The 144,179-nt window shown below is 42.8% G+C and overlaps 1 protein-coding gene across 4 annotated transcripts; it reads right to left on the bottom strand.

The window, feature by feature from the left end:
- Nucleotides 1–54,560: 54,560 nt before the first annotated feature.
- LOC147609727 (NEP1-interacting protein-like 2) lies at nt 54,561–113,021 on the bottom strand. Of its 4 annotated transcripts, XR_015264151.1 has the most exons (7): nt 112,059–113,019; nt 111,747–111,964; nt 111,432–111,610; nt 111,249–111,332; nt 55,731–55,904; nt 55,038–55,629; nt 54,561–54,910 (listed from the first exon to the last, which is right to left on the bottom strand). XR_015264151.1 is itself a non-coding variant. In XM_086786894.1 (6 exons), exons 1-5 carry the CDS (start codon nt 111,946–111,948, stop codon nt 55,507–55,509), a joined length of 762 nt encoding a protein of 253 aa, XP_086643020.1. In that variant the 5' UTR covers nt 111,949–113,017; the 3' UTR covers nt 54,561–54,910; nt 55,504–55,506. The 4 variants fall into 4 exon arrangements, 1 of the variants encoding a protein (XP_086643020.1); XR_015264152.1 differs by having other exon boundaries at nt 111,774–113,021; XR_015264150.1 differs by having other exon boundaries at nt 111,747–113,016.
- Between the last annotated feature and the right edge of the window lie 31,158 nt (nt 113,022–144,179).

Below are 144,179 nucleotides of genomic sequence, written 5' to 3'. Positions count from 1 at the left end.
CTATCGTTTGTATCATCCACAGACAAAGCGCATTTTGGTTAGCCGTGATGTTGTATTTGTGGAAGATGCAGTTCAGCCCTTGGTTTCATGTACTAAGGAGACAGATATCAGCTCACGTGATGTCTATGATACATTGTTGCCTCTTTTCAGTGGTGCACAGTCAAGTGCAATACCTCATGAGGCAGTTTTTCAGCCTATGCAGGTTTTAAATGATGGCACAGATCAGCCTATATCTGATGCAGATGTGCATGATGCACTTGAGGATGAGAGACAAGAGATTGAGGGCTCTAGGAATATGCCTAGATGGCTGGTGCAGACTTTGCGTGACAGCAAGTTGGATGCCCCTTTGTCTAGTCGCACTCGTTCTGGCTCTCATGGTGCCTCTTATGCGTCAGATTGTTATGCATTGGCTGTTTCTAGTATGTGCGATGAAAGTGAGCCTGTTTCATTTGATGAGGCACAAAGTTCAGAAAATTGGATGGCTGCTATGCAAGCAGAATACGATGCTATTATGAAGAATGGTACATGGTCTTTATGTGACTTGCCCCCTGGCAAGAAGGCCATTGGCACTAAGTGGGTATACAAATTGAAGCGTAAGCCTGATGGCACAGTGGATCGCCATAAGGCTAGGCTTGTTGCAAAAGGTTATGCTCAAGAGAAGGGCATTGATTTTGATGAGACTTTTGCTCCCACATGTCGTATGACCACTGTTCGTAGCATCTGTGCATTAGCAGCTCATAATGGTTGGAATGTACATCAGCTGGACATAAAGACTGCGTTCTTAAATGGAGATTTGCATGAGGAGGTGTATGTATCGCAGCCTCGTGGTTTTGTTCAAAGAGGGCAGGAAAACAAAGTGTGCAGGTTAAAAAAGGCTTTATATGGTTTAAAGCAAGCTCCACGAGCTTGGTATGAAAAAATACATGCATATTTGACTGCACATGGGTTTCAGAATAGTCCAACAGAAAGCACTTTGTATGTTAAACGTGTGGATGGTGTACATCTAATCATTGCTCTCTATGTCGATGACATGCTGCTCACAGGACCAAATGAGAGTCATATTGCTGATTTTAAGGCTGATTTGAATGCCTCTTTTGAGATGTCAGATTTGGGGCATTTGCATCATTATTTGGGGATACAATTTAAGCAGTGTGATGGAGGTATTGCTTTGTGTCAGACAAAGTATATTGAAACATTGTTGCGGAGATTTGGCCTTGAAGACTGCAAGCCTATTGCTACTCCAATGGAGACAGGTTTGAAGTTGAGTCTTCATGATGCTGGAGATCACTTTGATGTCACACTCTATCAGACAGCTGTTGGTTGCCTCATTTATGTATGCATTACGAGGCCAGACATTCAGTTTGCAGTCTCACAGGTGAGCAGATTTATGCATAGCCCAGGCATTAAGCATTGGCAGGCAGTGAAGCGTATCTTTCGCTATTTGAGTGGTACTCGGCATCTTGGGTTGTTTTATCCCAAGGGGGGATCATTGCCGCCAGATTTACATGTTTTTTCAGATTCTGACTGGGCTGGTTGTTATGACACACGCGTGTCCACGAGTGGTTTTTGCTTCATGCTTGGAAGCTCATGCATATCATGGTTGAGCAAGAAGCAGCCTACTGTGGCCACTTCTAGTTGTGAAGCTGAGTACAGGGCAGCTTTCACAGCTACGGTTGAGTGTGTGTGGCTCAGACGCCTTATGGCTGATTTGGGTGTTGGGCAGCCATCTGCCACCACCATCTTCACTGACAGTCAGAGCGCATTGGCAGTTGCGCGGAACCCAGTGTTCCATGCTCGTACGAAGCACATTGAGGTGCACTACCATTATGTCAGGGAGAGACTCTCTGCAGGAGAGATCAGTTTGGCTTATGTGCCAACACAGGATAACCTTGCAGACCTTTTCACAAAGGCTCTGCCTCGTGAAAAGTTCGAAGCTTTTCGCAAAGCTTTGGGCTTACTCCCTTTTGTGGATTCGTCCACATAGCTAGACACTTCCCTATACATGAGTGCTAGCTCTTGTTCACCGCATCACTCCAGGGGGGATTTGTTACCATATTATAGTAGTGATGTGTGTGAACACACTTAGGACCGCCGGGGCACTTTTTCCCTCACTAGGAGGTTTTTTCCCCCGTGCATTGTATATACGCCCATTATCTTTTAGGGTTGGTTATCTTTCATTTTTGGCACTCATAATACACTACAGTGTTGTGCTCAAGCTTCCTCATCTTCTTGAAGTTGTGTGTGCATTCCTGCAACCCTAATTCCAACAATATGCTTGAATCCTGACAAGTGCAAATTCATGGTAAGACAAGGGAAGATTTTGGGCCATATTGTTTCTTGCAATGGTATTTCAACAGATATGGATAAAATTGATGTCATTGTCTCATTACCTCGGCCTATCAACCCTAAAGGGGTACAAATATTCATGGGACATTGTGGCTATTATCGTCGATTCATCTACATGTACGCTGTCCTAGCCAGACCATTATATGCTCTTCTTTTGTAAAGTTTAATTGGATTGACGAGTGTGAGGAATCCTTTGAAAAGTTGAAGCAAGCATTAGTGTCTACACCCATCTTATGGGCACCAGATTGGAACCAAATCTTTCATGTCCATATTGATGCTTCAAACTTTGCAATTGGATGTATTTTGGCTCAATCGGGAGAATATAATAAGGATTTCCCAATCTCATATGCTAGTCGACAGTTGAACAATGCTGAGAAGAATTATACCACAACAGAAAGAGAAGGTTTGTCCATGATATATGCAGTGAAAAAGTTTCGCCATTACCTTTTGGCAAACAAATTTATATTTTTTGTGGACCATCAAGCACTGCTATATTTGGTGAATAAGCCTTGTGCAACTGGAAGGATTGTGAGAGGTGGTTTGTCATCCTTCTTGAGTTTGATTTTGAAGTAGTAGTAGTAAGAAAAGGAACAACTCATCTTAGGGAACATCATTTGTCTCACCTCTGGAGAAGCTCCTGTGGGTGTGGATGATGATATGTTAGATTCAACACTTTTCCTTGTAGAGACAGCTCCTAAATGGTCTAAACCCATCTTAGGGCACATCATTTGTCTCTCGAATCACCTCTGGAGAAGCTCCTGTGGGTGTGGATGATGATATGTTAGATTCAACACTTTTCCTTGTAGAGACAGCTCCTAAATGGTCTGAACCCATCTTAGAAATTTTGACAAGTGGGCAGATACAACTAGCGGGTCCTAATGTGGACCTATGGCAACCATTCAAGTTAATCTCAGGGAGATTATATCGTCAGGGTAATGATGGAGTGTTGCGGCTTATACCTAACCCTGACCAATATGAGGAGATCTTGGAATGGGCACATGAGGGTATTGGTGGAATCCATGCATCAGCTACTACTTGTGTGCGACGTATAACTCAGGATGGGCAATGGTGGCCTACCATGCATGCGGATGCTGAAAAATTTGTTCCTAACTGTGCTTCATGTCATATTCAACAACCAATTCATAATGTCACATTATTCCAAATTTCAACTACACCAAGTTGGAGTAAGTATATTGTGGACTATCTTGAGCATGGTCATACTGGTCGAACAATTTCTAAATATTGAAAGCGTGCTATTGAAGTTGAAGTGGCCAAATATATGCTGATAGAGGGCCAACTCTGCAAGAGGGGCAAGGATGGCAACTTGCGCATGTGTGTATGTGTGTATGTGAAGCTGACTACTTGAAAATCTTGACTCATGCACATGCAGGTGTTGGGGGTGAACACTTTTCGGGCAATACCACAGCTAAGTTGATTAGGTGGTCTGGGCTTTGGTGGCCAACCTTACAAATGGATGCCGAAGAATATGTAAAACATTGTGACAATTGTCAAAGGGCCAAACCTCCCATCACAAAGGACAATATGCCATTGCGGTCTATGTTAAGCACACGTGCTTTTGCCAAATGGGGTATTGATTTTGTCGGTCCCATTAAACCTCCAACTCGTCACACGCATGCCAAAATATATTATAGTCAACTGACTATTTGACCAAATGGGTATAGAGGCAAAGGCTACAATAAAAAATGATGCCAGAACCACAGCCAAGTTCTTGTATGAGTACGTGTTTACACGCTATGGCTTACCTATTGAAATCGTTAGTGATCAAGGTGTGCACTTTGTGAATAAGGTCAAAGAGTTTCTACTTCAAGAATTTTTGGTAATTCACAAGCGTTCTGCACCCTATCATCCCCAGACCAATGGTCAAGCTGAGAGTACTAACAAGATTCTCTGCACAGTACTCATAAAGATTGTTGAGGGACATAGGACTGATTGGGAGCAAAAGTTGCACTCAGTTCTTTGGGCATATAGAACAGCCTATAAAACATCTGTGGGCACAACACCATCTAAGCTTGCTTTTGGGCTAGATGCAATTCTTCCCATTGAATTTCTTGTACCTACTCTACGAGTTGCTAAACAATTGGACTGGACTGGTCATGAGCTTTTTCAACGCATTGATGAATTGGAAAATCTTGATGAGACCCGCTTATTGGCGGTAATGGGAATGTATGCCGAGAAGAGGACTGGACTGGTCATGAGCTTTCTCAACGCATTGATGAATTGGAAAATCTTGATGAGACCCGCTTATTGGCGGTAATGGGAATGTATGCCGAGAAGAGGAGACAAAAGCAATGGTATGATCGAAATGTAACAACTGGCCGATTCAAAAAAGGGGACCTTATGCTCTTGTACACACTTAAGAAGCATAAGCGAAAGCTCAAGAAATGTGGCTTAGGACCGTTTGTGATTAATGAGCTTACTCCTAGTGGTGCAGTGCGTTTAGAGACACTAGAAGGTAAACAAATGCCTAACTTCATTAATGGAAGTCATCTCAAGAAATACAATGAACCATTAACTGAAGCCATGCTTCAACAAATGCATGCTGCCCACACACGGAAAGAAGCACATGACCTACTTAAACGTCAGGCTCAAGAAGAAGCTAAAGCTAGAGTTGCTAAAGCCAAGGAGCGTCGCAAGGCCTCTGTGTTGACCTTACAGTTGGCTACTGATGACAATATGTCGATCCTTTCAATATTCATGTGTGTCTTCATCTTCATGAGACTACCTACTTTGTCTCTGCCTTAATTGACTCTGGTGCAGATTATAATGTTCTCTCATTTGACACATGGGTAGCCTTGGGACAACCAACACTTGTGCACATTCCTATTGACTTACGAAGCTTCTCAGGTGAAGATAACCCTATAGAGGGAAAATGTGTCATTATGATGTCCATTCAGGGTCACCAGATGTCAATTCCCCATTAGATTGGAAGAATAGACAATACAAATTGCAAATTGATTCTGATTGCATCTTGGGATATGCTGCTCCACGAGTTTTATCATGTCAAAAGGGTGGTAGTTCTACCTTACACAACCCACTTTCAACATCTGCTCTTCAAGATCTAAGACAAATGATGTGGATAATCGATGAGTCCTCAAATGAGGGCCATGGCTGGCATGTTCCAACTACTCTAGTCACTGCTCAAAGAAGGCCAGGCAAGAAGGAATTGTCAATTGGCTACCCAAAGATGCGTACAAACTTGTACCATCTAGCCTAGTTGCTAAACCTCCTAAAAAGCATATCTTTTCTAAGCCTAAACCTCATATTGTTACTCATTGGGTCCCAAAGCATGTTCTTAAAGCACAAGGCTATTATGTGGGTGCAACAGCAATTTGGCTTCCCAAATGCCATGGTTTGCTAGAGCCACAAGAGTGTATCAATAAGATTCCAAAAGTCACTCTTGGTTTTTCATATCAGTGGGTGCAAAGGAAATCAACACAACCTCTTCAAGATGGGATAGGTGGTTGTAATAGCACCTACAAATCTACTTGTGTTGACCGTCCCCAAACATTTATTGAATCACCAATTGTCCCAACTTCTCTTTGTTACACAATTCTACCATCAACTTGTGTACCTAAGACAAATCCAACTTTACATGAGTCTCCTTTGAGCATAGATTCTAGCACTTCACTGCCTAAATCCTCTTATCTTGCTCAAATTCCTCGACAATTGTGTTCTTTTTGAGATGATCTTATCTACATTGTTTTTCATAGGGATTGTAATGATGGATATGAGTGTATAAAGTTTGAAGTTTCTAAATTTCATTGTTATACGCCCAGATACCTCCTGATGGATACTTGGCGAGATACATGTCCAGCATGCATTGACCCTGATAGTACTCAACCTGAACATCGCGGGGGTTATAGTGCTCCTCCTTTTCAAACTCATTCTAGGTACTTTTATGCTCCCTTAGGTGAAATTTGCTGTGGGCATCACTTTGTCACTTTATTTATCATCCATTTCCACATTGTCAAGAATGTGCACGACTCGTATTAGGGGAAGCTTCACACATTTGTTGGCTATGCCGCTCTTACTTTCGACCATATGGCACGGGCTTAATGAAACAAATTGTGGGAATCATCAACTCCACAATAAGATCAACAAGCCATGGCACTTTTCTCCCACTGGGTTTTTTCCCTCGGCTATATTCGGTGATTGGCACCAATAACAAATTTTATTCTTTTCTTTTCTTATTTGTTAATAAGACATTTTGCAGAGATCTCAGCTAAACAAGAGCATACAAACATGCTCCAACAGTCCACCTACCGTGCACACAAATTAGGAAGGGGGGAGACATGTAATGCCTACAAAGAGCAAAGAGAAGCAATCTGCACATCAGCAATGCATCAAGACAAACGCGCCACATCAATGAGCACTACAATAGGTGTATTCAAATCATAATCTTTTGTTCTTTATGTGCTTTTCACTTTTGAATATATTGTTTGCATACTCACAAACAATTGGCTGGTTTAAGTTTTAAATTAGTTGTTACTATGTGGTGAGTGATTTCTAGATTCTTAGAGGACTTAGTAGAAGGTATTTCTATTTGAAGACAGTGTAAGACATATACCAACGGAGTATGCCAAGTTCTTATGCTCTAGAAGTATATTAGTTATCCCTAGTGGTAGCTATCTCTTAGGTATGGGCTAGGTGCTACGACAAACAAAAATTTACGAAACACATGCCCTAAAAAATATATAGAAGTGACTTGAGACATGACGTGTCTATGGCCATGTGGAATGCTTGTTGGTAGGACCTTGGGTTGTTTTAGCACCTTGGGACTGATGCCTTGGTTTCCATGGGGTGAACACTGATGTCTAAAAGATTAAGAAGAAGACCTACAAGGACTCTATCGCCTTGATAGATGCTGGTAGGACTCTTGGATACATTATGGGTCCTCGAGACCGATGCCCTCATCTTCATGGGATACTCCTTATGTCAAAAAGAAAGAAAAGGATCTGTCGCCCTTAAGATACTTAGCGGCCTTTAGATTCTCTTGGCGGAGGTCTCTTGGCCATTGCTTGGGTCTCATTAGGATGGAACCTTCCTCTTTATCAAGCTAAAAATAATAATTCTCTTTAATCTTCTGCTCTTTACACAAAAAAAAAAAAGAAGAAGAAAGAAAGAAAGGTCCAATCACCATGGCTTATATTTAGGAGTAGGGTTGCCACTTAGGAATAACTTAAACACTTGTAGGACATTGAGATTGCGGTCATAACTTGCGGTGATGTACAAGCACACTTGCCTTTGCATAGCACTATCTACCACTTAGTCTCACTTTGGCTAGTCTTTACTCGCTTCTTTTAGCACTCTTTAAAACTCTAATCGGCCTTTCACTTGCATGCTCACATGTTAGATTGTCATTGCTGGTTTTTTTTTCAATAAAAGGCTTTACTTGTCTTCCATTGTTTTTTGCAACTTTTGTTTCTACCGCGCCTGAGGACGTGCGCAATTTAGGAAGGGGGGAATGTTCCACAGGAATACTCACGGGAACACGGATTATGGAAGGAGGCAGGAAGCAATTAATGTGAGAGAGCGGGATTGTAGCCATGGGAACATAAAGACGCACATAATTTTTTTCATATTTTTGTGCCGAAGTGCAATGTAAATCGTTTTAGGCCAATGTGGGTTCTAAATGAGAGTTCTAAGTGTATTAAGCAAGGCTCACTTATGGGGTTGTCCGCCCATGTGTGAAAGAGGCCTAGGGTTAGGGTTAGTGACATCTCTATAAAAGAGATGTTAGCTAAAGAAAGGGGACGTTTTTGGCCATTTTCATAAGCTATTGAGTGAAGCTCTTGAGCTCTCAAGCTATGGCAACTCTCTAACTCTCTCTATTGTACTCTAATAAGCATCAAGCTCCAATGAGTATAGCTCCACTTCATTCTCTTAATTTGTTTTAGCATCATTGAAGTAGATTAATCTAAGATTAGTTGAATGCTTCTTTCTTTCTCTTGTGTATGCTGCATGCTTGTAGTGTGTGTGTGTGTGTAGTCTCCATTAATGTAAGCTCTTGTCCACTTCATTGGCAATGAGTTATTCATGGAATAGACTCTCTCTATGAGCTTGTGGGTTTGTGAATGTTACATTCTATGCTTGCTTAAGCTTGTGGATTAGTAAATACACGCTTATGGATTTGCTGGCATTAGGGAAAGCTAAGATTTAATCAATGTTTGAATGGGATTAAGAGATTGCCATGCATTGCTTGTTCTCTTGATTAGTGTAGTGGGTTTAATGGATTGAGAGATTGATTGAGGTGCTGAATGGTTGAATCGTCCAAGTGGTGGTTCGTGTATGTGAGCTCCCGCAAGGGACAAGCCTTCATGCACTAATCGAGTCGAGTCCTCGGATTGACATTGTGTTTCTCAACACATTTGTTGATCGGTAGTACTCTATGAGGACTATATTGCACGGTAGAGAGAACCGCTCTTCAAGCACCATCCGCATATATATATATATATATATATATATATATATATATATATATATATATATATATATAGAGAGAGAGAGAGAGAGAGAGAGAGAGAGAGAGAGAGAGAGAGAGAGATTAAGCGTCTACTAAAGATCCAATGGGGCTATGATACCAAAGTGATACAATAATTTCCATGGCATATCTCATCATGGAATGGAAAATAAAATAGAAAGAAAACATAAACATAGCTATCTCAATTGGGTGATACAAAACTGTCCATGGAAACTTATCATGAAAATACTAAGAACATAGAAACATGAGAGCAGCATAAGCTCTGAGTAGATGGTATATCACTCTCCAAAATATTAAGCATGGGGCTAATGAGTATGGCCGAGAGGTCTCCCTCAGCTATGTCATGTGGAAAGGTAGCTCGATGGCAGTGGAGCATGTCCTGGATCTGGAGCTGATGAGGTGATCGTGGTCGATGGGGGGCCGAGGGGGCGTCGGGCACTCTAGAGTGTAGAGTCTCGGTCCGAGGTAATTCCTCTCGGGCAAGGTAGGTCCAGAGCATCTCGTGGAGGGTCCACAAGATCCACTATATTGGTGTCCTCCACCTCCTGGGTCCAGAAGAAACTGGTGATGGTTGGCTAGCAAGGGAGGGGGCGGGGTGGCTGGGGGCTGGGGGCTGAAGTTCTCTTAAGAAGGTGTCCCTGTGTCTGCGGAGCTCAAGCAGGAAGAGGCCTAGGCAACACTGGTCTTGGAAGTCAATGATCCTGGAGAGTGGACCAAATCCCTCACGAAATAGACAGTGAAACCTCCCACGGATCTTATAGTATACTAGTAGCGGCATATGTAATGCTCCTCCATCTCAACCTCTATGTGGCATAATGGGTAGATCCTCTTCTCTTTGGGTCTTTGTATGAGCTTCCCGACTCTGAAGTTGTGCTTAGCTCCACCTTTGTCCACTCTGAGGCGATGGGATGAAACTCGTATCTAGCCAATCGCAATCCGCATGGCATGGGACATGTGAACAGTCATGTAGCCCGACTGCTGGATGAATCCATCATCAGTGAGTGTGAGGAAGTGATCTCTATAGAAGTGCATCTTCGTGTGGGGAGCTCTGAAGCCGTGATCCATGTGCAATGGGTGTAGAGGCTGAGAGGGAGGGGGCAAGCGAGGAGCAGAGAGACACAAAGGAAGAAGGAAAGACATATTAGGCATCTACTATAGTCCCAATGGACCTACGAGACCAAAGTGATACAATAATGTCCATGGCATATCTCATCATGGAACATAGCACAAATGGACCTATGAGAACAAAGTGATACAGTAATGTCCATGGAAAAATGAACCTATGGGAATAGTGATACAATAATGTCCATGGTATATCTCATCATGAAATGTAAAATAAATCAAAACTATCTCACTGGGGTGATACAAAAATGTCCATGGAAATCTCATCATGCAATACAAGCAACATGAACCATGAGAGGAGCATCATCCCCCAAGATGGTGTCCCACTCTCCGATATATCAAGCATGGGGCTAAGGCTGAGAGGTCTCCCTTGGCTACATCACGTGGAAAGGTATCGTAATGAAGCATGTCTTGGATTTGAAGAAGCTGGTGAGAGGATCGTAACTGTCATTTGGAGAGAGAGAGAGAGAGAGAGAGAGAGAGAGAGAGATTGCATCAAGAGGTAACCTACAATTGCACCCCACCAATCCATCCACAATTCAACACCACTGGCAAGCCCACCTCAAAGACAAGCTATCAAACACAACCTTAAACATGAACTGTTGACCAGCAAAGTATTCCACCAACCATCGACATTGATAAACAGATAAGGTAAAAATTTCTAAAGCCTTCTTTTACTCCTTCTTTTGACTCCCCACCGAGTTGGTAGAGTGCTTCCCATGAAGGGTAGAGCTAACACATTGCCCGAATAGTTCAAAGGCTAAATAACCCATAATTCCAAAACAAATCCTGCTAAGTCCAAACCCAAATTAGCTTCCACTTACCCACAAACCCTTGCGAGTTTCCAGTTTACGTTCAAATGTCTTCACAAATATCATTTCGCCCCACCAACACTTATATACATAGATATGGGTAGTTCATCTGACCATGTGGTTCATTCGGCACTAATCCACGCATCCATGTGTCCTGTTAGTCACATCCAATAGTCTCACCTGCACCTTGATCTAGACACTCCGACATTGGATCTTATTACGTCAAATCCACTTCCATGCCCCATGTCAACACCTTGCATGCAGCAGTGCCTTCTATCTGGTGGTATTTTTTTGTCTTCTTCATTAAGCCTTTTTATTGCTAAGTTCAATCCTCTTGCCAACCATAAATTGCATTTCCAGCATCTCTAAACTCACAAGGGCAATTAGTTTTCCATCTGCACACAACACACACGGACATTATGAAGATGTCCACTGGAGAATCCTCCCTCGGCCCAATCGAATGGGCATCCAAATCGCAAGCACACAACATGCATGGACTTTGTGAAGATGTCCACTGGAGACTCCTTCTTCAGCCCAATCGAATGGGCATCTAAATTGTAATCTATGGTGTCTTTTGATCCATGCACCCAAACAAAGATCTTCACACAAAGAGGTAATTCAAATCAACCAAGCTCTGCAATTTCCTCCACGGCACAAAACTTCCCTACAATCATGCTAATCAAGCAAGGTAGAGATGCCCAAAGGTCAAACAAACGCCGCACGCCCAAGGTTGGAATTATTCGCAAGACAAAGGAGGGATGGAAAGTAGGGATGGGGACCCATTGGGGGATTGGAGGGTCTAGGAGCTGTAGAGGGAGGAAGCTAGGGGAATAAACCTAGGTTGTAGAAAATTGGTAGAATTTACACTCCATCCCCCTTCCCATTGATCCACCTCAAATCATTTCTCATTAAAGAATGGATTGAGAATCATCAAGCAAACTCTTTTTTAAGTCCATATCTTTTCTAATGGGAAAATTTGAAATCAAAAGGGAGAATCTCGCTTAGAGCTGATAACATCATCTTCTTGGAGCTTGGTTATGTCATCCAGAAAGATAAAAATTTCAACAAAGACAACACCAAGGGCTTTTAACATCCTCAAATTCCAATAATCTAAACCATATAAATATCTTCCTCGGCTCAAACAAACACGGGCCACCGCCGCCACCCTCAAATGGGATCAAGGCTCGATATTAATCGGGCCGTGTCCGCCCTTGTATTGGGCTCATTGAGCGATCTTAATGGCTTAAACGGCTCCTTGCTGTGATCGCCGTTAGTGCCACATGGTGCTTCTCTCTCTCTTTGACGTGCGACCTGCCCTCCTCTCTTGCTCATCTCGCGCCTCCTGCACGTCATCTCTCGTTCCACAGTGAGCTTGCATGCACACACAGTAATCTTCGTACGACCTTCTTCTGTCTCCCTCGTCTCTCGCTCATCGTCTTGGGCCTCCTCCACCATAGCCGGCGGGCTCATAGGTCTCTCGTTCCAGAGTGAGCTTGCACGCACAGTCATCTCTCTCTCCCTCCTCTCTTGCGCCTCCTCCACCATAGCCGCCGGGCTCCTGTCACGCAGCCATAAGCTTTGGTTTAGGGGCCTATAACACACAACGCATCTTATAGCCGGGTTCCCTCTTCTCAAACGCATCCTACAGCCGGCTTTCCTCTTCTCAAGTGCGTGAGACTACAACCCAGTTGCATTGTTGTGCCCTCATTTAGGCATCCCGGCTCTTCATCTCCGGCTTGTGGGTGTTTATTCTCTGCCATGGAGACCGTAGGGGATTTGACGCATACGTATTGGTGTGAGAATTTTCTTTGTTTGGTAGGATTTCTTTGCAATGACCATATTGGTGTGAGAATTTTTTTAATTGCATTTGGCAATTGGATGTCATTGTGAAAGGTGATGTGCGTGTGCGTTCTATGCATGCGTGTGTGTGTGTGAGAGAGAGAGAGAGAGAGAGAGAGAGAGAGAGAGAGATAACCTCTTTCATTTGAAAGAACTTGTGCTCTTTACATTAGGATCAAACTTACTATGTAGAGGTATTTAGAGAGAAAAACAATTCCTTTGTCTGCTATTGTCGAGCATCAGAGGCATGCTCTGAAAAAATTCGAGTGTTTGAAAAGCGGATTGACATGGAGCGTCACTTACAAAAGTGTCACAATTTGTCTATCACAATTCCTAAGCGGTCTTCTGGTAGACCAAAGAATAGTGCAAGACCTCCCTTGCCAATATCTTCGCGCTCTACTTGCCAATGTGAAACCAGATTTTGTAACATAGGCTTAAGGGTGAAGTGGCTATCACGCATCGGTAAGCAATCTCCTTCTGTTAGTGTTGAAAAGTAAACTCTTCTTCTACACAGAGTTTGCAAGTTAATGTTCCTCTTGTATGTCATAAATGATAGAGAAGAAAGAAGATCTAGGAGAGGTATGGCTGCCCGGAGGAGGCGCATGAATACAATAAGGCGTATGAAGACAATGCCTCTTCAGAGAATGAACATCAAAAGTATGTCCATCCTCCTGAGAAGGGACATCAAGATTACTATACTCCCGTGATTTACTAAAGAACCTTATATTTACACTTTTGCAACTTGTTGGTCCATGCTTTTTATTAATGAGGCTATCTTTTATTTAGATGTCGAGTGAACATGAGAGTGTGGTTTGACCCGAGGCGTCACACAAGCAAGCTAAGCCTGCAAAGTTCCATGAGTTCTCTCCTATGAATGTCTTGGACGATGCCAAGCGTCAACATGTTATGTTTTTTAACCTTAAATTCAAGTTGCTCTTTTCATGTATGTTTGATAGATAGTGAGATAGACTATGTATGTTTAATATGATTGACACTCTTCAATGTGTAGCCTATATTTAAGAAAAGAACTAAGGTATCCACACCTATTAACATTCCTTCTCTCGGAGAGAGTTGTAGTAGTAGCAAGGACATTAATATCGTTGTTGGCCATCATTCATTTCATTGCCAGAGTCTTGCTCTGCCCTCTTTGTCTTCTTACATGGATAGGTGTGTTCTCTCTTAGATCTCTTTAAAACCAATGTACACATTATATGGCAATGTTTGATTCTTAAATAGTAAATTGTTTTATAGTTTGCGAGAGAGCTTGATCTATCACTTGAGGTTGACCCGATATGGGCTTATATTTGACTGTGATGTCAAGCTCATTAATGACATAGCAGATGTAGAGGCAAACACACAATCGTTAAATATATTTGTCTTGTAAGTATCATTTGTTTTTTGTAAGTTGGGCTTGCCTCCTTATACAATATTCTTTTATGTGCATCTCCCTAATCTACTCTAATGTAGGTGCATGGAGCACACGTTTTCATGTGATATCATGAAACGTGCTTGGTTTGTGGGATAGCTTATGGTTCTCCTATGTGCAATCAAATTTAGAGAATCCTAATTTGGGAATTTTTTTTGGGAGAGTAGACATTGCCACAACCATGTTCACTTTCTTTCCTATAGTGGACAGGCATAGGTACTTCTCACGCTTTGTATCAAGTTTGTGAAGTCAAGTGGATATTGTAATAATGTGATGTCTTTACAGATCGCATTGGACACTTATGGTGTTTTTTAATAGTCATCTTGTTTGCGTGCCTAGCTTGCCTTAGGATTGAAGTGCCATTCTGTTTTTTGATTCATTGTCCATGTGCTTGCTCCATGAATACTTGCCTCAATTGAAAAGGTACGCAAGAACTAAAATTCACCCAATTCACCCCACATTGTTAACTTCTAACTCTTGTTTATATATTTTTGAAGGGTTTTATTACACTTTGCTAGTCATGCTTCCAATCATGTGGTTAAGAAAGAGTTGTTGAACCCGGGCTTAGAATGCCATATCCAAACAATGGAGGTATGAGAATGTTCTCTAGGGGAATGCGCATAGATATATATCGCAATGATTTTTCTTAATTTTTTGCTTGTGTGTTCAAGACACCAAGGCAACCGAATGATTATTATTGTGGATAGTATATCATGGCCCTCATGAGGTTTTTTATCATTGGAGGCCTACAACATAGTAGAGATAGAAATTGGGTGGGTAATTGGTTTTAGCAATGCATGATTTGTGTGTGTTTTTCATTGTGTTGAAGCTCTCTTTATCATGAAACTTACTTCCTTTGTTTTTATCTCTCTAAGAAGTGGTTTTCACATGCAAAAAGGAAGAGATGCAAACTTGGATTCAAGGAGTTCTTATGTGTGGTGCAAAGATGACTTTTGGTAATTTTTAAGAGAGCTTGGACTTGGATATTTATGTAACTTTGAGCTCAAGCTCTATTTTGATTATATGTAACATTGATTTCATGGAGAGATTTTGGTAATTTTTAAGAGAGCTTAGACTTGGATATATATGTAACTTTGAGCTCAAGCTCTATTTTGCTTATATGTAAACATTGATTTCTTGAGGCCAGTTTTGATGATGGTCTTGTATAAAAAATATAAGGTCTCTAGTTTCATGAAGATTGTCTTCTTTTGACGATGGTCTTGTATTGAGTTGGTTTCATGGAGATTGTCTTCTTTTGACGATGGACTTGTATTGAGTTGGTTTCATGGAGATTGTCTTCTTTTGACAATGGTCTTGTATTAAGAATTAAAATTTTTGTCTGCTATAGAAAGTACTGCTTTAAGTTTTCCATCCTATATGTTGGCTGTGACCGAGTTGAGTTTGGGTTTCTAGGTAAGTTTTAAGTATGAGCTCTAGCTTTATGATTTTCAAAGGCTTAAATTAAATGATTAACCATACCACATGAGAAATACATTGATCATGAAAGGACATTGCAAATGATTAACCATACCATATGATCTTGTAGCACATGAAAAGTCATGAAAATTATATACCACATGTAGCATTTCACTTATGATAAGGCCACATAAATAACATTGCACATAAGATACTTCCTTGGATTTCCCTTGCATGAGGAAAAAAGATTACAAGTTGTACTTACACAAAATAGACTTCTAGATTTAGCATTAAAAGGCTAGAAGTGAGATAGACTACATGGTACAAAAAGGCTAGAAGCGAGATAGATTACATGGTACGAAATGACATCAAAGAAATTTTAATTGTATTGGGATAGGTTCCTTAAATACAAGCAATATCCTCATATTGGAGGCAAGAACTTTAATCTCATTACTCGCATTCGGAATGCTCAAAGTAAAGGTGCACTCACTCACAAGACACTATTCTACATGTCCTCCACATGCAATGTTGACCACACCAACTATTTGTGACGTATCAGATTATATTTTGGTGGCTTGCAAGTTGCATATCTTTGTAATAGCATTTGGTATCTTCTTGCAAAGTCTTCCTCTTTTACACTATGCATGAGATTTGACATCTCTACATATATGTCCCCTCGCATCTCCTTGGGAACGTGGAGTAATAAGAAAGAAGCTATTGGTAATATTCTCCTAAAAACACATAGCAAGTCAAAATAAGATATAATTGTACCTGTGGAAGAAGATTTTCAACCCATGCTTGCATAGATATGTCTAACATCCATTCATCTTGCAGATTTAAGATGAATGGCCTATCTTTTGGATCCATCTCACTTGGGTTATATGGTTGGACATACAACACCTACAAGAGGAGAAATTTTAAGAAACATTTTAACATAGTTAGAGCCCTAACATTGGTTTGCATATCACCTTTTGTTGTTTTTGCAAAGCCATACCTCCATATACATTGTTGCCCAATCATCATTAGTAACCCTATCTGGATCAACATTAGAGTGACTATAAGCGATCGAACTAGATGCAGTTATTGAAATGAAGGTGTTGAGAAGTACCTTGAAAGCAAGCTTGGTATGAAAACATTTGGATTTCTTTAGGGATCATAAAGAACTTGTAGATTGTGTAATCAAGCGCAAAAGCCCTCTCCATTTGAATTTTTTCTTTGGATAATGAAATTTGCGCAACATGGCAAGAGCTTTCGACATCAAACAAGTCCTCTATGCAACATTTTATAACAAATGGGTGAATTGGCAAATGGTACAAGTCACTTCTCGACATGCCCTTCATGGATTGGATTAACAATAATGCGAATATCATCACTCCCATCTATGAACTCTAATTGTACCTTAAATGGGCAACCACACTTCTTTGATGTTCACAATCTCTGTATCTTTCCACTTCTCTTGGGTGTACCTCCTTGATGGCATATATAGTCGAGCTTGACTTTGGAAGGGGTGTGCTTCTTTGATGACCGTGCCATGACTAACCTGACCTTGTGCTCCATCATTAGATTTGTGAGATACATGTCCACGTTACCTTTCTTTGTGTTTATTGTGGTTATTGTTGGCTTGTTGAGATCCAAATTTTGGCGTCTAGTAGATAACACACGTTGCTTCCGCCCAAAACTACATCCACATCAAGTCACAAATGCTTTGATGTAAGCTATGGGTATCCCATGACGGTGGGAGTCAATGCACCATTTTTTCTTTAGTGCATCTACCATAGCATTGGATCTTCTAAGCCTTCATTGCAATGTGCATCTTTGACAATGCTTTCCCAATCCTCAATACATGAAATCCTCAGCTTAGGGTCCACTTTTAGGACAAATAGAAGGTGAACCACCTTCAATTTGTACTAAGCAAAGGCCTTCCTTGATTCTTTGCCACTTCTTGAGATTGAGCGTTCCCCTTGTATCACGAATCTTTAGAGTCTCCAATGATATGGATGTCTTGAGATTGAGCATTCCCCATGTATCACAAATCTTTAGAGTCTCCAATGATATGGATATTCCATTATCATCAAGCTATATACTTCTCTATCAAAAGAGAAATATGTTGGGGATAGATATTGAAGAGGATCAGGTGCATTCACATGAAGTTCCCCAACATCTACATTATCACAACTCTCATCCTCACTTGTGCTAAAGGGAATAAGAAGGAGAGGTCAAAGCTTAAGTGGAGAATACAAGATGGCATGGGTGTATGAATGTGTGTGTATGGCTGCTACAAAGAAGAGAGGAGAGGTATGGCTTGTGTAAAAAAAACGAAACTTTCTGCTTGAACCCGAGATTACCTTTTACCCGAGATTACTTTTTTACTCGAGATTACTTTCTGAAGGCCACCTTAAGTAATTATGTACCTCCAAAGAATATTCAAAAAAAATATGTTAGTTAATGAAAATCTTATAAAAGCTTGTAATAATAAATGCAACTAACCCATTAAACTTTTTTAATTCAAAAAGATTCTCGTCGTGTGGTGTGTCGTCGACACTTTTTACCCGATGTCACTTTTTAACCCAAGATTACTTTTTACCCTGAGATTACTTTTGCTGCCCGCCGTCAAGATCTGCAGCTCTCCTTTTAAGATGTGACTTTCAACACATTTCTACCCTTGATCCCATCTGAAAAGGCCCATGTTAATTAGAGCTGAGGAGGATGGCCCTCAAGACTATCTGCCCAGCACGCCATCCTCTGTGCGGCACTGGTGCCCCCGTACTTCAGTCATTTGCCACCAGTCATCATCGCCCTTCACAGCTGTTGCTGCGCATTGCCTCAACACTTCCAACAATCGTTATTAATTGCCGCATGTGCGTCATTTTTCCAACACGTATGCGCCATTGCCTGTGTACTACCCCCTCTCTGCAGCCGCCATAGCCATTGTCGCCCTCATCACAAATTGAAGTCTCTACTATCATAAAAATTTGAGCCTTTTTTAAAAACGAAATCACCAGATTGAAGCCTTTGTACCGACAAATGTTTGTGGTTTTCTCCAAAAATGGACTCTTGCCTCCACAACATTGGCATGGAAGCATCGCCCCTAAAGAGACCGTTCTTTATCGACATATGCTCGAGAAGTTTTAAAAACTTCAAATAAACCTTTATTACCTTGGGTAGCCCTAAGATACCTAAAAATGGCTCAAAAAGCTTTGCCAACAACCACACAGTACAACACCTGGCCTATTGCATCTCCACCACTGTGCACCCAAAGCTCCACACATCAGAGGTAGGAGAGGGGACTCTCTTCGGGCCGAGCTCAGGTGCCATGTGGGATAGGGTGCCCTTGCTCACTCCAACGCCTTCCAGTGGCTTTCCTCCAAGTACTACCCTACCCATCGACTTGCCCTGCCCAAACGATCCCACACCTCCTACTGATGCCAAATTTGCAAGCTTTACGTCTCATTTTTTATCGACATGATCAGTCCGATGGCCCCAACAAGACATTAGGAGAGGGGTCTCTCTTCGGGCCGAGCTCAGCAGGTGCCATGTGGGATAGGGTGCCCTTGCTCACTCTAGCGCCTTCCAGTGGCTTTCCTCCAAGTACTATGCTACCCATCGACTTGCCCTGCCCAAACGATCGCACACCTCCTACTGATGCCAAATTTGCAAGCTTTACGTCTCATTTTTTATCGACATGATCGGTCCAATGGCCCCAACAAGACGTTAGTGCACTTCACATCGGTGTGTATGATGCCTTATGCATGAAGAAAGTCTAGGCCTTTTAAGATGGCCCTGGCAAAGACCCTTGCCTCCAATTCTAGCAAGCCGCCTTGCTCCTGCACCAACCCTTCTAGGCTCCCGCCTGCCATGTACTCCAAGAACACCCTCTTCACCTCGCATCCTGGTTGGCCATCCATGGTGCCACTCTCAAATCCCAAGAACTTTCACTTGATGACGTTAGGGCAGCCGCCTGCATGATCTTGCAAACTCTACAGGATGGCCACCTCATTCTCCACATCCAATAAGTAGATGATGCAATGGATGATGTAGTGGGCGATGCCCAGCATGTAGGATGATGTAGTGGGCAGGTTAGTATATTGCATGGCGCAGGTCGCAATGCTAGACAATGTGCTCTAGCAGTTGTTGGACTTCTCGTGCTCGCAGGGATTCAACTACTCTGTCATGTTGCCTGGTGAGCCCTGCATCACTCTTGACATACTTTACACCCACGCCTCCTATGCTATCCAACGACTATTGGCAGAACATGTGGGCGAAGGAGGGCACCACTTTGCGACTTTGAAGGTGCCGCCATGCTCATTAATCAGGACCCAAGTTAGTACTTTTACTTATAGCACGCTCGATAATGACAATTACTGTTTGCGTTAGTGTAGTAGCATGTACAACACTACTATTTCACAGCGATGGGTGAGCAGCTCACTAAGTGTGCACACAAGCTCATACTGGCCAATATCCTCAGCTTTGAAGCACGCTAGTTTGATGTGACTTTGAGCTTGACCATGGCTATGACATTTATTGAGTTGTGCAACCATGGTAGATGCACATAAACTTTTTGAGAAAAGCTCTCAAAGGCTGATTTTGTGTTGTGAACCGCATGTATTGCTAGTCATCTAGAAGAAGCTACCTGTTTTGCAAGCTTGTATATGCTTGAGAATCCCCAACTACCCCATGCACAAGCTATCTTGGTGCATAAACGCAAGCAAGTACTCTCTCTCTCTCTCTCTCTCTCTCTCTCTCTCTCTCTCACACACACACACACACACACACACACACACACACACACACACATTATCATCATCATCATCATCAAAACCAGGTGCACTCCGTCCTCTGAAGCTTGCAAAATAAGATTTTTTTTAAATTCTTTTAGCGTGTTTTATGTGAGTGATTGGGTAGCATACTTCATGTAGTGTAGATCATATTTGAAATGCTCAAATGAAAATGAATTTAAAAGCATACTTGGAAGCAATGCTAGATTGACATCCACAATCGATGAGCTTGAAGCTTGTTCTTATGTTCGATGGGGATTCAAAAGTACCTCGCAAATTAGAAAATTACAAATTCATTACCACATTTAAAAATGAGTTTTGTATCATGAATCAATACGTAGGACTAATGGCCGTCTTCAACGTGTTTTGGTCCACTTTTGATATCAAAAGTGCTATTTGGGAAACGGGGGAAGGGCACATTCTCCTATGTTGATAAAATTTCAGGGAGGACTGTGCCAACTTTACGTTATACTTTATGTATGGTTTTCCTTTTTTTACTTCACTCACACAAACAAGCACAAAAATCCTATGAATTAATGAATGACATGTAACTCATATTCAAATGTGGTAATAAATTTGGAATTATCTACCTTGCGATGTACTATGAGATGCCTATCGTTGTCCATCGATTCCTCACGTCAGATTTACTTATAGGCTTGATGTTCATGCTCGTTCTCTCTCTCTCTCTCTCTCTCTCTCTCTCTCTCTCTCTCACACACACACACACACACACACACACACACACACACACACACACACACACACATCATCATCATCAAAACTAGGTGCACTCCATGCTCTAAAGCTTGCAAAACAAGATTGTTTTTTTATTCTTTTACCGTGTTTTGTGTGAGTGCTTGGGTAGCATACTTCGTGTAGTGTAGAGCATATTTGAAATGCCCAAATGGACATGAATTTAAAAGCATACTTGGAAGCAATGCTAGACTAACATCCGCAGTGGATGAACTTAAAGCCTGTTCCTATGTTCGATGGGGATTGAAAATTACCTCGCAAATTAGAAAATTATAAATTCATTACCACATTTGAAAAAAGTTTTGTATCATGAATCAATACGTAGGACTAATGGCTACCTTCAACACACTGAAGGTGTTTTGGTCCACTTTTGATATCGAAAGTGCTATTTGGGAAATGGGGGAAGGGCATGTTCTCCTATGTTTATAAAATTTGGGGCATGACTGTGCCAAATACCTGCGCCATACTTTATGTGTTTTTTTTAAAACCTTCACTCACACAAATGAGCACAAAAATCCTATGACTTGATGAATGACGTGTAACTCAGATTCAAATGTGGTAATGAATTTAGAATTATCTACCTTGCGATGTACTCTGAGATCTCTGTCGATGTCCATTGATACCTCACGTCGAATATAATCATAGGCTTGATGTTCATTCTCATTCTCACTCACTCTCTCTCTCTCTCTCTCTCTCACACACACACACACACACACACACACACACACACACACACACACACACACACACACACACACATCATCATCAATAAAACCAAATGCAATCCATGCTCTGAAGCTTGCAAAACAAGATTGTTTTTTTTATTCTTTTACCGTGTTTTGTGTGTGTGTGCTTGGGTAGCATACTTCGTGTAGTGTAGAGCATATTTGAAATGCTTGAATGAACATGAATTTAAAAGCATACTTGGAAGCAATGCTAGACTGACATCCGCAATGGATGAGCTTGAAGCCTGTTACTATGTTCGATGGGGATTCAAAATTACCTCGTAAATTAGAAAATTATGAATTCATTACCACATTTGAAAATGAGTTTTGTATCATGAATCAATACGTAGGACTAATGGCTGCCTTCAACACACTAAAGGTGTTTTGGTCCACTTTCGATATCAAAAGCGCTATTTGGGAAATGGGGGAAGGGCACGTTCTCCTATGTTTATAAAATTTCGGGCATGACTGTGCCAACTCCCCACCATACGTTATTTATGGTTTTTGTTTTTTTACTTCACTCACACAAACGAGTACGAAAATCCTATGACTTAATAATGAACGATGTCACATAACTCAGATTCAAATGTGGTAATAAATTTGGAATTATCTATCTTGCGATGTACTATGAGATCTTTGTTGATGTCCATCGATTCCTCATAGGCTTGATGTTCATGCTCGTTCGAGCTCTATAAGCTGTTCATTATATAACCTTGAGAAAGACACACATATGAAGAGGACACGCTGCAGAAATGGTATGGGTTGCAATTTTCATCTTCATATCCAAGAGCTTCAAGATGTTTATATGTGAATGGAAGGACACATGTTCTTTCAAAGTACGTTGACAACGCACAAGTGCAAGCAATCAAGAGGAGAAGGGTGCCCAAGCATTCTAGTTTTTTGTTTTATGTGTACATCATGGGTTATCTTCTTGAGAAGTTTCCCAAATACTAGATTAAATAATCTCTATGTATGTTTTCTATTTTATAATGCCTTAATAATGTTAGTAAAGGCCTCGTTTGTTTCATACCCCACTTAGAGCCACATGGTTTATCTTTGGGTAGATTCATGTAAGCACAGTCATGTGTGGTCAACCTCTTATATTTGGCTCAACATGAGAGTTCACGTGTTGGCACATTGTGTTCTTTTTGTATTACATGTTGCAGTCTAGTGCCCAAATCACCATGGCTATTGAAGGTCTTCTCAAGCATCTCCACCTTCACTCCAAAGGGGGGTTTGTTGGGATTCGGAGCCTCATGTGTGTGAACCCTTGTTTGTGTGTCCATATGTGTGTGTGTGAACAACCCCTAAAAGGGTTATTTTTCTAGTAGTGTGAACACACTCTTATAAGTGGATAAGATAAGTGTCCCATGTGTGTGAACAACCCCTAAAAGGGTTATTTTTCTAGTAGTGTGAACACACTCTTATAAGTGGATAAGACAAGTGTCCCATGTGACATTAGAGTATGATATTTGTATGGGTCAAAAGATAAGGATTGCAAGCCTACAAAATCATTGTACCTAGAGAGTATCAACCACTTCTATCAATCTAGCCATATCATTGAGACATGGAATAATCTCTTTCTACAGTTCTCTCTCTCTCTCTCTCTCTCTCTCTCTCTCTCTCTCTCTCTCTTTCTGTTTTATTTTCCATTCCATGATGAGATATGCCATGGACATTATTGTATCACTTTGGTCTCATAGGCCCATTGGGTCTTTAATAGACGCTTAATATATCTTTCTTTCTTTATTTCTCTCTCTCTCTCTCTCTCTCTCTCTCTCTCTCTCTCTCTCTCTCTCTCTCTCTCTCTCTCTCTCTCTCTCTCTCTCTCTCTCGCTACAAGAAAAGAAGATCATTGATCCCCATAGCTAGTACATGTGGAGTGCATCCCTAATTAAACACTCCCCTCTATTTTCCCCTACATTTAAAATTTCCTTCCAATTTATGATTTTCATCTTGAATATGCCTTAACTTTCCCCCAATTCACCCATGGCGTATGGTTTCCCTCAAATCTTCATATGTTTCAATAGCAAATATTAGTGATGGAGATGGAGATGCACGTTAAATTTCCAACTTCCCAATCCGATGTTTCCTAGTGCGCAGGTCCATTGTTAGGCAAAGTTATCAACAATGACCAAAGAACAATATACGCAACGGCGGGATTCATCTCCACCTCCATCTAATTGGCATTTACAAATTGTAGAGTTACAATATTCCATTCTAACACTCTCTACAACAATACAACTTATGTGAAGTAAGTAGTAGACAGTACCTCATCAATCATCAAGACACAAGAAGATGTCGTGGGATTCTATTTCTTCTTCATCATCACATTAATAGCTATAAGAATCGCAAAGTCTGATCATATTCCTCCTAAAGTATAAGGTGATGATTTAAAAGCTCTTTATCAGTTATTGAAAGCTAGTCACACTAAGAAGCCGGACATGAAGCTCCCACAATCTTATAATGGTCACCGGAATCGATATACTTTGGAACAATGGCTTTATAAGATGAATCTCTATTTTGCTTCCATGGAACTCTCGGAACCAATGAAAGTTACCATAGTTGCATCCTTGCTTAAAGACAATGTCTTCCTTTGGTGACATAGATGGGCTCGTGATGGCAAAGGTGCTGCAACATGGGTTAAATTTGAACACGCTATCCGTAAGCAATTCATACTTGCCACCCAACACAGATTTTTAGGCCCGTTCTAAACTCTAGATATTGGAAAAAGCTAGTTTCTTATTTGCTTATATTTCTCAGTTCACCACATTGTACAAGAGATTAATAACCTTACTCCCAATGAAGAGCTTCATGCTTTCATCTCGAGAATAGAACCCACCTTGCATTCCAATGTCCAAAAATATGATCCTTCCATGTTAGCCTTGGCGTATGTAGAGCGAGTTGTGGATCTTAACTGTCCACATTGGAGACCCTTCAATAAAGGGCGATCTTCTAATACTAGTAGCAACTTTAGCAACTTTTTTTTACTCTTAAGCGTCTTCAAACACTCGGCATTTACAACATCGGAATTCTTGTCAATCATCTTCTCCAAATTAAAATCAAGATCATCGACATCAGCAATTTGGTAACAATGATAAGCAATCGTTTCCTTGATCACAACAATATTCATCACATGGTGATACATCCAAGTGAACGAATAACTTTCAACATCGGACATTTGGTTCAACCAACTTAGCTTCGACACCTAGTCTTTGTACCATCTATTATGGTAACCATAGATGGTTTGAGTGCCCAAAGCACCCTAATGCTCATCAGAATACTAATTTGGAATTTTCAAACTTAGAAGACAAGTCGCACGTTCATTGCTTAGATAATTCAGAAGGCAAGTGTGCAATAGCTCATAGATTACAGAATTACCACCAATTCTTTGTCTTGTGAAATTTGTTGAGTTAATTCATAACAACAAAGATGATTCTTGTAGCATGACTTTCAAAGAACAACGAGATGAGATTGAAAAGTTCTTGGATTCGTTATCTCAAAAGATGATTCACCAATGATTGAGTCCTTTTAAGATACAAAAATTGCACTGGCAACCTCAAGTATTAAGTATTAAGATCTTTAATTTTTTAATAATATTTAATTGAGCTAAAATCTCAGCACTAGATTTTCAAGTACATGAATGAAAATAAAACAAGTAAATTCTTCAACCCAAGCCACTCACCAAAGGAGAAGTGTCCATCGCCCAAGCCACTCAACAAGGGGAAAATCCACAGTTTCACACCATGTCTAGTGTGGATCTCTCAAGCATGATCCAATCTCACACAGAATCCTGTGTGGATCTCAAACAAGGATGTCTTCAAGGTTGGGAATCCTGGTGTTCACACCTTTAGGCACCAAGCTCTTCACAGAAGTGCACCAATTCTTCTTCTCATAGGCCAAGCAACACAAGGGAAACATGGCTGCCTCCAAATGATTCTTTCAAATGATGTTATGTCTTACTTGTTGAATGAAGAGCTTCTACAAGAGTTTTGCAATGGAGATGTAGCCCTTCAATGATATTGTTGCTTCACATGAATGCCGAAGAAACACTTGCAGATACAGTGCATGTGGCAACCAGCACATAGTACGTTTTTCTGTAGCTACAATCCACATGGCAAAACTAGCACACAGTAGGGTTTCAGTACGTACATGCCATACAATGTAGAACATGGAAGACACAACAATGGTATCGAGTTGTCCAGAAGCAGAGCTTGCCCATAAAGAAGTCAGGGAGCGCACACATGTTGTCACAACCGAGCGTGTGAATATAGAAACTATTTGCCAAGACACAACATACATACAGCACCCATCACATATCATAGACACGTTCCAATACATCTGTCACAAATATCAAGAACATATACATCCTATAAACACGAAAAGACAACCTTGCACATGACACAGCACTAGGGGTTGAAGTCCCCCCCCTTGTGCCCATGACAGAGTATTTTCTTGTACAAGATGCAGGTGCCTGAGAGATCATGGTCCACCGCAGCACCAGATTTATCCATATCAATGTAATATAGAAAAGAAAACATGCCCTTGGTCACCAACCTAGGGCAAAGTAGTCAACAACCACTCTCTTGATTACCTCGGGGCACTTGCCAGGCCCACTCAAGTGCTAGTACACGATCACACCCTCTAGCTTAAAGCTGTCTACACAGCTTTTCACACAACCAACTATGTTTCAAGCTTTCTGGCCACCCATAGGTTCCACTAGATCATACATAAGACCACCATACTTTCCCATAAAACAATGTCCACTCTGTCTCCAAAACTGAATGCATCTTGCATACTATCTAGACAGTCCCAAAACAGCAAATAAATTGCCTTGTGGAGTCTTGTATACAAGTTAACCAGTGGTCTAAGGCCTGTAACACCTGTAACACCTGTATATGTTGTCCAACAACCTTGTACCACCTATAGAAGCAGTCAACCAGCTGAAATCAGCCCTATCAAGCACCAAGACTCACACGTGTGGCGTGCCTTGTCCAACACACTAGGGTTACCCAAAAAAGCAACTTGTGGGCTTCAAAATAGCTCCCATCCTCTTTTAGCAACTCATTATGGGTTTCTGGCCATGTGCCTGGGTGACATTTGGCTTTGGTACATTATTATAGTCCACCCCGTGATGTGAACTCACTTCTAACCTTATAAGTTTGTCCGTCCATATTTTAATGAGTTTGAACTTGTAACCATAAACTTTAGTAAACAAGGCAATAATATTTAAATGAAATTGAGTGTGCATACTTACCACCTGCAAAACACATAAAACCACCATATAAAATTGAGTGTCCATATTTTAATGAGTTTGAACTTGTAACCATAAACTTTAGTAAACAAGGCAATAATATTTAAATAAAATTGAGTGTGCATACTTACCACCTGCAAAACACATAAAACCACCATATAAGTCCCAAACAGGTGTGCACACATGCATCCACCATCAGATGTCCATGCGTCCCCAATGCCCATAATAAGCAATGTCCATGCGTCCCCAATGCCCATAATAAGCAATGTCCAGACAACAAAGCAGGTCACACAATGTAAGTGCATTTCACATGCATATGCTTGTGCACAATAATTTGGATTAAATCTCCCAACTTGCCATCTTGTACACCAAAGTAGGATCCAAGTACTCACCAAAGCAACTCCCCTTCCATGAGTTCATATAACACTCACCAAGGTTACCACCCTTCCATGAGTTCACATAACACTCACCAGGGTTACCACCCTTCCATCAGTGAGTCGATCATGCTCTTGGATACTCCCAAGACAACATCTTGAAGATCCTTCCACATGTCACACATTTGGAGGATTTGTGACACGTATGGGCTCATACAACAAAGAAGCATGCCGTACAGTAGATAAAGAGCAGCTAGGTATTCTTGTGAACATGCCAAGGTCGACCAAAAGGGTGGCGAGGTACATCAAAGGTGCTTGGGAGGGAGAATCGGTTCCAAACGGTGGAGGCTCACGTAAAGGTGGCCACATGTCTAGGTGGGCTCCAATTATGCCCACACGACTATTAAAGTACTGGGACCTTCACATAAACCCAAAAGATGGTTCCTACTTGATAAAAAGGTCATGGATTTCCACATTACATACTTTGACTGGTGCCCGCATAATAATATGTCCACACTTGTGTATGTGTGAACCCATTGGCTTATAAATGTGTGTTTGTCTGCCTACATAATAATATGTCCACACTTGCATGTGGGTGTGTGTGTGAACCCATTGGCTTATAAAGGTTGCCTTGGAAATGGCTGCCAAATGACTTTTGGGCATGGTTTTTGCACCTTTTTGAAGACCTTCAAAATGTCAATCGCTCGAGTGCACTCACACATCCTGCAGGCGATAGTTCCACGCATCCGCGGCTCTTGAGGATCAACCCACGGCAACGCAAAGAGCACACAAAAACAAAAGAACAGGTCACATAAGTAGCAATTAACTAAACATGCATGTAAACATGAGTTGTGAAAATGCATGAATACATCGAAAATGTTTCGTTCTCATGGCTTGCACTTGTTGTCCACACGGTTGTCCGATCTCATTGAACGCTGGTAAGAAACCAAGGTGGTAGGACCAAATGGTGACACAGGACCATCTTAGCGTACAACCATGGCAAGCCCAAGCAAGACCAGTCTTACAACCCCAAGTCTCAAGCATCATTAGCATTATCTCAAGCAGCATGGAGGGCATGGGACCCCTGTCAGCACCCTGTAGTCACCTTGTCCCAACAAGAGCCCGAGTAGCAGCAGCAGCAACAGGCGGGGCAACACCAGTTTTCGAAAAAAACTATTTTCCCAAAAAGTACAAAACCTTCATCTAAAAATTGTGAAATTATTTATAAAGAAAATTTTCAAATTTTGAAGGTTTTTGTTCTACAACCCCTCAAAATCTGCAAATTTTTGTACCCTTAAGTTTCAAATTTGAAAGTAATTTTAAAAATCTGCAAGTGTAAATTACACTACCCGGGTTTTTTTCGAACACTCGGCAACACCCAGTTAGTTGAAGGCCAACAATGTGGGGTAAGTAGTTAAGAAAGCGTAACAACAAATCTATGTCCAAGACTTGGCCGACAACATTATAGCTGGCTGACCAGCCACCTCCACACATATATAAGAATAACCCATCATTTGCATTAATCACATTCAATATTCTCATCATTTCATCATTAGTAGAAGTCATGTAGGGCCAAAGGTCACCCTTGGGGCTGACCAACCATGTACAGACATAAAGTCACCTTTTTTGTACCATATGAAATACGAGAAAATTTCTACTTGATTTTCTTTGGAGAGCCTCGAATCCCTTAGTTGAATTTCTTTGTGTAGCTCTACCAGTTTCTTCTTGACTGACTCTGGCGGCGCTGATCCAGATTTTCCTGTTGCTTGCTGGCTTCTTCCTTGATGGCTTTCAACTCCTGTTGGGTTTTCTGCATTGGGAGTTCAACTTAGAGTTTTCTTCTTTTAAACTACACAGTTGTTGCAACTTCTTTGCGTTGATGGTTTCTTACTACTCTGCTACTACGTTTGACTTTCGTCGGGACCTTGTTTTTGTAGCCCACTGAAAGAAACATGGTACTGCCAACTCCCACATGCCATCTGCTGCTACCACCAATTCCATCTCAAGACAAAGATGGAACTGGAGAGGCAGAGCTGGAAGGTCAATGTCCACACAGCCACCATGATGAAGCTCAGCTATAGAAACCACCACCACCTCCACAATCAACAGTTCTAGAGGAAATGCACAATCAGATTAGCAGGTGAAGGAGTTGTAGAATAAAGTACAAAAGCTGATAGAGCAGTTGAACGAGAAAAAAGAACTTGAGATTAGGCTGGAACTACTCCAAAAATAATGTCAGCCACAGGCACCACAACAGAAGGCTCAACGGATCAACCACCTATTGTTGGACCCAAAAAAACAAATAGCAACACTTAAAAGGTAGTTGGAAAACAAGTAGCAAAAAACAAAGATGGCACTAGCCAAAGGGAAAGAACCAATAAAGTAGCTACAGCCCATAAAGAAAATAATAGTTGGCACTATGCATGCCATAGATCACATGTCACAAAACCAATTGAAAGAGCAAATCATCATCTTAGAGAAACAAATGTCTGTGCAATAAGATGAGAACACAGCCAAACAGACTGGCATGCTAGAGCTAGAAGAGGCATTCAAAAACACGGACAAGACACTCACGTTGGCTTATGCAAAGCCACAAAGCTAGACAAGCAAAAAGCAAAGCTAATTTAGCTAAAAGAGCAAGCCGCAGAGAGAAGAAAACCTCCCTAAATTGTCCTCCAACATGCTTTCTTAAAGGCTAACAGCTCCTCTTCCCATTGTGCCATCAATACCACTAGGATTTGGACTACAGGGATGTCTTCCTCAGCCTCCATGACCTCCTGTATCCGCAGCTTGCCTTTTGTAAGGATTAACCCCCTACGATCTTTTCCTGCTACTACTGCTAGCTCCACATTGCGGATCATCTGGGATAGCATGGTCCACAGTGTAGGCTCCTTTGTCAAGTCTTGAGTCGCCTTATGCATCTTGCTTTTGGATATGGTTGTTTGTGGCTCGGAGCTCGGAGACCACAATTTCCAACTCCTCCCCTCTCCTCTACAGTCTTACTGTTTCCTCCTGTAGTATTTCAATGGTGTCTTAATGTTATTGCCTTGGCAAGTCCTGACCAGCAGCTTGTTTATTGTGTTACTGGACCTGAGCTGACAGCTTCTAAACTTGCTCTTCCACACCTGATCTACCCTGATCATTCTCTCTTCATTCTCCAGCTTATCCATGACATAGTTTGCTATGTTTTCTAATGCTATGAGAATGTTTTGAGTGGCTGGGTCAATTTTCTACATCATTCTGTTTAGTGTGTCACTCAGTGTGTTGATGATGGTGGTGATTGTTGGATTTCTCCATGTGTCATCACTTCTGTTGTTTTTTCTATGCCAGGGGGACAACCCACTTATCACCAGATTTTTGCCTATGTCTTCAAGTTGTTACTTTTGTTGCTCGTTGTTTGCTTGGGCCTCCTTTTGATTCTTCGGCTTGAGAGTGGTGATGTGTTGAGACCAATCAAACTTCCTTTTGCGAGGGTGTGTTTTGTTGGAGGTAGCTTCATGAGTCTTCTTTTCTGCTCTACTTGAGGTTGCTTTTGTTTTACCCTAGGCTTTGCTTCTTCACATTTAGTAGATTCGGCTTCAAGGCATTTTCTCTCCGCCTCCTCTGCTAGCTTTTGCCTCTTAGATTCCTCCTCTTGTCTCTTCATGGCTTCTTCTTTTTCCTGTTACTTCTTTCTCTTTGCCCCCTCCTCTACCAGCTTTTGCCTCTTAGACTCTTTCTCTCATCTCTTCGTGTTGCTTCTTCAATCTCTCCTATTTTGTAGCGAAGTCATCCTTCTCTAATGCACCTCGCTGTGCCAAAGCTCTTAAGTGACCAGCCATCTTTGTGTGACCTCCTGATAGCCTAAGATTTTGAGCTTGCTCTGCTACATGTTCTTAGTCACCACCGCTGCGCCCAATTCACCTTCTATCCATGTTCTACTGCTGCCAACAGCCTATAGTTGGTTTTGCTTATGTTAGTGTTCTTGGCGAGTAGACAGATCATATCCAGATAAAATCTGAATTGATTTTTCCTGTTTGCATCAGAACAGGTGGAAATAGAGTATTCCTTACCGACTTTGGAGAGCTCCTCCTTAATATCCACATCATAACAGCCGGCATTGGTGATGCCTTTAGCAGGAAGATTGAATTCTTTGGCTATGTTTTATGGTGTGATCGGCACTACCTTGCACCCTTCCATCTTCATTGTGTTGCTCTTCGGCAACTCTACTAGCTGCACCTCTACTTCTATGTTTTCCTGCAAAGACGTCCAGTTCCTTGCTACAAAGCCATACAGTCCGACCTTCTGTAGCCACTCGTGCTGAAACATAAGGTCCAACATAGCGTTGTAGGGATCAAACTCCACTTGCTTTTGCTACCTGGTAGCCATGGTTGATTCTGGTTGAGGTTTGCAAGAAGGAGGAAAGGAAAGAGTAGTGATAGTGAGAGAGAGTGGGAAAGAGCGAGAGAGCAAGTTGCAAATAATTCAAGAAGAGAGAGGGTAGTTGGGGTGGGATTTTGTTGTGGTAGGGTTTCTTGATTAGGGCTGCAATATTGGGGCTTTTTCTCCTTCCCATGATGATTTCCCCAAAAGAAAGGTAACCGCCCAAAAATGTCATGACTCCCACGTGTGTTTGCATTATTCTACATGATCCATTTACACCTCTTTGCTCCACGTTTACACCCCTTTTCTTTTCATCATGCATTCTCTCTTCATTTGATGTTACCCATTGGAGTGTTGTGTACGTGTCTTCATTACACTGTATAGATGGAGATCGTTACCATCATGCACTGTTTCACTGTTTCTACCTATGGGTTCTCCTGACCTATTGGTTACTACACTTTATCATTGGTTTCTCTGTAGGGACTGAGTCTGAATCCATTTTATAGGCTTGGTGAGTATTTCACCACTTAGTGTTTGTAGCCTCAATGTGCTTGAGCTTAATTGTTATGCTATCTGATAGCGACCACCCATCCACAGCACCTAATTTTGAGCTTACCTGGGTGTGGTTCGAGTTTTGAATTGAACAAAAGTACTTTGTCTCCCTCCTGAAAGATCTTATGCTTGCTGTTCTTGTCTATCCATTGCTTTCTTATTTTCTGAGTGATGTCTACCACCCATGCACTATCTGGTCTGCTTTCTTCTAGCTGCATGAGACACTGTATCCACTGGTTGATTGATTCTTCTAGGCTAAGCCTTTCAGTCAAGGCTATTCTGAGGTTGGGGATAGCATACTCCATTGGAACTACTGCCTCTAAGCCATAGACTAAAGAGAATGGGGTGAACCCAATGCTTACCTTGTATGCTGTGCGAAACGCCCATAGTATAGAGTGTAGATTTTTATCCCAGTTTATTCTATTTTGATTGATTGTCTTTGGGAGGATCTGCTTTAGCATTTGGTTTGTAGATTTTGCTTGACCATTTTCTTATGAATAGACCATTTGCCTACAAATAGTAAACACTTGATTTCTTGTGCAGGGTGAGTTAGCTTCTAAATCATTTCATTGATGAAGAGTCCTCCTTGATCACTTACTAGCTCCATTGGACACCCAAACCTCGTCATGATGTTCTCATATAAGAATTTGGGTACTACTGCCTAAATTATCCCTGAAGGCTTTTGCCTCCACCCATTTAGTGTAGTAGGTTAGTTGTGCCACGAGGATGTATTTGTTACCAGTCCTCCTTGCTTGCTGGAGGTTTAAATGGTCCTACAAAATCCATTCCCCACTTTTGAAAGGGTTCAAGCAGTAGGAATCAGCAGTTGATGGTGGCTTCTGTTCCTCTAACACACATCACACTGCCTGACATAATCCCATGCATCTTTAAGTACCATGGACCACCATAAGACTGCCTGCATGGCTTTCTTGCTCACTGTTTCTCCAAAGTAGTACCCGCCTGACACTCCTCAATGTCCTTCTATCAGCACGATTGTTTGTTCTTCATGGCACACATATGTGGACAACTTGGTCTATGCCTTTTTTGTACAAGGCTCCTGCAACTTCAAGGTGATTACTCCTTCTGAGAGCTAGTTTCTTCCACTGATCTCTGCTCATGTCAGCAAAAGTAATGTTCCTTCTATGATGAATTGAAGCATGTCAAAGTACCAATTTCTTTCCATGGATACAGACTGAATAGCAAATAGGCTTGCATCCGGGAATTGATCAGCCACACCTATAGGCTGCTCTTCTGTGTCTATTCTGCTAAGGAAATCAACTACTGTGTTCTAATTGCCAAGAGTGTGCACGATAGTGAACTGAAATCTTGCAATAAAAGCATCCACTTGCCAACTTTTCGGTTATATCTGGCTTATTTACTAGATACAATAGGGCTTGATGATCTACATGAAATACAAATTAATTACCCAACAAATAATGAATAAATTTATTGATTGAGTAAATCAGTCCCAGGGCTTCCATTTCAGTGGTGCTGTAATTTTTCTCACCATTTAACAACATCCGACTAGCATAATAAATAGACATGTACCACCCTTCTTCTGTCTACTGCATCAGCACACTTCCGATTACAATTGTTATGTCCGATGCATCCATGAACACATGGAATGTCTTGTCCCATTCTGGTGGTTGAATTATTGGTGCACTAGAAGCAAGCATTTTTTTCAAACTTTGGAAGGCCCCCTTGTGCTCTTTTGACCAGAGGAATTCTTCCCTCTTCTTTGTGAAGTTGAAGGTCCCCTTGTGCTCTTTTGACTAGAGGAATTTTTCCCCCTTTTTTGTGAGGTTGTATAGTGGCTGTGCCACATCAGCAAGGTAGCTAAGAAATTTTTTGTGCCATTTAATTTGGCCCAAGAATCTGCTAAGATCCTTTAGGTTTTATGGTGGACTCAGCTTGCTTATCATCCTGGATCAACAACAATTCTATCTTTGGACACTATTTGTCCAAGTAATGTTCTGAGCCTCACAAAACAAACGCACACTTTATTGGGTTTAGCTTCAGCTTAGTTTGCCTGCATCTTTCTAAGCATAGGTGTAGATGGTGCAGATGCTCCACACACTTCTTGAAGACACTGAAGTCATCTACAAACACACACATGAATTCTAGTAGATAATCATAGAAAATTTCTTGTACCATGTGTTGGAATGTTGCGGGTGAATTCGAGAGTTCGAAGGTCATGACGTTTGACGTGAATGCTCCCCATTCTGTGATGAATGCAATCTTCTCCATGTCCTCGTGCGTCATTTTGACATGATTGTATCTACTGAATCCATCTAGGAAGGAATACATTTCATAGCCAGCTACAACATCCAGAATCAAGTCTGTGAAAGGTAATGGAAATGGGTCCGGTATGTTAGTTGCAGTCAACTTCTTATAATCCATATGGTAGCTGCATTCAACTTCTTGTAATCCATATGGTAGCTGCATTCAACTTCTTGTAATCCATATGGTAGTTGCATTTAGCTTCCTCTAATCCACAAAGACTCTTAGTTTGCCTTTCTTCTTTGGCATGATCACTATGGGGCTCAGCCAAGTTGCCTTTTTTATTGGGTGGATGAATTCCACTACCAAAAATTTGTCAATTTCCTCCTTGACTTGCTTGGTGTAGTTGGAATTCATCCTGTACCTTTCCCGCTAGATTGAAACTACATCTTCCTTCAGGTTTATTTTGTCCTGGTGGAAGCTTGGGTCAATGCCAGGCATATCTGTATAGATCCACGCAAAGATATCTTTATATATTGGGTCAATAGTTCTTGGAGTTCACTTTTCATTGCTTCCTCCAGCTTTACGCTGATTTTTACCATCTACGAGTGCTTCTTTGTTCCCAAATTGAGCTCCATGACCTCCTCTTATACTGTGATGGGTTGTTGGTGCTCCATGTCTTTGCAGTGCATTGCCTCCATCCATTCTTTTAGTCCATTGTCAACAAGTCTTCTTTTGCACTCCTTGAGGATTTAGCTTCTTTTGTTCGCTTCTCTCGGCATTACTTTTGTGTAAGCTGTGGCTTCTGTTAGAGTTTCTTCCACAAGTTGCACGTTTAGTACTTCTACTAATAAGTACTTGGACAATATTTTCTATGTCTAGCTAGAAAAAGACTATAAGATGTGGGTTTTCTCTGAGGATTATTTCCTCCTCATCCTCTTCAATCCCTTCCAGCATGTTCAGTCCTTCTGCATACATGGGCCTAACTGAGGGATTCACTTTCCTCTTGAGGTTTGTGGAGATTTTTACCTTCTTTTCCCCTTTTCTGATTGTGATCTACTCCCTGTGCTAGAGATGTTTGATCTTACCTTGCCTCCTGAGACAAGGTCTTCCCATAGCAACATCGGATATGATCTCTCATTCTCCATTCGGAGGATTAGAAATATGATTGGGAATTCATGGCCTACAATCTGAATTTGTTCCCCTCGGACTAATCCTAGGGGTTGAACTCTGCACTGATATGCCATCTTTACAGCAAATGGAGCATGGTCATATTTTGTGAGGCTGAGCTCTTTTACTGTGGATTTAAATAGTATATTGACTCCCGAGCCTCCATCCAGTATTTCTCCTTGGATATGCTTCCCTTTTAACATTACTGTTATCTAAGGTACATCATTATCCATTACTATCATTTTTGTTATTTTGACTGACTTGTAGTGGGCTTCCAATTCATTATTGGGAGGAATCAAACAAGCTATTGTTCTCTTCCTTGGGACCTAGTAGATTGCTTAGAAATTTCCTCTTGTAGTTGGGCACTAAGCACAGGAGTGGGATAAGAGATATGTCAAGTTTTAAACCTTTCATATCCTACCATATGTCATATTGTCCTACCTTTTCATGTGGCATGTTGTTTTGTTGAGGAGCTTCTTTTGGTGCTTGTTGATGTCTCTTTTCCCCCTAGGTGCCTAAGGATTCCACCTCACTGTTGATTCTCGTTGTCGATTCAGCTCTTTCTATGGACTTTTTCGTCCATAATCCATTCTGTTGCTTTTGGGTAGGCTGTACCTATTTCTTGAGCACTTTATTTTTTGCTGATCTTCCTGGGGTCCTCTTCTTCCTTCAATTTGTCAGCTGATCCTTGTACCTTTCGAAAGGCTTACCTTCTCGTAGATTCCCTTGTTCTGCCATCATGGCCATCACGTGGGGATTATCCTCCTACAACACTTCTTTGTCTAACTCCTTTCGAGGCTTATCTTCTCGCAGCTTTTGTTCTTTTGCCTCCTCCGAGCTTTCCTTTGTTCCCCTTAGACCTTGTCCAATCTGAAGGGTTTTCTTCCAACTCCCTTTCTGTGTTTCTTGCACCTCCTTTGTCATAGAGTCTTTGACTTGTTTTTGCTTTTTCCATTCCATATTGGTTTCCTTATGACTAACTGGTTCATCTAACACAGCCTCTTTCCCCTTTTGGGATCTGGTTATTATGACCACAGCTGGATGTACATCTTCCAGCTCTTTGATTTTGATCACATTTATGGATGTTGCTGCAGCATCCTCCCCTCCTAACTTTTCTTATAGCTCTTGTTGGTGCTTCTGAAACAGTTGTTGACAGTCATTCCCCCTATGGCCAGGCTTCCTTTAGTAATAACATTGGAGACCGTTTGATTGCCCAACGCCACCTCTTTCTCTACCTTGCCCTTACCCATAGTAAGGTCTGTAAGGTGCCAGTGTAGCAGCCATGGGTGCTACTATTATTACTGCATTGATAGTTGTGTTTGCCCAATTCCTGACATTATATTTGCAATTTGATGTCAGGGTTATGAAGGTTTGGTAGATGGCACAGGTCGGCTACATCTTGCATTCCTCCTTTAGATGTCTCTTATCCTTGCAGATCAGGTAGAAGATGCCTATTCGGTAGTTAGATGAGCTAGAGGTCCTACCAGAGCCCACAACGGGCTTCTCCGTAACCTTTTGGGAGGGGCCAGGACGTCCACTTCATCATTCTTGCCTTTGCATTTGCTCTTCTTGCTACGTCTGGTCTCTTCCTCAGCGTTTGACTTAGATTATGAGTCCTTTGATTCCAAGTCGCTTCCAGAGTCACTGTTTGAAGAGTGGTACTTCTTGTTTTTCTTTTTCTTAGACTTCTTTTTCAAGCCCATGTTCCGTTCTACTCATTTGGCTTCTTCCATGAGCTTGTCAAACCCTTCATGGGGTCAATGTGCTACCATCGTCAGCTTTAGTTTCTTGTTAAGATCGTGCGGGAACCAGTCCGCAAGAACTTCTTCTAATGGTTTATCAGCTCTACTAGAGATAGTAGTGCACATACAGTGTGGAACTTGGCCGCATAATCTTCCATTGGCAATGTCTTTTGTTTCAGACTTCTTAGCTTGTCTTGCAGTTCAGAGTTAGTTTTGTTAGTCCTAAATCTTTTGACGAATGCTTCTTTCAGTGCAAGGAAGGTGTGTAAGTGGTCCGGGGCATACTGGGACACCCATTCAGTTGGTATATCTCCAAATATGGCCTGAAATTGGTCCCTTCATCTGGAACATTGGCACGAGTGTGATTCACCTTACACACAGCCTTGAATTTTTTGACGTGTGTGTCGGGCTCCCTGGCCTTCTTACCCTTGTAGGTGGGATACTTGTTGTTTGTCCTTGGTGAGCCATTTTATGTTGATGAATGTTGGGGGGAGGGGGAGCACTTGCCAAGCCTAGCGGGGCATACTCCTCTGTTGTAGTTTATTTTGCACTGATTGGGTAATAAGTTGCCTTACTATTGCTTTTGCAAGAAGTTCCTCTCCCCTTTTGGAGTGCTATGCCAGAATGTTTCCCTTGTGAGAGAAATGGTGAGAGTGAATGCAACAGGATCACCAAAGTGCCAGTGGTCAATCTGACGGTGGACAAGTCAGTCACTACTAGTTGGAAGTAAATCTATCAATGTCTAAGCCCAATGGGTTTAGAACTCACAAGCTCACAGACTAATTAGAGAATGCACACAAAAAACACAAAAGCTCACTCGCTCACTCAAATAGTAAACAATGAATAATTTTCAATGTTATTGTGCTCCTTAAACCTGTACAATGCTACGCTGCTCAAAACTATCTTTGTCTTGATTGTTCTCTCTAATATTACAAGAACATTCTATTATCAGACTGTTACAAAAGTATACATATATTACAATAAGCACGTATGTGCGCTGCCATCTATGCACTGCTATTTTACTATCGGCCTATTTTCTCTAGCTAGTTCTTCAGGTCCCACCAGTCTATGGCTTCTATCAGGGGGACAGTCAACATGATGAAGGGCCTAGAGTAAATATTATCTCAGACACTGTGCGCAAGGAGTTGGGGCTCATGGAGTTAGAACTTCCTCCTTTCTCGATTAGGATGGTAGATCAAAGGCGTGTCAATCCCTTAGGGCTGATCTGTGAAGTACAGACCTAGATCGCGGGATGTGATTATTCCATAGTGTTTGTGGTGATGCAGATGGAGGAAATCATTGGAGCCTATCCAATCTACTAGGACGGCCATGGCTACGACAAGGGAAGATCAAGCATAATTGGGCTACTAACCAGGTAATGTTACAAAAAAGCAAGAAGAAGATGAGGGTTATAGTTGTAGGCTCCAACCAAAAAGTTACTAAATCTGCCATTCCACTTTTTGCCGAAGGTTTGAATTGCTAGCGGGAGTGGAGGAGGTTGAAGAAGAAAAGATATTAAATGAAAATTTAGATTGTCTCACTCTTTGAGTTAGATATGGACTGGATTATTTCCCAATATGGTCTTTCTTCCCTCATGATATGCAACCATAAGTTAGTAAGGGCCCTTGGTTCTGGTCACAGCAGAAGGTAGCAGTGTGGAAGAATGAGTAGGGGTGAAAACTCCAAAAGATGATCTAGAAGGCCTCAAAGCTTTTGTGGCCATAGAAGCTATTCCCAAGGTGGAAATGCAAAGAATCCACAGAGTACAAGAAGATGAATTAGAGGAAATATGAACTTGGGGGATACAAACAATCCACAGAAAGTACGGATAAGTACTAGGGTAAAAGACACTCTTAAAGGGGAACTGTATGAACTACTTAAGTCTAATGTGGATGTTTTCAACTAGAGATACATGGATATGAAAGGCATTGACCCTCAATTCTATCAGCATCACCTCAACCTAAAGGACGATGCAGTTCCATCAGAAGAGGTATCGATGAATCCAAATTATGCCATGCATGTTAAGGAAGAAATTGATAAATTATTGCAAGTTGGGTTTGTTTACCCCATGGATAAAGCCTGTTGGCTATCACCAATCATAATTGTCCCCAAGAAAAATTATAAATTAAGAGTCTGTATAGATTACAAGAAGCTAAATGTAGCTACAGTGAGACGAATCCCTTTCCACTACCATTTATAAGGTTCCCTACTGGATGCGGTAGTGGATCATGAGATACTCTTTCCTTGACGGATTCAACAGATATAATTAAGTTCTAATGGCTCTAAAGGATTAGGAAAAGACACCTTTTGTGTGACTAAATGGGGAGTGTTTACTTTAAATGTAATGATGTTTGGACTAAAGAATGCTCCAACAACCTTTCAAAGGATGGTACAAGAGATATTTGATGAATATTTGACAAGTTTCATGCGGGTCTTTCTAGATGATTTCAATGTTTTTGGGAAGGAAGCGGCTCACCTATTACATCTGAGATTATGTTTGGAGAAGCGTCGGAAGGCTCAATTGAACCTTAATCTGGCCAAGTGTGTTTTTACAGTTAATATTGGAATCCTTCTATTGGGGGCACATTATCCATAGAAGGTGGAAGCCATCAGGTCTCTAAGTAATCCTTGGTAATGCAAAGCATCTTAGCATAGTTCTTTGGTAGATCCATTGACATAGTCAGTTTTTCCAATACCTGGCTAATGTGGCACATCCCCTCTATGCTCTGATGAAGCAAGATATAATCTATGAGTGGACGAAGGAATGCAATAAAGCCTTCCAAAGTGATGATGATGGTAGCCCTAATCTTGCAAGTGCTGGATTGGTTGAGGTCTTTTCATGTGTTTGTAGATGCTTCAGATGTCGCTATTGGCTACGCATTGATGTGAGAGTCTAAAGATGGATTGTTTTGGCCCATTTAATATTCTAGTCGGCTACTCTCTCTAGAAAAGAAGAATTATTCCACTATGAAGAGAGAAGCCCTTGGGATAATTTACTCTATCAACAAATTCAGACATTATTTGTTAGGAAATGAATTCACTTTTCATGTGGATCATCATACCCTTTTATACTTAATCAATAAGCCTAACCTGATGGGTAAGTTAGACCTATGGATCTTGCTTCTTCAGGAATTTCAAATCTGCCACATGCCAAGAAAAGAGCATGCAGTAGTGGTGGTGGTTGATTTCTTGTCAAGAATTGACACGAGTAAAGCTCCCACCGATGTTATCAATTCATTCCCTAAAGCAAATATCTTTTTTTTCGTCAAAGTAATTCCAACTCCTTTGGATTGGTAATGATGAGATAGATGTTGAATCTAATTGGATGCACTCAAGGGTAGCACAATGGGCTATCCAAGATGACTTCAACAACAATGTGATCACAATGTCAGCTGAGAGAGGGTATGATCCTATAGCGGGCAGGATGGTTGTGGTAGGATGCCGAGTGGTGAATGCACCACACGTGAACGTGTCAATCAAACCAAGGAAAGAATTGCAAGACAAACCAGGTGAGTAGAGGTGGCTGGACAGCCCCACAATCCCAAAGATGGAGCTCGATGAGAGCAGCTTGTTTACCTCACGGATGCTCAAATGAAGGAGTAGGATACTAACACTATGGATGCTTGCATATGAATGAGCAAGGTTGATTCTTTGAGGATGCTCGGATAGATGAGCAGGAATGGGCTGCAGCATGCACCCATGGATGAGGTAGAGGGTGAGCCAATGGAGGAGTTGTGTGACCAAGAGAGCTCGAGAATGCCCTCACAAGTCGAGAACCCTCTGATAGATATGCCAGAGAGCATGGAGGACGATCTCTAGGATACTCAGATGCATGAGGACAAGGGTGAGGCCGGGGAGGAGTAGAGTGGCTACAAAAGCCTGGAGAAGCCCTCATATGCTGAGACCCCTTGGATGGATAAGCAGGCGGATCACCAGTATGCAATTTATGCTCGGATGTTGAGCAAGGGAGATTCAGATGATCCAGATGGTAGTTCTATGCGAGTTGAGGGAGCATGGAAGGAGAATGAAGGCCACAAGAGCTAGGTGATGCCCTTGGATGTCTCTAACCTTGCATCAGGGTTCCCTCATGGTGTAGATAGTCCGAAAAATCTAGTTTCTAGTTTCGATCAAGCTGATGACATAGATTGGTTTGACATGTTGCCAATGAGACGAAATGCCTATCCATGGTGATAGATTTGCTGAGGTTGATGCAGCTTTGTTTAACACTTTGCTAGAAGAGTATATTCTTCTAGAAGCCACGAAGCCAAAGGAGCTCGATGATGTGGATAGAGTGCTTACTTTGATGGTGTGGATAGAGTGCTTACTTTGATGCTTATGCACACACTCTTATGCTATATTTAGCAGATTTCTTCAAAGATAATGTGCCATGTTCATCGATTCGAGCTTGAGGTGTTGTGCCATTTGGGGTACATCAACATGTAGCAGACGCTGGAGCTTCATCCACATATCTTTTTAATTGGTAGTGTTATGCCTATACTATGTCTAGTTTATGCCAATTGAGTGTGGACATACTTGCGGAAACATGGTTTTATGTTTTCCTTCTATATGATCATGGGTGGATGGTATTGTATTTGATGGGTTCCTAGCCCTGGCATGTTGCCATAAAAGGAATCCACTGTAATTGCACCAAATTCCTATTGTCAGATTGGAAAACCAACCCACCGGGTGTGCCAAGTGTTGGCGAGCAGATAGCCGTAGCCAGACAGCTTCCCAGCTGCCAAGCACCACCAGGCTATCAGAGATGGGCATGTCAGGTGTTAGCCTTCACCTACCTTCGTTTTTGGGGCATTTATCTCATTCATTTGTTGGGGGATAGTAGAAGGGAACGTAGCTCATTTCTCTGAGCAAGCAGCTTGAATGGAACCTTTCTTTTCTTCTCCTTCCTCTTCCTTCTCTTTCTCTCTGTGTTTCTTTTATAAGAATTTCCCTGCTAGGGCTGAGGCGCTAACACACATTAGGGCTCAGGCACTAACACAAGAGACCATTTTGAAGCTTAAAATGAACCAAATCCTCATGAGAACCGTGCTATAACAACATAATCTCTATATAGCGGGTTTTCGTCGAGCATAACGGCACCCTTCCTTCCGAATAACAGATTAAGGTCTACTCCAAAACATCAAGATCAAGAGGCATGCATAGCTTTCTCTTGTTGAATAGAACTCATAAATGCTAAAACGTTGATGTCTCGGGGGAGTCTTGCCTCTATAGCTCGTCCGAGAGCACACCACCGGCGGGGGCTCTATAAGCTAGCACCACAACACCAGCACAACACAAATCCAAAGCACCAATCAACTCAGTTGATATCCTCTATCCTTCACCTGACATAGAAAAGCTCTCAAAACCCCTCAAACCGATTCAACCGACTCCTCTGCCTGTCCTCCCAGGTTAGACCCAACCTCCAATAGCTTTGATCTTCACACCTAATCCCTCAATTGGCCTTAGCTGACACTCAAATGATCCTAGATGATTGAAAATCTAAGTCGGATAGCTGTTGCTGTGACCGCATTCAGAAATATATCCTTCAGTCTCTAAAAAAACCATCTAGTATCAGAAAACTTCAAATTCCTTGCTTTAGAACTTCATTGATCCTATTAGCTCTCCCCTGTTGACTTCCAACCAACTTCCTGCTGACTACCAACCGACTTGCCTGCTGACTACCAACTGACTTGCTACTAATACCAATCGACTTCTGCTGACTACCAACCGACTTCCAACTGACTTCTTGCTAACTACCAAACCGACCCAGCTAATTCAGCTGATCTGACCCACAACTTACCAACCCCAGTGTCATCTAACACTACACTAAATAAACCTCAGAAAACACCAACCACCAACACAACAAACCCAAGACTAACAACACTGGTTGTCTGGTGACCCTAAGATACCTTCAGTCCACAACTCAAAACTAACTACCTGCTGTTGGTCTCTAACAGCAGCAATTAGACCAAACTCAAAATCACCTCCCTTTAGAGACCAGCAACAACAGTTAGACCAAACTCAAAATCACGTCCTTTTAATCCTAAAGGATCATATTTACCCTTGTACACCCTTAGCTGATTCCTACTGATACTCAGCTGACCCTATCTGACTTAACACCAAAGCATAGAAATTCATCAATCTAGCACATAGTCAAGCCTTTTGTATATAATAAATTGAGCCAATCCCAACAACCTTGAGATGTGGGGTTCCAACAAAGAGAGAAAGCACCAGAAACCAGAGAGATTCTCCACAAATATATCCCAGCAACAATGGTTCAACACCACAAAACCAAAAAACAGCCGCCACTCATAGAGCAGGTCTCAATCTTCAATACATAGGGAAATTTTTGAGAATAATTATGGAGTGTTCCAAGTTCTTACAGAGCTGCATCTCAGAGATCCTATGGCATCAACCTCCTATAGAGTGGAATGTTTGAACAAAATTATGGAGTGTCTTAAGTTCTTACAGAGCTGCATCCCAGAGATCCTACGACATCAACCTCCTACAAGCTCTGCTTCCCCTTTGCACCCTTTGCTCTGGACAAATCCAAGCTTCCTCACACAATTCCCACCTCTTCTTCATAAAACAATCTCGTCGTCTCAACGTCCTTCAACCTAAATAGACAAGAATACCAAAACAACTATCCAACAAGCTTCCACACAACTTCTACACAATCCCGGCAATCCTCTCTCCTGGCTAATTTTCCCTCTTCACTTCTCTTCTCTCCTATCGCTCCCAGCTCTCTTTCTCAACTACTCTCTATTCCCCATGCATGCAAGAGCTTCTTCTTCACTTAACTGACAATAACTAGCTCTATTTAGAAGGTGGCCATGCAAAAGCCCCTTATTTCGTAAGGTTCTAACCATACTCTATGATCAGACCATTGTTTTAGTTTGGCCAACCTAGTGTACATAGTTGCTTAAGATTAGGAATAGAGGCTGGACCATTATTTTAGTTTGGCCACCCTAATGTGAAAACTAATTACTTATATATAAGTCATTTTTAACAATAAGCAACGAACAATCATTCCCTTGTAATAGTTTTCTTATGAGCTCTCCTTCTTCCCTCTTCTTGCTTGCTTGATGGATGCATGTTAGATATGTTTGATTGTATGAGCTCTCCTTCTTCCCTCTTCTTGCTTGCTTGATGGATGCATTTTAGATATGTTTAACTGTAGGTTTTGTTCTTGCATTAGCTTATCTCTTCTTCACTTACCTTTTATGAGAGAGAATCATTGTGAAGACGGATCTCTTATTGCCTCCATCAAGGCATAGACAGCTCTCCCTTCATCCCATCAGAAGCAAAGAGCATTCCGATGTAACAACGGATTGAGAACATGGTGGATGAGATAGCGTATCAACATGGAAAGTTATAAATTGTGGCTCTAAGGAAAAACCTAATGACACATGCTATTCGGCAAGGCTAAGGGAAGCTCTTGACTTGAACATATTTGACGTCACTACCGGGGACTAGCCTAGGGCTTAGCTTAGTTTTTTCGTCCATTCCAAGCTATTGGGATCACCCAATAGCTTAGCATGGTGTTTATTAAAAGGCCACACTTAGAAAAACATATGGATTTGGAGCATTGGATGAGTTTGTTTGTTGCTTTTGATTTTGATTTGAAGTTTATTTTGCAATAGGGCATTCTATATTCATCTATTGGTAGGGCAAAACCTTGCTTTTTTGGTAGTTTGCATGAAATTGGAGCCCAAGAGGCTTAGATTTAATTGCTTTGATCCAAGAATTAGCTTAGAAATTTTGTTAAGAATGGAATGCACTTTGAAAATGTGAATATTGAGCTCTATTAGGTTGAATTAGAGTGAAATAGTCAATTTTGGTCCTGTATTTTATAATTTATTTATGCATTGTGGAACTAGTAGAGGAGAAGAATGCTAAACCATAAAAAAACACTTGATTAGTTACATTATAACCCTTAATTTAGATTAAGAACATTTATCACACCCTATTAAGTCCATAATCTTTTAAAACAACCAAAAACTAGGCCAAACCAGCTCTCAAGTAGGGGACATGAGCCCACAGTCCCGCGCAAAAAGACGTGAACTTGGATGTGTGAGCGTATAGTTGTGAGCCCGGAGACATGAGCCATTGAGTCTAGACATATGAGGTATGAGATTGGACACATGAGCTATGAGACTGGATACATGAACCTGGGGACGTGAGCCTAGAGGTAAGTATAACCAATATAGTGCGAACCAATTATTACAGCCATAAAGACTCAAATGGACAGAGTCATTGGAAGATTTTCTTGTCATACAATTTGTACCAGCTACACATTGTAAAGAAAATTCTAGTCCTCTTTTGTAGGGAATTAAAGTATAATTAATACGCACAAATAAATGTACACCGACCGTCATAGGACCAATTCATAGATTTTCGTGCCCTAAATAGGCCTATTTCATACCAAGGAAGTATGTGGATGAAATTCATATTAGAAAAGTCATGAGTTTACATACATGAACTTGGACACATGACATTACATACATGAGCCAAGAGACGTAAGCCTAAACACATGAACCTATAGGCCTAAGCTTGTAGATGGGAGCCTAGAGGCATGAGCTTGGACACGTGTGTGAGCCTAGAGACGTGAACCTACATATGTGAGCCTAAACACGTGAACCTGTAGACATGATCCTATAGACGCGAGTCCAGAGGCATGAACCTAGACACATGAGCCCAACAGTTGTAAGATCTCTCTTTGCCCTTTTTGCAATAAATTATTAGAGAAAAGTTTTTTTTATACAGATGAAATTATGCATTTGTGAGGAGAGAGAAAATTGCATAATCTAGGCATAAGTACTTGTGTGTACACTCCTTAATAGCCTGAAAATGTGTAAAAATGTGTTGAAGAAGATTCATAAAAAAATTAAATAAAATTTATGTCTAGCTTAAGATAATTTATTAACCCAAAGTACATCGCTTAGAAAAGGTAAAAGTTTCTAATAATGGTGCATGTGCGTGCACTTGTGCATGTGTAAAAGCACCCTGATCTTAAAAGAATTTGAGAAAAAATTAAAACTGGAATATGGGTCATGTTCTTGTTATTATTAGCACCTCAAATTAACTAGACTAAGGGGGTATTAATTAAATGGACTAGGGTTTAATGGTTGGGTTAAAACCATGGGTTTGTGGAAAAGGGTAAATGGTTATGGGTAGACATGGTTTTTGGAGAGGTGGTAATTGTACATGATTTTCTTCTTAAGTTGCATTAGTGCTCATGCATTAGTGAGCTTTAGTTTAACAAGCCTTAGCTCCCTTTTTGATGGAGTTAACTCATGTATGTGGAGTGCATGGTAGGCTGGAACTCAAAAATGGTATATAAGATAGATACCATGCATGGGGGAGGGGGGAAGAGGCATGAATATCTCCCAATGTGAATAACTTTCTAGAGAGAGAAACTCACTCATGCATGAATTCTAAAAAGAAAAAATTTTCCCTAGTTTTTCACAACCATGAAAAATAGATTTTTCATGCATATATATCTTTGGTTTTTCACATCGGTCGATGTGAATATCTTTTTTTTTTGTGTTTCCTTACCTTTATAGTAGTTTTTGGAATCCGGTTTGTGTGGAGGGGGTGGGTTTAAATTTCAAATTAGGATGTATAAAAGGTTTTTTCCAAATAGGCAAGTGAATGGCAAAAGTCAACACTTTATGACACCCTCTTACACATGTCGTAACTATCACAAAAGTGGATTCTATACAACTCTCAAGGCATCTTCACATTGAATGCACATTAGCCACTAAAGAGTTGTGAGAAAAAGTGATTAGAGATTAATCCAAAGCTAATCCTTTCACTATTTTTTCCCTTTTAGATTGATTAAGAAACCTTAATTAATCACTAATCATTAATTAACTCAAGCAATTAAGTGCATCTGTGCATTCAATAATAAAGTGCATTACTTAAGTGTGATTTAATAAATAATGAATGATTAATTAAGCTCGAAATTATGGTCTCTTCCTTATGCAAAAGAGAGCTAAAAATCCAAATTTTGTAAGTTTTGTGTGTCAATTTGGTGTAATAATGTATCAACATACACTCTATGCATTCTTAATCACTTTTTTAAAGCTCACGAGCCCAAATACCACTAAAACTTATAATGTTTTGGGTTTCATACTCTTTAACTTCATTAATCACTTTTCTAATGCAAAAAACTGTGTAAAATGCAAAATTAATGAAAATTAAGAGTTTTTTTTTTACATTTTTGGATTTTTTTCATAGCTAACTAAAACATATGCTACACTATAATCTACTCAAATACAATAGAAGTGCAAAAATTACCATCAAAAGTCTGTCAAAAATACAAAAGAGAGCAAAACTTTCACTAAAGTATTTCCTAATGCTTAATGTAATAATAATGAAGCGTTCTAAGCCTAGATTAACCTATGCAAATGCTAAATGAACAATTAAAATCAATTTAAACACAACAAAAATAGTAAATTAAGCTAAAACACATTCTTTTCAAAAATAAAAAAGAGACCAAAAAGCAACCAAAATCTCCACAAATCTCCACCAAACTGACTATTTTTTGTGGGAATCCACTACTTGAGAGTATGGGCAATGATTATGCGTAAATTTAGAGAATAAACAATGAAAAAGGTCAAAGGATTGCTCCTTGAAAGTGGCACCAAAAATGTTATTGTTGACTACTTCAACATCTCCTAGAACACAATCACAAGAGATTACCTTAGCAAGCTACAACCATTGTGGGGATGTTTCCAATGGCCAAGCTCGAGCACACTGCTTCAAGAGCCCCACACCTACTTGGGTAGCTGTTTTCGTCACTATCTCCCATGAGCATTGTCACATCATCATGTTGGACTATGGGACCTCATCCCTCTTCTCACCTCACACCACTCATACAAGATCACTAGTATGCATTAGAGAAGAAGATTAGCACAAGAGTAAGACTCTATTGCACAATGGGAGAGTATATTACATTTTGAGAGAAAGTGATTTATATACAAGGCCATAAGTGTTCACACACATTTAAACTATGGCTAGTCAGGCAGCCAAGGCTTATAAGTGGTCTATTGCTTGTATATTTCTTAATCTTATATTACATGCATGAAGTGCATTCACAGGGAATCCATTCTAGCTTGTTGCCACACGGTCTTAGAGCAAGATTGCTATGAGTGTTTAGTCGAACTGTTTTCGAGTGCCCATCCAAGTTGTAGGTTTAACACTGCTGCTTCATGTAGAATACACGTAGAATTAAAATGGTAACTCTTGTTAACCCCAAAATAGGTTAATATATGCTAAGGGGGATGATATTCAGCTATATGCTTTTAATGACTCTGACTGGACAATATGACATGTGAGAGTCCATTAGTTTCTTTTGCTTTTATTTTGGGCTAATGGGGATGATATTCAATTGCATGTCTTTAATGCCTTTGTGATTGGACTGGATGTTATGAAATATGAGTGTCCAACTAGTGGCGTTTGTTTTTATCTTGGAGATTTATGTATATCATGGCTCAGCAAGAAGAAAACAATGGTGGCCACTTTGAGTTGTGAAGCTAAGTACATGGTAGCTTTTATAACAACTTTGGAGTGTGTATGACTATCTATCCCTTAACATTGTATAAGTACTTATGTGTATAAGCCATATTTGTATAGAATAAAAGAAATTATCATATATCTGAAATATCCATACATGACCCATATTTGTGCCACTATTAGGCTAATAATTAAGCTTAGGCTCAAGGGGTGAAGTGTTATGTATAAATGTTAGCAGAGATGTACGAGTGCAAGGATTAATGTCAGGGGAAGTGAAATTGAAGTCCAAACCTAAAATATTTTATCTCAATAATAAACTATTCCCACTTATAGCATTACGGATTGAAAAATGGAAATGTCTTAGTACAAGATTTATTTGTGTGTGTGTGTGTGTGTGTGTGGGGGGAGAGAGAGAGAGAGAGAGAGAGAGAGAGAGAGAGAGAGAGAGAGAGAGAGAGAGAGAGAGGGGGGGGGGGAGGGAGAATTCAATAGAAAGGTTGATGAGAATAGCTTCTAAAGGAGAATTTAATAACAAGGTTTATGAGAATAATAACAACTTGAGAATCATTAAGATTAGAAGAAGAGGAGTCAAGAGTGAAGTGTACTTAGATGTTGATGCTATTAGTAACTAGTATGTTTCTTTCTTATTTGACAAAGTTGGCAGCAAGAAAAAGGAGATTTTATCATTTTTTTTAAAGATGAAAAAAGTTATTGATATATAAAGTTCTACGAGTTTAATGTGACAGTGTATGAAAGTGGTTTCATATACAAAAGAGTTTATCTTGCTCTTTAATGGGGATAAAATTAAGTGTCTGAATCCTGGATAGGTTGTGTGGAGGTGTGTCTTGGAAAGGATAAATAATAATTTACAGATTATTCACAAAAAAAGGTCATCTCTATATGTATGAGTGTGAAGGAAGGAGTGAAGACGTTGTATAAGGCCAAGTCTAGATGATTTAGAAATGAATTGGTATTCAAATCGTGCAAAAAAGGCTGCACTATATGGGAGAGCAAGGGTATGGAATTCCCCTACATTAGCAAAGGTATTGAGAACCAAATTGAAAAAAAAGGTAATCAATAGCCCAAAGATTGGGGTTTCTTGGAGGTCAAATGAAAAAGGTGACTTAAACTTAGACTTGGGAGACCATTTGGTTTTATTACTTTTAATAGTTTAATGTTCGCTCTTGATGAGAAAACACTAGACATAGTAATTTGAAAAGGATAGAGGGAAGGCTTCAATTGGAGTATTTTTATAGCGTAAAGTAATGTTGGATATGAAAATATGAGTGAGTGAGGAGGGCATATTTAGTGAGAAGTCTAAGAAGGGTTTAAGAACCCAAAATGTTTAAGGTATGGACTTGAAGGAAGCTAAAGACAACCCTTTCTTTGATGAGAAGCATAAGGAGGCTTTAAGAAGAGTCTTAAAATGATGTAAGAAACCAAAATATCTAAGGTATGGACATTGAGGAAGCTAAAGAAGTAATTAATATCCACCAATAGGTGCACACCAACCGTCATAGGGCCGGTTCATAGATTTTTGTGCCCCAAGTGGGCCTATTTCATACCAAGGAAGTACGTGAGCGGAGTTCATACAAAAAAAGGCATGAGCTTACATAACATGCACTTAGACATCTGAGCTTACATAAATTAGCCAAGAGACGACGTGAGACCAAACACATGGGACACATGAGCCTAGAGACGTGAACTACTGTATACATGAACCTTGACAAGTGAACCTATAGATGTGAGCCTAGACAAGTGAACCTATAGAAGTGAGCCTAGACAAGTGAATCTATAGACGTGAGCCTAGACAAGGGAACCTGTAGACATGAGCCTATTGACGTGAGTCTAGAGGCATGAACCTAGACACATGAGCCTAGAATCTGTATGACTTCTCTTTGCCCTTTTTGTAAAAAGAAATTATTAGAGAAAAAGTTTTTTTATAGATGATTATGCATTTCTAAGGGGAGAGAAAATTGCACAATCCAAGCATAAGTACATGTAAAAAATGAGTTGAAAGTGTTAGAGAAAAACTAAATAGAATTAATGCCTAGCTTAAGTTGATTTATCTACCCAAGTACACCACCTAGAAAAATTAAAAGTGTCCAATAACTGGTGCTCGTGTGCACTTGTGCACACAGGCAATACTGGTGTACTTGTGCACTTACGCCACATACCGCTTAGAAAAATTAAAAGTGTTCAATACTGGTGCCCATGTGCACTTGTGCACATGTGCATATGTGTAAAAACACCCCGATCTTAAAAGAATTTGAGAATAAAAAGGTACATAATTAAAAATAAATATGGCTTTTACCCTAGGGTCATGTGCTTGGCCAAAAATGTTACTAGCACCTTAAGGGAATAAAATAAAAATTAACTAGACTAAGATACCTATGCGTTAATTAATGCAATGGACAAGGTTCAATGTTTGGGGTAAAACCATGGGTTTATGGAAAACCAATTTAGGAAATAGTAAATGGTATGGGCACACATGGTTTTGGGGCTACTGATATTTTGCATGGTGGTGTCGAGCTCTCTTTTTGAGTTGTATTAGTTGCATGATTGGCTCATGCATTAGTGAGCTTTAGTTTAGCAAGCCTGAGCCCCCTTTTTTATGGAGTTAACTCATGTATGTGTAATGCATGGTAGGATGGAACGTAAATATGCCATGTATGGTAGATACCATGCATGATTGGGGGGGAGTTTGGGCTATAAAGGGACCCCCATCTCTTTATTTTTCCATGCCTACTTGAAAACATTTCTTTGATAATATATCATCACATTATTACCTTATAGTGTTCACTTAGACCTCTTAGATATTATAGTATTATCCCTAGCTAGTCAAACTAGTCATCTACTTCACATTAAAGCTTGTGTCACGTATAAGGTAATAAAATCAAGGAAGAAGGGGGCATGCATTATTTGTGTTGAAATGAGTGATAGTAGAGTGCCAAGTCACCTAGTCAAAGTTATCCCACAAAGACTATCAAAGCCTTGTTATACCTACCTCATATAAAAGGCTCACTTTCAAGCAATGAAACAAAGCAAGCTCTCAAGCCTCTTTATGAGTACAAGTCTTAATCTTATAACCTAATTGTGCTTAAGTCTAAAGCTTAATTAGTGTATTTTATTCATCATTATGATTGTACTTGGGTATCATCCACCTTAGCTCAACTGAGCCTCAACTTAACACTAATCACACTATAATTAGTAGGATTAATTCACCCTCAGCTTCATCATCTCCATGGGAACTTGGATCCTCAAGATCTAACAGAGAGCTTAGGAAGTCTTTTTCATTTGCTACATCACATATATACCTCCATTTGTGAGCATTATATACAAGTAAGTGATCAAACATTTGTAAGCCTTATATACAAGTAAGTGATTAAACATATTCTTTTTTTAAAAAAAATTAAAGTACAGTGTTCTTGTGGCCTTTGTTTCTTATTTTATATTTAAAATTTGTAATTATTTAGCTTTCTTAGGCTCTATAGTAATTACAGAAAGCATAAAAAGGTATTGCTTAAATCTAAATGATTTTAGATCTTTTAGATGGGCTAAATACCACCATCCTTGGGAAATTAATTATGTAGATGCCCAATTGGAATTTTTATGTGTGAATATCTCTAGTTTTCACATCATTTTCGGTGTGAATATCTCTTTTAGTGGTTTTTAGAATCTGGTTTATGATGAGGGGGTGGTTTTGAAATTTAAATTAGGAGGTATAAAATGTTTTCCCTAAAACAGCAAGTGAGAGGCAAAAGTCAACACTTTATTACACCCTTTTACACTTTTACACATATCATAATTGTCACCCAAAAGTGGATTCTATCCAACTCACAAGGCATCTTCACATTGAATACATATTAATTGCAGGTGGAGTCCACATATATGTGCACTTGTAAAGTTTGGTCACCATCAGATCGCATTTAGTTGCAATGTGCATTCCATTTACCCAAAAGTGGATTCTATCCGAATCATAAGGCATCTTCACATTGAATACACATTGAGTGAGGGTGGAGTCCACATATACACACTTGCAAATTTTGTTTACCATTAAACCACATTTGGTTGCAATGTGTGTTCCACCGAATAGCATGTTCCATAAGCTAGATTGTATCATGGGAAAATGTGTTAAGGCAATGAAATTATGCCTAAGGGAAGAATCTAAGAAAGAAATGAGCAGTGTTATTAAGTTGTTTGAAGATGTTGATGTGGTCAATGCACTATCCTTGTACACATACTTCCTTGTACACATACTTACTGTGTCAAACAAAGAGGGCATCCACATGATAAAAGAGATGCATTTCTACATTTTTTATGATAAAAATCATACACATTATTTGTTTAGCATTTCTTTGAACTTCAATTTAACTTGTTATAGCAGCAACAATATGTGCATTTTGAAAGGCATTGGGTATGGTTTAATGATGCAGCTTCACCGTTCAAATCTTCGAGAGAATTTTTCTTTGTGGGTAGGTATCTCGGTCTCACAAATGTAGAGATGACCTAGAATTTCTTTGGATCAAGCCATGGTGGGGAGGGTGAGCATGTCAGGGCATGTGCAGTAATCAAAAGAGGGCTCACTAAAGACTGATGGCGTTGTTCACAAGGATGCTGGAGATGTTATGCATTTCTTAACAGAGACACTAAGCAATGGATCAACCAACCAGTACTTATGCCTCCAAGGAAAATGATATCAAACGAGTTTTTTGAAAGATAAAGACTGGTGACGTGGATCGAAGCAACACCTAGGGATGTGACACCGTTGAAGGCACAGGATCCATGCAGTGTATGCGGATTTTCTAAGCACGATGAAACACAAATCAAAAAAAGGCAGTTGTCTTGCTATTGCAATGCATGTATGCATGGGATATGGAGAATGTGTACCAGCAAGTCACATCTAAAAAAGTGGGTCCATCTCCAACTCTAACCTATAGATAAGGTTTCATCATATGAATGCACTACTAGTGACCTCGTCTATAAGGGATATGTTGTCAATACAAAAAAGGGCAATGATGAGACCAAGCTAAGTTCTTATTTTGAAATGCACTGAAATAAAGGTGATGGTAGAGAAAACAATTTCTGATGCATGGGGGACTAAGTGTCCAAGAGGATCTTATTTTGTGTCAGGTCTATATTATTTTGAAATGCACTGCAACAAAGGTGATGATAGAGAAAACAATTTCTGATGCATGGGGGACTAAGTGTCCAAGAGGATCTTATTTTGTGTCAGGTCTGTAGTATTATAAACAAAAGATGACGATCACTACCAATTATTAGAGGATGATCATGTTGCTATACACTTTAGCCATCTAGTTAGAGCTATTTAATTTTGACTACAATTAGTGGACACATAAGCGTCACTGTTTTACCTTTCTCATGAAGTACATGAAGCAATCTATCATGCATTGCCATATAAAGTAGTATACATTTAATGCTTACTATATTAAAAATTCATAGGCTTCAAGTCAAAGTACTTTTATCGCCATCAACATAAACTGATGAGACACTAACTCAATCTCCATACCTTGAGAAACTTGATAAACTTCATTCATAAAAAGATAGGAAGGTTGTACACAATTACTTAAAAAGATATCTATATTGAGTTCATAGATGTATATATATTCATATCACTATTTTTTCAGGTCACTTGTATTGTTAGTCAGGTCGTATGTGGGATTAGTATACAAAACATGATAGTCAAAAACATCGATAGAAATATTCAAGAGCATATTCTATCTAGTGAATGTTCGTTGATCATCTATAATGCTTCACATGTACAACCAGGGCATAAGAAATCATGTCAAGTACCTGCTCCTCATCATTTGGATCAAATGACTCTAGCAAGATATATAGCTCTCCTAGTCATTGGGGATAGATTTGTAACAGTCATTGACCAATAATGTATTTTGTTTGTTGAACTATGGATAACGATTCCATATAGAGTCAAGTTTCTTCCCAAAAATTAGTTTGTCCAAGTTCTTGTGATGTTGGATATCCCTGAAATCATGTAGGCACAATGAACAATGATGTTGTTAGAGTCAACCTACAATACGATAAGTGTTGTTAAATATTAATTCAGCTATTTATAAAAATAATAGCACAAAAAATAGGGAGATCACAATACCTAAAAAGAATTTATTGTCTTTTCATTGTTTAGGAAATGTTGCCTTTATTGCTTTATCCATGTTGCGTGTCATGCAATTGGTCCATATCATTAGGTGGAAACGCTTGAAGCACCAAATTAAAAACTTCTCAACATTTGGTCTTACCAGAAGCACTAGCTATTTATTCTTATGAAGCACTTAAAAGTCTCCACATGTCTATGCTCTTTTGGGAAATCTTGTATACCTATACAACCCTTACCTTTTAGTCACTTAGATATGCCATACTTTACATCTGGGAGATAGTCCTACATACTTGTCTATATATTACAGTGATATATAGGATTGCTATATAGTAGGGCTAGAGCTATATGTCATTTGTTACATAACATTGCTACATACCTTTTAGACACTTAGATATGCCATACTTTACAATAGGCAGTAAAAGCAAAAGAGCAAATCACTGGGGCAAAGAACGAGTTAACCTACAATTTACATGTACTGTCTGCAGACAGGACAAATTACATGCTTGGCCAGCCATCGATCCACACAATTCAAATGAAACGTATGATTGCATGCTGGTAAGGTGCGGGCAGTGTCTCCTTGCTCTAGTTCCTGTTTCAGTGTCAAATCAAGGCTGCAGTCAGGCAAAAAAGATCGCCAGGAAGCACTTCAAAACACAGAGATCAGCAAAACAACTTGTAATTAAGCTTTACCTGCAAGCATATCGCACAACATATCACATCTCCCGAGGCATCTCTCCTATTGCTCTGTGTAACTATGTGCTGTGGAAGACTCCGCAAAAATTCATCGGAAGCACCCTTGATTCTACTTTCCGCCGGTATGAACATTTCATAAACCTCTTCATAGCTCATTTCAGCGATATATAACTGTGTCAAAATCCATGTTATCATTTATTACAGTTGAAAGTGACTCTCTCCCTCTCTCTTTCTCTCTCTCTCTCTCTCACACACACACACACACACTACACATGCAAGGTTCACATAATATACGGGCACCGTTCTCTTTAGACATACATGACCATTCTTCTCTTTCAGAGTTTTATGACTTTACAGTTCTCACATGGATCGCATGTACTGTTGTATTGCCCCTCGGGTCTTTTTGAAGACGTTAATGAAACATTTCTTTCTTTCTTTCTCCACACCTCATTGGTGCTCCTTGAGAGACAGTACTTCTAGGCACAGTTCCTGGAGACCAACACTAAGGGATGGCTATCTGACACCTTACGGTGATGTATGGGGCTCCTTCTTGGGGGGCAGATCTTGGAGCGCAGGATTGTAGGGAAAGTTGAGAGGCTTCATGTTTTTTTTTTTTTTTTTCAACTGGCCTTTGGCCCAAGATCCTCCCATAGTTGCTAATTTTCACCTCCCGTAGGCCCGTAGGCGATGCCACTGAGGAAGCACTAAGGGGGGTTTTGAACCCAGGACCTCTTGGTCCTAGGCAAACACCTTCACCACTTGAGCTATCACCTCATTGGCTAGAGGCTTCATGTTTTTCCCGCATGATTGGATTAAACCCTCGATACCGCACTCTTCCAGATAGTGGCACGGGATGAGGCATATCAAACCCTTGATCAGGTGCTCGAGAAACGAGCCTTTCTGCATGACCTCATTGAAAGGGCCCGCTCCCATGAGATCTCAAGGAAGAGGGATACCGGCATGCCATCCGCTGGCGGAGAGCCCTGATCCCCTCTCCATGAAAGTGGGGTCCTGAAGCGGCAAAGAACTCTTGGGAGACCTGATCCCCAGCCTGGGTCCAGAATGAAGCTCTCACATGGTATCTGTACTCAATGCTCTGCTCCTCCAAGATCTCTAAAGTGGTTCAGGCGGCGGCCTCCACGTGGCCACTAACCCAAGCGCTCTCCAGAGTCTGCTCCTGAAGCCTCTACTGTGAGGCTAGGCTGCGCTGAAGGCTTCTCTCCCGCTTGGTCGTCTCTCCTGTGCGGCCGTCTGAAGAAAGGAGTTAATCTCAAATAGTACGGCATCACGCTTAATCGCCACACTCCTAAGGGGAAATTGTGAGAGGCCCAGATCTCCTCAATGAGGGCAGAAATAACTAGATCCTGAAGGAGGTGATCTGGAATGCATGCAGACTACTAGCTCTCGGCTGGGCCAAGCTCTGCTAAGGTTAGAATAACACGGGCATGGTCTGAGAAGGTCATGCCCGGTAGAATGCCTACCATGCCTCCTTTGTCACAACCCCACTTATCCACCTAGCAGTCCAAGCGTGAGAGGGGTGGGCCTCTCGGCACGTTGATCTGAACAGGAGAAGGCAAGGCTGCCCTGTGTGCAAACAAACTCTGGCAGGTCCTGCCCCCATATATGGAAGAGAAGCTCCTCCCAAATGTAACACTCCAGTCCAGAAACAGTAGTCTTGATGCTCCTTCCCCGTAGGGTCCTCAAGTGTTAATCACTCCGTAGGCCCACCCAACCTATCGTAAGGTCCTTTGCCATCTTACTCGCTCAAACGGGCAATTAACTTTTGTAAGGCAACGTTGGAACATATAAGGGCCAAGTTCATCCCCTTGTTGGTTACCAATATTACTTGTGCAAAAGAAGAATAGATCCTCTAGGATGTGTGTAGATTACACAACTCTTAACAAGATTATCATCAAGAATCGGTTTCCTGATATTGAGGATTGGTGATATTTGGAAAAGTTGAATGGATCCCCATATTTTAACCGAATTGACTTGCTGACCACCAAGTTCCTGTGGCTCCACAAGACATCCATAAGACAATTTTCCGTACATCTTTTGTTTTTTGTAGGAGTATTCGACTCACAAAATGCTCTTGCAACATTCAATCGAATGATGGACCGAATTTTCCAAACTCAAGAAATTCACAAGTACTTTCTTTGATGATATCTTGGTCTTTTCCAAGCATAGGAAGCATCTTGACATTGTGTTTGAGGAGCTTCAAGCTTCTCATAAATGGCAAAAAGTGTGTTCATAAATGGCAAAAAAATTAACTTTTTTAAAATAAAAAATCCATTACTTGGGACACATTTTGTCTATGGAGTTCGTATGGATCCTTCAAGATACAAGCAATTAAGGATTGGCCAAAGTCAAGACCTTTCTTGGACGTTGTGCATACTCACGATGATTTATCCGTCAATTTGTCCATATTGCTCTCCTTAGCATAAACTTCCAAAGAAGAGGGCAATATTTAAATGGGAATCCCTCACTTGTGAAACCCTTTCAATGTTGAATGCGATGTATCATATGATTGCATTGGTGCAACCTTGAATCAAGGACATGTTGTAACCCGTTGCCTACAAAAAGTTGCATGATGCAAAGCTTTCATTAGGAGTATATGAGAAAGCGATTCATGCCGCTTGGGACTAACTTCACTGCGAAGACGGATCAGCAAACTTTAAGGCATTACCTTGCGCAAACTAAACTTTCAAAGAAGCATATGAGAATGGTGAAGTTTTCATCCATGTTCCATTCACATTATGCATACTTCTAGAAACAAGAATGTGGTAGATGCATTATCTCAGAAGCCTTATATTGTTGCAATTTCAATTGCAACTCATCAAGACTTGTTTGATATGAGAAATATGTATCATTCGAATGACGATTTCATTGGCATATGGGCTGATTTGCTCGCAGGGACAACATATATATCTTTTGTGCAAAATATGGTTATTTGATAAAGAATGACCCGTTATGTGTGGTTTTAAGTCTACGAGGGAGAAAATAATAGATGCATGCCACACTCAACCTTATGCCAAACAGAGGATCTTAACCACTACACAAATGATGGAAAGTTATTTCTTTTGGCCAAGAATGTATAAGGATATTGACTCCTATGTAAGGAAATGTATCACATGCCAAAAGGTAAAGTTTGATAGGCAAAAGGCCCCAAGTTTACTTCAGTCTTTGCCTATCCCCTCTAGCCATGGGAAAGCATTGCTATGGAATTTACTAAGAAGACCATCAAAGCTGAAGATATGGCTTGCAAGTTTTTTACACAGATCTTTACGCTTCATGAAATGCCCAAATCCATAGTTGGGTGCAACTGTTTGGCCCTCCTAGCTCTATTTCACATGGTGAAACCCATGCCCAAATAGGTGGAAGAAGACATGGGTATAGGATCTGTCATGGCCCTGTGAAAATGGAACAGCACAAGTGTGGGCATGGTGGTTGCTGAGTCAAAATATCAAATGATTCACATGTGGGGTGCCCGGACAGAGATAATGATGTGTGGTCATCCCTAGGTGTGAAGGGGGGAACTAGAACATTAGTATTTTAATGTTTTATGAATGGTTGCCCCTAGGCCTTAGTGGCTGAAACCGATCCCGTCAAGTGGGAAAGACTCAATTGGACACCTACACGATTAATAGCACAACTTTAAAACCACAAATATGAAATGGACAACTTTAAACAACTTGAAATTTAAATGAACAGAAATGGAAAGATGGACACCAGCACTGGGGCCGGAACGGGCCGACCCCCCCCTCAATATATGATATATTTATTGGGAGTATTTAAAGAATACAATGCTCCATGGGTTCTGAGAACCAGATGATGTCCATGTACATATGAAAACAGTATTAAACAAATAACTCGAATTTCGATGTAGAAGCTCGAAGCAGATTGACCACTAGTGTGGTCCAATCGCTACGGTCCTGTGCTTTCACTGGACTCCGCGGAGAGCACCACACTGGTGTTCCGAGACCACGCACAGACAGGCGCTCTCGTACTAACGCCTGGCTCTCCCGATCTCAGCACCTTTGGACCGAGGTTCGCCCATATAGCTTGGACAACCCGGCACCGAACGGGTGTAGGCCGAGCGGGACGACTCTTTTACCAGATTTAAACATTAAATGCTTTACTCAAATCTGAAAATCACTTACTTGTTGTGGATGACAGGAGGAAGTCCAATACCCGAGGTATTTGTGAAGAAGAAACAGCCTCCCTATGATGAAAGGAGATGCCGCCTATGTAAAGGAGGCACAACCGCTTGCAGAGGAGAAAACAACTATCTCTGTGCAGAACACAGCCGCCTGCTGTGGAGGAGGAGGCGTAGCCGCCTGTGGAGAGAACGAGCAGCCCACTGGAGATGGAGTGCACAGCCGCCTGCAAGTAATGATGCTGTGCACAGCCGCCTGCAAGGGGAAATATGCAGCCTGTATAGTGGCGGTCAGTCGCCTGCAGAGGAGGTACAGCCGTTCAGAGGGAGCCGCCTGCTGTAGGTGGTACAGCCGTACAGAGGGAGTCGCCTGCAGAGGTGGTACAGCCGTACAGAAAGAATCGCCTGCAGAGGTAAAACAGAGATGCGCCTGAAGTGGGGGCAGCCGCCTGGGAGAGGAGCAGTAGGCGCAGCAGTACAGAGATGGGTGGCCACCTGCTGTGCAGTTCACAGCCCGCCTGTAGAGAGGTTGGCGCAGGCAGCAGTAGCATAAACACCCCAGCAGCAGGCGTAGCAAATCTCCAGCCGCCTGATAGCTTACGAAGGGTGATGATAAAACGCCAGGGAGAAGCGATGTTTTTTTTTTACGCTTGATGGAGAGATTTCTTTTAATAAATTAAGGTGGAGTTAACTGTTGATAATACCCACGCATGCATGAGGGTGGGGGAGTTTGGGTAGGTGCCTTTGCCCACCCCCACACTCACTTAAATGGGGCTCCCCACCTTGGCCCCAAAGTGGGTGCCCAAAGTGGTGCCCACATTTAAATGAATGTGAACACTTCACCTTATAAATCAAAGGGTTAGTAATTAAAACATTTAAAACAACATGTACCATATACTTACCACCTGTTCACATGCACTGAAACTCGTCAGAATACAGGGCACACTTCACGACTCACTGGCAGGCGTCCCCACTCAGTAAGTAACACGTCAGGCAGGCAAACACACGAATACATGTCATGCGAAAACAGTTTCAAACATGCAAAATATGTGTGCATGTGCAAAAGTAACATGGACATATCTCCCGTTCATGGAACATGTACAAAATATTTGTCGGCACAAAACTGGCACGACATTTATTACATAAAAACCTGGTCTTCCTATGGAGTGACAGTCCCATAGGTAAGACACAGTTCCAGGCACGAGTTTCCCTAGGTGTGACAGTCCCATAGGTAAAACACGGCACGAATACTGGCTCTTCCATGGCGTGACAGTCCCATGGATCGAACACAGTCCAGGTCATACACGGGTGGCACTGGTCTGGCTCCCGTCCATACGACACCATCCTGCTAACACACGGGTGGCACCAGTCCTGGCTCCCGTCCATGTCAGCAAAATACTGGCCTCTTCACACGAGACACTGGCCTGGCCTCAAGTGAACGAGACGCAAAAATGTGGGAATGGACCAAATGGTCGGCCAATTGGTGACATCCCCCCGGGCTTCTAAAGAGTTGACCTCAACTTAAAAGCCTCAAGATATGCCTGCAACAATTGCGGATAATCTGCAAAATAATCCTCATTTACCCACTTGGCATCAATAGGCAAATAATTCTTAAACTTCACAAGGTATCTCCTGGAAAGCTTTCCTGCAGGTAGCTTTCGCTCCTTGTGAAAAACAATCTGTTCTGGCTGGAGGATCTCCTCCAGCTCTTCAATTTCTGGCGGATCTTCTGTGACAGGCTGATCAAGATCTGGCCCCACATATTTCCGAAATAGACTCACATGAAAAGCATTGTGAATCTTCCAATGACTAGGTAAAGCAAGTCTGTATGACACTTCATTGATCTTGTGAATCACCTTGAAGGGTCCATAATAGCGAGGAGAAAGCTTAGGATATGATCCTTCTCGTCCTGGCCTCTTCCGAAGCCTAGCCTTCTCAAATTTCAGCAATACCCAATCACCTTCTTTGACTTCCATGTCCCTTCTATGCTTATCAGCAGCCATTTTATGCTTATCCTGAGATCTTGCAATGGCTGTCCGCACTTGACCAAAGGCAACATCCAAGTCACGAACATATTCATCAGCAGCAAAAATCTCATCCTTGGTACGAAGGATGGGTGGCAAGACCACTCTGCCATAAACAACCTCAAATGGAGCCTTTCCTGTGGAAGCATGGATTGTATTGTTGTAGGCAAACTCAACAAGTGGAAGATACTTCTCCCATGCACTCTTTTGATCTGCCACATAACACTTCAATAAATCCAACACAGCTGAATTCGCAGCTTCACTTTGGCCATCCGTTTGGGGATGATAAGCTGATGAAAACTCAAGCTTAGTACCCATATTATCAAACAAAGCCCTCCAAAATAGGCTTGTAGTCCTGGGATCTCTATCCCCAACAATGGATTTAGGCATACCATGATGCTTGAAAATATTAGCAAGAAAAAGCTTTACCATATGATCAGCTTTAATGGTTTTCTTGACGGGCAAGAAGTGAGCTTGCTTGCTAAACCTGTCCACAATAGTCCAAATAGCATCATTCCCATGCTGGGATCTAGGCAAATCCATAATAAAATCCATCGTAATACTTTCCCAAGGTTGCGAGGGAATAGGCAATGGCTGAAGCAAACCTGGAGGCTTTTGCCTGTCAAATTTCACCTTTTGGCAAGTAATACATGCACGCACATAAGCCTCAATGTCTTTACGCATGCTTGGCCAAAAGAAATATCTCTGAATCATGCGAGTAGTAGGCATAATACCTCTATGACCAGCATAAGGTGGAGCGTGACATTCGTCCATAACCTTTGGACGCAAATCCTTCACCACACATAGGCAATTATCCTTCATGAGATAACCCTCATTGATAACATAAGAGGCATGTGAATGACCAGCCATCAAATCAGTCCATACATGGCAAAAATCAGCATCCAAATGATACAAATCTCTCATAGCAGATAGATCTCCATGAGAGGCCACTAAGACTGCAGCAATATAAGGCCTCCTAGATAGTGCATCGGCCACCACATTTTTCTTTCCTGGAGTATGCACAATCTGAAAATGAAACATGGAAAGAAAATTTGCCATTCTCATTTGCTTCTCTGAAAGCTTGGTTTGAGATAGAAAGTATCTCAAGCTTTGATGATCTGTCTTGACCACAAATTCAGCCCCAAGAAGGTAGTGTTTCCAAATCTTTAAGGCGTGAATTACAGCCAAGAGCTCTTTCTCATAGATATCCATATGAAGCTCAGCATCATGCAAACGACGACTCTCGTATGCAACTGCATGCCCTTCTTGATTTAGGACAGCTCCTATGCAATCACCACAAGCATCACATTCAACCACGAATGACTTGTGCAAGTCAGGAACAATCAATACTGGACCACATATGATCGCATGCTTGAGCTGCAAGAAAGCATCTTGTTCCTTTGAAGTCCATTTGAAAACAGTTTTCTTCTTCGTGAGATCATGTAGAGGAGTGGCAATCATAGCAAAATGCCTTATGAAACGCCTGTAGTACGAACATAATCCCAGAAAACTTCGTACTTGATGTACGTTTTGCAGTTCGGGCCAATTCCGAATAGTCTCTATCTTTGCAGGATCCATTGTAACTCCATCCTTGGATACAATATGTCCCAGATAATGAATCTCTGAAAGGAAAAACTCACTTTTCTTGGCATTGACGAAAAGTTTATGCTTCCGCAACTCTTCGAACACTGTGACCAAATGAGTTCTGTGTTCCTGCTCATTCTTAGAGAAAACCAAGATATCATCAAAGAAGACTCCTGTAAACTTGCGATGGGGTCGGAATATCCTATCCATCATACGATTAAAAGTAGCAGGAGCATTGGTGAGACCAAAAGGCATTACCAAGAATTCATATAATCCGAAGGCTGTCCTGAATGCAGTCTTATGGACATCTTGTGGCACCACGCGAATCTGGTGATAACCACTCTTCAAATCAAGTCTGCTAAAGCAAGCTGAGCCATCAAGCTTATCCAAGATATCATCAATACGTGGAATAGGAAATCTGTTCTTGATGGTAAGCTTGTTCAAAGCTCTATAGTCTACACACATACGGAATGATCCGTCCTTCTTTTGAACAAGAAGCACAGGAGAGCAGTAAGGTGAGGAACTGGGCTGAACCAAACCTTTCTCCAAAAGCTCATTAACCTGCTTCATAATTTCTTCTTGTTGTGCAGCACTCACTCGGTATGCGGGTTTGTTAGGTGGAGAACTACCTGGCACAAGATCTATGCAATGATCTTCGGGCCTTTGGGGAGGTAATTCACCTGGCAACGAGTCAGCAAAACAGTCTTTGAATGCATTAAGAAAATTCAGCCTATCATTAGACATAGCATCCACACTTTGATGATTTGGCACAAGACTATCACGCACAAAAATCAAGTACGCTGAAAGACTCTTTTTCATTGCTTTATTAATTTGGATGTGTGATACAACTGGGATGGAATCCCCTTCTTTGCCAGCATCAATAAAGTGCATGCGGCCTTTATGCATAAAGGAAATCATATTGGACTTGTAGTCTTTGCGGGGCTCAAGCCTATGGTGCCACGGCTTGCCCAACAATGCATCACATCCATTCAAAGGAGCAACTAAGAAATGCTCATTGTCAAGGTAGCCCTGTATATGAATACGCAACTTCCCAATCAAAGGGGTAACCTGCACCTCTTTGCCAATAAATGCAGCTTCAGCTTCAATCTGAGGTCCCATGTTTTCAACCTCAATACCCAATGCAGCTGCCATTTGCATAGAGATGAAATTGTCAGTTGCACAGTCATCAAACATGAATAATGCGGGCTGATCCTTGATTTGCCCCCAAGCCTTGCAAACCATTCTCTCTTTAGCATCATGACCTGTATTACCTTGCACATCAGGAACTGCATGAACATTTGCTTTGGTGTGCTTGTCCTCGTGCTTTGGTTTGCGATCTGGGCATTGCCGAAACATGTGGTCTTTGCTACCACAAGAAAAGCATTTTCCATCCTTAGAATATTGCTCTCTTTGCTCCGGGGTTAAGCCAAATTTGTTCTTTCTTGGGCCCTGTTCTTTATTTTCAGCTTTACCACCCTTGTAAGGCTCCCGGAAGTTCTTTTTAGATGGCTGTCCACCCTTTTGCTGATTTGGGACAGCCTTGTCCTTTGCTTTGGAACCTCCTTGATCCTGCTTGATCTTAAGCACCAATTGCTCTGTGGCAAGGGCAGAAGCTGTGAGTTGTTGCAACGTATGTTTTGGGTGCAATTCAATACCCGATCTATAAGCAGGTTGCAATCCAGAACGAAACTTCCTCTTTCTTTCCTCCTCAGAGATTAGCATGAAGGGAGTCACTTCCAGCAACACTTTCCAAAATTTGTTCACATACTGTTGCACACTCTCATTATCTTTTTGTTCCAGCCTGTCCCACTTTTGAGTGAGAGTTTGCTCTGCATTGGGTGGCAAGAACTGAGCATAAAATCTGTCTTTGAATTCCTTCCAAGTAGAGATGGGATCCTTGGTGATCTTTTCGGTGATCCACCAATGGGCAGCAGTGCCTTTCAGAAACATGCTAGCATGGCGCACCTTCGACTTTTCTGTAAAGTCTTCATCGCTAAAAGCAATGTCGAACTGTGCCACAAACGCTAACACCTTAGAAGCATCGTGTTCACCATGAAAGACATCAAATTTTACAGATTTATCACCTGCTTTGAACTCCTTGAGCTTCCTGGCATGAGGCTCATGGTCCTCTCTTTTTCTTTTCCCCTTATCCAACGGGGTGGCCCTATCTGCATGGGCTCCATGGGCCGTCATAGAAGCTTCATGGGGCACGTTGGCATGTGCTCCACGAACTCGAAGCTCAGATGCATGTGACTTACCTGCATATGGCATAGTCTCTCCATGAGACAACTCAGAAGGCAAAATTTTTCTGGAAGCAGACCTGTCACCATGAGATACATATCTTGCATGCATGTGACTCTCATGCCCTCCATGAGCACTGGCATACATATGTCTGTCAGGCTTAGTGCCTTGGGGAGAGGATGCATGACGAGAAGTGACAGTCACCTCTTCCTTTTGCATATAAGATTTCAGCCTCTGGGATGCGGGATCTCCATGCTTTAAACGAGGTGGATTTCTGAATTTTAGCTCTCCGTCATCCCCCTCTTTGATATCACCTTTGCGAAGGAGATAGGCAAGTGCCAACTCCCTTGGTTTCTTGCCCACTTCACGAGCCATTGATTCAAAGGTTACATCAACCATAGCATCAGCCTTCCTGGCTTCAATAGCACTTTGCAGATGAGGATCTTCATGCAGAAACTTCAATTCTTGCTCTTGAGCCTGCAAAAGTTTTCTCATATGTTCCATTTCAGCCCTCATAGCATCAGGGTCTTGTTCAAGCATAACTGTCTTCCCTGGAGACAGTTGACCTTTGGATTCACTATCCATAACCCTTTCAAGGGGCTTGTGCCTACCACGCAGGGCATCAGACCCACGAGAAGCACTAGAGGGACCCCTCGAATTTGGTACTTCCAAAGGGTTGCCTTGGCTGTCCATTGTGTTCAAAGTTTGCTAAAAGCGGGATGTCCAATACACAGGTTCGTTTCCCCACTAGGAAGAGGGAAACAACCGTGCTCTGATACCAATGAAACCGATCCCGTCAAGTGGGAAAGACTCAATTGGACACCTACACGATTAATAGCACAACTTTAAAACCACAAATATGAAATGGACAACTTTAAACAACTTGAAATTTAAATGAACAGAAATGGAAAGATGGACACCAGCACTGGGGCCAGAACGGGCCGACCCCCCCCTCAATATATGATATATTTATTGGGAGTATTTAAAGAATACAATGCTCCATGGGTTCTGAGAACCAGATGATGTCCATGTACATATGAAAACAGTATTAAACAAATAACTCGAATTTCGATGTAGAAGCTCGAAGCAGATTGACCACTAGTGTGGTCCAATCGCTACGGTCCTGTGCTTTCACTGGACTCCGCGGAGAGCACCACACTGGTGTTCCGAGACCACGCACAGACAGGCGCTCTCGTACTAACGCCTGGCTCTCCCGATCTCAGCACCTTTGGACCGAGGTTCGCCCATATAGCTTGGACAACCCGGCACCGAACGGGTGTAGGCCGAGCGGGACGACTCTTTTACCAGATTTAAACATTAAATGCTTTACTCAAATCTGAAAATCACTTACTTGTTGTGGATGACAGGAGGAAGTCCAATACCCGAGGTATTTGTGAAGAAGAAACAGCCTCCCTATGATGAAAGGAGATGCCGCCTATGTAAAGGAGGCACAACCGCTTGCAGAGGAGAAAACAACTATCTCTGTGCAGAACACAGCCGCCTGCTGTGGAGGAGGAGGCGTAGCCGCCTGTGGAGAGAACGAGCAGCCCACTGGAGATGGAGTGCACAGCCGCCTGCAAGTAATGATGCTGTGCACAGCCGCCTGCAAGGGGAAATATGCAGCCTGTATAGTGGCGGTCAGTCGCCTGCAGAGGAGGTACAGCCGTTCAGAGGGAGCCGCCTGCTGTAGGTGGTACAGCCGTACAGAGGGAGTCGCCTGCAGAGGTGGTACAGCCGTACAGAAAGAATCGCCTGCAGAGGTAAAACAGAGATGCGCCTGAAGTGGGGGCAGCCGCCTGGGAGAGGAGCAGTAGGCGCAGCAGTACAGAGATGGGTGGCCACCTGCTGTGCAGTTCACAGCCCGCCTGTAGAGAGGTTGGCGCAGGCAGCAGTAGCATAAACACCCCAGCAGCAGGCGTAGCAAATCTCCAGCCGCCTGATAGCTTACGAAGGGTGATGATAAAACGCCAGGGAGAAGCGATGTTTTTTTTTTACGCTTGATGGAGAGATTTCTTTTAATAAATTAAGGTGGAGTTAACTGTTGATAATACCCACGCATGCATGAGGGTGGGGGAGTTTGGGTAGGTGCCTTTGCCCACCCCCACACTCACTTAAATGGGGCTCCCCACCTTGGCCCCAAAGTGGGTGCCCAAAGTGGTGCCCACATTTAAATGAATGTGAACACTTCACCTTATAAATCAAAGGGTTAGTAATTAAAACATTTAAAACAACATGTACCATATACTTACCACCTGTTCACATGCACTGAAACTCGTCAGAATACAGGGCACACTTCACGACTCACTGGCAGGCGTCCCCGCTCAGTAAGTAACACGTCAGGCAGGCAAACACACGAATACATGTCATGCGAAAACAGTTTCAAACATGCAAAATATGTGTGCATGTGCAAAAGTAACATGGACATATCTCCCGTTCATGGAACATGTACAAAATATTTGTCGGCACAAAACTGGCACGACATTTATTACATAAAAACCTGGTCTTCCTATGGAGTGACAGTCCCATAGGTAAGACACAGTTCCAGGCACGAGTTTCCCTAGGTGTGACAGTCCCATAGGTAAAACACGGCACGAATACTGGCTCTTCCATGGCGTGACAGTCCCATGGATCGAACACAGTCCAGGTCATACACGGGTGGCACTGGTCTGGCTCCCGTCCATACGACACCATCCTGCTAACACACGGGTGGCACCAGTCCTGGCTCCCGTCCATGTCAGCAAAATACTGGCCTCTTCACACGAGACACTGGCCTGGCCTCAAGTGAACGAGACGCAAAAATGTGGGAATGGACCAAATGGTCGGCCAATTGGTGACAGTGGCCCCTAGGGAACTTTAATTATTATTAAAGTTGGAGCCCTAGGATTAATATGGAGAGGGGGCAACTCCACTTTTGGAGTGCATGCCTCTCTCTCTTGACTCTCTCTCTAGCTTTTGGGCATCATGCAAGTCTAGGCGTGGAGGAGAGGAGAAGAAGCGTGGGATTGCTGAATACTGTTCTGGCTGCCATTTTTCTGTGCAAACCAGCCGTACAGTCCACGTGTGCAGCCCCGTACAGCCCTGTACGACTGCAAGTACAGTACGGCTGTCTCTCTCTGCTGTGCTGGTACAGCCAGCGTTGACAAGCTGAGCAGGTACAGGCTGAATTGTGGGTTCTGACAGAAACCGTACAGCAGGTACAGTTACCTGTACGACTGCTGACAGGTGGCTGTACAGCAGGTACAAAACTGTACCATCAGGTGCAGTCGGGTACAGCAGGAGCAGGCGCATCAGTACAACTGCAGGCGGCGTACTTTCTGGTACAGACAGAGCCGTACAGCTGCAGGCGGCGCTCTCCTTGGTACAGGCGGAGTTTTTCGTGGTACAGTCGATGCAGCATCAAAGGGTTGCAGATACAGCACGGAAGTGGATGCAGAGAGGAAGGTACAGACAGGTACATCCACACGTGTGAAGCAGAGTTGTTGAAACAAGTGTGCAAGTACAGATTGGTACAACCACTTCCTCGGGCTCAGATCCACAAGCAGATTTTGGTAAGCTCTGAGTTTGTTCATCTATCTCTCTTTCCGTTGCCTTATGTCTGTTGCAAATTTGAGCTATCTGGCCCCTTGTGAGAGGAGGGGTATGGCAGATTGAAAAGGGTGGAGACAGAGATTGAACAGTGAATGTATGTTTGTGCTGAGATGGTGGATCATGTGCATGAGATATGCCAGATGTATGCTCATGGCTGTCCTGTTGAATAGTCTTGGCTGATCAGAGGGAGGCACAGAGTGTTGCTTTGAGACACAGATCTGTGTGTGTGAATCCTCTGTGCTAAGAGGTATTGTGGGCTGTCAGATTGGACATACAGGTGTATTCTCTTGGCTGATTTTGTTGTACTTAGCCTTTCATACTTTTGAAATTGAATAAAGAAATGACGCAAGGGGCGCCAAACTTTGGGGCCAACAGGTGTCGTTTTGTTTTCAGATTTGGGCAGTCTAGCTCCAATCTATTTTGTTTTCATATCTAGACTACAAGTGGACGGGTGACTGCTAGTCTACCGCACTTTGGTTTCTACGAGAGGCCGGTTTCAAGGTTCCGTCCCCGAGACCAAGCATCAACTTTCTTAAGGGGGTGAGCTCGTGGTTGCCTCGAGGAAAGTCATCGCTGAAAAATTCAGCAAGCATGTCTGATACAGAGGATGAGTACTTTTATCATGAAGAGGAAGAACAAGAGACCTCTCCTGAGAGGAATGTATCTGAGGATATTTTTGCAGGAGAACAGGCTGCAGATGCTGAGCCTTATGAGGATGTAACACAGTCAGAAGATGTACTTGGTAAAGAGGATGATGATGCTCGGTTTAAAGATCGATTGGCTGGTGTTATGGATGTATTTATGCAGCTCACACAAAGTGAGAGGTTTGCTGAATTTATGAGATCCCGTACAGAGCCCGAAAAGAAGAAGAAGAAGGTTCGTTCTAAGAACCTTCCTCAGGGTCATAGTGGTGCCATCCCACAGGATCCATCTTTTGGCCAGTTTCCGAACATGCAGCATGCTTATGGTGCAAACTCACAGAGTTCCTTCTTTGGACAGCCATCTATTCCTCAGCAGAATATGCATCCAGGTTATTTTGGTGGTGGCTCGGTGTTCCAATCTATGACTGGGGGTTATCCTCAGGGAGGCATGGGTATGCACGGGCCTTTTGGAGCTAATTTTCAGCCTGGTATGCAGGGGAATATGTATGGTGGTATGCAGTCCGGTATGCAAGGAAATATGTTTGGAGGCATGCAACCTGGAATGCAAGGCAATATGTTTGGTGGTATGCAGCCAGGTATGCATAACGGAATGTTTGGAAACATGGCTGGAATGTATGGTATGCCAGGTGTGGGAATGGGTAATGTTGACCCAATGATGGGTATGAATGTTGGGGGCATCAATCTGCGAAGCCACTTCCATATGATAATCTAACGCCTGTGGGAAAGGCGAAGGATTATAAGGAAGGGGGAGCTGCAGTGAAGTTTGATACATTCAGTGGAGCCAAAGATAAATTGAAAGCACTTACCTTTTTACAGCAGTTTGATGCTGCTTTTTCTGGTGGGAATTACGCAGAGTCCTCTAAGGTGAGGAAAGGTGCCACTTTTCTCAAGGGCAATGCTTTGCAGTGGTGGTCTACTCTTCTTTTGCAGGGCATAGCGCCCACTACTTGGGTACAATTTAAACAGGTCTTCTCTTCCGTATGGCTCACATCTACATTTGAGGTGGATGTGATGACCGCATGGCACAAGTTGGATGCTTCAAAGTGTGAAAATTTGGAAGATTATAACAAGAAGTTTTGGGAAGCTTTACTCCCAGTGACTTCTAACCGTGCAGTGCCTTTGTCTGAGCAGGTAGAGAAGTATTGTTGTGGGCTGCCCAAAGAGGTGCGAGATTATTGTATCACGACAAGAGTAACGAACATGTCACAGATGATTGAAAATGCTATGACAGCTAATGCGTTACTCACTGGAGGATCATCTGGGTTTAAAGGCAGTAAGAACTTGAGCAAGAAAGCTGAAAAATCTGGGCATGCTTCTCGTGATGCTAAAGGGTCTTCAGAGACGAAGTATAAGAAGTTGCCAATGCCCGAGAGAACTTCTGAGGAAAGACAGGCTTTGAGAGATGCTCGGAAATGTTTTTACCGTACAGAAGAGGGACATATGTCATTTAATTGTCCCAAGAGAAAGTCCCAAAAGGACTCTGACAATAAAGGAGAGCCCAAGTCCAAGAAACCAAAACCTTCTGCAGGGTTAGTTCCTGATCTTGTGGGGGAACAGCCAGGTGGTGAAGAGACAGAGTTGTGCAGGGCATGGGGCAAAGTTAGAGATCAGAATGCCTTGATATTCTTTGACACAGGTGCTAGAGCCAACTTCATTTCACCAGATTTGGCTGGCCGATTGGGGATTCGTGCAGAGGAGATGGGGCCGTTATATGAGGCTAACATGGCTTGTCCAGGGTATGCAGAACCCGTTACTCCTATCATTGGGAAGCTTCGGCTTCATTTGCAGGGTTATGTGGACAGCGAAGAGTTCTTTATCATGCCTCTTGATGGTTGTGATGTTTTGTTGGGTATGCCATGGTGCCACAGAGTACATGCGGTGGTGGACACTTACAATAGGAAAATCACTCTGACTCATAGAGGGAAAGAACATGTATTGGATGTAAAACTCAGGGGAATCTGTTCCTATTGTATCCGCTTCAGCGATTTCATCAGTAATGAAAAAGCATCTTTCCGCGTACTTGATTTATGTGAAGGATGCACACGATGATGAGTCTAAGTCTAATATGTCTATGTTAGATAAGGACAGGACTGATTTCTTATGTGGGTTTCAAGATTGTTTTTCCGAGTCATTGCCAGGAGAACTTCCTCCTGAGAGGCCAGAAGATCATGCCATTGATCTAATTCCTGGTAGTACTCCACCGAATAGACCGCCGTACCGTGTTAGTGCAGCCCAACAGGAAGAGATTATGAGTCAGGTGCAGGAGCTTTTGAATAAAGGGTTGATACAGCCTAGCTCATCACCCTTTTGCTCACCTGTACTCTTAGTGCAAAAGAAGGATGGTTCTTGGCGCATGTGTATTGACTACAGGGCGCTGAACAAGAATACCATTAAGAATCGATTCCCCATACCGAGGATCGATGACATTTTGGACCGCTTACAGGGCTCCATAGTCTTTAGTCGCATTGACTCGAAAAGCGGGTATCATCAGATACGAATTAGACCCGAGGATGTGCATAAGACAGCATTCCGAACCACGTTTGGGTTGTATGAGTTCTTGGTTATGCCCTTTGGTTTGACAAATGCACCTGCCACATTTAACAGAATGATGGACAGGATTTTCAGGCCTCATAGAGCGTTTGTGGGCACATTCTTTGATGATATGATTGTGCATTCACAAACTGAGAAAGAGCATAGAAGGCATTTGGCCATTGTGTTTGCAGAACTCAGGAACCATAGGCTGGTTGTTAATGGCAAGAAGAGTGAGTTTTTCTTGCAAGAGATACATTTCTTGGGGCATATTGTGTCTAAGCATGGAGTCCGTATGGATCCAGTAAAGGTGGAAGCAATTCTTAATTGGCCAGATTTGAGAACCGTGCATGATGTACCCAGCTTTCTAGGATTGTGTTCCTATTTACAGGCGATACATACGATACTTTGCTGAAATTGCTTCGCCTCTTCATGCTTTGACAAAGAAGGCAACTCCGTTTAGATGGGCTGATCGGGAAATTACAGCATTCAAAAAGCTCAAAGAAAAGCTTACTTCGGATCCAGTATTGGTGTTACCGGACTCCGAAAGGCTTTTGTTGTCCAGTGTGATGCATGTGGAAGTAGCATTGGTGCAGTTCTCATGCAAGAAGGACATGTGATAGCCTATGAGAGTAGAATATTGCAAGATGCCGAGAAGCATTTACAGGTTTATGAGAAAGAGATGTTGGCTGTAATTCATGCTCTTTCTACATGGAAACACTACTTGCTTGGGGCTGATTTCACTGTGCAGACAAATCATCAGACCTTGCGTTATTTCCTCACGCAAATTAAGCTTTCAGAGAAGCATATGCGTTGGGCAAACTTTTTGTCTATGTTTCACTTCCAGATTGTGCATGTGGAAGGCAAAAAGAATGTAGTGGCAGATGCTTTGTCACGCAAGCCACAGGTCTCTGCAGTTTCACTTGCTTATCATCATGAGCTTGATGAAATGAAAGAGCAGTATGCCCAAGATGAGGACTTTGAAAGGTCGTATGATCAGATGTCTGAGGGTCAGCGGCATGAGCACTATACTCTCAGAGATGGATTTTTATTGATGCATGGCAGACTGTGTGTTACCAGGCCATTGCAACTCAAGGTTATGATTGAAAGTCATGCTCCACCGTATGCAGGTCATAGAGGTATTGACGCCACGGTAAAAGCAGTGGAGACTTTCTTTTATTGGCCAACCTTGAGAAGAGATGTTGATGCCTTTGTGAGGCAATGCATCGTATGGCAGAAGGTAAAGTTTGACCCTCAAAAGACACCAGGGTTATTACAGCCTTTACCTATTCCAGATAGACCTTGGGAGAGCATTGCCATGGATTTTATATTTGATCTTCCACGAACACAAACGGGCAATGATGGCATTTGGACTATCATATGCAGGTTCAGTAAGCAGGCTCATTTCATTCCCGTGCGTAAGACGATCAAAGTGGATCATATGGTGAAGTTGTTCATGGCGAACATCTTCAAGTATCATGGCTTGCCTACGTCTATCATTAGTGACCGTGATCCACGGATGACGAGTTTGTTTTGGAGAGGATTGTTTGACAACATGGGTACAACTCTCAAGTTTTCATCGTCATTTCATCCACAAACAGATGGTCAGTCAGAAGAGGCTAACTCTACAGTGTTGGATCTTCTTAAGTGTTATGTGTCAGAGCACAAGCAACAATGGGAAAAGTATCTTCCTTTGGTGGAGTTTGCATATAACAACACTGTACATACCTCGACAGGCAAGGCGTCTTTTGAGATTGTGGAAGGAGGGAAGAAGGTACCACCCATTTTGCATATAAAGGATAAGATCTTTGAGGCTGATCAGTATGTGGAAAACATGGATGAAGCTTATCGGAGAGTTAAGTTGCCACTCCAGAAAACTCAGCAGAAGCAAAAGAAAGCCGCAGACCGTCACAGACGTGATTTAGAGTTTGCATTGGGTGATTGGGTTCTTTTGCGCTTTGAAAAGGCTAGACTCAAGAAGATGAAGGGTAAAGAGCGCTTATTCCCTAAGTTGAGCATGCGTTATTATGGGCCTTTTCAGGTATTGGAAAAGATTGGTGAGGTAGCCTATCGCTTGAAGCTACCAGATCACTAGAGGATTCACAATGCTTTTCACGTGAGTCTCCTTAGACCTTTCCGTGGGGATGTGCCTGAGGATGTATCAGATGAGGCTCAGCCGGAAGTTGAGGAACTTGATGAGGTTCTGATTCCAGAGCAAATACTGGCACATAAGGAAAGAAAGGTACGAGGTAAAGTTTCCCGTCGCTATCTTGTGAAGTTCAAGAACTATTCACCGATGGATGCGAAGTGGATGGAGGAAGGTGACTTAACAGATTCACCTCAGGTTTTGCAGCTTTATCTCGATGCCTTTGAGTTAGAGCCGACTCTTGTTGTGGCTCATTCAGGTTCAGCAAAGCATGGGTCTGGAGCATTACCTGATGCTCAAGAGGGGGGGTAGCACCTCCACTCCCTTGATACAGACAGGCTCAGATGACATCTAGAGGTCGCTTGGTGCAGTTTTTTATCTCACCCGAAGGTACTGAGGCTGACAGTACATCTGTTTATGGGACTTCTATGATATATGTGTACTAGTCACATGGGATATTGTGGTTATGTATGGTTCTCAGTGGTATACAACTTGGACTATTACTACGCCATTGGTTTGCAGTGAATGTTGATACATGTGCATGGCTTAGAGAGATTGGGACGCTGATCTTGCCATATTGTATATTTCACTTTGGATGTTTCGCTGTATCACCAGAATGCAATCGAGGACGCTTGCCATTTTTCAAGAGGGGGGTATGTCATGGCCCTGTGAAAATGGAACAGCACAAGTGTGGGCATGGTGGTTGCTGAGTCAAAATATCAAATGATTCACATGTGGGGTGCCCGGACAGAGATAATGATGTGTGGTCATCCCTAGGTGTGAAGGGGGGGACTAGAACATTAGTATTTTAATGTTTTATGAATGGTTGCCCCTAGGCCTTAGTGACCCCTAGGGAACTTTAATTATTATTAAAGTTGGGGCCCTAGGATTAATGTGGAGAGGGGGCAACTCCACTTTTGGAGTGCATGCCTCTCTCTCGACTCTCTCTCTAGCTTTTGGGCATCGTGCAAGTCTAGGCGTGGAGGAGAGGAGAAGAAGCGTGGGATTGCTGAATACTGTTCTGGCTGCTGTTTTTCTGTGCAAATCAGCCGTACAGTCCACGTGTGCAGCCCGTACAGCCCTGTATGACTGCAAGTACAGTACGGTTGTCTCTCTCTGCTGTGGATTTCAGTGCTGGTACAGCCGGCGCTGACAAGCTGAGCAGGTACAGGCTGAATTGTGGGTTCTGACAGAAACCGTACAGCAGGTACAGTTACCTGTACGACTGCTGACAGGTGGCTGTACAGCAGGTACAAAACTGTACCATCAGGTGCAGTCGGGTACAGCAGGAGCAGGCGCATCAGTACAACTGCAGGCGGCGTACTTTCTGGTACAGACAGAGCCGTACAGCTGCAGGCGGCGCTCTCCTTGGTACAGGCGGAGTTTTTCGTGGTACAGTCGATGCAGCATCAAAGGGTTGCAGATACAGCACGGAAGTGGATGCAAAGAGGAAGGTACAGACAGGTACATCCACACGTGTGAAGCAGAGTTGTTGAAACAAGTGTGCAAGTACAGATTGGTACAACCACTTCCTCGGGCTCAGATCCACAAGCAGATTTTGGTAAGCTCTGAGTTTGTTCATCTATCTCTCTTTCCGTTGCCTTATGTCTGTTGCAGATTTGAGCTATCTGGCCCCTTGTGAGAGGAGGGGTATGGCAGATTGAAAAGGGTGGAGACAGAGATTGAACAGTGAATGTATGTTTGTGCTGAGATGGTGGATCATGTGCATGAGATATGCCAGATGTATGCTCATGGCTGTCCTGTTGAATAGTCTTGGCTGATCAGAGGGAGGCACAGAGTGTTGCTTTGAGACACAGATCTGTGTGTGTGAATCCTCTGTGCTAAGAGGTATTGTGGGCTGTCAGATTGGACATACAGGTGTATTCTCTTGGCTGATTTTGTTGTACTCAGCCTTTCATACTTTTGAAATTGAATAAAGAAATGACGCAAGGGGCGCCAAACTTTGGGGCCAACAGGTGTCGTTTTGTTTTCAGATTTGGGCACTCTAGCTCCAATCTATTTTGTTTTCATATCTAGACTACAAGTGGACGGGTGACTGCTAGTCTACCGCACTTTGGTTTCTACCAGAGGCCGGTTTCAGGATCCATAAGGTTTGATTAAGAAAAAGGACCATTGGAAAGAGGAGACTGAGCTGGACTAAAAAGCTAAAAGGCACTTTCTCAAAAAACATCTATAAGGCCAAAAAGCAAGGCCTTAAAGCCAGAAAAGCAAAGCACCAAAAGTTGAGTAATATTTTATTAATGAGAGTAAAAAGAGTAAAACAAAAGGTGAAAAGGGAAAAGCAAAGCATAAAAAGGCAAAGCAAAAGCATGAACAAGCTTTTGACAAAAAAGCAAGGCTTCCCCAAGGTATAAAAGAAGCATGAACCCCTCCCTTCTCATCATCCATGGAAGCTTGGAGCTTCATTAACATCATCATCAAGGACAAGACGTGAAGATCATTGAACAAGGCTAGGGGTTTTCCGTCATTGTCAACATCAAGGGGGTGGCCTCCAACGTAGAAGGGAGAAGCTTATCGCCATCTTCATCATCAAGTAACGTGGAGTCTCTTCTACCGCCATCAACATCCTATCATCTATGTACCGCTTGTGAACTGTTGCTGCAGTCCCCTGTCGCCATCATATCTACTGTTGGAAGCTGTGCGCATTGCCTGCCTCTGCCAACACCTCTGCCACCAGATCCGCCTCCAACTGTTGGACTTCCTGTGCCAGCTGCCTGTTGACAGGCTGCGCCACCCTGTGCAGCTAGTTGCAGCCCTGAAGCGTCGCTTTCTATACTATTGTGCATTGCTATAGCCTGCAGCCAGCACTGTTTGCAGCCATCTTTCCCACTTGTCAAGTCCATTGTTTGGGCCGCCCCTGCCTACTGCCTAACTAGCGCATAGTGTGTATCTACCGTGTGCTACACGCACGCAAGACTAGTTTTGAGGCTTGGGGAAGCTTGGAACTAGGTAGGCTGATTGACGAGCCGAGTTAGGGATAAACTAACGGGCGGGCACCCAAGTATGGACGGGCGGGCGCCCAAGTGTGGACGCCCGATGACCGGCTAAGAGCCTATAAAAGGGTGGCCAAGGTTAGTTATTGGGATATAGAGAGTCTCGCGAGTTTGTGAGAGCTCTATGGTCTTGGAGCCTGGATCTAGTGCAGACGTGCACCTGCTTTATGCAGCCAAGGCCGGCAACGATCTCGAGGCCCGCGAGGGCAGCTTCGTGGCGGTATGGGACGTCGCGAGGAGGAGATTGGTCGGTACGTCAACCTAGTTAGCTCAGCTCGTGGCTTGGTGGGGACAGCCAAGACTGTGGGCTTGCCCACGGCTATCATGGTTGGGAGGTGAGTCAGGCCTGCACCCCCTTGTTGATTGTTTGTTCGTTTGTTTGCAGGTTTCGAGTCTCGAACCGAGATCGATCTGAAAGTTCCATCAGTTGAAAGCCATCGACATGATGTCTATGTTCATGATAAACCAGCCCCTCCTTTCTGCAAAAACACGGCATCCTCCAAAAAGCACACCTGGCTGCCTGTGTGTCTAGAGAAACCAACCTGTAAGCTGCAGCCTGACTCTTGTGCGAAAGAGCATGAGTTTCAGCCCTCTGCGCTTGCAGTCCAGCCCACCATCTGTTCTGCAACCCAACAGTCGCCAGATAAATAGGGCACGTGTGCTACCAATCCAGCCCACCTCCTGTACCTACAGTCGCTTGAATCTGCAACTGCAGCCGCCTGTACCAGCAGCCTGACTTGTGCAGCCTGTTCCTGCAGCAGCCGTACACTGTACCTATAGCAGTCGTACAGTTCTACACTGGCTCTTCTGTGCGCAGCCAAAACCAGCAGCCCCATATGCGGTCGACTTCTCCTCTCTTCCACGCATGAGAACTAGCACACTTCCCAAAAAGCTAGAGAGAGGGAGAAGAGAGTCGTGGGCCTCCAAAAGTGGAGTAGACTCTATGAATTGCTTAGTGGCCTCCTAAGGTTTTAAAACCTTTTATAACTTTAATTTTTGCCCACCAAAGATTATAAAATCTTTTTAGATTAAAGTCTCTTTGCCCCCTTCACACTTGGGGTTGTCCACACATGGGCTCCCTTTTTAACTCAAATCTGATGCCATTCACACTGTCCACCATGTCCCCGTGCACACCTGCATACTGTCCAGAGAAAAACACAGGGTCGTGACACCAACTCTGATTCTTGGGTCGACATCGTGAAGAGGGTACGTGGAGAGAAAATTCGATCTTTGCACAACAAAAGTGCGAGTGAACTTGAGAGCTTGAGAGCTTGAAAACTTGAGAGATGTGTGGGCAAGAAGCCCACTTAAGGGGTTTATAAAGATAGCCCCAAAAGCTAAAAATCTCCAAAAGCTAGGCTTACCTTTTGCTTTTGCTTTTGTGTTTTTTTTTCTTGAATAAATATATATATCTATATATATATATATATATATATATATATATATATATATATATATATATATATATATATATATATATGGATATATGTATTCTATATTCTTAAAAAAAAATAAACACTTTGAAACCTTGGAGGAGGGGGGGTTTTTTAAAACCTTTAAAAATTTAAAAAAAAAAACGAAGCCCAAAAATGAGTGCTTTCCTTGTTTTTTCTTTTTTTTTCTCATCCCTCCTGGATTAGCCGGCGTTGTCTCTGCTGACATCGAGTGCTGCCGTCAACCTTGCTTTCCGGCCGTCGCTGCTGTCGTCACTGCTATCGTCGCCAGCACCTTCGCACCAGCCTGCGCCTGCGCCAGCTTGCGTGGGCCTGGGCAGCACGACAGCATAGCCCTGGGCGCCTGCCTGCTTGGCCTAGGCGCCGCCTGGGCTGGCTGCGCAAGCCTGGCCACATTGCCTGGGCGCCCGCCATGCCTGGCTGCTTGGCCGCCTGCTTGGCGAGCCTTGGGCGCCTACAGCCGCCGGTAGCCACCGCCTGCAAAACTTGCCGGCGCACAAAGCCGTCAACGCCTCCTTCTCACACGTGCTCTCTCTTTGCTTTGAGTTCGGGATTGTCTTGAGATCAGTTTGAGGACTGTTTATGGACTGTTTTTGTTTGGCTGCAAATTCAGCTATGTACTTGGGTTTCTGGCTGCAAGTACAGGTCACTTGGTTATGTTTCTTGGCATGGGAGTGATGCAAGCTCGCATGGCTGCGTGCTCATGGAGCAGATTGTTTTCTTCCTGCTAGAAAGGAACAGAGGGACCTACAGTTATGGGCATCTCTATGTTTCCAGATATTTCATGAGGGAACAAGTAACTAGTTGTATGCCGTTGTTGGCACTGTTGTTGAATGGTGCCATGAATGGTTCTGTATGGAAACAGGACAGAAGTTTCAAAGGGAAACAGGCCTAAGGGTTTCATGTGGAAACAGGTCGTAGGTTTCTCGAGGAAACATGTTTTTGGGTTTCTCCAGGAGATAGGTCACATGCAAGCAGAAGGTACAGGAATGGACACATGTTTGGTACAGCCTTGCTACTGATTGGGCAGGGGACAGGGAATCCATGACAGAGATGAATAGTACCCTTGAAAGGTAGAGAGGGTTGGTACAGGTGTGTCGACTGTATGGTATGCTGTGCTGTGATACGAGTTCTCTTTTGAGAGACAGTTTGGGAGTCTGTGTTGTGATGCAGAAGTACTGGATGTGTCAGGGTGTGATGCTGTTCATAGTGTGAGAGGCTATGGATGGTTGTGGCAGCCCTGATCATGGGAGAAAGCTTTTGTATGCAGACTCAATGTGAGAGTCTTTCGATGTGAACAATGGCTGGACTTATTTGTGGATGCCGAGTGGACAAGAAGCCATGATGCAGGTTCTTTGCAGACTTCAGGGGTTCTACTGTGACGGCTGAGTTTCCAGCCTTATTGTAATCAAAGCTCTTATAATCTATTAAAGAAATACCGCAAGGGGCGCCACTGCGTTTTGGGGCCAATCGGTGTCCGTGTACTGTTTGCAGGAGCACTCTAGCTCCCCCTGTTTGTTTTCCTTTTCTAGGTCCTCAATGGCGTTGAAGTGTTTTATGTGCGAGTGTTTGTTTCACCGCCCGTCTGGCCGGTTTCAGTTGGAGCCCCTTGTGGAACGCGAAGGCTTGCCAGCTACGGAAGGTACCGATGCCGATCTTTTTGACGATTTTGTGTCAAAATCAGATTTCCAAGAGTTCAAAGTGGCTCTCAAAGCTTCTTCGTCGGAACGTCAGGCACAAATCGCAGCCCAAATGCAAGCTTTGCAGAACTCCATTGCTCTATTGACCACTACCCTCTCTACTTTCTCAGGTATGGATACCTTGGCTTCTGCTTTAGGCCCCAACATTACTCCGGAACCGTTCGGGGGCAAGCAAAAGCAGCGCACCAAGGAGATCGTGGACACGTGGCTACATAAGTGGCAAGTTCACTTTCAGTTTCATCCATATGATGATGGAAAGAAGATCCAGTTAGCAGCAGGTTTCCTTTCCGGCAAAGCTTTGCTTTGCTGGAAGGAACTCAACCCTAAGCCAATGACTTGGGCACAATTTGAAGACGTCTTCAAGAAAGAATTCCTCAAGAAAGAGGATGACTATGATGTTGTTGCCCGGTTTTCAGCTTTGACCATGACCTCGCAGCACCTCACTTATGAGGTCTTCCTCCAGAAGTTTAGGGACTTGCAGATGAAAGCTACAAAGAAGGATCCCACTACTCTTTTGGGGGTTTTTCGTAGCTGGTTTACCAGACTCGTACCGATTACAGGTTAAAAATAACAAATGTAAAACATTGGACGAGGCCATTCATTCAGCTCGTATCTATGATGATACAATGGTCTCTTCCAAGTCGAAACCCGTTACCGAGCAGGGGAACAAGCATAAAAGAAAGTTCTCCGCACCTATGGCTAACACGACAGAAGGAAAGTCTTCGGACCAACCTTCGAAGAGTTCCAGTTCGACACCAGCGAAGAAGAAACGACTCCTTAGGGCTTTAAAGCTCAAGAAGGAAGGACGTTGTTTTATCTGCGAAGAAAAAGGACACATGCATAACGAGTGCCCAAAGCAAAAGGATACCAAGACAAACGCAAGACCCAAGCCAAAGGCAGCTAACCAGTTGTCTTTGACAGGTACGTCAATTAATGTACTTTCTCGCCCTAGTACTTGTTCTGATTGTCTGTTCAATTCTAAAGTATTTGGCTTGCATGAACTTCTCCGAGTTTATGGAGAAGTGAATAGCCATAAAATTCACATTCTTTTAGACCCTGGCAGTTCACATAACTTTGTTAACTACAAACTTGTGCAGAAATTGAGTCTTGATACGACACTCAGCGACCATACCTATGAGGTACGCCTACCTGCGGGAAGGCAAGTTTGGGATCGCAAGGTGGAGATGCTTCCAATCCAGATTCAGGACTACAAAGATACTCTGGAATGCTATGTAATGCATCTGGAAAATGTAGACTTGTTATTAGGGATTGAGTGGTTTAAGACTCTTCAAGTCCAGATAGATTGGTCTAGTCATATTTTTTCTTTTCAGCATAGGGACATCCAGATTAGTATTTTAGGTTATTGTATTCATCTCCTCAGAACCTCTTGTAAATACAATTGATTTTGGAAATATAATGGATTCTTCTTTGTATACCGCTTTCCATTGTGTATTGATTCCACTTTCTTCTTTTCTCATCCCTTCCATGGATGTGAATGAATTAAGTGTGTTTGAAAGCAAAGAATTATAGAAGATACTTGATTCGTTTCAAGATTTATTTCCTAAGGAACTGCCATCGGGTTTACCACCTGAACGGGCAGTAGATCATCGTATTGACTTGATCCCTGGTGCTCATCCTGTCAGTATTCCACCTTATAGGATGAGCCAAGCTAAGGAAGATGAGTTGGCTAAACAACTCGAAGATTATTTGAGGATGGGCCAGATCCGTCCAAGTAAATCACCTTGGAGTGCACCTGTGTTACTTAGGAGAAAGAAGGACAATACCTAGAGAATGTGTATTAGTATAGATTACAAGAGATTGAACAAGCTGACCATTAAGAACCGTTATCCTCTCCCTAGATCAGATGACCTGATTGACCGGTTAGCAGGAGCGAAATATTTCACGAAGATAGATTTACGTACTGGCTATCACCAGATACGTATTCATGAAAGGCATGTCGAAAGAACCGCCTTTCGGACTAGGTATGGCCATTACGAGTTTCTCGTATTACCTTTTGGGTTAACCAATACTCCAGCCACTTTCCAGCAAATGATGAACGATCTTTTTCGTGAACATTTGGAAAAATTTGTGGTGGTGTTCCTGGATGATATTTTGATTTATAGTCGTAGTCTTGAGGATCATGTCAGACACCTCACGATTGTCTTATCTATTTTAAGATAGCATCGACTATATGCTAAGTTAAGTAAATGTGAGTTCTTTATGACCGACGTCATTTACTTGGGACACAAGATCACTAGAGATGGATTGAGCATTGACTATGACCGAGTTCAGAAGGTTCTGGACTGCCTATACCACGAATAGTGAAACAACTTCATTCTTTTCTCAGTTTTGTTGTTTTTCTTCAGAAATCTGTACGGGAGTACTCTCAGCTCACACTACCGATGACCGACTTATTGATAGGTCGTGGACGTAAGTCAAATCAGCCTATCACTTGGAATAACGATTTGGATATAGCCTTCAGACTTTTGAAAGATAAAGTCAAGGAAGCACCTATCTTAGCATTGCCTGATCCTAGTCGGCCATGTTCTTGAAACTGATGCCAATGACTATGCTATTGGGGCTGCTTTATTTCAAGATGGTAGACCGGTTGCTTTTGAAAGTAAAAAGCTAGACGACACTCAATCTCGTTGGCCAACCCTTGAGAAGGAGCTTTATGCTGTGATTCATGCTCTCCAGGTTTGGAGACATTATTTATATGGCTCCAAGTTTGTAGAATTGACTGATCATCAATCAATCAAGTATGTGTGTGATGCGGATGATTTGAGAGGCAGGAAAGCTCATTGGGCGGAGTTAATGCAAGATTTTGATTTTGAGATCCGTTACCGGAAAGGGTCCATGAATAGTATTGCAGATGCGCTTAGTCGGATTCGAGAGGTGAATACTTTGTCGTTCACCGAGATTTCTACTGACTTATTTCAGTCATTGAGAGGGCTTTGCAGGACTGATAGTTATTTTGGTCCATTTTGGCAGAAGATCCAGGACGGGAGCTCATTGATTGACCAAGACTCGGTGACTGAGCAGTCTACTATTCAGGCTGCAGGAGGCCAGTGGATGATTCGGAATGGTTTACTATTCCGTAATGACAAAATTTGCGTACCACATATCCCAGACATTAGATCCAAGATTCTTAAGGAGTGTCACGACACCCCTTCTGCTGGACACCCTGGGGTACACAGGACGCTATCATTAGTGAAACACATTTTTTATTGGCCGAAGATGAAAGGGTATGTAGAAGATTATGTTCTGAAGTGTCAAATTTGTCAAGCAAATAAAGCTGAACGCTTTAGACAGGCTGGGTTGTTGCATCCTTTGCAAATCCTAGGTAATAAATGGGAAAGTATTTCCATGGATTTTATTACCAGATTGCCAAGAACACATCAAGGCCACGATTCTATTTGGGTTGTGGTAGATCGCTTGACAAAAATGCCTAGATTTTTACCGACCCGGAAGACTATTACAGCTACGCAATTAGCACGGCAGTTTATCGAGCAATTGTTTAGACTGTACGGGTTACCGCAGGACATAGTCAGTGATAGGGACTCTAAGTTTACGAGTGACTTTTGGAAACTTGTTTTTGAGAAGTTGGAAACAACTTTGAATTTGAGTTCCTCAGATCATCCTCAATCTGATGGCCAGACTGAAAGAGTGAATCAGATTTTGGAGGATATGCTTCGAGCATATGTATCCAAAAGACAGAGTTCATGGGAGGATTATCTTCCTATGTTAGAATTTGCATATAACAGTACTAAGTATACGAGTACAGGGTTTAGTCCTTTCATGGTTATGTATGGTTTTCAACCTAGATCACCTGTTACAGTAGGATTCTCAGGACTTCAGCATGATGCAGCACGTAATTTTTTACAAGATATGCAGGAAATGTTACAAGTTGCGAAGGAATCTATTAGAAGTGCTCAAGACCGAGACAGGTTTTATTCTAATAGACATCGTTCACCCATAGAGTTCTCTGAAGGAACGATGGTGTATTTGCGAGTTCCTAAAGATTCCGAGACTTTACGGACAGGTAGATCTCCGAAATTATCCCCTAGATACTGTGGACCATTTCGTGTTACACGACAGATTGGTTCATTTGCATATGAATTGGATTTACCTTCTCATGTGAAAGTTCATCCTGTATTTCATGTCAGTAGACTTAAGGAAGTACTGGGTGGAGCAGATCAGTTAGTTACTCCTCAAGAAATTATAGATGTCGAGGACATGACATTTGTTCCGTACGAACCTGAAAAGATTCTTGGATTTCGTGAACGAAGATTGCGTAATACACTTATCACGGAATACAAGATCAAGTGGAAGGATCGTGTTGAGGAGGACGCTACATGGGAGACATTGACTACTCTTCAGAGAGATTACCTTGGCTTTTTAGTGAGCTCAGGAGTGAGCTCTTAGAGGAAGGGGAGTATGTCATGTGCACAGTGTGTATCTACCGTGTGCTACACGCACGCAAGACTAGTTTCGAGGCTTGGGGAAGCTTGAAACTAGGCAGGCTGATTGACGAGCTGAGTTAGGGATAAACTAACGGGCGGGCACCCAAGTATGGACGGGCGGGCGTCCAAGTGTGGACGCCCGATGACCCGGCTAAGAGCCTATAAAAGGGTGGCCAAGGTTAGTTATTGGGATATAGAGAGTCTCGTGAGTTTGTGAGAGCTCTATGGTCTTGGAGCCTAGATCTAGTGCAGACGTGCACCTGCTTTATGCAGCCGAGGCCGGCAGCAATCTCGAGGCCCGCGAGGGCAGCTTCGTGGTGGTATGGGACGTCGCGAGGAGGAGATTGGTCGGTACGTCAACCTAGTTAGCTCACCTCGTGGCTCGGTGGGGACATCCAAGACTGTGGGCTTGCCCACGGCTGTCATGGTTGGGAGGTGAGTCAGGCCTGCACCCCCTTGTTGATTGTTTGTTCGTTTGTTTGCAGGTTTCGAGTCTCGAACCGAGATCGATCACGAGGAGATCCGTGGGGATTTGACACCAACCAGTGCTGCAGCATAGCTGGCTAGCCTGCGCCAGCCAGCCAGTCAGTCAACACCAGCAGCACTGCCAGCCAACGACGACCAGCACTTATCTGCTATAACCACCGCTCGTCATCCCCAACACTTCTGCCTATCATCCAGTTGACGATATTTGAAGTACTACCTTTGCCTCCTACAATTTGGGCATGAAGCGTAGGCATGAAGCATGGAACTTGGATATATAGCTTGAGCATGAAGCATGGAACTTAGACATATAACTTGGACATGGATTTGGACTTGGATCTGGATCTGGACTTGGATCTTGAACTTAGACTTGATCTGGACTTGGTTTTGGATTTGATTTGGACTTGGAACGTGGACTTTAGACTTCTTGGAACTTGGAGTTTAGACTAGGACTTGGAATTAGAGTTTGGACTTATCACTGGATTGGACTAGAAGTTGGATTGGAACTGGAACTTGGACTTGGGCATAAACTTGGATTTGGATTCATTGGACTTGGATCCATTGGATTTGGATATTGGATTTGGTTACTTGTAGGTCATCCCCGTGGTGTGCTCGGCATTTGAGATCTTGTGCCTCGACATCGACATCGACATCGACTTGGATATTCTACATCGGCATCATAGTTGCCAGACGTTTTTAAAACAGGAAGTATTATACAAGCTTTATACTTTTAAAAACGTTTTTTATTTTTGGGAAAGTTTTTAAAATAAGTTTTTTATTCATTAATTTTTTCAAGTATAATTATGGTGTCATGACCCTGTGAAAGTGGAACAGCATAAGTGTGAGCATGGTGGTTGGTGAGCAAGATAAATTTTTAAAGATGCATACTTGGGTGTCCGGACAAAAGTAATATGTGTGGACAACCCCAAGTGTGAAGGGGGCGACCAAGGTATTAAATTTTATAAGGTTTATAAACCTTGGGTGGCCGTTAGTTTTTAAAAACTTTAAGGGAGGGCCACTAGGATAATTTTGGAGGGGGGGCTACTCTACTTTTAGAGTACACGCCTCCCTCTCCATCTCTCTCTTGCTTTTTGGAGAAAAGGGGACTGGTCGGCTGGCTGTGTGGGGGAGAACACGTATAGGTTGGCTGCGTGGAGAGGAAGCGTGAGGATCGCCTGAAGAGAACCGTGCAGGCCAGTACAGAACAGCTGGTGCAAGTCGGTGCAGGTCAACTGGTACAGGTCGGCAGATGTAGGCTGGTACAGGCGGCTGCTAAAGGTCATCTGGTACGGGTGACGGCTAGACAGTTGGCGCAGGCGGCTGTTGCAGGTCAGTTGGCGCAGGCTGCTGTAGGGCGACTGGTACGGACAGGTACGGCTTGTTGCAGGTGCTGACCTGTACGGACAGGTGCAAGCGGGTACTGACAGCCCTATCCAGCAGGTACACGCGGGTACAGTTCAGCCCTATACAGGTGATACAGGCGACGCATCACAAGTGTACAAGCGGCGCTTCACCAAGACAGCTGCAGGTACAGTTCTGAGGCGGCTGCAGGGAGAAAAGTACAGACAGGTACACACGTGTGCTTCAAGTACAAACCTATACGGACAGGTGCACACGTGTGCTGCAGAGTTGCTGACATAGGCGGCTGCAAGTACAAACTAGTACGGTCAATCTCTCCGGTGCAGAACTGCGCATAACAGTTGGTAAACTCTGAACATATCTTTCTCTCTTTCTTTCCACTGGCTTATGTCTGCTACAAAGTTGTTTCTTCTGCCCTTTGTGAGAGGAGGGGTATGGCAGTTTGAAGGGTGGAAACAGAGTTGGACAGTGGATTTGTACTTGGGCTGAGTTTGAAGCCATGAACATGGAACAGCCAGATGCGTGCTCAAGGCTGCCCTGTTATATTGTCTTGGTTGATTAGAGGAGACCACAGTGTGTTGCTTTTGTGGGACACAGATCTGTATGAGAATCCTCTATGCTAAGAGGTCTTGAGGACTGCCAGATTGGACATGCAGGTTTACTTTCCTTGACTGGCTTTGTTGTACTCAGTTAAACTTTCCATTGAATTTGAATAAAGAAATACCAAAAGGGGCGCCAAGCTTTGGGGCCAACAGGTGTCGTTTTCCTTTTTGTTCTGGAGCATTCTAGCTCCTATTCATTTGTTATTTGTCTAGATTACAATTGGATAGGTGACTGCTAGTCTACCGCACTTTGGTTTCTACCAAAGGCCGGTTTCAAGGTTCCGTTGCCGGGACCCATCATCAACTTTCTTAAGGGAGTGAGCTCGTGGTTGTCTTGAGGAAAGTCATTGCTGAAAAATTCAGCAGCATGTTAGACACAGAAGATGAATATTTTTATGATGAAGAGAAAGAGCAAGAGGCCTCTCTTGAGAGAAATGAATATGAGAATATTCTTGCAGGAGAACAGGCTGCAGTAGATGCACAATATGAGGATGTAACACAGCCAGAAGATATGCCTAGTAAAGAGAAAGATGATGCTCAGTTTAAAAATCGTTTGGCAGGGGTAATGGATGTGTTTATGCAGCTCACTCAAAGTGAGAAGTTTGCTGAATTTATGAGATCCCGTTCTGAGCCTGAAAAGAAGAAGAAAGTGCGTTCTAAGAACCCACCTCAGGGCAATAGTGGTGCCTTCCCACAGGATCCATCTTTTGGACAGTTTCCGAACATGCAACATACTGTTGGTGCCAACTCACAGAGTTCCTTTTTTCGGACAGCCATCTATTCCACAGCAGTCTATGCATCCAGGCTATTTTGGTGGTGGCTCTGTGTTCCAATCCATGACTGGGGGTTATCCTCAGGGAGGCATGGGTATTCCAGGGAATTTTGGAGGTAGTTTTCAGCTTGGTATGCAAGGGAATATGTATGGTGGTATGCGGTCCGGAATGCAAGGAAACATGTTTGGGGGCATGCAGCCCAGAATGCAAGGAAACATGTATGGGGGCATGCAGCCCGGTATGCATAGTGGTATGTTTGGAAACATGGCCGGAATGTATGGAATGCTACGTGTGGGAACTGGCAATATTGACCCTATGATGGGCATGAATGCCGGGGGTAGCAATCTTGTGAAGCCACTTCCTTACGATAATCTAACACCTATGGGTAAGGCGAAGGATTATAAGGAAGGGGGAGCTCCAGTGAAATTTGACACATTCAGTGGGGCCGAAGATAAGCTAAAGGCACTTACCTTTTTACAGCAGTTTGACGCTGCTTTTTCTAGTGGTAATTACACGGAATCCTCTAAGGTGATTACAAGGCATAGCACCATCTACTTGGATACAGTTTAAACAGGTGTTCTCTTCCATATGGCTCACATCTACTTTTGAGGTGGATGTAATGACAGCATGGCACAAGTTGGATGCATCAAAGTGTGAAAATCTTGAGGATTATAATAAGAAGTTTTGGGAAGCTTTACTCCCAGTTACTTCCTATCGTGCAATGCCTTTGTCTGAGCAGGTGGAGAAGTTTTGTTGTGGGCTGCCCAAGGAAGTGCGTGACTATTGCATAAAGACTCGAGTAACAAATATGTCGCAGATGATAGAGAATGCTATGACAGCAAATGCGTTACTCACTGGGGTCTCATCTGGATTTAAAGGAAGTAAAAGCTCAAGCAAGAGATCTGAAAAGTCAGGGCATGCTTCGCGTGATGCAAAAGGGTCTACAGAGAAGCGGTATAAGAAGTTACCAATGCTCAAAAGAACTCCCGAGGAGAGACAGGCTTTGATGGATGCTCGGAAATGTTTTTACTATACAGAGGAGGGACATATGTCTTTTAACTGTCCCACGCGTAAGTCCCAAAAGGACTCTAACACTAAAGGGGAGCCAAGTCTAAGAAACCAAAACCTTCTGCAGGGTTAGTTCCTGATCTTGTTGGGGAACAGCCAGGTGGTGAAGAAACTGAGTTGTGCAGGGCATGGGGCAAAGTGAGAGATCAAAATGCCTTGATTTTCTTTGACACAGGTGCTAGAGCTAACTTTATTTCACCGGATTTGGCTGGCCGATTGGGGATCCGTGCAAAGGAGATGGGACCTTTGTATGAGGCTAATATGGCTTGTCCTGGGTATGCAGAACCCATTACTCCTATTATTGGGAAGCTCAGGCTTCATGTGCAGGGTTATGTGGACAGTGAGGAGTTCTTCATCATGCCACTTGATGGATGTGATGTTTTGTTGGGTATGCCATGGTGCCATAGAGTACATGCAGTGGTGGATACATACAACAGGAAGATTATTTTGACTCATAGAGGCGCAGGTCTCAGCAATTTCACTTGCTTATCATCATGAGCTTGATGAGATGAAAGAGCAGTATGCCCATGATGAGGATTTTGGAAGGCTCTATGATCAGATGTCTGAGGGTCAGCGGCATGATCATTATACTCTCAGGGATGGTTTTTTGTTGATGCATGGTAGATTGTGTGTTACCGGGCAATTACGACTCAAGGTTATGATTGAAAGTCATGCTCCACTGTATGCAGGTCATAGAGGTATTGACGCCATGGTAAAAGCAGTTGAGACTTTCTTTTATTGGCCGACCTTGAGAAGAGATGTTGACGCCTTTGTGAGGCAATGCATCATATGGCAGAAGGTGAAGTTTGACCCTCAAAAGACACCAGGGTTACTTCAGCCTTTACCTATTCCAGATAGACCTTGGGAGAGCATTGCCATGGATTTTATATTTGATCTTCCACGAACACAAACGGGCAATGATGGCATTTGGACTATTATATGCAGGTTCAGTAAGCAGGCTCATTTCATTCCCGTGCGTAAGACGATCAAAGTTGATCATATGGTGAAGTTGTTCATGGTGAACATCTTCAAGTATCATGGCTTGCCTTCATCTATCATCAGTGACCGTGATCCACGGATGACGAGTTTATTCTGGAGAGGGTTGTTTGACAACATGGGTACAACTCTCAAGTTTTCATCTTCGTTTCATCCACAAACAGATGGTCAATCGGAAGAGGCTAATTCTACACTGTTAGATCTTCTTAAGTGTTATGTGTCAGAGCACAAGCAACAATGGGAAAAGTATCTTCCTTTGGTAGAGTTTGCTTATAACAACATTGTCCATACCTCAACGGGCAAGGCGCCTTTTGAGATTGTGGAAGGAGGGAAGAAGGTACCACCTATTTTGCACGCAAAGGATAAGATCTTTGAGGCTGATCAGCATGTGGAGAACATGGATGAAGCTTATCGGAGAGTTAAGTTGGCACTCCAGAAAACTCAGCAAAAGCAAAAAAAAGCAGCAGACCGTCACAGACGTGCATTAGAGTTTGCATTGGGTGATTGGGTTCTTTTGCGATTTGAAAAAGCTAGGCTCAAGAAAATGAAGGGTAAAGAGCGCTTATTCCCTAAGTTGAGCATGTGCTATTATGGACCTTTTTAGGTATTGGAAAAGATTGGTGAGGTGGCCTATCTCTTGAAGCTACCAGATCACTGGAGGATTCACAATGCATTTCATGTGAGTCTACTTAGACCTTTCCATGGGAATGTGCTTGAGGATGTATCAGATGAGGCTCAGCCGGAAGTTGAGGAACTTGATGAGGTTCTTATTCCAGAGCAGATACTGGCACATAAGGAAAGAAAGGTACGAGGTAAAGTTTCCCGTTAATATCTTGTGAAGTTCAAGAACTATTCACCGATGGATGCGAAGTGAATGGAGGAAGGTGACTTAACAGATTCACCTCACGTTTTGCAGCTTTATCTCGATGCCTTTGAGTTGGAGCCGACTCTTGTTACGGCTCATTTAGGTTCAACAGAGCATGGGTCTGGAGCATTGCCTGAAGCTCACGAGGGGGGTAGCACCTCCACTCCCTTGATACAGACAGGCTCAGATGACATCTAGAGGTTGCTTGGTGCAGCTTTTGTCTCACCCAAAGGTACTGATGGCTGACAGTACATCTGTTTATGGGACTTCTATGATATATGTGTACTAGTCACATTGGATGTTGTGGTTGTGTATGGTTCACAGTGGTATACAACTTGGACTATTACTACACCATTGGTTTGCAGTGAATCTTGTTACATATGCATGGCTTAGAGAGATTGGGACACTGATCTTGCCATATTGTACATTTCACTTTGGATATTTTGCTATATCACCAGATTGCAATCGAGGACGATTGCCATCTTTCAAGAGGGGGTATGTCATGACCCTGTGAAAGTGGAACAACATAAGTGTGAGCATGGTGGTTGGTGAGCAAGATAAATTTTTAAGATGCATACTTGGGTGTCCGGACAAAAGTAATATGTGTGGACAACCCCAAGTGTGAAGGGGGGGACCAAAGTATTAAATTTTATAAGGTTTATAAACCTTGGGTGGCCCTTAGTTTTTAAAAACTTTAAGGGAGGGCCACTAGGATAATTTTGCAGGGGGGGCTACTCTACTTTTAGAGTACACGCCTCACTCTCCATCTCTCTCTTGCTTTTTGGCGAAAAGGGGACTGGTCGGCTGGCTGTGTGGGGGAGAACACGTATAGGCTGGCTGCGTGGAGAGGAAGCGTGAGGATCGCCTGAAGAGAACCGTGCAGGCCAGTACAGAACAGCTGGTGCAAGTCGGTGCAGGTCAGCTGGTACAGGTCGGCAGATGTAGGCTGGTACAGGCGGCTGCTAAAGGTCATCTGGTACGGGTGACGACTAGACAGTTGGTGCAGGCGGCTATTGTTTGCAGGTCAGTTGGCGCAGGCGGCTACAGGGCGACTGGTACGGACAGGTACGGCTTGTTGCAGGTGCTGACCTGTACGGACAGGTGCAGGCGGGTACTGACAGCCCTGTCCAGCAGGTACACGCGGGTACAGTTCAGCCCGGCTCATCACAAGGGTACAGGCGGCACTTCACAAAGACAGCTGCAGGTACAGTTCTGAGGCGGCTGCAGGGAGAAAAGTACAAACAGGTACACACGTGTGCTGCAAGTACAAACCTGTACGGACATGTGCACACGTGTGCTACAGAGATGCTGACACAGGCGGTTGCAAGTATAGACTGGTACGGTCAATCTCTCCGGTGCAGAACTGCGCATAACAGTTGGTAAACTCTGAACATATCTTTCTCTCTTTCTTTCCACTACCTTTTGTCTGCTACAGAGTTGTTTCTTCTGGCCCTTTGTGAGAAGAGGGGTACGGCAGTTTGAAGGGTGGAAACAGAGTTGGACAGTGGATTTGTACTTGGGCTGAGTTTGAAGCCATGAACATGGAACAGCCAGATGCCTGCTCAAGGCTGCCCTGTTATATTGTCTTGGTTGATTATAGGAGACCACAGTGTGTTGCTTTTGTGGGACACAGATCTGTATGAGAATCCTCTATGCTAAGAGGTCTTGAGGGCTGCCAGATTGGACATGCAAGTTTACTTTCCTTGACTGGCTTTGTTGTACTCAGTTAAACTTTCCATTGAATTTGAATAAAGAAATACCGAAAGGGGCGCCAAGTTTTGGGGCCAACAGGTGTCGTTTTCCTTTTTGTTCTGGAGCATTCTAGCTCCTGTTCATTTGTTATATGTCTCGATTACAATTGGATAGGTGACTGCTAGTCTACCGCACACTTTGGTTTCTACCAGAGACCGGTTTCATATGGCTTGTATATATAGTTTTTAACCCTAGGAATCACAAATTTCATGTATAAAAGTTAAACTTATGCATAAAAAATCAAGAGTGAACAATTTGAAGCCTATGGCTATCATAATTCATTAAATCATAATGATAATACATTCACATGGCCCCAGGCCCCCATGGGTCTGGTGGCGGCAATGCCAACTTTAATATTGCTTTACCAATGACCATTCAACGTTGAGCATTCTTGTTTTTTTAAAAACATGCCCCCAAATTTTTTTAAAAAAAATATATTATTATTTTTTTAAATTAAAAAACTACCATAAAAACGCATCCCAAAAATTGGGACGTTTTGAAACGTACACATTTTTTAATTTTTCAAAAAAATGCATTTGCAACTATGATCGGCATGTCTGTTTGTTTTGTATTCATTGATTGTATTGCTCCTCGCCAACGTGCCCGTGGATTGTTCCTGAATAAATTCCTGAGAGAGGACGGAACCTATTCCCCGCTCAATGTGGTGTATTGTGCAAATTCCTATTCCCTTCTCTCACTCCCCTCTCTCTCTATATCTTTATCTCTTGGTCACGTGGTTGAGTTTGCTACTGCACGCCCGGTTGTGCTTACAGTGGTATCAGAGCAGGATTTCTCTTGAAGAAACTTTCTTAGAGTGACAAAGCCATGTTGAGAGCAGAGGGAGACCAAGGGCCTCATGAAGGAAACAACCATGAGGTTGATACAAAAATTCTTGATGGGAACCAAGGACATCAGAAGAGCACCATGACTTTCCGCAGTTCATATGATTTTTCAAAAAATTCCTTGCTTGGAGAACCAAGAGGGATCAAGACCAAAGAAGGGCTCAGATATTTGAAGACTTTATCAAAGAACAAGCCACTGAGGTCGAAGCAGTGAAATCCGCCAAAGCTTATCTACAAGCCAAAGGAGTTATCATTGCAAAAGGATCTAGAGCTACCTAGTCTATTTCTCGTGGAGAAAACAGGGAGGCTATTCCCAGGTCAACTTTTTTTTTTTTTTCAGATGCAGCTCTTCAGGACAGGTGAGGGAAAGGAAGGCAAAGGAAATTACATTGACCGGCAAGATGGACTTCAAGCCGGGAGAGAAGAGCGTCAAGTTTGATGCTTTTAATGGAAAGGAGGATACCCAGAAAGCTTTATCTTTTGTCAAGCAATTTAATGCTGCTTTTGGAGGTGACGAGTGCTCCGAAAAGCTAAAGCTTCGCATGGTTTGTATGCAATTGAAGGATGCCGCCTTGAATTGGTGGCTGAAAGTAATACAAGAAGGGACTGAGCCGAAGACGTGGAGTGACTTCAAGACTTTGTTCAACAAGAAGTTTTTACCCACAAACTTTGAAGTTGATGTGCAAAAGAAATGGAATGAGGTAAAGCAAGAGTTAGTGAGGATGTGGCATCATACCTTAACAACTTTTCAGCAGTCTTTTTTTAAGTTTTCTTCTTACACCCCCATTCCATTACTAATGGAAATGCGTAAGTTTGCGTAAGTTTGCGTATGGATAGAAAGGTAAGCTTATGCAAGCAGTTTACATGGCAGGACCAAAGACATTGCAAGAAGCTCAAGACAAGGCTTTGCAAAGCCGAGGCCTTGTACATGCCTTGGATGAACGGCAAGACAAAGAACAACAATCGGAATCCATCTCAAAAGAAAAAGTTTAAAGACCGATCCCCATCAAGAAGTGTAACATGCGGAAGCTTCGGGGGAGATCGGTAACTTCAATACTCGGAAATCAGCACACTTTTCGCGACAAAAATAATGCACAAAACTGAATATAGATGTGCAGAAAATAGAGAGAGAGAGAGAGAGAGAGAGAGAGAGAGAGAGAGAAAGAAAGAAAGATTTTATTAACGTCTTCCAAAAGACCGAACTCGGCCTATGAGACAAATCGGTGTACCTGTATGGGGTATCCTCTGTCATCCCAACAAAATGAAAAAGTACTGAACTAAAAAGCTGAATCTGGGTGTGCAATAAGTACAATGAGTGGTGAAGGGGATGGAGCTCTACTACAAGGAGAATGCAAAGCTATATGCATGGAGTATACAATCATGATATGCAACCTAGCTAGCTCCATCCTGTACCATACTGGGGGTATAAAATGGTATACATCAATGAAGGGGGTGTCCACAGCTCCCTGAAGAACATGCCTAGTCGCTCCGCACCCTCTCTGTGAAACTGAGCTCTGATCTCTGTCATCTCTCTCTGGTATAGGCGTGGTGTCCGAAAGCCAGGTGTCCTCTGTCTCCTGTGGGCTCTGAGTGTCTCTGCTCTCTAGAGAGTAATTCCCTGCCGTGTAGGGGCTGGGAGTGGGATGGATCTCTGAAAAAATGTAGTAATCTGTGTCTGTCGTCCCCCCTCTGGAGTTGTCTGAGCCTGTAATGATGTCTCTCTATGGCACTGTATGTCTAGAATGAATCTCCCCAATATGCGCTGGTCTACTGCCTCAAAGATCTGGCGTAGGGAATGTGGCTCTCTGAATAAAATGGGATCAGATGGCTGTATATGCTCTGCATCTGCATACATAATGCTCCTCACTCTCCACCTCCTCTCTGCACAATCTACATACCCTCTCCTCTCGGGGGATCCGTGCTACTCTGCCAGTCTCAATCTCCAATCGGTGTGATGAAACTCTAGGCTGACCAATAGCCACTCGGGAGCCGTGTGGTAAAAAGCCCTCCATGTATCTAGGCCTCTCTATAAATCCATCATCAGTGATACTCATGAAGTGATCTCTGTAGTATATCATCTTCGGTGGAAGAAGCTGTGTAGGCGATATCCATGTCTCTCGTGTATAGAGCTGCCATAGATCCTGTCTCAATACTCTGTTCCTCTCACTATGAGAGAGACGCATATGTGGTGCATCCCTGTCATACTGGAATGGTGGTAGATGATCCATGTCTAGGCCATGCTGTGAGAACCAATGTGTGACCTGTGCATACCATGATCCTCTATCTCCTGCCTCAGCCAGCTGTCTAGATGCCTCAAAAGCTCTGTATGACAATCTGTCCTGTGGCATCTCTCTGAATCTGTCTAGCAGGCATATAGTCTGGAATATGGCCTCTACCATCATAGGAGGCGCAGCAAACTCTGCTCAAATAATGTCATGAGGTACTGACGGTTTGCTGCGTATCATGCGTGCCATCATGAGGGCCTGTGGTCTCTCTATCTGTGTCCACCAATGGGTAGCAGGCCTAGCGTCCATACCGCTGCTCCATACATCAATGCCGGTGTGACTAATGTGTCAAATAGCCACCCCTTCGTCCGAGGCTCCTGAAAATGCGCCTGGTGGCAATGTCTCTCTAGCATAGCCAATGCTGCATATCCCCGTGTCAATCTAGCTCTGGCTGCTGAACCCATGGTGAAGCGTGTGGCTGCTGCAGAGAAGGTAACCCCTAGGTACACGTATGATGTCACGACCTCCACCTGGCGTCCCCATATCTATTTGTTCTGTATTCATTGATAGTATTGATCCTTGCCAACGTGCCCGTGGATTGTTCCTGAATAAATTCCTGAAAGGGGGCGGGGCATGTTCCCCGCTCAATGTGGTGTATTGTGCAAGATCCCTATTCCCTTCTCTCTCTTCCCTATCTCTCTATATCTTTATCTCTTGGGCACGTGGTTGAGTCTGTCACTGCACACCCAAGTGGGCTTACATTGGGTGTTATGTACCTAACACTAATCCTCAAGATAAGGACCTAATCTCGTCAAGGTTGGGGAGCTTTGGGATTAGAGGAAGGCCATATGCAAGTTATATTACGGGTAGCTAGGGTTCATTATTAGTGATAATCCTGTTAGAAGTCATCTCCTGTCTTTATCAGACACCAGGGCCTCTGTTGTGGGTGTGCCCGCCCTGTATAGGTGTTTTCTCATTTTTCCTCACTCCCCGTATTTTTTTCCCATTTTTCCCTATTTTTCCAGGGTGTGGGAGGCAGTGTAGGACCTGTCGATTGTACCAGATGCTGGCCGACTGGTCACAGGCAGTCCCAATTGCTCTCTGCTGTGCTGGCCGACTCCACACGTGTGAGGGCCGACCCTGAGATGCTGGCCGACTGATGGTTTTCGCTGGTCGTGGGCATTTTATATCCTGTCGGCTGTCCTTCTACTGGCCGACTGCACTCATGGGGCCATATAAAATGGCCCCATGGCCCCCCCACCTATTGTATCTTGTTTTCATTGCGGGATCTTGTGTATAGAGAAGAGTTACACGCCTATCTCTCTTCTTCTCTTGTGCTGTCTATTTTCTGCACTCTACTTGCTCTTGTGGTCTCAGATTTTGTTATCATCTCCACTGCAAATTTTGACATGGTATCAGAGCCCTAGGCTCTTGAAAGATCTTGGGAGTTTTCTGAGCAAGAGGGGGGTTGTTACGTTGCTGATTGGTGGACTGTTCGGGACTGTTTGGGAAGAGAAGTAGCAAGAGGAAGGCGGGCTAAGTTGCTGGACAGCCACTTGCAGGTTTAAAGTTTTTTTTTTCCACCCATCCACCCTTTTCAGTTACATCCCCGCGATGGCAGATTTGTTAGAGATGGCTTAGAAGCATGTGAAGATCCCAACTCTCCCCATATTCCCAGTGCACCGTCAGTTGGACGGGAACAATTACGGCATCTGGAAGGTGATGATGGAGTATGTGCTGGGGTCATATGACCTTGCTGATTTCATTGTTATCAGGGTTCCACGGCCGGAAGCAGAGGAAGGGGAGTTACTGTCAATGAAGAAGGACCGCGAGAGACAAGCATAGATGTGGGATCGTGTCAACGCCAGGGTCCGGTCATTTATCTTCCTCAACTGCACACCACAAGTAATCAATTACATAAAGCATATGACGCTAGCCAGAGGCATATGGCAGCACTTGGCTTCTCTTTATAACAGGGTGTCACCCATGAAGAGGATTTCCTTGGAAGTACAGATGCGGGTTATGAACCCTGCAAAGTCGTCGACGATGCGGGAGCACATTAACAAGCTGCAGGCCCTTCAGCAGGAAGTCCTCCAAGCTAGGAAGGAGATATCATCAGAAGATATGGCCATTACTTTGCTGTCCCACTTCCCTGCTCAGTATTCCGCTTACTACTCTTTGATTACTAGTGGCAGGCTCAGCACCATTACCTAGGAGGAGCTTGTGCCCATGGTCTTAGAACAGGAGGAACGTTTCACGAACCCTCCTCACAGCGGAGGTTCGGAGGCCTTAATTGGCCAACGGCCGAAAGGCCGGAATAACAACAAGGGCAAAGGGAAGGCTTCACTGGAGAAGTTGTCTCATAGGCCATTATGGCCTCTTAGAGACGTTAATATATCATTTCATTTCATTTAGTGGGCTCTCAGTTAACCTTGGTAGGTGTTTAACACTATAGCTCAGTGGATTTGGAGATCAGCGCCTATTTTCACATATGGGCAGGAGACAGTAGAGTATGTTGACTCATACACATATCTTGGAGTGGTGTTCATTGGGCCCACATTTTCCATGAGGGGGGCAGCAGAGGCCAGATTGACTAGAGGATATGCAACACTAGGAGGTCTAGAGAGGATGTGCTCACAGGTACAGTTTCAGGAGCCATGCACTAAGCTGTGGCTTTTTGACACGCTGGTCACATCGGCTATGCTATATGGAGTACAGATCTGGGGGCCTAGCCTAGATCGTCACAGTCGATCAGGATGCACATATGATGGATGGAGATCGATGGAGAGACCACTTGTGTCATGATCTCCAGGATGATTCAAGCTAAGGCCTCGGTACCCCATGAGATTATTAGAGCCGAGATGGGAGCACCACCGATCGTAGTCGAGGCTCTTGCCAGATCAGTGTCCTTCATTCATAGCACCTGGGAGCTTCCCCGACACCGGTATGCATGACTTGCTTTAGAGTCCTCTCATTAGCTAGCCATGGAGGGAGACACTTCATGTTGGTATGCGCAGATAGCATCCTGGTTTGAGCTCCACGGGTTCAGTTTAGACAAACTTCCACCCTTCCAGTACTCTCTGGAGACACCCTCTCTCACCTTGACACATTCTGAGATTAGTAGAGTCATCAGACAGGACCTCATTCAGTTGGACACTAGGAGGACATGGCTAGAGCCCTCACAGGAGTTGGGGACAAAGATGGCTTTCTATAGAGACCATCTTCTCCGCACCACTGAGGATGGCTTTATACTTAGACCGAGCTACATGGATACCCATCTGTCTCATGGATTGAGGTGCGCCATTGGGCAGATCCGCACCTCTTCACATCAGTTAGAGATAGAGACAGGTAGATTTAGAGGCATACCTCCAGGGGACAGGATTTGTCAGATTTGTTGGATAGAGCTAGAGACCGAGGAGCACTACATCTGTTGCTGCACATCATATTATGAGATTCGAGGGCGCTACCATTGCCTTTTCAGAGAGGGATTTGGACCACTGGCTAGAGTCATGGACTATTGTGATCAGCGATGCTTGGGTTTTTATCTCCTGGAGATCCGCAGGCTCAGAGAGTCCATTATCAGGAGCAGACGCCTGACTTGCAGGGAGTCCACACAGAGACAGATTACTGACTTCTTTAGAGGAACTACCCGGGAGGACACACAGCCGACAGCCCAGCAGTGGGCACCCCGTGGGACTCTAGTTGAGAGAGCTATCCAGTTGGGCAACGAGATCCTCCCACTGATGGTGTCTGTTGAGGTCCACACAAGTCAGTGTGAATCAACTCCAATGGTTTTAAAGCCCGCCTGGAACCCTGCTTCGGAAAGGATACCCTGTGCTGCTTACCACGTATGCAAGAACTGCAACGTCCTTGCCTGCTGCCAACATCTGGCAAGCCAACCACCATCTGGTCCCGGAAAGCTCGCCGCAGTGCATCCATGTTTAAGTGGCCAAAACGAAAGTGCCACAGATCTCCGACCTGAGAACCTGTCAATGAGGAGAGTGCAGAGAGCTTGTAGATACCATTCTCCTGTCAGAATACGCAGCGGAGATGATGACCAGATCTGGGAACACGAGCAAAACGCAGTGCAGAAAATCACAGCGCGAGAGAGAGAGAGATAGAGGCATGTAACTCTGCTCTATATACACAAGAAGATCCCTAGTATGATACAAAAATGACAAGGGGGCTGGGGGCCATTTTATATGGCTCCCCATCAACAGTTGGCCTGTTGTAGGGCAGCTGACAGGACACAAAATACCTCCACGACTGAAAATCCACAATCGGCCAGCAACAGAGTGGGTCGGCCAGCATCAGGGAAGTCCACGACTCATGCAGTGCAATCGGCCACTTCCAGAATCTCCACAGATGCAGTCGGCTAGGTTCAAGGTCCTCCTGCCACTACTAGACTGCCTCCCATGCCACAGAAAAATAGGAAAAAATGGGGGAAAAATACGGAGAGTGGGGAAAAATGAGAAAACACCTCATAAGGGCGGGCACACCCACAACAAAGGCTCTGGTGTATAAAAATAGACAGGAGATGTCTTCTAACACCCCCTCTCAGCTCCTGGCTGTGAAACCAACCACAGGGACTGGGATGCCGCCTGAGCAAATCCTGAGATAGCGACTTCGTGAAGAGGTCCACCGTACTGTCCTCCGTCGAACAGAAGTCTAGCAAGATGTTATTAGCAAAAACGATCTGTTCACGAACAAAGTGCCTCTGGATGACCATGGGTTCCTCCAGTGGAATCCCAAACCTGCAATGCAACCTCTGCATCCTCACCATCTCACAAGCAGCATCACAAGCAGCCCGGTACTCTGCCTCTGTCATCGACAAGGCAAAAGATGACTGTCTCTTACTGCTCCAAAAAACTGCTCCTGGGCTTGAAGTAGATCTCCTCGCGTCCGGATCTCCTCCCCAAACTGAGTCACTCCAACCGTGGAGTTGGACTACATCCAACAATTCCCCTCCTGTGTACAAGAGTAGATGATCCTTCGCATGCCGCAGCAACCACAAGAAATGCAATCCTGCCTCCCAAAGAGTCATCCGCAACCATGAGCTCAACTGCCTCATCAGGAAGCTCCCGTCCAATCTGGTGTCCATCAACCAGATCAATGAACCATTATGCTTCTGAGTCAAAGAGGCATCACACTGCTCACAAGGATCAACACCTGTTACGGTGCAAAAACAAGTCCTGGAAACCTGTTGAAGACCACGCAAGGCCTTCTGAAACCTGTCAACCACCCCCTCTGAATCCGGAACCACAAAGCCTGGAGTATGCACCTCCTTCTGCAAGTAATCAACTGCCACCTGCCTGGCTTTCCGAAAGGTCCCCGTGGAAAGAACATCCTCATCTACAGGAGGTTCTTTGCCCCGAATACTACGAGACATCAGAGCATAAGTTACCTGTTCAGTTTCCTCTGACTGACAAACACAAGAACTACCAACATCAGTACTGGAGAGTTCCTGCCAACTGCGGCCATCTACTGCCAAGCTATCCATCATCTGGTCCCGGAAAGCCTGCACCTGCAGCGTATCCACACTTAAGTGGCCATTACAAGACTGCCACTCATCATAAGCCTGAGGACCTGGGAGAGAGAGTGCTGAAAGCTTGTAAACTCCATTCTCCACTCCGCCTTTCCAAACCACTTGGCCTGTTGCTTTGTCTCGGAGAGCAACAAAATGCTCATCAAACTCCACTCGTACGCCAATCTTGCAAATCTGATGCACTGACAACAGATGAAAACCAAGTGACGGAACATACAACACCTGGGAGGAATGCTTCCCCCCTCTGCCATCGGGAACTATCTCCATCCTGCCCTCACTGTGAACTGGGATAGTGGATGTATCGCCAATAAGAATGTGACCAAAAAGCCTGCAGAGATCCTGTAAACGGGAACGAAAAGGAGTCATGTGCCTAGAAGCACCACTGTCTAGAATCCACTCCGAGTATCTGTTGCGGAGAATCCTCCAATCTCCTCCCTGCCTGAAGAAAATGAAACATCGGTGTCCACCACCTCCAGGTACACAAAAGCCGGAGTCTTCATGATTGCTGCCGAGGAATCTTCAGCCTTCTCGGTCTTCCGCTTGGGACACTGCCTCCAATAGTGGCCTTTCTCGCCACAATCATTACAGGTCCTCTCTGCCTTTAGTTTCTCGCGGTCAATAACAGACTTCTTCTCAGAAGACTTCTCCGACGAAGCCTTCCCTTTGCCCGTGTTATTGCCTTTCGACCGTTGGCCAGTTAAGGCCTCCGAACCTCCACCCTGAGGAGGGTTCGTGAATCGTTCCTCCTGGTCCAGGACCATGGGCACAAGCTCCTCCCACGTGATGGTGCTGAGCCTGCCACTGGTGATCAAAGACGAATAAAATGCTGAGTACTGAGAGGGCAAGTGTGACAGCAACGTTATGGCCATGTCCTCTGATGATATCTCCTTCCCAGCCTGAAGAACTTCCTGCTGAAGAGCATGCAGCTTGTTAATATGCTCCCGCATCATCGACGACTTTGCAGGGCTCATAACCCGCATCTGTACTTCCAAGGAAATCCTCTTCATGGGCGATACCCTGTTGTAAAGGGAGGCCAAATGCTGCCATATACCTCTGGCCAGCGTCATATGCTTTACATGATTGATTACCTGCGGTGTGCAGTTAAGAAAGATAAACGAACGGAACCTGGCGTTGACACGATCCCACATCTGTGTTCTGAGCCTCCCGGTCCTTTCGGATCGACGGTAACTCCCCTTCCTCTACTTCCGGCCGTGGAACCCCAACAACGACGAAATCAGCGAGGTCGTAAGACTCCACAACAGATTCCATCATAACATGCCTCTCGGCCATCTCAAACAGATCTGCCATTGCGGGGATGTACTCTGAAAAGGGTGGGTGGGTGGAAACAAGAAGAACTAACACTTGCAAGTGGCTGTCCAGCAAATCAGCCTGCCGTCCTCTTGCTTCTCTTCCCGAACAGTCCCAAACAGTCCACCAATCAGCGACACAACAATCCCCCTCTTGCTCACACAAATCCCAAGAACTATCTAGAGCCTAGGCTCTGATACCATGTCAGAATACGCAGCGGAGATGACGACCAGATCTGGGAACACAAGAGCAAAACGCAATGCAAAAAATCACAGCACGAGAGAGAGAGATAGAGGCTCTATATACACAAGAAGATCCCGAGTATGATACAAAAATGACAAGGGGGCTGGGGGCCATTTTATATGGCTCCCCATCAGCAGTCGGCCTGCTGTAGGGCAGCCGACAGGACACAAAACACCTCCACGACTGAAAATCCACAGTCGGCCAGCAGCAGAGTGGATCGGCCAGCATCAAGGAAGTCCACGACTCATGCAGTGCAGTCGGCCACTTCCAGAATCTCCACAGATGTAGTCGGCCAAGTTCAAGGTCCTCCTGCCACTACTAGACTGCCTCCCATGTCACAAAAAAATAGGGAAAAATGGGGGAAAAATACGGAGAGTGGGGAAAAATGAGAAAACACCTCATAAGGGCGGGCACACCCACAACAAAGGCCCTGGTGTATAAAAATAGACAGGAGATGACTTCTAGCATCTCCACACTGCCTTCCCAAACAACCTGGCCAGTCTCATGGTCCCGTAGAGCAACTGAATGCTCCTCAAATTCCACCCGAAAGCCAGTGTTACATACTTCATGCACTGACAGAAGATGAAAACCAAGAGCAAGGACATAAAGAACACGGGAGGCATGCTTGCTACCCTTGCCGTCGGGAATAATCTCCATCCGGCCCTCACTGTGTATCGGAATGGCGGAGTTGTCGCCAATGAAAATGCGACCTGACTGCCGTTTCATATCCAGAAAGAAGTCACGGGACGGAGTCATGTGCCTAGAAGCACCACTGTCAAGAATCCATTCCCGAGTATCCTTTGCGGTGAAGCCAATTGCCTCCTCGCTCGAAGATGATGAAGCATCGGAGTCCATCATCTATAAGTGCACAAATGCAAGAGTCTTTGCAGCTGAGGCTAAAGAATCAGCACTCTTCCCAGTCCGCTTAGAACACTTCCTCCAGTAGTGACTGAGAGTACATCTGAAGTTGGTGTCTCATCAAAGAGAACAACTAAATTAGACTAAAAAGTACAATAAATTGATTGTGTTACAGTTATAAAAACAGAATTGTAAGACTCCGAGATGATACTGAGTAGAAAATACTGGAAAATGTATATCAGGTAGATCTATGTATGCTGATCAGTTGAAGTGTTGCCCTCTCCTTTAGATCAAGTATCTCTACCATGGGGCTATCTAGAATGGAGAGGTCGTAGAAGCGAGGTAGGCGCCTCCGATGCCGAGCAATAATGGCTCTGATCTGGCGATGGTGAGGATGCCGTGGTCGGGATCCTGGTGGGCGTGGCCGACGAGCACGACATAAGATGACTACTCTATCAGTGGTGACTCCCTGGGAGCATGGTCAGTGCCCCGATGGCCCAATGGAGAAGGTATCAGGAGGTGTGTGGGCTGGGTTGCTGGTGCTTGTGCCAAAGAAATCTGTCAGGGTCCTCTGTCTAGGTACATCATGGCTAGGTCTCCTGTCTGCCAAGAGGGTCTCTCTGTGTCTCCTGAGCTCAAGTAGGAACAATCCCAGGCATCTCTGATCCTCAAACTCCATGACCCTGCGTAATGGCCCAAAACCCTCTCGGAAGAGGCAGTGATATCTCCCTCACATCTCATAATAGACTGTACATCAGCAAATGTAGTGCTCCTCTATCTCTGCCTCCTGGTAGCATAGCTGACAAATGCGGTCATCCAAGATCTGATGCACATATCGCCCTGTCTCAATCCACAACTGGTGTGATGAGGTCCGGATCTGTCCAACGGCACAACGTATCCCATGTGATAGGTGTACATCCATGTATGTCGGGCGGGTGATAAAATCATCTAGTGAGGTGTGTAGAAAATGGCTCTTGTAATGAGCCATTTTCGTGCCTAAGGGCTCAAGGGGGGTAGTCCATGTCCTCTCTGTGTCCACTCTGATGATATCCATCTTGATCACGCGGTTTTGCTGTGAGCGGGTGAGATCCAAAAATGAAAGAGTGGTAGTGCCTCTATCCGCAAACCATGTAGGTCAAACCTGTTAGAAATCATCTCCTGTCTTTATCAGACACCAAGGCCTCTGTTGTGGGTGTGCCCGCCCTTTGTAGGTGTTTTCTCATTTTTCCCCACTCTCCATATTTTTTCCCATTTCGAACCCTCCTCACAGCGGAGGTTCGAAGGCCTTAACTGGCCAACGGCTGAAAGGCCGGAATAACAACAAGGGCAAAGGGAAGGCTTCACCGGAGAAATCTTCTGAGAAGAAGCCTGACACAGATCGAGGGAAACTGAAGGCCAAGAGGTCCTGCAATGATTGTGGCGAGAAAGGCCACTATTGGCGGAAGTGTCCTAAGCGGACTGGGAAGAGTGTTGATTCTTCAGCCTTAGCTGCAAAGACTCCAGCATTTGTGCACTTAGAGATGATGGACTCAGATACTTCATCGTCTTCGAGTGAGGAGGCAGTTGGCTTCACCGCAAAGAATACCCGGGATTGGATTCTTGACAGTGGTGCTTCCAGGCACATGACTCCTTCCCGAGACTTCTTTTTGGATCCGAAACGGCAGTCAGGTCGCATCTTCATTGGCGAGACAACTCCACCATTCTCATACACAATGAGGGCCGGATGGAGATTATTCCCGTCGGCAAGGGGGGTAAGCATTCCTCCCGTGTTCTTTACGTCCCTACTCTTGGTTTTCATCTTCTGTCAGTGCATGAAGTATGCAAGACTGGCTTTCGGGTGGAATTTGAGGAGCATTCAGTTGCTCTACGGGACCGTGAGACTGGCCAAGTTGTTTGGGAAGGCGGTGTGGAGAATGGTATCTACAAGCTCTCTGCACTCTCCTCATTGACAGGTTCTCAAGTCGGAGATCTGTGGCACTTTCGTTTTGGCCACTTAAATGTGGATGCACTGCGACGAGCTTTCCGGGACCAGATGGTGGTTGGCTTGCCAGATGCTGGCAGCAAGCAAGGATGTTGCAATTCTTGCATACGTGGTAAGCACCACCGGGAATCCTTTCCGAAGAGCAGGCTTCCAGGCGGGCTTCAAAACCATTGGAGTTGATTCACACTGACTTGTGTGGACCTCAGCAGACACCATCATTGGGAGGATCTCTCTATTTCATGCTGCTTGTTGACGACTGTACCAGATTCACGTGGGTCTACTTTCTTTCACAGAAGAACCAAGCTTTTGCACGGTTCAAGGATTGGCACATAATGGTGGAAAAAGAGTCTAGAATGCCGATAAAGACTCTCAGGGCTGACAAAGGGGGTGAATTCTCTTCGAATGTTTTCGTCAGATTTTGTGCAGATCATGGCATCAAGAGGGAACTGGCCAATACAGGATCGCCTTCAAAGAATGGAGTTGTAGAACGCAAAAACAGGACTGTGGTGGAGATGGCGAAGACCATGCTGGAGCATCGTGATCTTCCTCGTCCACTGTGGGGAGAGGCTGTGGCAACGATTGTCCATACCCTCAATCGGTCTCCAACGACTTCAGTACCTAATATGACTCCGTTTGAGGCATACTTTGGCAGGAAACCTGATGTCTCCCACTTCCGTGTTTTTGGGAGCGATGCGTATGTACATATTCCGAAGAAGCAGAGGGGGAAGCTTGACTCCAAATCCCGTAAGCTTATATTTGTGGGGTATAATTCTCTTTCCAAGGGATACAGATTGTATGATCCAGAGAGGAATGAGATTGTTGTCAGCCGGGATGTGGTCTTTGATGAGCATGTTCCAGTATCCACTGTCGAGGAGCCGCCACTTCTTGGAGATCCAGAGGAGTCTGATGATGATTCCCAGACCATTGTTCCAGTTGGTCAACCACAGTCAGTACAGGAGGTTGAGCCCGCAGCTGGAGTAGAGCCCCCGCAGCAACAGGAGGCTCCACGATCTTCGGGAGTCAGGTGTCACGGAGCTACCCTCTGAGTGGACCACAGAGGACGGCCCTCGAAGATCACACAAAGTTCGCGACAAAAGCAATACAACGGAGCTTCTTCAGGTAAACTATGCTTTGATGTCTCGTATCATGCGGGACAAGGAGCCCAATTCCGTTAAGGAAGCCCTTTCACAGGATACTTGGAGGAAAGCCATGCAAGTGGAACTTGATGCCATCGAGAAGAACAACACATGGGAGTTGGTACCGAGGCCGTCGAAACGGCCAGTCATTGGTGTCAAATGGGTCTTTAAGACCAAATATGCGTCAGATGGGTCGGTGGACAAACACAAAGCCAGACTTGTGGCTAAAGGTTATGCTCAGCGGCCAGGCATCGACTACGAGGATACCTTTGCACCGACAGCAAGGATGACCACGATTCGAACCGTTCTTGCCCTTGCTTCTTCTCAGAGGTGGCCTGTGTATCAAATGGATGTAAAATTTGCGTTCCTTAATGGTGACCTGCAGGAGGAGGTGTATGTTGAGCAACCTCCAGGCTTTGTTGTTCCAGGATCAGAAGGGATGGTTTACAGGTTACGTAAGGCCTTGTATGGTCTTAAACAGGCTCCCAGGGCTTGGAATCAAAAGATTGATTCCTTCTTTGTTCGGACTGGTTTTCAGAGATCGGTTTGCAGATCCCAACATATATCTCTTTCGGGAACGCGGCATGGTTACGATTATCATCCTTTATGTGGATGATCTCATTCTCACTGGCGGTCATGTGGAGCACATTGGCGTGACGAAGGCTGCCTTGTCAAAGGAGTTTGAGATGACCGACCTGGGCTTACTCCACTTCTTCTTGGGATTGGAGATCTGGCAGACCCAGAGGGGCTTTTTTGTCTCTCAGCAGTGATATGTTCATGAGTTGCTTGAGGCCTTTGGGATGGAGAACTGCAAGCCTATTACTTCGCCGATGGACCCAAATACAAAGTTAACTGTTAATGCCAAATGGTCCTTGTGAGCCAGTTGATGCCTCGCAGTATCGGAAGTTGGTTGGTTCATTGATCTGGTTACTGAACACCAGATTGGACTTGAGCTTCTCCATTGGGCTGTTGAGCTCCTTCATGCAAACGCCATTGAAGTCTCATTGGGACGCAGGATTGCGGATCTTGAGGTATCTGCAGAGTACGAAGGATCTAGGACTCTTCTACACAGGAGGGGATGGAGTCGGACTCCAAGGTTGGAGTGACTCAGATTGGGGAGGAGATCCAGACACGAGGAGATCTACTTCAGGTTACAGTTTTACCCTCGGCTCAGGAGCAGTTTCTTGGAGCAGTAAGAGGCAGCCAACTATTGCCCTATCTTCGACAGAGGCAGAGTACCGGGCTGCTTGTGGTGCTGCTTGCGAGGTTGTGTGGCTACGGAGACTGCTAAGCGAGATTGGGTTTCCACAGAAGGAGCCCACAATCATCCAGTGTGATAACCAGAGTTGTATAGCTATCGCTCAGAACCCAGTCTTCCATGCTCGGACCAAGCACATAGAGATACTGTATCACTTTGTACGTGTGAAGATCTTGGCTGGCGACAGCTTGCTACTTTATTGTTCGATGGAGGACAATGCGGCAGAACTCCTCACGAAGTCTCTACCTCAGGCTATGCTCAGGCGGCACTCCAGCTCCCTAGGGTTGGTTTCACAACCAGGAGCTGAGAGGGTGTGTTAGAAGTCATCTCCTGTCTTTATCAGACACCAGGGCCTCTGTTGTGGGTGTGCGCGCCCTTTGTAGGTGTTTTCTCATTTTTCCCCACTCTCCATATTTTTCCCCATTTTTCCATGGCTTGGGTGGCTGCCCTATGATGGCAGCATGTCCCAGTAGGTGGCCGACTAATGTTATCTGGTCGTGGACCTCTCAGATGTTGGCCGACTTCATTCTGCTGGCCGACTGGTGTTGAGTGCAGTCGGGTGCCTGTCGGCTGCCCCTTCTACTGGCCGATTGCTCTCTTGGGGCCATATAAAATGGCCCCATAGCCCCTTGCCATTGCATCTTGTATCACTTCGGGATCTTGTGTATATAGAGCAGAGTTACACGCATATCTCTCTCCTTCTCGTGCTGTCTATTTTCTACATCTACTTGCTCTTGTGGTCTCAGATTTGGTTATCATCTCCGCTGCGTATTTTGACAAAACCATGATCTCATCTGAGCGTACCAGCAATGAGTATCTCCATCCTTTGCCAACTATATGGATGAGGTCAATGCCAATCGGAAGTACCTCTGCTGAGGGAGCTCCCATAGCCGCTGTAAAAAGGTAACTGCCTGGAATAGGGCCTCGGTCACTGCTGGTGCGGCACCCAGCTCAGCCCGAACAATCTCATGTGGTACTGATGATGTGCTCCGAATCATGCGGGCAATCATCATAATCAGTGATCTCTCCATTTGCCTCCATCCCTCATCCGTCCCTCTCTAAGATCTGTGATGTATGCTGGGCCCCCAAATTGGAGCTCCGTACAGGAGGGTCGGTGTGACAAGCGTCGTACAGAAAGATATATTAAGCATCTACTATAAATATAGCTATCTCAGTGGGGTGATACAAAACTGTCCATGGAAACTTGTCATGAGAGAGAGAGAGAGAGAGAGAGAAAGAGAGAGAGAGAGGGGGGGGTGCGAGGGGGACAAAAAGAAAGTTATATTAAACGTCTTCAAAAGACCCAGTGGGTCTATGAGATCAAAAGTGATACAATAGTGTCCATGTAATCTCATTATGGTACAAAAGAAAAGAAAGAATAGAACTATGAGCTGAGAATGTCAAATCCGAGCCGTATGATACAAAGTAGCATCATCATCATACAACCTATGGAGCTAACCCCCCGGTAGGGGGAGGGGGCCGTCAAGGATAACGAGCATGGGCTTAGCCTATAGAAGGCTTTGTAGATCCGCCAGGCATGGGAAGGTAGCTCTGTGCCTCTCCAAGATCTCTTCAAGCTGGGGCTGATGTTTATGTTGCTGGCGAGGTCCAAGGAGTCTGGGGCATTGAGCTCGCTGTAGTGTCGTGGTGAAGGTTTACTATCCCGGAAACCCTAAAACGTAGGTCATCCTTGATCCTTTGTTGTGGGCGGGTACTTTGTTGAAGGTAACATGTTGTGTTGTCTTGTTGATGCGTGCATTGTTTGTGCTATGTGTGCATGCTCAACAGCCAGGTTACGGGGGCACACAGTCCTGTACTCGTCATTAGCAATGCTGCGAGGGAAGGCCATATGCAGGTTATGGGTGGCTAGATTAGTGATAATATTGAGTTGGCTGTTGGTCTATGCTTGGACTAGACTCCTGCCATGAACATGGTGGTTCATGGGCGGTCTTCCCTTAGGACAGGCTCTGGTGTTATGGGACGCCAAGGCTAACTGGCTTGGCATGTGGGGAGTGGAACCCTAGCCCCTTGCTCGGGGGTGATTCTTGATGGAGTCTATAGTTGGGAGTTGAGTTTGCCTAGGTAGTGTGGACCTTATTGGATCCTGAAAAGTACTGGTGAGGTGATTATAAATTAGAATTGCCTCGTAATGTAAAAGTTCATCCAATTTTTCATGTGAGTAGACTCAAGGAGAAACTGGGAGCTGGTACTACAGGTTGAGGACTTGTCCTTTGTTCCACATGAGCTAGAGCTTATACTGGATTTCATGGTGAGGAATCTTAGGAATAAGTTGATCCTTCAGTGTAAGATCAAGTGGAAAGACAGGGCAGTGCAGGACTCGACTTGGGAGAGTTGCTAGTTTACAGCAGAGATTCCCTGACTTTGTTTCCTAGAGAGGAAAGGTCTTAGGAGAGGAAGTATGTTATGTACCTAACACTGATCATCGGGATTAGGGCCCAATCTGGTCAGGGTTGGGGAGCCCTGGGATTAGGGTGCCAGTCATGCTGCAATCCATGATGTATTTACGGGCACAGCCAGGTGATAAATGGTTTGCTAATGCTAAGCTCTAGCACCCTTTAATGAATCAAAAAGCAACAACGAGGATTACCACTGCTACAACTTATATGAAAGAAATAGGCGTAAAGGGCATGTCAAGTAACCTGCCACCGCTGTGTTGCCGAGACAGCAGGGACAACAAAGTCTTGAACAAACCTTCCACTTAGCAAGTCTTCAATAAAATCACTCTGCAAAAAAGCCCAACTTTTTAGACCTAGTTTTCATTGGCAATAAGAAAGCAACTTTCCCAAATTTTCATGTATGCAGACTCCTGAATGAAAACTGACCAGTGATGGAGATGAGCTGGAGCCAGAATGCTCTGAGTTCCAGTAAGCCCGTGAAGCCTCCAAAACTTCTACAGATAGGACTGCCCCTGCTACAGCACCCAGACCTGCTCCACGGAAAAGCCCATTTTGTGCTGCACGGCCAGCTAAGGCCCCAGTGATTGCACCAGTGAAGGCGCCCACTGCAGAGACAATGGAGAGAGTGAGGAAAACATGTGAATGTGAATTTTAAATATGCCAGGATCTTGTTCAAGCGAATGGGTTCTTGTTTTTATTGATGGTTTCTATTATGTGGGGAGGGAGGATAGATGTCCTGACTTAGAGCAAAGACACCAGTCAAGGCACCAGAAAGAATGTTGGCGAGGAATCTTGGAACGCTGCAGATGGAGAGGGAGCTGCCATAGAGTCGGAATAGCCATGAAAAGCCCGGCCTCATGGTGTAGCACATGGAGCAGGCTTGGTGCGAGGCTTGGTTGTGGAAGGTGCAGGCATTGCACACCCAGACCTCCTCTTCCTCCATAGCGAACCAAAACAGTCTGTGTGCAGGCAGGCGAAATTTGGAGAATCAGACGAAGAAAGAAAGTTGATGAGACGCTAGGAGTGTGGGAAGAAAGTGCCGAAGTGGTCTACGTGTTTGTGTTGTTGTCGGCGGCTTGCTTGGAAGTCGAGGAGGCGCGGCTATATTTGGAGCTTGCGTATCGCCATAGCCGCCATCACACTCCTCGGCAGTTTCCCGTTCTTTTTCTGCGCCTGACTCGACTTGGGCGACAACGATCCGTGGGTGTTTTGATCACAGTTATGAGTAATTTTGATCTAAAGCAAGAGAGGTAATGCATCACAAATGGTCCTCAATCCCATCTACCACATCACATCATCGCTTCTGCCCGTCATTTTGCCACCGCCCATATCCCCAAAACCTTGACATATCGCTCCTAAACTCTTTAAAGCTCACTTAAGCATCGCCCACATTGAAATTACAGGCCCGTAACCACAATTAGGCATCGCCCACGTTGCAAATCGACTGCTCGGACATGACCCAAATCTTGCTCTCCATCACGTGCATTTGGCTCACCTGAAGCTCTTTAAAAGTTGCAGTTGCATAAATTACAGCAGATTGCGACAATCGAACTGAAGAGACCTTACAATTGTGCGGCGAGCATTCTTTTACATCCCTTTAGAGTACTACCGACGACATGTCTCTCTTTCCCTGAGAAGGGTGGTTGCAGGCTTGATTTTTGACGGGCACCCTTGCCCTTAAAAATTGACGGGATGCTCAAAAACTATTTGGGTGGTTGGGCATGTTGGGCATTCTGCATTTGCAGCAACTGCCGACGACTGTTCTCATGGAAAGCCAGCACCACAGCAACATCAATGACATACTACGGCGCTGGTTGTGCCCATGTCGAGGTGGACAGTGCCCACTTCCCACCTCGACATAGACTTGCTGACTGCCCCCTTTTGCTGATGAAAACGTGCGTAAGGCGATATGGGGATGTGTCTGTTTGAACTTTGAATCGTCAGAGTGTGTCTGCAATTGATATCCACTTGGCATCGTAGATGCCATTCACTCGAGATTCGAAATATCATCCTATGCGACATGGGCATTGAGCCATCATCCATGGCTCGTCTTTCCAAATTCCAACGCCCGCCTGGCCTGTACTAGTTACAAATTTGTACGCCTCATTCATCCCCTTAACTTTGCCTGGCATGGACAGGCAAAGTTACAATTTTGTACGCCTCGTTCATCCCCTTAACTTTGCCTCGCATGGACAGGCTTATGACAAATTGCAAGCTTTGAGACTCCAGAATTCGTGATTTATCGCACATCTCTATCTCTTCTCTATATTATCTTAAGGAAGAGTTTCACAAAGCTGACAAGCATTTGGAGGTTCGGGAAGGAGAAAGGGAGGTTTGAGGAGGTTTGGGTAGAATTTGAATTTGGAGTCTCAAAAGATGTGTGAGCATGGGTTGCCCACTAGTACGCCTATAATCCATTCCTTTCGATAAGACAACAAGATTGAGAGGCAAGAGCTTGGTGCCTGCCGCGTCAGCACTATCTACCACGAGGTCTTAAAGACCCTTGTCATGTGAGATCAATGGATGGCATTGATCTAAATCGCAACGCCTTTTTTAGGCCATCATATATTGATACCAAGCTCTACACCCACTATAGGGCATTGATGACGTTACTGGGGAGTCGTAGTATCTAGTCCATACTATGCATGACGGAGTTGATGGTTTATTGTCTTGTGGATGACTATCATGAGGTTATAAATTGCACTTTCTTATAAGGTGAATTTGGGCATGTTCCTAGATTCGTCTAGGTATATATATATATGCCGGTGCATCGCGAAGTTATATAATGGCTTGAAAGCACATAGTTTCATTGCTTGAAGGTATAGTGTAGTGTGGTAAGATGTTTCCAATGGCGTCCTAAAGTCTCAAGTTCAAATCCTTTTTGCACATAACATCTCACTCTAATTTTTTCGAAGTCCCAAACCCAAATTCACCCTCACCCTATGATGTAAACTACGAAATAAACTATGATTTGCCGAGTAAACTAGGAAGTAAACTATGGCCACTGTAAACTACAAAGTAAACTAGGAAGTAAACTATGATCACTTAGTAAACTACAAACTAAACTAAGATGAAATTTTCCCAGTTTACTGAGGCCACTAAGACCGCTTACTCCTACTTTGCCTTGGTTTTGAAGGGCATCCCCATTATTTCATTTAAGGGAAAAATTTGAAATATCATTTTTTCCTTGTAATTTGGAAGGACACTTTTCTTTTGAAGGGAAAAATTGTTGGTGCCCTTATCTGAAGGGTAAAAAGACCTAAGAATGGATTCTAACTCCTCATTGCTCTCACTACTCAACAGTCTTCAAATCCAAGGGCGGCAGGCCAACCTCAGCACTATCTACCATGGGGTCTTAAAGACCCTTGTCGGGTGAGATCAATAGATGGCATCGATCTAAATCGCGACACCTTTTTTGGGCCGTTAGATAAAGTAAACTTGGACACGTTAACTAAGCTTGGCCGAAATTTGAAGACCCATTTTAGCCTTCGAATGAAGCTCGTCTTTGAAAATAGTGTTTCAAAAGAAGGCCATAGAAAGTAAATTTTACTGAGTAACGGTCACTTGAAGGGTCTTCAATTTTTAAGCCCAAGGCAAGGTTACAAATTTTAGCCTTAGTGGGCGGCTAGAATTTGAATCCTTTCTTTAGACTTCTAGATTTTTAGAATTCAAGGCTTATAACTTGTAAGTTACTATAATACCTTAGCCTTTTTATCCACCTCGATTAGAGGAGGAGCTGGCCCTCAAACACGCCACGGTTTTCTTCATGTTTTCAAAAGCTTTTTAGTACGCCGGAACAGTCCTCGAAGCTGAAGACTGAGGCTCGCAATTCTGTGTGGGAGGCCAGAACTAAAGTCATCTCTGAGGAGTTGGCAAGGCAGTTTGATTTACCTATTTCAATCTCTGAAATTAATATGGCGATTGAGAGCTTAAAACCTAATAAAACTTCGGGTCTGGTGGATTGCCGGGTGAGTTTTTTCATGCTTTTAAAGATTGGATTGCCCCATTCATCCTGAGGGTTTGGGAAGAATCTGTGAAGTTTTCGGCCTTGCCCACCAATATAAATTCTGGAGTGATAAAACTGATTCATAAACGAGGGCCTAAGGAGCTCCTAGAGAACTGGAGGCCACTGACTATGCTGAATTCTGTATACAAAGTGTTAGCCAAAGTAATAGCGTTTAGAATCACACCCAGCTTAATGAGGCACATCTCAGCAAAGCAGAAAGGATTTATCCGAGGAAGGAGACTTATTGAAGCAATCATTTCAATTTGGGAAGGAGTAGAGTATGCTCAGGAAAAAGGGATCGACTTTATTTTTGCCAAAGTAGACTTTGACAAAGCCTATGTGACAGGCTTGAATGGAGTTTTATCTTGCTTAATTTGGAAAAGATGGGATATGGCCCGGGCTTGGTTCAGTTTGTAAAAACCCTCTTCCGTAATGCCTCAGCTAGAGTGGCAATAAATAATGCAATGTCAGAGTCCTTCCCCCTGGCCAGGTCAGTCAGGCGACAGGGGTGTCCACTTGCTCCTTTGCTGTTTGCTTTATCTGTGGATAGCTTGAATTGTATGGTCAGAAGATACCAGGGATTGGGGCTAATTAAGGGCATTCCTTTGCCTAACTCAAATTGTGAACAGGTACTTTCTTAGTTTGCGGATGACACCAATGCGCTACTCAATAATGATCAGAACTCTCTCTTGACTTTCTGGAAGGTCACCTTTTGCCTATAGCATCTGGATCAAAGGTAAATCATACTAAAATGGGGATATTCTCTGCAGAAGGAAATCTTCCTAACTGGCTGGTGCAGAAGGGTTGTCAGGATATTCGTAATGGTGAAGTTTTTTGGCTGCTGTGTATACCTATGGGTTTCGGAGTTACCTTGAAGCAACGGTTGGAATGGGTAGTTGATAAATTCAGGAGAAAGTTGAATAGGTGGCTGGGTATGCAGTTATCGGTAACTAGCAGAGTTTTGGTAATTAACCACTTTCTGGTTGCTTACATTCTCTTCTTCCTGACCTGCTGGAGACCTCCAGACGCTCATCTAAAGGAAATTGAAAGATTATGTAGAAACTTCCTGTCGACAGGGGACCCTTTCAGGAGAGGAGCTGCCAAAGTGAGATGGGAATTCTGTTGTCTCCCCAAGGACAAAGGGGGATTGGGGGTTGTAGATATACACGCATGGGCTGACAGGCTTGCTGTTAAAACTATCATTAGAGCAGTTTCTCACCCTGAGGAACTATCGTCCGTGCTGCTATTCAGAAACATTGACCAATTCTCCTTTGAGAAATTTTCAAGTTGGAGGGATCTGCTCTGCGGAGTACTATTTTGATAGGCCATGAAGCTATTAAGCCGAAAGGGTCGGAGCTTCTTCGCTCCTTGTGGAAGGCTTGGAACAAATTTGGGGATATGGCAGGGGTGGTGTGGGAAAGCAGACATAGCTACTCTATCAGAGCTCTTGACTCTCTGTGGTTTCCTCTTAGACCATTGCCATCGGTGTCTTGTAATGTAATGCGTACTGCCCTACGTATTCACAAAAAGGGCATCAGAGTGTGGACAAATGTGTGGCAAACTCACTCCCAAAGGTGGATGACCAATGATGAATTGATTTTGAGCTTTTCGCTTCTTCCTTGGGAAGTTCGATTAGTTCGTGAGCGTATTAACAACTTTCCAGAGAGTGAGGTTTGGCAGCTGACAGTCTTAGAGCCCTTATCCCTCAAAGCTCTATGCTGGAGAGGAGGGTCAGTATTCGACCACTCTCCTCGTGTGCACTCAGCGCCTTCGATCCCTGTGCATGTGGTGCTTAATAAGAGATGGTCAGTTCTCTATGACACGCGCCAATGGAACTTTAAGGTTTCAATAATTTGGTCTAAAGAGATTTAGCCTAAGAAATCAGTTTTACTGTGGCTGATTTTGCATAAAGCCATATGGACAGGTGAAAAGTGCAGGAAATGTGGGATAGCAGATGGGGTATGTGCTAGGTGCAAACGGAGAATCGAAGATATTAGTCATCTGTTCAGAAACTACCAGAGATTTGTAGCTATCCTGTCTCATCGATCTGGTCTGTTTTGGGTTGTCTGCCCCCTCTGCTAAACAACTGTTACTAGGGGATACTGTAGGGGTGCTCCCTCGGTGCTGGGCTAGAATCAGAGCTGAATTCCTTTGGGTGATATGGAAAGATAGATGTGCAACTGCATTTGATAGTGCTTACCAGATTCCAAATCTGAAGAGTCTTTTTGCTGACTTTCATGTGCAGGTGTTTGATTTTCATATGGTGCAGACGAGATTGTACACCACTCAAGCTAGGGTGCTTGGAGAGACTCAAACGCAACTAAGGAACATGGACTACATCATCCAGGATCAGCTGAAGGAGCACCAAAGGAAGATTGCTGAGTCCAACCGCTTTATGGCTATGCTGCAAACCAGAATTGAAGCATTAAGCTATGAATATTGAGGGTTTTTGGTCATGTACTGAGGTTATAGGTGTAGACCTTTGATTGTGATGAGATGAACTCAGAGCTGTATGGCAGCCAGTCATTGTAATTTTGTCTTTCCTTATTAATTCACTCCTGCGCTTGTTGGTAAAAAAAAACCTTAGCCTTCAAGCTCAAAGAGATGCACTTTGAATTCTTAATGTAAGGGAAAGTTCCCATAACCCCAAGCATTTAATGAGGGTGCATACATGAATGAAACATTGAAGATAGTGAAAATTACAAGTGGAGGCTTTGTTTTTCTTCATGAATTTTTGGCTTCACCTTTTTCATAAAGTTCGATTGCTGAGTCCAACTGCTTTGTGGCTATGCTGCAAACCAAAATTGAAGCATTAAGCTATGAATATTGAGGGTTTTTGGTCATGTACTGAGGTTATAGGTGTAGACCTTTGATTGTGATGAGATGAACTCAGAGCTGTATCGCAGCCAGTCATCTAATTTTGTCTTTCCTTATTAATTCACTCCTGCGCTTGTTGGTGGAAAAAAAACCTTAGCCTTCAAGCTCAAAGAGATGCACTTTGAATTCTTAATGTAAGGGAAAGTTCCCATAACCCCAAGCATTTAATGAGGGTGCATACATGAATGAAACATTGAAGATAGTGAAAATTACAAGTGGAGGCTTTGTTTTTCTTCAGAATTTTTGGCTTCACCTTTTTCGTAAAGTTCGATTGGTTGCTTTGTTGCAATGATTATATGGGGTCTCATAAGAACTTCCCCTAATGTGCATACTTTATTTAGTGGTTTTTTACATTTTTGAAAATCATGATTCTTGATTGCACTTCAGTATGTACCGAGTGCATCTCCTCCATTTTTGAAAATCATTTACATCACCAATGTCATTGATCGGTGATGACCATGTTTTTACATACTACCACATCTTCTAAAGCATGGCAAGTTCTTAAGAACCAGTATGAGACAAGAAATTTGACAAGGATATAAAACCTTGAGAAATCTTGGAACATAAAAGTATTCTGAAGGCAGATAAAGAATCTACAAGATCGCAGACGACGACGAGGGGGATCACCAAGATTAGTGAAGAACTCGAACATATAGATACATCAAAGTTTTGTATGACAGTTTGGTGATCTCACAGTGTGATCTCATTGTGTAAACTGTCTCTTACTTTTGAGGTGTTTTTGGCACAATGCTGGTGGAGGAGGAGATTCATTTTGAAGCCAGAGATAGTAGTGTCGGTGTATTCTCCACACAAATGCAAAGCAAGGCAAGGGGAAGGGATCCAATAACCCCGACGCTTTTTGAGAAGAAGAAGAAAACAAAGGCAAAGTGTTTTTATTACGACAAGCCCGACCAAGTGATCAGATTATGTAGACTAAAGCAAGCAGATGAGAAGAACATTGCTTTGATGCCCTTTGAACGAGTTTGGGAACATCAGTGAAGAGAGAAATCGGAGTTGTTTGTGGCAATCAAAGAAATATGTGCAAAAGGTAGCTCCTTAACATCTAATGGTTTATGGATTATTGACAATGGAGCATCTCGACATATCACCAGTCAAAAAGGTTGATATAGCTTCCTACCATTTCTTTTGTTTCTAACAATAGTAATACTAAGAAATTATCCCTAATGTCCTTTATGTGTCAGACATTGAGGAAATCTATTGTCAGTATCACCATAGCTTACCATGACTTGAGCTTTTCTTTTATAAGAGGTTGTAGTCATGTAATGAAGGGATTTTAGTGTGCACATACATATGGGTATGGGCCTAGGCACATGGGGGCTTAGGAGCATTTACACATATGTTATGTAGGGCATATGGGACCTTGGGACTATAAAAGACACCAGCGCTAGGATATTGCACCCTTTTGATACCTTTTATCATGATATGACATCTTGTCTTCTTGGAGCTTATGCCCAAGGTTCCATGGCCTTCTTGGCTATTGTCTTAGAATGGTGACCTACACCCATGCCTGGAGTATTGCCTTAGAATGGTCACCTACACCCATGTTGTCACTCCTTGCCTTGAGTGGTCAACTTTCTTGCTGCAATGGTATCAAAGCTCTTAGCTTAGATTCTTACTTAAGGAGTGATTAGATAATAATCATTTTTAAATTATTATCAATCCAATTTTTAGATTACATTTTCTTGATCATGATTAATAATAATCATTTTCAAATTACTATTAATCTAGTTTTTCAGAATGCATTTTCTTAATCTTGATTAGTGTTATCATTCTCGGATTATGATTTTTCACAGTTTTCAAAATTTATTTTCTTACTTTTCTTGTATATCTTGATGTTCCTGAAAATCTTCTTGATTTTCTTGAATTTTGGAGAATTTTTGCATAAATTAGAGTCTATTTTTACATAAATAAGAGTATTTTCATCAAATCTTCACACAAACCCTACTATCCTGCTATCCTACTATCATTTGCAAGATCCTTTGAGTTCTTTGCATTTTTGGGAAGATTCTTGGTTGCTGTGCATATTTTGGTGAAAGATTCATCAAGGTGTTGATCATCAAGAAAGGTGTTGATTATCAAAGATATTGGAGACAATTTGCAAATCATGGTGCAATTTTCAACAACAATGAGCAGATTGAAGATCTATTGTTGCAAAGTTATTACAGTTTTCTTGCAGATTTGAGTGTAGAATTCAACATAGATTTGAGTGTAGAATTCAACATCAGTGCTGCAGAGTCATCATTCAGATTAGAGTTCTATGCAAATTAACCAAACAATTTAAAAAAAGAGCCAGTAGTGCACAGCCAGCGTAGGCGCCCTTCTTAGGAAAACTACATTTCTTGTGTAGCTAGCGTAGTGCAAGCGTCAAAAATAGCAGTGCACAACCAGTGTAGGCGACTCGGTCATCATCGGTGCACTTAGCTCAGCAGCACGACAACCAGCCAACGTAAAAAAAAAAACTAGAAAACAAGAAAAAGCAACAAAAAAACAGACGAGTGCAGCTTCCTTGAGCTCAGCGTTTTTGAGCTCTCGGCTTGTTTTTGAGCTCAGTGTGGAAGGGAGGAAGAGACTCAACGGGGAGAGGCAAAACGTTTATTTTCTTTACCCCAACTTTAGGGTTTATGTGTACACACTTCCTAAGTTTTTGGCCACTCCACACCCTTGGTCCACCTTCCGTAACATTCCATAGACCCTTGCCCATTCTTTTAACCTTGGATCTTTGCCATTTAAAATCTGGCCATCCACACTTGCCTTGGGGCATGTTCGTATGCATTAGTGCATTGTGAGCCTTACTCACACGCCTTGCACTTCATTGCTGATTTTTCACACGTGTGAGGTGTGATTCATACACTTAGCATTTGTGGAGTGTGCTCACACGCTTTTGGATTTTTTTTTTGGATTTGTCCACATGCTTTTATGCATCATGAGCCTTGTTCACAATGCGTACACGAGTACATTTGTGTGAGGTGATCTCACGCTTCGAGCTTTCATTGGGTATTGTTCACATGCTTAGGGCTTTTATGGGACGTGTTCACGCACATTAGCACATTGTGAGTATTATTCACACGCTTAGGTTTGATGGTGAGTTTATTCACGCATGACTACAGTTTGGAAATTATTTGGGCTTATTCACACATAGTGTGAGTTTTGTGCATTGCTAGCTATACGTCTAGTGTATTGTAGGCATGTTTGGGGATTTGGTGAGTTTATTCACACACGCCTTATACTTTGGGTATTTTCGATGTTTGTATGACGTCGAGGTGCATCAGTGTGTATGTATGCCATGCAGGCGAGCTATACACATATCATGATTAATCATATGTTTAGCTCAGATGAGCAGGTAGCATTATCATGCTATTTTGATAAGCACACAACTATGTACATGTGTGCGTCTTTACATCCCTTTGTATGGGATCAGATGAGGAGCTATGGTACTTGGATTTCATTGGTCGATTTTGGACCCTTTGCACATACCAATACTTTTGGGAGGAGTGGTATGCGTGCAAGTATGGGTTTGATCCATATCATTCCACCAAGGATGATGATTATGATGTTCTTGCTATGACTATAGATGATTATATGGGTGATGATAATCATGGTGATCATTCATGGGATACATTTGGTGAGCTATAGCATGATAGGATTGGATCCTTGGAGGACGTGTATCGAGCATGCTTACACTTTTGTCGCTATCATAGTGGTGTTCACATGGGCCTTGATAGCTTCTACAACTCACCCACAACATCGACTATCCATCATCTCATTGATTCTCATTTACTTAGATCAACTCATTCATTGTATTATGATGGAGATGATGAGGACGATGATGTATTGTACACACACGTGCACACACACACACATGATGATATTGATGTATCACACACACATGCACATGATCATAGTGATATATGTGCACATGATGCCACCACTGACATATATGCACATAATAATGATGTATGTGATAGTGATGTGTGTGAGTTAGATCAAGTGGGCATGATCTCGAGGGCAGAGATGGCAGCGAGCATACCGAGTATCAACTATTCTATGCCTATCATCTTTTCTACGGAGCATGAGGATACTCTAGTTGATCATGGTGACATTCTAGAGGATAGTGTCCTTTGATTAGTGACACATCCATTAGCGCATTTGGGATGGGTATGTCCATTAGCACACTTGAGGATCCTACATATGGATCTAGAGAGCTTTTGTTATGGCTCACCCTAACCTCTCTTAAAACACATCCAACAAGAGATTACTTGGTGAACCGCAACTGTCGTGAGGATCTTTCTAATGGCCAATCTCGTAACCCTTGAGGTCTCTAACCTCTACAACTCTTTGAGAAGCAATTCCACCGCACCTCCCATGAGCGTTGTCACATCGCCGCGTTGCACTACGTGTACTCGTTCTTCCTCTCACCTCACATCACTCACACACACTCACTAGTACGCATTAGGGAGAGAGATTAGCAAGAGCAAGACTCTATTGCACAATGAGAGAGTTTGTTGTATTATAAGAGAAATTCACTTATATACATGGCCATAAGTGTTCACACTCATTTAAACTGTGGTCGGCTAGGCACTTTGGTCTCATAAGAGGCCTAATGCTATTATAATGACTGCTCTCATAATATATCCATGAAGTACATCACTTGGTACTTCATTCTACATGCTACTACACGCTCTTAAAGCGGGAATCGCCTTAAGTATTCCATCGAACCATTACGGGCGCCTGTCTAAGTTGTAGATTTGGACACCATTGCTTCATATCTTGAATGGATGACCTTTTAGTGTATCTACCTTGACTCCTTGACGTAAGATAATGGGCGGTAGCTCTTGTTAACCCTAGGAATGGGTTAACATTCTCCCCTTCCGAATGGCGATCACATCCTCGTGATCATGTTAAAGATCTTTGTGTGGGGAGAATTGACAAGCTTGTAGATGGTTTGTTATGTAGAGTGATGTTCAATGGTCTTTGTTCCTCCGGAAGGAATAAGAAAAGCTAATTAATGAAAAGGTTAGTGGGTTTTTGGGAATTCCTAAACGAGTGGGTGGGTGGGTTTTTTTTATGAATGATTGCATTTTTATATTTGTATAAGCATTTTTTTGAGTTTTTGGCAATTATAAGCAAGGTTACATGTGATTTGTGTTATTGGGGATGTTAAGAGATGTTAATAATGGGAGAGAAGAGAGGGAAGGATCCAGAGGAACATAGACATAATCATCAGAATGAGATGGTGATTCTCAGGTCCTCATTTGATTCATTGAAACGGCATTCATCATTTGAAGAAATTGGCCTTCGATGATGTCCCTTTATGTGGTAGGATTCTTGTCAAATGTTGTTGAGTAGGACCTATTCCTCCATGCTTCTTCCCATGTGCTTTTTATGCTTTTATATACTTTTTAAGAGAACTTAGGAAGAAGATAGACATGAAGTACAAGAAGTGAGTCATATAGACTCTTATTGAACTGCTCTGTGTTGAAGTAGCCACCTGTTGGCGAGAGGATTGAAAGAATTACGTTGACTTGCGAGGGGGCTAATATAGATATCTTCACTAAGGAGGATTGAAGATCATTGATTTGTGAAGATGGTAGCGTCGTTTGGAGAGGTTTGTAATTTAAAGAAAAATTCGAGGCGATGAGTTGTACCATTGACTAGGCTTTCGTCCACCATGGCCTCTCCATCCAGAGATGTACCTGGAAAATTGTTAATGGTGAAGCTTTGGTGCAAATGTCCTCCACTGCATAAGTATGGATATGTAATCATGGAGCAGATGCTACATTAACATAGCCAAAAGAATAGTAAGCTATATAAGCTTAACCAAATATAATGGCTATTGAAGATCCTTGGGGGTTGCTTGTGATATTCTACCACTTCTAGGTAGGCCATATGTGTGACTCCCTTGTGTTTGTGCGCGTTTTTTTTTATAGCTACCACCTTGCGAGAAACTAGTTCTTGTGGTCTACTCTTCTTTTTTAGAAAATAGGTTCTTATGTCTGTCACGTAGCTTCTGCACTTACACTTCACATCCAGAGGGGTGAAAAGAGCATTCTGAGTTTGTCTTTGATGCGCTCATAAGTCTCCATTTGCAGAAATAGGAATTGATTCTTGAATTTTTGGCTCAAATTTTATGGAGGCGGTAGGTAAGACTGCTAGTTGGTTACCGTTAGGATTGCTTGAACACACAAGCTCTTCTGTAGGTGCTGAATGCACGAGAGTGGTTGAGTGACTTGCTTGGTGTTACTTGGGTTTCCATTCTTGTCGAACTTTAGGTGAAGTTGTTGGGGTTGAAGTCGGTGGGGGTGAGGCTTTTGTCACGTTGTTCGATTTTGGCGACCATATGATTGTATTACCTTCATAATATCCTTGTTGAAGCACGTGCACAGGCACCCATATTTGATGAACATTATAAATTGGTGGCTGATGCTCTTGGTGCTGAGGCTTCCTTCTTTGTGCAAGCTTAGGGGACTTTCTGATGCTCTTGGAAATCCAAGCATTGGTATTTCCTTGGTAGTACCCTTGTGTTTGCAGTAATCTTTTGGGTACCCACACTTACTGAGATGTTAGAGTTCACTGAGGAACTCACATAGGCTTTTGTGGACGGTGTTGTGAAGTACTTTTCTTTTTTCTTGGCCTCTGAGTGCTACGTTGAGGAAGAGGCTTTGATTGTCGAGGCACCCAAATTTGATTGGCACCTTCATAGTAGCCTTGAACAACAAGTAGCTGCTTCTCCACCCACATTTTGATACCATTAAGATACCTTGATTTTTGTTGTCTTGGTGGATTTTTCTTTTTGGTAAAAGTGGAAGGTTGTGAGTCCTCCTTCACATTAGCTTGCAAGTTTGGGACTTATGGCTATTTTTGACAATAATGAGGCTAGAGTCTCTTGTGGAGTGGCTGTCGATGATGAGGCTTTTGAGCATGCGGTTATCTCCTTTGGTGAGGTTTGTCGATGAAGAGGCATAGGCTCCGAGGCTTTTCCTTTAAGTTTCTTCTTAAAGATAGATGGTTGCGTGGGGGGACTTCTTCAGGAATAGTTGTTGATTACAAGGTTTTGGCATCAAACTTTGAAGAAGTAGATGCTTTATCGGAGTCGGTCGTTGACGCAGATAGTAGATCATTGTGTAGAGGGGTTTTCATGGAAGAGGCTTGTAACTTTTTGCGTTCAGCATCATAGAAATCCATTAAGATTGTATCCTCTTCCTTGCAGTATGGTATTGTCAACTTTGTGCCGTTGACCATCATGATGACCCTATCGCTGACAAAGCATAGTGGTGCTTGGGTAGCAATAGTTCATTTACGCCCCAAGATCAAATCTGCTTCCAACACATACTCAACCACCACAAGAAACTGGCAAGTAAGGGGTTTAGTTTCAATATACATTTTATGTTCAAAGTACCCCAAACATGGTATGTTCAAGTCTTGTGTAAAGGGAATTCTTTCAGGAGCCGTGAGTGTTGGTTAACCTAACAAATCTAATAACTCAAGGGTCATGAGATTGTGTTCTCGTGTTGGATAAAGCTGTGCTTGAGCTATGGTGATTTTATTGGAAAGTTCCAATCCAACCAGAATCCTAGGGATCTTTTTAGTAAGATATATTGGAAGTTCCAGCTCCTCCACAAGGTCTCTTCCTCCTGTAAATAGCAATTGTACAATGCATGCAGGAGGGTTCAGGGTGACTGTTTGTATGGATTCATACGAGTCACGTATCCAAGTTCCACCAAGGAGACATCATACTCAAGGGGATCTGGGGTAACATGGAATCTAAATTCCACATCTCCACCGATTGTTTGAGTAGCATAGCTAAAGTAACCGAGAACTTCAATGTTTTGTTCATTGGCTCCTCTTGCAAGACCATTATTTGTAGGGATGAGTTTAGATTGTCCCAATGACACCCAAGTGTCTATTGTCATGATGTTATGACTAGCTTGAGGGGTAATCAACGTGTGTTTGCGCTTAACATCATTGCTTGTAGGAAAATCTAACCATACCATGATAGAATCTTCAAGAGGAACCATGGATGTTTTAGTTTGTGTTTTAGCTTCAGATCCCGTTTCTGTTTCATATTCCCATTCACTTTCGTCCTCTTTTTGGCTCTCAGCTTTTTCAAGAGTACTCAATGGTACACTTGGTCCTCTGATAATTCTAACTGAGTTCAGTTTGGAAACTTGTGAATCCTTACAGTCTTGTTCTATGGAGCTCTTTATGTCTTGGTATAACTCATGTTGAGCCCTTAAAGATGCAGGTGCTGACGCTATGCTGGCTTCACCATGAGAGAAGAGCATTTCTCCAAATGAGGTTTTGAAAGACTGCTTTAATTTTGTAAGGGATTCATCAAATTCCTCACGTGCTTTCTCAACCGCATAATTGTGCAATCTGTCTCTAATGACTCTTCTGTAGAGAGTATGTCTTCCTCTTGAAAGGGGAAGCGATACTCCTCTGGGTTTTGTATTTTGGTTATTTTTTTAGGATTGACATTATTAGGTTCAATCATAACCGGTGATCCTGTAAGACACTCATATGTTATGTGATCACAATTTTCAATTTGGGGTGGTTGGGTGGATTCTAGTTTCTTGATTGGTCTATGCGTTGTAGTGAGTGTCGAATCAGAACTTGTTTCATCCTCACAAGTGACGTACTAGAACTTGTTTCATCTTCTAACTTTCTTTGGATCGTCAGGTTTTCTTTATGTTTGCCCATGCGACGAGATCAAATTCTCGTTTTTATATCTAGTGTCGCACATGTGGGTGTTGTGGTTTGTGTGGTGGCCTTTGAGGTGGATGCTTCTGCATCATGTGTAGCTTTTGGCTCTTTTGGGTTTATGTCCTTCACAGGCTCCTTTTCCCTATCCTCTTTTTTAACCTTAGTTTCGATAGTTTGCTGTCCCTTGTTTTTCTTGGGTTTAGAAGGTTTTGTTTTCTCTTTTGGTTTATGCTTTAAGGCAAGTTCTTCCACCCATTTCAAAGTGTTATCTTTTGCATTCTTTTTTACTGTCTCTCATGCCTTGGCTTGTAAGCGGGTAAGCACATTCAAGGGTACCATGGACAATTGTCTGTTTTGTACACTTAAGATGTTAAGAGTTGTATTTTGTAAGACAAGTTGCATTGAAGCAACTCGTCTTGGGCAATTTTGAAACATGTGGTTGATGCCACAACGTTCACACAAGGGTTGCAAGGTGTCAATGATTGTGGGCATGGAAGTATTCCAAACTGTGCAATCAACCACCTTGTGCGGTCCACGACAATAGAAACATTGAAGTGTTTGCTTAACTGCTTCTTGAGTGGTTCCTACCCTTTGGACTGTTTTTGCTTGGTGCACAAGAGATGGAGGTTTTGAGTTGATTGTTGATGAATTGGGACACTGGGTAGTATCATGACCAAAGGTTAAACAATATATGCAGTAGAGAAAAATAGGTGTCTTGTACGCATAATGGGGATTGGGATGGTCATAGTAGTGATTGCACTGAACACAAGGCATTTTGCTCCTCACTTATAGAGGCATTAAGGATGTTTGGTTGTGAAGGATTTCATTCTCTCTTAGAGATATCGATTGAAAGCTTTTAAGCAAGGCTGTATAAAATTCGAGGAAGGACAATTCCAAGATCAATCTTTCTTTTGCCACTTGCTTCACTTGGTTTAAATGAGGAACATCTCGTATCATGATCATCTTCCATCATGTTGTCATCTAAACGTATTGCTTCTTTACAATATTGATCAAATATTTCTGGATTGGATACAATGATGAAGTCGTGTAAGGTGTTTTTCTTTAAGCCCATCATGAAACATCTCTTTAATTAAGAATCATTTAATTTTTTCCATGACTCAAATCTTGAGTCCAAGAGTTTTATCCGAAGGATAAAGTGTCTAATGGTTTCGTTTGGTTTACGCTCAATTGAATAGAGTTCTTTCGCTACACTCCACCGATCACCTTGTCTTGAAAAGCCGTGGATAAAGGCCATTTTCAAGATTTTGAAGTTAGTCTTGATCATCGATATTAATGTGATGAACCATCGACCAGCTTTTCCCACTAAGCATAGGTTCAACGCATGTACCTTGGTGGGGCAATTTGGATTTCCAAAGACTTCACATCTATGTTCAAACATTTGAATGAATTGAATAGGATCAGTTGTTCCGTCGTATTTGCCCATAATTTTAGAAATCTATACAGTCGTATTTTTGTATGAGGCACTGAGGCTGTATGTGAGTATTCTTTTGTGGGTAGAGACTCACTTAGTCCTTAGGCAACTCCCCTTCCTAGACTAGTCAGTATATCTAAGGTATGGGCATCCAGGGGTTGAAAAGGGTTGGTACCTGTAAGATTGGTAAAAATGTTAGGTAAAGGACCAAAGCCCAATGGGATTCAAGTAATAAGGGGTGTAAAACCCGATGACTTTCTCGTTGTTGACATGGAAAATGGTATTGGGAGGTGTATTTGGGACATAGATCTCAATGGCTCAAAGATATGTCATTGGGTTTAATCCGTGTGCGAGTCCTGGCAATCCCTCTATTGTTGCCATATCTTGACGTTACTGATTGCTTTAATGAGCAAGTACACTTGTTTTTTTTATATACTTTTTAGATTTTCTCACAGTCCCTTACAGCCTCAAGAGGCTTGGCATACTCTTCGTTGGGTTAACGAGTGTCCATTTGCCCTAATTAGCTTAGATGCTACACGCACGTGAACGACCTTAGGGATATTTTTTCGAAAAAAGTGCATGCTAGTAACTTTCCAGATAGAAGATGATGTCCTAAAACCTATTTTCCATCACTGTCTCAAGATGGGAAAAAAAATTGAGAATTTTTTCCCTGTTTTGTAGTACGTTTTTAAGGGTGTTCCAAAAGCAATTTGGAAAAAGAGTTGTATTTTTGGAGTGCTACAACTTTGTCTCTTTGAGTCATTCATGATTTTGTCGTTTAGACCCTTAAAAAGTAGCCCGAATGATTCGAAGTCATTTTCGCACTATTTTTTACGATTTTTAGTGCTTTTCGGGTTGTTTTTTGTCTCGATTTTCAGGTTGAATTTTGAGGCTGCTGGTCGGAAGCCAAAACGATTGATTTTGACTTTGGACAACTAAGACCAAATTTGAAGAGCTTGATGTCGGCGTTTCGATGTGAGCACTAGAGCGTCTTCACATTGGATTCACTCCAATGGCTAAGCTCGTAACCTTTGAGGTCTCCAACCTCTACAACTCCTTGAGAAGCAATTCCACCCCACCTCCCGAGAGCATTTTCACACCTCGCGACGTTGCACTACGTATACTCGTCCCTCCTCTCACCTCACATCACTCACACACACTCACTAGCGTACATTAGGGAGAGAGATTAGCAAGAGGATTAGCAAGATCAAGACTCTATTGCACAATGGAAGAGTCTATTGTATTATGAGAGAAATTCACTTATATACATGGCCATAAGTGTTCACACTCACTTAAGCTGTGGCTAATCGGGCACTTTAGGCTCATAAGAGGCCTAATGCTATTACAATGACTACTCTCATAATATATCCATAAAGTACATCACTTGGGACTTCATCCTACATGCTACCACATGCTCTTGAAGCGGGAATCGCCTTCAGTATTCCATCGAACCATTACGGGCGCCCGTCTAAGTTGTAGATTTGGACACCATTGCTTTAGATCTTGAATGTGTGACCTTTTGGTGTATCTAACTTGACTCTTTGATGTAAGATAATGGCGGTAGCTCTTGTTAACCCTAGGAATGGGTTAACAACTTTGTATTTGATTTGGGCATTTTTTTAGATTTAGTGATGATTAGAGAGATTGACCTATCTTTGGATATAGGCTATATATGGATTCCATTGATAGATACAGACCATGATCATGATCATGATTTTAGAGATTGCGAATGACATGGTTAGTGATTTGATGGATGATGATCATATACATAGTAGACTGTATGGCATAGATCTTGAGAGATTTTTGTATTTGATCTAGACATCTCCTTAGATCCTATACTATTGGAGATAGAGATTTGTATTTGATCTAGACATCTCCTTAGATCCTATACTATTGGAGATAGAGATTTGTATTTGATCTAGACATCTCCTTAGATCCTATACTATTGGAGATAGATTCATCATGGTATTTAAGTCACATAGGGGCATCATTGATGGAGATAGATTCATCATGATATTTAAGTCACATAAGGGCATCATTGATGGAGATAGACCATGTTTATGAGGATGACCTTGGAGGCCTTAGGGATGCCATGGATGATGATTTAGGAGATGATACCATTTATTTTTCATGTGAGGATACCTCTTCATTTTTTAACGATGATTAATGATGTTGATGATTATATTGATATCTTGGATTATCATACACACATAGAGGGTCTTGCACAACATGAGAATGTATATAAATCATGGGTCGGATCACACTCACCCACATATATATGCAGTGGATCATGCCTTGACTTTTCGAGTAGAGCTATGGGGGTTGATGATGGCATGGGTTTCCATTTGATCCTACATGAGGCCATCCTCGAGATGAGTTCATTTAGCTCCCATGGGTGTCTACATGATCCTATGATCTTGGAGCTGAGATATTCAACTTTGGGTGAATTCTGCATAACACTCAGATGCACCTATGACACACCTACAACACACCTTTATCTTGGCCTACACGATGATTCTTTTACGCCAAGACTTTTTCACATTCCGACCATGTGTGATGGTTACATTCAGTGGATACCATGGATGCCAGATTTGTATCATGGTCATGAGGATGGACTTACAAGTTTTCCCTATGACCCATGAATAACTACATCAACATTGGAGGTCCCTGATGTGCACCATATCTATCCATTTGACCAAGGAGGATTGACCAACCGCGTCATAGACATTCATTTTCCATTTGATCTAGGTGGGTCGAGGGCATTAGTTTGGAGTCTACATGGCTTGGATTTCTCTTTTATTCAGGAAAATGTAGTTGTATGGATTACTTCATCTTCAGGGTGACATTCGTATCTTTTCCATTTTACCTTTGAGGATATATCAACTAGCCTCATCTCATCGATAGGAGTCCTTTATCTTTTCCATTTGACCCTGGGGGTCATGAGATTCATGTATTGGTATTGGTGCTCTGGATGGTGACACTTGGCCATGTATTTGGTTCTTTGTATATAGCCTTGGTATTTGTTTTGTGTAAGACCACCCTTTCATTTTGAGGAACGAAATCATTACGGGAGTTGTACTCATGTAATGAAGGGATTTTAGTGTGCACATACATATGGGGATGGGCCTAGGCACACGGGGGCTTATGGGGCATTTACACATATGTTGTGTAGGAAATATGGGGCCTTGGGACTATAAAAGGCACCAGCTCTAGGATATTGTATCCTTTTGATACCTTTTATCATGATATGATATATTGTCTTCTTGGAGCTTATGCCCAAGCTTCCATGGTCTTCTTGGTTGTTGCCTTAGGATGGTGACCTACACCCATGCCTACTCCATGCCTTGAGTATTGCCTTAGTATGTTGACCTACCCCCATGTTGTCACTCCATGCCTTAAGTGGCCAACTTTCTTGTAATTCATCACACATGCGAGCGGCAATGTCATAGGTAGGGGAATCCAGTATAACAACTTGTATGAGTTGTTAGTTTTTAAGCCAATGTTGGGACAAGCAAGCTATGGCATGAAAGATTTGGGCACCTAAGTTTTGTAGTCTTAAAAGAGATATAAAGGACTAGGATTGTGGCACATTTGCCAACATTTTTTGAGATGTCATATGTATATGAAGTTTGTATGATGGACAAACACTTCCATAAGAAAAACAAAATCGTGTAAAGTCCCCTTTAGAGCTTGTCCATCCAGATCTTTGTGGTATAATTCTAACCACTATATTGGGTGTTTCTTCCTACTTTTTGTTACTCATCGATGACTTCAGTAGGAAGATGTGATTGTATTTTCTTGAGGATAAGGCTGAAGCTTTTGGAAAATTCAAAATATGGCATAGTTTAGTGAAGAATGAGAGATGAAAGACATGGAAGATGATTCAAATAGATTGAGGAGGAGAATTCACATCTAGTGAATTGCCTAGTTTGCAAGGAGCATGTGATTAAGAGAACTTTAACCGTTGCTCATACTCCACAACAAAATGGTGTTACAAAGTGTAATAATTATACAATTGTGGAGATGGTGCGAAGTATTCTTAAAGGGAAAGAAATGTTAAATTCTTTTTGGGTTGAGTCAGTTAACATCATTGTGTATATCCTTAATAAGAGTTACACAAAGGTAGTGAGGGGCATGCCACCTCAAGAAGCTTATTCTCGTAAGAAACCTTCATTTGCATATTTTTTGACATTTGGATGTGACTGTTTTGTACATGTTCCAACTGATCCATAACTGAGTGGGAAGTGTATCTTCCTGGGTATAATATGGAGTCAAAGGGTTACAGGTTATACGACTCAGAGGCAAAGAAGATAATTATCGGTGTTTGTGGAATGGCCTCATAGGTGGAGGATAAGGCTTCGTTCACACTATCCTTCACAATAAAGGAGTATCCCAGTTGATATTGTCACTAGTGACAATATCAACTCCATAAGAGGCCCGTTATCAAGTGTTGCCAAGGACTCTTCTTCATCATCTGATGAATCCACCTCTTATGGAGTTGATATTGTCACTAGTGACAATATCAACTCCATAAGAGGTGGATTCATCAGATGATGAAGAAGAGTCCTTGGCAACACTTGATAACGGGCCATATCCTAAATGGGTGAAGCATCTCTTGGAAGGGAAAGCTCTGTTGATAATCACGGAAGAGCCATCATAGAGGAGAAAAAGAAGGCCTCCGCTCACATTGTCAATATGTCCTTGATGGCTGAGATAATGAAAGTACAAGAGCCAGCTAGCTTGGAAGAAGCACTAGTAGATCTAAATTGGAGGGGGACCATGCAATCAAAGAGTATGACTGATCTAAATTGGAGGACCCCCATGCAGTTAGAGTATGATTGATCCAAATTGGAGGGGCCCAATGCAGTCATAGTATAACTCAATCATGAGAAACCACACATGGGATCTTATGAGTCGTTCTCAAAATGGAAAGTTACAGCCAAGTACAAGTCTGATGGTACATTGGATAAGTGCACGGCAACACTTGTGGCAAAGGATTTTGCATGGGTCAAAGAGTTGACATTCACACCCACAGCTAGATTAACCACTATTCATACTAGCACTACAAGAGGATGCATGTATAAGTACAAGGTAAGGCTTGTGAAAAGGGTTTTGCACTAGTCAAAGGTTTGACATTCACACCCATAGCTAGATTAACCACTATTCCTACATAGCCGCATCCACAACCATGCTACAATAAAGGAAATTTGGAGCTTTAAATTTCTCTCACATGGCTATGCATGCGGCTAGGGGCACACAGCTAGATCCGTGCACATAGCCATCATGTATAAACTCGTGCATATCTGTGCTACAGTCTTTACAAAAAAAAATGGAGGGGGTCAAAATGGGAGAGAGAGAGAAACATATCAGATCTACTTCTCTCTCTCCCATTTTGTTTCCCTTACCCAAAAAATAAACCAAAAGAACTAACACATATATGAAAATATACATTTACATGAAAACAAAACACACTTACAACATATTACTAAAAACTTCATTCAAAAATACAAACACATATTGAGAGTAGTCCACATCAAGTTAAACAAAATGTTTATATTATATTATGAATAAAGATGTAAAAGGTCAAAATATTGTTTGAAAATAAATAAGCAAACTAAGATGATCTTTGTAAGATTACGAAGATTATCTTCAATTTTAATCATCCTCCTCGTCATCATTTGTATCCTCGAAGTCCCCACCACTGTCTTTACCTTCATCCTAACCACTTTTATTATCCCTTACATTACATAATAAAAATGTATACACATTTAGTGCTAAAACACTCTCATAAATCTTCAAAGAAATTAAGTACATGTGGGATCAACTACTCACCGCCGCATAGGTGCATCGGGCTCTTTGGATGTCATCGTCAGTCTCACCACTTCCTCTCGTTTAAGCCACTCCCAAGTTTCGGCTTCAGTATGACATCTATCATAATTGTTCTCCCGTTCACTTGGGGTGCGACTAACTGTCATTTCTTATATTTACGAATATATAGCACATGAAATTAAATGCATAAAAAACATAACACATATTTAGCAACACATAAGAAACCATATGTATAACAATTTACAAATCTGGTGATCTAAGCTACTTTCTCTCCAAACCCATATTTTGTGGCGTTGTACTTCTCCAATTGTGAACGGTGCACAACCTTTTGTTGTGTGGTAGTGCTTGCCATCCTTAACATCCTTGATTGCCTCCTTCAACTCTTTCACTGAGCATTGAGCCGGCATCCCTCTTCATTCCCTCACATATCTCTTTGTCTCTCTATCCCCCCCACAATTTGAAGGCATTCTTGTATGTTTTATTCACCACTTGGTTGAAGCTATAGTAAAACCCATTATCACCAAGGAATAATAAATAGTATCATCCTTGAGCTCCTCGTCAAGTCTAGGGAAGGTGACTACTCACTTGATCCAAAACAACACACCCTCTCAACCACCTGCACTAGAACGTTGATGGTTATGTGAACCACTTGTAATGTCCCATATTGACTGAGTGGTGAGCCACATGCAGGTTGCACCATTGTGAGAAAGGTTTGGCAGCCACTCGAGGGGCGAGGAGTCGGCATAGTGGATGTGAGAAGAGTAGGGAGAGCAATTGGGTGAAGGCTGAGAGAGAGAGGGCTGGGGTAGGGTTGTATCAAGGTATTGGAGGAGCGGAGGGGAGAGGAGTCAACATAGTGGATATGAGAGGGATTGGGAGAGCGGTGGGGTGAAGGAGGCTAAGAGATAGAGGGCTCTGTGGAAGTGAAGAAGTGTTGACACATAGGCCGACATAAAAGAGGGGATAAGCTGGAGCCGCACAAGTGCTCTACTCCATACCATTGGCTTGATTGATTTCAAGTGCTCTACTCCATACCATTGGCTCAATTGATTCCAAGTGTCCTATGTTGAGTAGAAACTTTACAATTCTAGGTCATCCTAGGTTGTGCACTAGGGATAACCCTCCATTAGACGGCCATCTTTGCATAAAGTTTATATATATACACCTTAAAATTAACGAAAAGAGACTTATGTATACTTATGGCATCACGGCTTGTGTACAGATCTACATACTTATTGAGTTTGGAATTGTCCTCGGGTACATAGGAACCTATGCTCCATGGCCACATCTAACAACATATGAGAGTATAAGCATTCATAAAGCTCCATGGCCATATTATTGTATAAGATATGAGAGTATAAGGCCTATGTATATGCACAAGCCTTATGCTTTAGGCTATGCATATGAACAAGCTTTATGCATGAGTCTATGAGGTATATGTATAAACTTATGAGGCATAAAAGATTATGAGGTATATGTATAAGCTTACGAGGCATAAGAGCTTATGAGGCATATGTGTATGCATAAGAGCTCTCTTGATGAGGGTCCCCACCCGCCATAGATGGATTCAATCTATTTGGTCTCAACTTAACATCATGGAGCACATGGCCAATGAACTGCAGTCTTCCTCCATAGAATTCTATAAATAGGGGCCATGTGATACTAGCTCTTCTCATGCCTAGAAAGTGAATGTGTATCTTTATCCTTTGACCGAGCTTGAGATACTATGGTGTGGCATCCAAGTGCATGATGTATATATTGCTTTCATAATGTACTAGATAGGTGAGGGTAATTTTAATGTGGACAATGCATGACTTTCCAAGATACGGACAGTACTCCGATATGCTTTCTATCCTCAATAACCGATAGAGTTTTTGACTTTGATGTATGATGTATTAAATATCAATTGTATACTCTAAACATAACATATTTATCTCTTACAAACAATTAGGACTCACAACTTTTGACCATAGTGCTTGTCCAATTTGTGAACCATCACTTGTTACATCATGTGTGGATCATTGTAAGAAGGTCACGAACGAAAACCATCACCGATTTCTCCCATATGGTCATAAGAAGTTTATTTCATCTACAAAGGGAGTTCCCCCACATCCTTTAACAATATGTGATTGGGAAGTCGTATGAAGAGAATCATCCTAAATGTGACCATTAAGAGTGACAAGGTACTTAATCTTCTTTCACCTTCCATATTGGACAAAGCTAAAAATCAATTATCTTCTAGATCCAATGCACATCATAAAAAATGTGTCATTAAACATTTGGGACCACTAAATTGGCAAGAGAGATTCTCTTGCGGTTTGGGAGGACTTGAGAATTATTGATCATTTCCCAACCACTTGGATGAGCATTCAAGAGAACAAAAAGGTGGTTTCACCCCATGGCACCTTGGATCTTAATAAAGGAGCATAAGAGAGTGAAGGATCAAACTACATCCTTTCATACAGCTATAGGTGTCATAAGTTCTTTAAAAAGGGGCATTCACACAGACAAAGAAGAAAGGAGCAACACCCGTCTTAACCTTCGATCACTTCCGAAAGATTGTAACATTGAATCGCTTGATGAAGAAATGGAAAAGATAGAAAAATATGGAGAGCTGGTGATACGAGGAATGAGAGTATGTAAGAGGATGGGAGCCTCTAGTAAATGTGCCTCTATATATCTTAACTAATCCAAATAGAATCACTTTATATGGTCATTCATTTTCAAATATATAATTGGTTTGGTGTTGGTGGTAGTACAATGCCATATGGTCTGAGGAAAGGTGCCTTGCACTCAACATATAGATACAAAATACTCAAGACTATGGAGTTATGGGGGTTTTGAGCGAGAGAGTGGATCAACATTTGATTATTGTGGCATGATTCGAAACATTCTAGAGGTTGGATTTAGGACATTCCACATTTATATATTGGATGTAAAATGGTTCAAGGATGTGGTGTATCGAGGTTCTATATCAACCATGAAAAAGCATCCAAATGGATTTATGGTGGTTGACTCTATATTGGCAAATAGAGAGAGAGACATTTGTGCTACCTCAACATTGTGAACAAGTAAAATCTCACCATAAATATTTTATTCAAGCTTTTATTCTTGTGCATGTTTAATTATGGTTCAAGGATGTGGTGTGTCGAGGTTCTATATCAACCATGAAAAATCATCCAAATGGATTTATGGCGGTTGACTCTATATTGGCAAATAGAGAGAGAGACATTTGTGCTACCTTAACATTGTGAACAAGTAACCATAAATATTTTGACCTAAATGACAAGAAATGGTAGTATATCATAGAAGTTACTCCTTGTTCAAAGAGTATTTTTCAAGAGGCGAATGTTAAAGAGCTCATGAATGAAGTGGGAGTTGAAAATGAACATGCGGAGGACCAAGTGCAAGATGCCAAGATCAAGACACCACCAACAACCAATGAAGATAAATGTGTCCCTATCCAAGATGAGGATGAAGCAATCGAATCCAAACATACTAATGATGATGATCTAGATGATGATGATGTGGAGTCCACTATAGCTAGCAGTGGCATAGATCTTTTTGTTGATCTTACAATGGGTGGAGATATGGATCTTGTAATGGGTGGAGATATGGATCTTGAGATGACAAATTAGCATGTATGGATTTAATTGAAGATGGGGCCGATGTTGAGTCAAGCTCACCCTAATACATTATTCATTTTCTTAATTAGTAATGTTAATTTCATATTTTTTTGTATGGGTTCTTCTTTCTAAACACGATCATGTCAATCTCGGTCCTCCTCAAAAATGAAGATGCACCACGATTGGTTACAATTGGTCTCTCTTGGACGACACACATATTACCTCCCAACACAAACAACACACATTAGCATGATAACTGGTCTCTCTTGGACACCTTTATTACATCCCACCACAAACCAACACACATTTTCTCTCATGTGTCTGTGGAAGTTCTACCCTTAGGTATGTCTCTCGAACTTTATCTCAATACGGGACTATATATGCGAATATATCCACATATAACTGCATGTTTTAATGCGGCACTTTTGTACTCTCACTGTACCTGCTGCTCTCTCACTACATTCTCTTACTCATGGTGTGGTTACATCACATAGCTATGCCCTTATTCTCTGGTAGTGTATCCTTAGCCACTCATGGTAAATGGATGGTATTGCAAATGGATGTGAAGTCAACATGTTTGAATGGTCATCTTAAGGAGGAGACCCTATATGGTGTAGCCACAGGTTTGAGATACCTGATTTAGAAAAACAAAGTAGAGAGTTTGAAAGGCATTGTACAGGCTCTAAAACAGGCCCCTTGGGTACATTATCAATGGATAGGTGATTTATATTAGTCTTTCTAAAAGATCATTATATGTAAATTTGTATATTTTCTCTAAGCAGAGCAAGTAGATGATCATTTTTCTATATGTGGATGACCTTATTATGGTGATGGGGAACCATGAAGAGAAGACCCAAACAACAGACACATGAGATGTTGAGATCACATTTTGAAATGAAAGAACTTGGGGTTGAAATGATAGACCTCATGATGTTGAGTGTAGAGTTTGAAATGAAATACCTTGGGCTTGAAATGACAAACCTCATTATGATGGGGAACAAGATGTTGAGTTCAAATTTTGAAATGAAAGACCTTGGGCTTGAAATGACAAACCTCATGATGATGGGGAACGAGATGTTGAGTTTAGAGTTTGAAATGAAAGACCTTGGGTTTGAAGTGACATACCTCATTATGATGGGAAATAAGATGTTGAGTTCAAATTTTGAAATGACAGACCTTAAGCATTTTTATTTGGGAATTGAGATCTAGCAAGACACGTATATTAAATTTTCATTTCTCAGCAAAAGTATACATGAGAAATTTTTAACTATTTGGCATGGTTGAGTACATGGTTACACCCATAGAGATTGATGCGAAGCTATCTATAAGAGATGCTTCTCCACTAGTAGGTATGAATGAGTACATGAAGTTAGTAAGGAGTTTAGTCTTTTTGTGCAATACACGATAGCTTGACATCATCTTTGTAGTTGGTGTCTTTAGTAGGTTCTTAAATCAGCCCTAAGAGAACCACTTAAAAGGCATGGCTTGGGTGTTACTTAAAAGAAGGGAGAAACATTGTTGCTGTGCAACAATCAAAGTTGCATGCCACAAGGACCTGCTATTTCATGCTCACAGGAAGCACATTGAGATACAATAGCATTATGTGCGTGAGCGTATCAAGAACCTGTTGTTTCATGCTCTCATAAAGCACATTGAGACACATTGATATCATAATGTGTGAGCTTAGGTGGGGCTTACTACCTGGATGATGAGAGAGAATTATGTAGATATTTTCACAAAGGCTCTTGGGAGATATTTTCTGGAGTGCCATCTTCATCGACTAGGTGTTGGATCAAAGAGGTAGTTCACCTAACGGTGGATGGACATTGAGGGGGGGTATTCAAAAAGTATTTTCTCAATGCTTCAGGTGCCCTCGTGATATCTTTCCTGGGTGATGGATATGCTCTATTTTATAAGGCCCCCTACATGAGAAGTACAGCCATTGTGTTGAGCACTAGGACACCCAGCATTCTCACTTTAGACATTAGAGGGTGGCTAAATGTGGTCACATAGTTAGGAGACGACTCATGTAAATTTGACACTCTAGCAAGAAGCATGCATGATTGTGCAGGCTATGTGATCGTATTTTTGAGTACTTAAAACCACAAAGGACACATTACAAGGCCCATTTGAGGGTCAAGACATTCTCCCATCTGAGGGTCAAGACATTTGTTCATCCATCGAGTTCATATCCTCCGTCTAGAGTCTATTTAGATCGCCATCAAAGATCTTTACTTGGAGCACACGGTTGGGAGGATAGCCATCGGTTTATAATTAAAGTTTGCAAAAGCAATAATATTGTTTACTCTCCAGAGTCTTTCTGGAATTGAGAGCTTTGTATTGTGAAGATCCTGCATACTAGTCGTATGTAACCTTTGCTACACATGCTCCCCACTCATCTACATACACAGCTTACACATGATTCCATGGGCTTAAGCAAGCAAGGGAACTAGATAGAAGGAGAGAGCTCATAAGCTTGTTTCACAATGGGGAGATCTTGTCTATTATTAGTCTTGCGGTAAAATTAATTTATATACATTAAGTCATTTTCACATTTTTCCATTTAAGACCTAAAAATACTCTTGGCTCGATAGACTAGCTCCTTGTAATGTTAAAATTGAAATTATATATGTTTCTCATCTATTGTAGCATCATCACAAAAGATATGAGTGAATTACAAAAGTGGATACATGCGCCTTACAGAAGTATCTTGGAGATGTTTAACCAATGTGGAACAAATATCTCTCCTTTTTAAAGGTAATGTTAAATACCCCTCCTTTTTAAAGGCAATGTCATCCTCTCCTTACTAGTAGCTTTTGTTTGCAGGCTCCTCCTAATACATGGTAGAAGTTGTGACTAAAATATTAGGACAGCCATTCACGAGTGTGTGAAGAGAATGCAAAAAGTGGCCAAACTTATATGTCACGCATGTCTTCAAATGTTACTATGCGATGCCCATATGCCCATATGCATGTGCCTTACTTTTTAAATTCATGTGCCAAGCATGTTACTATGCAATGCCCATGCACGTGCCTTAGTTTTTTTAATATTTTATTTGTTATCCAAGGCTAGGACCTTGGTTCATATATTCAAAACGGTGGTCATAGCATTCCCATTCCTTTGATGGAATCACAAAGACCATGATTAACATGTGATAAAATGTGCATGTGGCAATCACTGCTAGATCTTGTGTTTGTAAAAAAGTCCTTCATGCAATTGATAATTTTACTATTGGTGATGAGAAGGGTTATGGATCCATGAAGTAAGAAAAGTTGTATGGTGAGGGAAACATCCTTTAGAATAAAGATGGCTCCACCCCCACCTTTATCGCATTGATGGTCCAAAAGTGGATTGACCAAACTCCAGTAATAAAACAAAAAAGTTGAGGTACTCCATTTCGATTGCCTAAAAATCCGTCATAATATTGGCCCATTTGCCAAAATAATATTCACTCCTTTGTGTGACATTATGGAGGTAGTTGGTTTTGATGGTTACTGATGCTATTCTTTTGCCATCTCTTGGAAATTGTATGCTCACATTCTTGTGAGAGTGACTGTAAAAAAAAATTATGATATAGTTGGAAGGCCTTTATTGGAGAGGGCCACTAAGATTTTAGTAGATGTGTATATGTCCTTAAATAGGCCCCTCTACCCTAAGGAGGGGCTCTCCAAACTTCGATTGACAATAACAAGGCGGGAGCGAGGTGAATTCATGCTAGATCAGAAGAAGGTTAAGGTGTGTCCTTTAAGATAATAAGATGAGATTTACGATGAAAGGATAGAATCTAGTGAGTTCTAAATTGCGACATAAAAGGTGCAAACATATCAACTAGATGCCTAGAATGAATGAAGTCTATCAATGGTGAATGAAAAATTAACCCAAACCATTAGGGGACTTAGCTGAGATCGACCAAAAAGTGCTTCAAATTATGATGCCTGGATCTCATGTATACCATCCAACTAATCATTCTATACAATTTCAATTGATACGTAGTTCTAAAAATCTCATTTTACTCTTTAATTATACCTAGCATTGTTAAATACTCTAGTGACACCACATGAGATAAGCTGCCAATCTCAAGCAAGTGTAGTTGAAAACTATATATCCAAGATAATTAGCTTTTTGCATAGTTCCCATTGCAAAAATAAATAACTGACATTATTAAATGCTCTACCAGCACTAGATAAGCTAAGCTAACCATCTTGGAAAGTGTAAATTTAAACTATATATTCATTATGATTATAAATTTTTGAAATAAGGTCTTAAATAGAAAATAGTATATGAATAGTGTGAAAAGCCTTCCTCTATATCCTTGCCATAATTAAAAAAATATATGAACTTTATTTAGTCCTCTTTTAGTCACTATGTTTTCTTGGTTTTAACACTTTTTAGTTGGTCCAAATATGGCTTTGTACTAAAATGTTACCTATTCTAATCATATACACTAACTTTTCATGGCTTATTGTCTTGCCAAAAAAAATCCACTTTCCAATAAAACACTAAAATACTAATTTAAAACAAGGCTACAACTTGTGGTAAAGCACAAACTTGCCATGGCCCATGGAATGTACAATCCTTTGGCAAGACAATTAGCAAAACACTAACTTCCTAACTCCCCGTAGAATGCTATCTTGATGTCAATGTTAGAGATCTTTGCACATTACCTTGACTTAACATGTGTCATGGGTAATTTTTTAAAGAAACAATATTTGTTGCAAGTTCCATAATGGTGGTGAGACTTAGCCTCACTTGTTATTGTCTCTTCAATTGTTGCACTAGAAAGCCTCTTGTTTGAAGGGTGAGAGAGCTCAACTCACAAGGGTGGTTGTAAGAATTCACTAATCTATGCTAGACGTGCTACTCAAGGGGAAGGGAAGAGCGAATACCTCTAAGCACATGCTACTTAGGGAAGGGAAACATAAGGAGAGTGCTCACAAGCTTCATTCTTAATAAGGAGATCTTGTCTATTACTAAGCACATGCATAGACTCTAAGAAGCAAGAGAACAAGATATAAGGAGATCTTGTCTATTACTAAGCACATGCATGCATAGACTCTAAGAAGCAAGAGAACAAGATATAAGGAGAGAGTTCCCAACCTTTATTCATAATGAGGAGATCTTGCCTATTACTCTTGAGAAAATATATTTTCACAATTATTCATCCAAGACTTTAAAATAGTCCTTGGCTCACTAGACTAGCTTCTTCTATACAAATGAATAACTTTCCATTTTGACATTGAGTTCAAGATTAGGCCACCTATAATTTATTGTGCCATCATTATAAAAGATATGATTGAATTACAAAGTGGGGGCATGCACCTTATAAAATAACCAATGTGGTTAGAACATAGCCCCTTCCTAAAGGTGAAGCTGTCCTCTACTCACTAGGCTCGAAGCACAATCCCAGCCATCAAGACAACCATGTAATGCACCACCATGAGGCTGACCACTACCCCCCTTAACCCCCTCCCCGCACCCCCTCCTTCGGGAATTTCAACAAACCCGCCATCGGTGGGCCCTCATCTCCCAGTGTGCTATCCCCAAAAATGCCGACCATGAGAGAGGACTACCTAGAACCATAGGCCCGGGCTATGCTACTATATGAGAAACCATAACAGTGCCACTGCATCCAAGTGCAACCCATTCCATCAGGGTGACCAAATAATGTGAGGCAACTATCTTGAGCATAAACCCGCCATCAGTGGTGGGCCCTCATCTCCTAGTGTGCTACCCCCAAAATTGCCAACCATGAGAGAGGACTACCTAGAACCATAGGCCCGGGCTATGATAGTATATGAGAAACCATAACAGTGCCACTACATCCAAGTGCAACCCATTCCATCAGGGTGACCAAACAATGTGAGGCAACTACCTTGAACATAAACCCCCCCCTCTCGGGCAATGTAGGAAACCCTCCACCGGGTTCCCATGTCCCAATGTGCTACCCCCAAAAATACCAATACGGGGGGATGACTATAACAAGATTCCACTATAGCCCATATATGGCTGTTTGACTTCTGATGTCTCCGTATGTGGGATGACTATAACAAGATTCCACTATAGCCCATATATGGCTGTTTGACTTCTGATGTCTCCGTATGTGGGATAATCCAACACACCTTCCAACCATTGCTCATACCTTTAACCAAAAGTTGAGACCAAAATCATGGACATTTGTCGATGCATCAAAGGAGTGCAAAAGGTGGGCAAAAGTATGTGTAAGGCATGTCTTCATATATCTTCAAATGAAACTATGCAATGTCTATGCATGTGCCTTACTTTCTTGTAATATTTGTATTTATTAATCGGTAGCCAGGACCTCAGTTCATGTTAACACTGTGGTTCATTAACATTGCCTTGCCTCCTCCTTTTTGGCCTCATCCTTTTAGGCATTTCAAGCTTACTTTTTGTAATATGGGATTGGAACATAAAAAGTGGCCTTACTTTGAGGTTAATGTAAAAATTTGGGGAAGTCTAACTTCACATATACACTTTTTGGATGCTAAACTATGGGCCAAGGACTATTTTAGTCTTGGCTAGTCAAGTGTGAACATAGTTTTTTGACATGGCTTCTTGTATATAAGAAAATTTAACATTAAGAAATACAAGTCATTCCCCATTGTGGTAATTGTCTTATGAGCTCTTCCTTTTCTCCTCTCTAACTATCTTACACGTGTTTATGT

Source organism: Cibotium barometz, chromosome 50, assembly GCF_041138505.1.
Source record: "Cibotium barometz isolate CiBa-2024 chromosome 50, ASM4113850v1, whole genome shotgun sequence".
In the NCBI taxonomy this organism is placed as follows: domain Eukaryota; kingdom Viridiplantae; phylum Streptophyta; class Polypodiopsida; order Cyatheales; family Cibotiaceae; genus Cibotium; species Cibotium barometz.
This window is presented reverse-complemented; position numbering and strand designations above follow the sequence as displayed.

Coding starts and splice junctions, on each gene's coding strand:
- LOC147609727 (XM_086786894.1), bottom strand. CDS start 111,948: ATGGAGGAAGAGGAGGTCTGGGTGTGCAATGCCTGCACCTTCCACAAC. Junction 111,333..111,431: donor CCAGCTCATCTCCATCACTG/GTCAGTTTTCAT, acceptor GCTTTTTTGCAG/AGTGATTTTATTGAAGACTT. Junction 55,630..55,730: donor GTTGTGCGATATGCTTGCAG/GTAAAGCTTAAT, acceptor ACACTGAAACAG/GAACTAGAGCAAGGAGACAC.